At 43.4% G+C, this 144,179-nt stretch overlaps 2 protein-coding genes across 3 annotated transcripts; both read left to right on the forward strand.

Annotated features, from left to right (window-relative positions):
- The first annotated feature begins 15,190 nt into the window (after nt 1-15,190).
- Nucleotides 15,191-49,151, forward strand: LOC140427459 (eukaryotic translation initiation factor 4E-1A-like). Of its 2 annotated transcripts, XM_072512979.1 has the most exons (7): nt 15,191-15,407; nt 16,526-16,623; nt 23,986-24,081; nt 35,827-35,890; nt 36,573-36,686; nt 37,470-37,609; nt 48,633-49,151. In XM_072512979.1, exons 2-7 carry the CDS (start codon nt 16,559-16,561, stop codon nt 48,745-48,747), a joined length of 594 nt encoding a protein of 197 aa, XP_072369080.1. In that variant the 5' UTR covers nt 15,191-15,407; nt 16,526-16,558; the 3' UTR covers nt 48,748-49,151. The 2 variants fall into 2 exon arrangements, with proteins under 2 accessions (XP_072369080.1, XP_072369081.1); XM_072512980.1 differs by lacking the exon at nt 23,986-24,081.
- Nucleotides 49,152-51,877: 2,726 nt separating this feature from the next.
- Nucleotides 51,878-117,238, forward strand: tspan17 (tetraspanin 17). Its single transcript, XM_072512208.1, has 8 exons — nt 51,878-52,243; nt 72,335-72,385; nt 82,709-82,855; nt 97,337-97,507; nt 105,204-105,329; nt 108,847-108,894; nt 115,395-115,511; nt 115,773-117,238. The coding sequence occupies exons 1-8, from the start codon at nt 52,163-52,165 to the stop codon at nt 115,836-115,838; spliced, it is 807 nt and encodes a 268-aa protein (XP_072368309.1). The 5' UTR covers nt 51,878-52,162; the 3' UTR covers nt 115,839-117,238.
- The last annotated feature ends 26,941 nt before the right edge of the window (nt 117,239-144,179 follow it).

A 144,179-nucleotide genomic window follows, 5' to 3' on the forward strand; every position in this document is an offset into this window, starting at 1 on the left:
AAACCGTTAGCGGGTCACTCCTTTACCGGTCTGACAACCGGTGAAAATGGAGGTGGACTACCAGAGAAACTAAAAACATATTGCCAAACCCTCAAATACTGAAAACCTATACTGGGGAAGTGATTCTGTTGAGGGACCATATCGATGTAAATGTGCAGCTAAAGGGACAAACCGTAGACCTGCCCCTGTATGTCATTAAAGGTAACTATCCAGCCCTAATGGGACGAACCTGGCTGGGGAGAATCAAGCTAAACTGCGCCGAGGTGAATCTCATGTCGGAGTCCGAAGCATGTCTACCTAAGATTTTAAAGAAACATACCATTGTCTTTAATGGAGAGCTGCAAAGCATGAAAGAGATATCAGTCAAGCTAAAGATTAAGGATGAAAGCCAAGCAATTTGTTTAAAGGCTAGGTCAATGCTATATGCCATCAGGTCTCTGGTCGAGGCAGAACTAGAGAGGCTGGTCATGGCAGGGGTCCTCAAATCTCTAAATGCAAGTGATTGGGCCCTGCCAATAGTGTCCGGGATGAAGAAAAATGACTCGACACACATATGAGGTGATTTCAAAGACACTGTCAGTCCGTTAATATGTGCAGAACAGTATCCTCTGCATTTAATTGACGATTTAGTTGCTGGTTAGCTGGAGTCAAGCTTAGTCAAGCTTAACTCCAGATAAATGTGGCTCCAGATACACAATAATATTTGACAATTGTGATACACAAAGAGCTATTATGATATAAAAGACTTTCACTTGGCATCACATCCGCACATGCATTGTTCCAACATGACACTGATCAAATTCTAAGTGGACTAGAAGGAGTCCAGTGCTACTTAGACAATATCTTAGTTACTAAAAAGAGTGAAGAAGGACGTCTTCAAAGTTTAGATGGTATGACTCAGAGACTAGGAGATTACGGACGACGAGGACGGAAGGATAACTGTGAATTCTTCAAATCTTCTATTGAACAAAGCCACTGCACATATTGTCTTCAAAAGTAAAAGTTAAACTGAGACACCTGCACCTCAAAATGTAAATCAACTTGTCATTTTTGGGTTTATTATACAATTATGGAAGGTTTGTCCCTAATCTCAAGTATTCTCAAACCTTTACACAACTTATTGTGTCAAAACAGGAAATGGAAATGGGTGGATAAGTGCGAGAAGACCTGTGTACAAACCAAAGAGGCACTACTAAAGTCCTGACACACTTTGATCCGAAGTTACCCTTGCAACCTGCTTTTGATGCGTCGCCTTATGGGGTGAGAGCCGTGGTTTCTCACATAATGCCAATGGTGAAGAGAAGCCAATAGTTTTTGCATCAAGACGCTTGAACAAAGCAGAAATTAACTATGCACCGATAGGTATCATTTTTGGAATCAAACTTTTTTTACCAATGCCTATATGGAAGGAAATTTACTTTATAATGGATCATTGCCCACTGATAACGATACTTGAGCCACACACAGGTATTCCATCTCTAGCAGTTAGCCGGATGCTGTTGTCAGCACATACATACACAATAAAATATTGCCAATTAAATCTCCATGGGATCACTGATAGACTTTCCAGATCAGCGGTTCCTAACCTTTTGCTTTATGTGGACCATAGATCGTCATCAAAGGATTTTGCAGATGACAACGAACGCAAGCTGTTTCAAGCATAATTTTTACATAGCCTTTGGCTGACAGGAGTCAAACTTATATATCAAAGGGTATTTAAAACGCAACTATTTCTAATAGTTTGTGATGCACACTCGCAAATATATTGCACTCGTCACAGCAGTTTTACCTGCAGTCGGCCTACCAATGGAAATAGATAACACTGAAGTAATGAGAAGGCTGACTGTGTTTTGCAGATATCAAATGCTGGTTGCAGGGATGACAGTCTCAATCGGAGATCTGGTTCCACATACATGTTAATTATAAGATTTGGTCTTCAATGCGACAAGCCCTGACAATCCAGTTTCGCAAAGGTAGATTGTAGGAAAAGGCATCAGAAATGTTACTATCTTGTCGGACAGTTCTGGGTATTCTGAAACAATTTTAAGCCATCTCATCGATTCTACACTGGACTGTGCTATCCAACAATGAAATCATGTTAATTTGCTTGCAGGCACTCTCTCCCAGCATAATACCCACCATCTCCTTATCCTCTGGCAATATCAACTGTCTCTGATTGTGTATGGCTTCCTTGTTCTTGCTATCAGCTAAGCTACCCGATATGAGGCCTCCTCCCCCTTAGCAATATCACTGCTTGTAGATGTTGTCACGACACCCTGGGCTAGGGCACAGTCAATTCCAGCCCCTCTTGACCCAGAGTTGCTATACAATGGAATTAACAAATAATTCTTAGAAAATTACCCAAAGTCTTTTACCCTTGGCTGCCCAATAATTACAGTCATTGGGTTTGTAAATGTAACACAGTTACTCTTTATTAATAACAAGATCTATAGTGAAATATGCAGCAAATGCAACTGATTAACTATAATTTAATTCCTAATCCCCCACTTTAATTTGCCAACCACCCATTTACACACACACACACACACACAAGACAGAGAAATACAGAGGGGAAGAGAAGAGTGAAACATAAAGGAAAAATAAAAATAGTCTATGTTTAAGATGGTTACCTTAAATATGCCATCCTTCAAAGTAAGCTTTCAGATCCATGTTAATGGTTTCCCTGCAGATCCATTCATTCTTTGTAGGTTTAGAAATACATCACCTCACAGCCTTTCTGGAGAGAGAGAAGTGAGGGAACAGCTCCTTGCCCCTGTGTGTTCCGGTCTCAACTCCGATTTCGTTAGGTCTCTGGAAATCATCGCACTCAGGCAGGATCCAATCACTATTTGTTACTGGGCAGAATATGGCCTTTTGGCCAATTCATTGGCCACCAGCCAACCAATCGAACTGACTACCACCCCATCTCTCGGGTGCCATAAGTCTGGCTTCTGCTGTCCAAAGCTAGCAGCACCATATACTATGTTGTAACTTCTCTTGACTTAAAAACACATATCCATTAAGCATCCATGAATCAAAATGATAGTGGAAAAAATAAAGAAAGGGGAAATAAGGGAATCGTCAGGAAGGGCCCTTACAATGCACATTCCTAATTTTCTTGCCAATCTGAAATTCTTTGAACTTGTTTTCAAAAATCCGATTGGTTTGGATACGTATTCCCCATGTTTAGTCTCAAGATGACACGAAGATGAGCAGACTTTCAGCTTTCATTTGACAGAGCTTCATAACATGTGATACATAATGGCAATGGTTAATTTTCAGCGTAAATCCAAGGCCTAAGTATTTACTGCTGTATTTTTTCTGCACTCTTCGCTGACTTTTATTGCGCTAAGTTTCAGTTGTTGGTGCCTCACTGTCTCCTTGATCACCTGTCTCTTTTCTCTTAAGCATGGCAGATGCAAGCCATCAATCCATTTTTGACTTTGCCAGGCTAATGTTTCTTAACCATCATATATGCAGAGGGAAGCATTGGTTTGCATTGACATCATGCAAAAGTACAACACTATTTAATTTCAAGAATAATCATGGATTATATTACATACGGATGTTGTTTTTGAAGCAAATTACATTGCAAATAATAATGTACCATCGATTGTGATACATATAAGGTACACATAATTGCATTTTGTTCCACAGACCCCATGCAGTACCCCTGTGGACCACCAATGGTGTGCAGACCACAGGTTGGGAACCACTGCTCCAGTTTACCTTTATTTAATGAGTTACCAATGAATAGTTCAAGTGGGAATACTTTCTGTCTCAAAGAAGTTGACAATACTCCTATAACCGCAGGATAAGTTAAGAAGTATACCAGAAATAATCCACTACTGTCAGAAGTTATGGACATGGTACTTTGTGGCAAGGCCGCGGAAGCCAACCCAGAGTTGAAATCATATGTTACCCGTAGACTCGAACTATCAATACAGGCTGTATGTCTCCTCTGGGGAATGGGTGTTATCAATCCGCCATTGTTAAGGAAACATGTCCTAAATCAATGAAAGTCATTGTGGGATAGTAAGGATGAAGGAAATATTTGGTGGAGAGGACCCAATAGTGCAACCGAGGAGAAGGAGGGCATGTGTTCGGCTTTTATGAAGATTTGAAACCTTTTTCCACTAGCACCACTGTTCACATGGGAATGGCCAGAAGGGCCGTCGCAAAGAGTTCATAGAGATTATACTGAACCATTCGAAGAATGAATGTTTTTTATTGTGGTAGATGCCCACTCAAAGTGGCCTGAATTTGCCATTATGAAGACTACATCTTCAGAGAGGTCAATAGAAAGACTCGGTGAGATTTCTTTGCAAGATTTGGCTACCATGAACAACTTGTTAATGACAATGGACCACAGTTCATTTTGCAAGAGTTCACAAATTATGTAAAGGAGAATGGAAACCAATGCATCCAATCCGCTCCTTATCAACCTGCCACAAATGGGCTGGCTAAAAGGTTTGTTCAGACAATGAGGCATTCATTGAGGTTAACTCATGAGCAAGGACCATTGAGTAAACAACTAAGCCAAATCCTGATGACATACAGGAATACAACATATTCGATAACCCAAAGCTCTCCGGCATTACTCATGTAAGATATCAGTTATGCACAGCATTTGATTTGTTGAAGCTGCCTAAGGCAAGAGAAAGTATTGAGAGAAAACAGCAAAGTCAGGTTTTGAAACATGGGAACAGGGAAAAATGCCATATTTTTCAGATGGTCAAGAAGTATTGCAAGAGACTATACCACCATGAGAAGTGAATAGCTGCTATTGCCTTAGCCAGACATGTCCTGTCTCCTACACATTAAACTCAAGACGATATGGTGTGGAGCAGACACACTGATCAGCTTTTATTAGCAATTACAACTAGTTTGTCAGAGAGAGAGTCAATCTGAGGGTCCGCAACAAACTGTGCCAAGTGAAGACCTAGACATTCCTGAGAACCTGACAATACCAGAAACAACTGTGGAAGACAGTACCCCAGTTGAGAACAATTCAACACCAAGTGAACTTGTGAACACAACGTCGACTTCAGTTAAGATAACTACGGATGACGCTCAAACGAAACCAAAAACACCAGAGGTTGCAGTCAACATGAAAATGCAGGAGCCTGAGGTTTGCCGATAACCACACAGAAATCGTTATCATCCGAAACGGCTAACTTATTTTGTATTTATTAATTGTTCATATTATAAATTTTGAATGGTAACATTATACTGTATTTCATGGCAGGAACCTCTAATGTAAAGGGGGAGAAAGGTTTTGTGTATTCATGTTTGTTCCGAGTTGGAATAAGACTACTTTAAGAGTTTGTTATCATGATATGTTGATGACATCATCGACCTCTTGCATGGGCAAATTGGCAATCCATCCTAACAGCCTGATCGAGTGTGGCGGTGCTGGACACAGTCCGCAGCAGCCACGCCGGGTTCCAGCACAGCTGAGACCAACCGTGTCCTGCGCCATCGGGAACTCGACCCATCGGCCCATCGGGGGGGCGAAGCATCGTGGGAGGGCTGGCCGATGATGCGCCAACGGCGTTGCAATGGCGCGCAGAGCGCGGTGTGATGGCGCCATTTTGGAGGGGGCGGAGCATGGTTGACTGGCGTCAAACCAGCGCTGGCTCCAATTTCGGTGATGGGCAACCGAGAATCCCGCCCCGATCCTTTTTCTACAGATAATCATCAAAATCTCTTTTGAAAGCCATGTTAGAATTTGCTTCCACCACAGTCTCAGGCAGTGCGTTCTGCATCCTAACCATCCACTGCGTAAAAAGGTTATCTCTTATGTCACTTTCTGTTCTTTTATCGTTCACCTTAAATCTGTGTCCTCTGGTTCTCAACACATTGACCAATGGGAATAGCTTCTGCTCATCTAATCTGCCCAGACCTCTCTATCAAATGTTCCCTTCTCTCAGGAGAAAGGACTTTGATAACATTTTGAGTGACGCTTTCTGTTTACTGTAATTCAAATCCTTGGTTCATCCTGTGTCTTCTCACATTTTTGGACCTTGTAGTGGGCTGTCCCATGGGAAGACAATTCCGTATTCCCTTCAGTAATCAGACAACCTGTTTACAAGTTCCAAGCGAAGCTCACAGTATTTTATTTCTCTTTTGCTGAACTGACCTTTCACCATGTTGCCAGCTGCAAGCTGGTGCATTCTTTTAATTTTTGCCTCTGTTCACTCAGCTGTGGGTTAATGGCATTGGCCTTTCTTCTGTCAAAAGTCACCTCCTCCTTCAGAAAATAATGAGGACTTTATATTGTCAGGGTATTTAAGGTCAGGACACTTCTAGCAGTGGCTGAGGGCTCTTACTTTGCATGAGCAAGGACTTACAGAGAAATAGCTGGTGCTGCTGCATAAGGATCCACACAAATGCTCTGCTAGCTTTCACAATCTAAGTTGAAGGAAGGCATTATATTGTAGGAGGGGTGTTATGTATATGGGAATACATTCCTGCTTGTCCTGCATCACATGATGTGTAGTGATGTCAGCAGAATGTTTGTGCGGGCTTTGAGCAATTCACCATCTTGATTGTGTGAGCGACACCTTTAATAAACCTCTCACCATGTTTTACAAGAATCCAGAGTGTGAGCATCTCCATACCTTTTCTCTTAATGGCAACAAAGAAATATAACAGGAGAGAAAACTGGCGACAAGTGTAGAGGTATAAAAGAGTCGTTGGAAAGATTTTCGGCGACTAGATGTGGGTCAGTGTTGGGAACAACGGAAGATTCTTGGGAACGGACTTACACACACATAGATTTTGGTCGAAGCACTGCCGTTGATGTGAATGTTTAACACCATTGTTCGATGGCAACTGTGAGTAAGAAGACCGACAGTTGGGAAAACTTGCTTGTGTTGAAGTGAGTGGGGTCTGGGCTGCGGGGAATGGGGATTTTGAAGTCTGTCGATTCTGCACAGGCCACCACTCGGGCGAAAATGCACAATACTCAGGCAAAAATGGGAAAGGTTTAATAGTTGTTTGTTCAAGGGATTGTTTGTGCCATACTTTCTAACACAGTTGAAAGGCACTAAGTGTAGACCCAAGGAGCCAGGATCCATAATTGGCGGGAATAATGGGTACCATGGACAGTGTTGGAGGGAGGGGAAAGGGAGTCTCATTCCTTCCACGTTGCCTCAGATCCTTCCCCGTCCACCTGACGTAACCTCCTGCATCCCTAATGGTGCTGCACCTTCTTCAGCATTGCCTTTAAAATCTGAAATATCAGCCTGCTGCAAGGCGTACCCCACCTCTGCTGCAGCTAAACTGCTGCAATGTACTTGCCTCCATCAAATCTCTTCCAGGTATCTCTGCTGCTGCATGAGACTCATATACTTTCTGTTCTGTTGTGACCCTGGCATGTGTGAAAGCTGTAAAAAGCTAAATTATTTTTGCATCAAATTAACTGTCATCTTGATGATATGATTAATTAGTTTTCTTTTTACCTCGACTCAGCCCCAGATCTGCAACACCACTGCTTATTATAGGGGTTGAGAGACCCAACAGTCGCCAAGCACACTCCTCCTGTTCAGTACATTCCTTTATGTCCACCAGTCCCCCTCCAGTCATTGAGCATTCCCAGGCATTATGGGCCTGCTTTGCCTGGAGAAAGAAATGAAAATGTGTTTTAAAAGTCTTGCTATCATCTCCTGACACACATAGAGACAGCATAAAGCTTGTGTCCCAGGGGGCTTTTTCCATTATAACACTTATGGCAAAGTCATAATCATCTCCAAGGTAACAGCATTTTGTGACAACTATGAAAGTTAGCAAGGAGGCATCATTGTGTCTTATCAAGATTGGATGGGGCTACTTCATAGCATACCCAATGTTACTGCATTTTTGACACTTGAGAAGGTTAACAAGGAGACACTGTTGTGTCTTATTAAGGTTATATTTAATACATCAAAAACACAGTCGGCAGAATAACAATTATTTCCTTTCTTGACCTTTACAGTCAGAACCTAAGTTTTAGGTTTTAATTATTTTATGTATTAAAATATATACATACTCGGTTGAATGTATTAAATCATTAAGTTTCTTCCGGCGCCGATCCGCTTTCCTGGGCACACGACTGATGGCTGTGAGAACTGCAACAATATGCAGACAAGCACAGATTGAGGTTTTCTTGGAGGTTTAGATTTCCCACACCCTAGAATATTAATGTGCCTCTGTTCAAACATACTAATGAGGTCCATAGAATCCCTTCAGTGTAGAATGAGGCCATTCAACCATCAAGTCTGCATCAACTCTCCAAAAGACTCACCGACACTCGACCTAGGCCAAATACCCTGCCCTATTCCAGTAACCCCTGACATTGACTATGGTCAATCCACCTAACATGCACATCTTTGGACTGTGGGAGGAAGCCAGAGCACCTGGAGGAACCCACACAGGCACAGGGAGAACGTGCAAACTCCACACAGTCACCCAAGGCTGGAATTGAACCCCAGTCCCTGGTGCAGTGCTAACCACTGTGCCGCCATACCACCTCATTCAATAAGGTATCAAACTCATATTTCGTGAAGTTCTGACTTCTCTTCTTCACTACTAAATTTTGAGTTGCCATATTCTAAATGAAAACATACAAATAAGACCATAAGACCATAAGACATAGGAACAGAACTAGGCCACTCAGCCCATCGAGTCTGCTCCGTCAATCAATGAGATCATGGCTGATCTGATGTAATTCTCAGCTCCACTTTCCCGCCTTATCCCCATGTAGCCACCTGGGTTGGCCACTTCCCGACCTAAAATGGAGAACCGCAAAGACTACAGGGAAATTCAGCCAACACAGGCAAAAACTAGCAAGTGCAGAAATCCTGTGTATTAGAACTTGCAAAAGCCCAGACAGCACTGAAACTCACAGCCATCTGCATACTAATGAGCGATCCCCAGGATCAATTGAAACATTTAAGGTGAATAAGGCCAAGCCAGACTCCTCGGCGCCAGCAGGAGTCAAGACAAAGGAAGGCCAACGGACACTCAGGGACCGCCCAGCGATCAGGAAACAGCTCCAGTATTGGAGAAATGGATCCAAGTGATCGGAACGTAGTCCAATCACTTGGAACCAGATACGGGGTCCACCCTGAACGGCGTGAAGCCCCTGGGGACTATAAAGTAAAGCCCCCAAGTTCAAATCGGTCTTCTTGGCAGGGTCACTCAGCAACTCAAATCAACCCTGGAGAGTGAACTGCCCAAGCTGCCGCATCAATCAAGTAAGTCTCCAGTCAACGCACGCAATGAGATAGGCGTTCCTAGCTACCAGTCCATACCAGCTTTTGAATCCTGCAGACTCAGATCGAACGAAAGGCCATTTGTTCCCCTGACCTGGTGGGCCAGTTCCGAAACTAAGCATAGGCCTTTTAGTGATAGAGAATAGTCTAGAAAGTAAAGTTTATGCATGAGTAGTGATTTACTGTGTATAATAAATGTGTTTTGGTTTCAATCTTACTAATTGGTGTGTGGAGTTATTGATCAGTACTTGAACTTGAACCTCGTGGCGGTATCATAAAGATACCTGGCGACTCTAGAGCAAAGGTTATAGAAACAGAGCAAATTAAGTAAAGATACAAGGGGCAACATTTAAGTGCCAACCAAAAGTTAGCAACACCCATAACCCCTGATTCCCTTACTGATTAAAAATCTGTCTCTCGAAGCCGCTATAGCTCTCTGTAGTAAAGAATTCCACAGATTCACTACCCTCTGAGAGAAGGAATTCCTCCTCATCTCTGTCTTAAATGGGCGACCCCTTACTCTTTGATTATGCCCTCTGGTCCTAGCCTCTCCCACAAGAGGAAATATCCTTTCAGCGCCTACAATATCAAGCCCCCTAAGAATCCTATATGTCTCAATAAAGTCACCTCTCATTCTTCTGAACTCCAATGAGTACAGGCCTAACTACTCAACCTCTCATGAGAAAATCAACTTTGAGAACCTCTGAATGCCAGTATATCTTTCTTTAGATAAGGGGACCAAAACTGTTCATAGCATTCCAGGTATGGTCTAACTAATGCCTGTATAGCTTTAGAAGGACTTACCCATTTTTATACTCCATTGCCTCTGGAATAAAGGCCAACATTTAATTTGCCTTCCCAAATACCTGTTGAACTTGCATGCTAGCTTTTTATGATTGATGCACGAGGATCCACAAATCCTTCTGTGCTGCGTTTTCAGCAGTCTTTCTCCATTTAAATAACATTCAACTCCTTTATTCTTCTCACCAAAGATCATAACTTCACATTTTCCGACATTATATTCAATCTGTCAGGTTTTTGACCACTCACCTAACCTGTCTATATGCCTCTGTAGACTCTTTATTCGGGTGGAGAATGGAGCATCAAGGGAAAAATGGATTTGACACCTATTGCGATACTCTGATCCCTGCCAGTGGCCTCAGTGAGCTACCTGCCAAGTGCTGGTGGGAGGATACAAGGCAAGCTTTTGAATCAATATTAATGCCTTTACTGGCTCAAAGCCCAAGTCTCCACCCTCTGTTATGTTCCGATTCCCACAGTGGAACATCCACAGGGTGGGCTTTGTTGCAAGTTTGCCAAACTTGGTCATGATGCAGTGGACCCTGAGGTGCATCAAGGGGCATAACTGAAGTGCCCCCACAGTCCATCAGATCCTCCTCCCACAATACAAATCTTGGTTCTCTCTCGCTGACAACTAGGACTATCCTCCCTCCAGCATGGGAAGAACAGGTCACCCCCCCCCCCCCACCCCCCACAGTACGAATGCATGAGGGCGATCCAACACCCCCCAACCATCCCCCCCACTGATCCTCCCATTCCCACCATCAGGCCCCACCATCAGAGACCTTCATTAGACTCCCCTGTCAGATCACCATCAGAGACTCCATCAGTCACCCCTGCCTGAAAGCTGACGAGACATCCAGACAATTGTTGCTCGTTTTAGCCTTAGTTTAATTGCTCTTGTTCTATCACCTTTGCTCTTGAGTCGCCAGGTATCTTTCTGATACCGCCACGTGGTTCAAGTCCGAGTAATGATCAATAATCCAACACACCGCTTAGTAAGAGTTAAATCAACGCACATTTATTATATACAGCAATCAATACTTATACATTAATTCTACTTCTAAGCTCCTTCCTACAACTAACAGGCCAATACTTAACTTTGGAAATGGCCCACCAGGTCAGGGAAACGAATGGCCTTTCGTATGAGTTCTGAGCCTGCGGGATTCAAAGCGGGTACAGGTCGATAGTCAGGAGCGCCTATCTCGTAGCGAGCGTTGGAGTAAGACTCACAGTTCTCGCAGCTGTTGTAGAAGATCAGCAGAAGGGTCTCGAAGGGTGCGGTGAGGAGAAGAAGTTTGAACTTGGCCCCTATTCTTATAGTCCCCAGGGGCTTCCCGCCTCTCGGGGCGGACCTTGTACCTGGTTCCAAGTGATTGGAATTGGTCCCAATCACTTGGTTCGATATTCTCCAATGCTGGAGCGATTCCTTGATCGATGGGCGGTTTTGAGGTGGTCATTCACCTCTCTTTGTGTAAGCTCCTGCTGGCGCCGAAAAGTCTGGGTTGGCTTTGTGTGTCTAATTTGTAGCATATAGTTCCCGGGGATTGCTAATTTATATGCAGATGGCTGGTGTGTTGTTGTGTTGATGGCTGCAGGTATCGATTCTGTCTGGCTTCCCCAGAGGCGAATACACATTTTTTTTTGCCTGCAGCTGCCTGTTTGAGTCCTGTTGGCTGATTTTCTCATCAGCCTCTTCCGTTCGCTATTTTAAATCGGGGTTTGGCCATTCTAATCAGGAGTTAGCCATTTTACATGGCTACACAATAGAGTGAAAAACCACTGTATTTTCACTTACCCTTCCCTAACATCTGCTGCCTCAGACAAAGGTGTTTAAAGCAACAGCTGTTACAAGTGTCAGAGGCTTCCTCGAAAGCCAAGTACGCTTCAAAGGCCCTTAACAACCGTTGAAATACAAATCTTCCATCCAATTTCCCACATGATTGCTGATGCTTTATCATGACTTTGAATTATGAGAAGACTGAAAAGTTTGAAGGCGGGAAATGTGTTTAAACACAACTTATACGCTATAAGATGCATATCATATTACATTTAAACATGCAAGCGTATTCTTCTGTGCCATTAGTATTTGGGTAATTGTAAGCTACTTTTGGGTTTGATATTAAAGATTTTAATATTGCGTTATGTTGCCTTTTTTACCTACTGTAAATATGGCAATCAATAAGGTTGCCCTTCTTTCTTTTGATATCGATATTATACTGCTCAGAGTCGCCAGGTATCAAATGATACCACCACAGGGTTCAACCGGATATCGATCAAAGAGCCAAACACCAGTTAGTTAGTTCAAGATCAAGGGTACTTTATTTACACACACAATTAATCATGCAATATAGACACTACTAGTTAAACTACACCTATCAACTATGACAACCTATACTTAACTTCAGGAACCCGGCTTAGGTCAGAGGAACAGTGGCCGTTGTGCGGATCTGTATCTATTGGGTCTGTAGAAGTAACTGCTGATCAGCTGGGCTCATCCGTCTGGTAGCGGGCGTTGAACTTGAACTTGCTTCTGGTGGTGCTGCAATTGCCGGAGCGCCAGGTCCAAGAGAGGCCGAACACATGGTGGTCTCTCTCTTTATCCTTGGAGAGTTTCGCGCTCTTTTTGGCGGTCCTTCGGTTTGGACCCCATTAATTGGGTAATTCTTGATCACTGGATTTGATTTGAGCCAATAAAGGGGTGGGTGCCTTGATGGCCGGCGTGTCCTAAGCGGTCATTGACCCTGTTGTTTACGCTTCCTGTGTACAGGGAGTGACACCGAAATGTCTGGGATTGTATCGGTTGCTCAAGTATCAGTCTTTTGTCTTACGGAGATGGGCCATCAAGATGCCAATCGGTTGGGGTTTCGGTACTGTCTGGATCCTTCGCTCACAAATATACATGCAGGCTCTGAGCCTGCCTGAACCTTGCATTGTCCATTTTTCCCGTTATGCTTTGCGACCGTCCATGTTTCTTATTGTAAGTGACCATCCCAGATGGCTTTAGTTAGTAATAAAATTTTGTTTTAAAACACCATATCCCTATTTCTTCATGCATTCACTCCTGGAGTATCCTTTCTTCACAGTCTTACAAAATTAATATAAAATACTGGGGTTTTGGACCAGTATCCTGGCCACTGTGTGAGGTCTGGTCCAGGATTGTAATAGTGGCTTCACCAGATACAGAGTGTTGTTTTCCTCCCATTTAGCAATCATGATACAAAAATGTCTACATGGGCTTAGTATCAGTTGACAAAAGATGCAAAGCATGTGTAGTCTGCCTGAAGGATGCCCACACCTGTCATGAATTAAAAGGGTCAGTGGTGCCACTGGCAGTAAATAGGTAGTTTCACTCCAAAGTCCTCTTCTTCCAGCTCCTTCATATGAATGCATGCTCCAAAGCCATCCTATTGAGTGCTTGCCCAGCACAGTAGCACAGTGGTTAGCACTCTTGCTTCACAGCACCAGGGTCCCAGGTTTTATTCCCGCTTGTGTCACTGTCTGTGTGGAGTCTGCACGTTCTCCCGTGTCTGCGTGGGTTTCCTCCGAGAGCCCCAATTTCCTCCCACAGTCCAAAGATGTGCAGGTTAGGTGGATTGACCATGCTAAATTGGCCTTAGTGTCCAAAAAGGTTAGGTGGGGATAGTGGAGGTGTGGGCTTTGGTAGGGTGCTCTTTCCAAGGGCTGGTGTAGACTCGATCGGCTCAATGGCCTCCTTCTGCTCTGTAAATTCTATGATGCTATGATAAGTAATAAATAAATAAATAATCTTTATTGTCACAAGTAGGCTTACATTAACACTGCAATGATGTTCCTGTGACAAGCCCCTAGTCGCCACATTCCGGCGCCTGTTCAAGTTCACAGAGGGAGAATTCAGAATTCTCAGCTGGTACAGGAATTGAACCCGCGCTAATGGCCTTGTTCTGCATCACTGTCTAGCCCACTGAGTTTTATCAACCAACTCTTCTTTTTCCAGTCATGTAATTGAAATTGTAAAACTGTACAGCTCCAGCAATTAGAAAAACACTTGGGGTGGGATTCTCTGATCCTAAGGGTAAGTGTTGACGCCTTTGGAAACGCCGTCGCGTTTCTCAACGGCGTCAACATGGCCTCAGGATCACCAATCTGGCCCCCACAGGGCCACTCCAGCTGCTGATCCTGGTGTGAACTGGGTGCCGCGGAGTCCTCGCATGCGCAGTGGGGCCGGCGGCACGGATGCACGGTGTCTCCCCTCTCCACGCTGGACCCGACGCAACATGGCGCAGGGCTACAGGGGCCGCGTGGAAGAAAGGAGACTCCCAGCCAGAGAGGCCGGCCCGCCAATTGGGGGCCCCGATCGCAGGCCAGGCCACATCGGACCCCCCCCCCCCGCCCCACAGGTCGCCCCCCGACCCTTCCATGCCGAGTTCCTGCCGGCTGAGAGTAGGTGTAAACGGCACTGGCGCGACTCGGGATTTTTGACACGGCCGTTCGGCCTGTCTGGGGCCGAGAATCGCCGGGGGGCCGCATAGAGCGGCCCAGCCAGCGCCATTGATGCCAATTTTCCGCTCTGTGGAGAATCGCGTCCCGGCGTCAGGGCGGCGCGATTTGTACAGGTCGCGGAGATTCTCCGGCCCAGCCCTGGGCTGAGAGAATCCTGCCCTTGGTTTCTTGAATCCACTTGTATTATGCCATCCAATTGTGATTTGCTAGAATTTTGTTACCCAAACGATATGAAAATACATAAGCAGCCTATACAATGCTATTGTTTGTACGTTGAAAGGTCTTTCTGCCATTACATTTCCTTCCCACACTTTTCAGCAGCTTTTTAGCAAACTTCACAAATGAGGAGGGAGATGTACCAGACTCGATATAAGTGAGATTATTCGTGCATAATACGGTGACACCCCGACACCACCCCCCCGGGAAAGGGATTTACTAAAACGTCACTAGGGATCTGTTACCGTTCCCAAATCAGTTGGAATAAAATGCCTTTAACAAGTGACCAATTAACCCCATAAATGTGGGATTGGTCAGGTAATTTGGAGGTTTTACATTTTAGTATGGCGGTAGCAAAGCCGGTGAGTGAGTTTTGGTAGAGTTCGGTCAGTTGTGAATAAGCGGCAAACTTTTGCTCGGGGAAAAAAGGGAATACATGCGAGGCGTCCCTTCTCAGTTAATTTTTTCGGCGCTACGTTTTAATTACACCGAAGTTTCGTTGCCCATGGGAACCAATGCATTATAGTGTGTTAAGAGAATGTAATTTGGTCAGGTGTTCGGTGAATGTAATTTCACATCAGCATTTTTAATTGGTCGCATTCTCCTTTCCTTTCCGATTACCAAAAGCAAGCCTTGGGTGGAGTCGAACAGGTAAAGAGACCAGGGAAGAGTCTAATTTTACATGGGCATGTTAAAATAAACTCCTTTTTTCTGTTGACTTTAACACTGATTTTGATTATTTCCTGTTGTCAAGAACAAGTTTATTCTGTTTGATTGCATTGAATGTGGTCAACTAGATTTAACTCATTCCAGGTGTAACTCCAATCTATTTGGGTGGTTTGTACTTTTACTGTGAAAGCAAACGTTGAGATTGCAATTGAGAAGTGGTTGTTTTCGATATTTTTCTGGAGACGAGTGCCAAGCATCCCTGTATTTGATGGGTGTGCAGAACTATCACTAAAAGGAATCGTTTTAATTTCATTGTTGGGTGGGGAGAGAGCTGCTGATTATCGCTTAATATCACCTTATCTAAAATGTTATTGAACTGAAGAAGGAATTTATCAGACAGTTGAAAGATTGAAAGCCTGCTGAAATCTGGATGCTTCTTAAAGAAAATCCATGTCACAGATTAAAAGACAAGGGGTGGTAAACTAAATTAGGTATGGTTGAACAACACCATTTAATGAGTATATCCATAAACTTACTCCATCTGATCTTTCATATGTGCTTTCCTGGTTTTAGCCTTTTATTATCTTGTCCAGAAGTGTATACTGATATGATTAGATGTTTTTTCCAGATTGAATAATATGTCCCAGATTTGTCTTTGGATTCTGTTCCCACCTTTGTCATTTAAAAGCTCTTCTTAAAAGCTGAACTTTGGAACTAAATAAAACAACTTGGTACAAAAGACATTTTTGTTGTATCAATTTCAGGGCTATAGTGCAATGTACAATATTATCTGCGCTGCCCTCATTTTACCTCCCAATTTGCTGCCTGAATAACTTTGTTATTGTTATCTGATGTGGAACTGTTAGTAAACCAACATCCACATTGGCCTGAGAATGGGCTGGTGGTGGGTTGTCTTGAAAACCGAGTTCTTCCTGAAGGTACACACGTGGTATTTGGTAAGGCATTCCAGGATTTTGGCTTTGATGATTGATCGAAGTAGAAACATTTTTGTTTTTGATCTATGTGTAGTTCATATTCTAAAAATGGTAGCTTATACATTTTTAGGTATTGACATTTTTTTTATGTATTGACATTTTAAGGTTTATCTGGCAGTTTTTGAACAGTCTGAAGAAATGACATCCTCCAAGAAGGAGCATCTTACTATTCAACCATATGTGAAACATCCTTTGCAGAACAGGTATCATCCTCCTTGTGTTGTGCTATTGTTTTCTGCTTGGTTAAATGTTTCAATGAGAAAACTGTTGTTTTGCTATTAGCCACTTAAAGTAAAAATATGTTTCTGTTTCTCTCAAAAGGATGGGCTTTTAATAGGCATAATTTAATAATGCAAGCCAAATGGTGTCTTCTAAATCAAAACCTAGATAATGAATGCTAATATGCTGCTCATTTTGTTGGCCATTGCATATCAACACAATATTAGCCTTTCCAGACATCACGTGTGAATTTTCCAGCATGGGTCAACTGGTTGTGATCAAGTTCTGTTTCTCCTGCCTCTGTCATCTGATGTTTTATTGTAGAATTGGATAGAACATGTGCCTGTCTGATCAGCAAATCTTGTAGTACACCATGTGGATGAACTCTTCTGACCATGTTGACTTTGGTCTGTGACTGAATTTTCTACCAGTGGCCAACTGTGATCTACAGCTAGTTTGCATTTACATGACATCTTTTCTTGTCGTAAAACACTTCAGATAACTTTATTAAATAAAATTTGACCGTGAACATGTCTGAGATATTGACTCCAGTTTGGCCCATGGTATGGTTGAACAGTCTTAATGGAGACGATAGTAGTTTAAGGATAAAATAAAATATGTTGAGGATTGGTTGTCACCAATGGTGAGGTGATGGTTGTAGATGTGCTGGAGGGCAGATTGGAGGAATCTATTGATCTTATAAAATATGGCCAAATCTGATTTGGTTGTTTTGGCAGTCGGGCAAACTATTTTGTCAGTACTGTGGTACTGTCATTATAATTTAAAAACAGAAACTGAGATTTTGGTGCACATAAAATGTAGATATATCTGCATAAATTGTATGCAATTTCAGTTGGAACCAAGTAGGGAGCCTCTAGCGTAGCATTGAGTACTCCAATTAGTTGCTGCAATTGTTTTACCTTTGGAAAATCTAGCAATTATGGCACATAAGCTAGCTCCTATGTTTGTGCTAAATTGAAAAAGGATCCATTAGTTACACACCTAATGAGAAAAGATTAGTACATCTACTTGCATCATGGTACAAACTAATACTCCTCCCATCATGGTAGAAGCTAAATGTGCCATCAGCCATTTTTCCCCTCACACACCACCTTCTATTTAAATTGATCTCTTGCTCTTGAAGGATCTAGGAATCTCCAAGTAAGCAGGGTAATTGCCACCAATTTAAATTATCTTGCCCATCTTCTGTAACTGAATTCCTGAGCGTTCCATAAGTTCAGCACTATCTCCACCACTCCCTTTGTTCCTGACTTGCAGTCAGTATATACTTGCTGCAGACACTGACAGCGTGTTCCAGAGGTAACATTTCTGCAGGCAAGTTGCATATTTTCTGGCCTGCCCTGCTTTTATTGCCCAAACCTTGAAGATAGTGCTGAGGCACTTTTTTTTTTTTTTGTTGTTGTTGAACTGCTGCAGTCCACGTGGTGTCAGTACACACAGGGTCCTGGAGCAAAGAATCCGTTGAATAGCACGGCTGGGATTCTCCCTTTTGGGGACAAAAGTCCCCACGCTCGCTGGAAAACGAGCGAGAATCACTCCGAACTTTTTCCTCGCAAGTCCAGGGTGATTCCCCGTTTTCCAGGGGGCTAGCAGGACCCTGGGTTGCGTCCCGCAGGTCTGGCTGCCAGCGGGGTCCTGCTGTCCAGACCGCGCAGTCGCAAGCAGATCCACACATACACACGGCGGCCCACCTCGGCTGGGCGCCGCCGACATGGTGGAGCCACACAGCAGGCCCGCGTGGAGTAAGATAGGTCTCCTTTCCCCCGTCCCCCAGATTGCGATGGCCTGTCGATCAGTGGCCCCCCGATTACGGGCCAGGCCACCACTGAGGCCCTCCCCCACAGTCCAATTTCCCCCCCCCCAGTACCGCCACCGCAGCTGCAGGTCCGAGCTCCTGCCGGGTGGTACTAGATGTAAACCACTCCGGTGGGGGTTCGGTCAGTCGACCGCGGAGAATCGCAGAAGCACTGTCAAGCCGGATTTCCGGCATGAACGGCTGTTCTCTGCCCCCGTGCCTGGTGAGATTACGGTGCGGAAAGTCGGAGAATCCTGCCCCACACCTCCTGGATCTTATCCAGAGATCCCTACGTTGCCATGTGAGGGATCAAAACTGAACTGCATTCTCGATACAGCCAAACTGAAGACCTTGCAGATGGCAAAACTTGTATTTCTAGTTTGCCATTTAGTTGACCAGAAATATGACTACCTGTGTGAGGTACCCTCAATAATGACACGTGGAGATTAAGCTGTAAAGATGCTTTATTAGACTAATAACTATGCTGGAGCTAGAGACGAGAGCTGACTGTTACACAGACCATGAGGCAGCCCTTTATGTATGGCTCCCAGATGCGCGGAGCCAGAGGCGGAGACCCCAGGTTTCCAAGCCAGGTCTTAAAGGGGACATCACCTTACATGATGATAAGGCAGTAACCGTTCATCACATTTACCCCCTGTTCAAAAAAAGAGTCTGGCGGGGGTGAAGTGCCATCATAGGTCCATCCGTCTCGGTGGCCGGATCGTCCTCCTCGACCTCCTCAATTCGGGCGGTGGTGCGGTGGGCACGGAGGTCCCGGTTGAGGGCACATCCGGGAGCACAGCGGTCGGAGCTTCGGTCCGGGTCGGGGCAGGGTAAGTAGGCAGGGCCGGGGCTAGTGGTGCCAGTGCAGGCGGGGTGTGTGGGGAGGGTGCACGGTAGGGGCTCACCAACGGGTGGTAGGGCCTGTAGGGGGCGACGGGTCCTGCAGGGGAGCGGCGCGGGAAGGGGTGTCTGTGGTGGAGGATCCAGCGGGTGCCAGATCCCAGAGGGAAACCATATCTTGCCTGTCGTCGGAGTACTCCACGTAGGCGTAACTGGGGTTGGTGTGGAGCAGTCGGACTTTTTCAACTAGGGGGTCCATTTTATGGCTCCTTGCGTGCCTCCGGAGCCATCAGCCAAGGTGGAAGCGAGAGCCCGGAGGTAGACTTCCTGGGGAAGAGAAACAATCGGTTGTGAGGGGTCTCATTCGGGGCCGTGCAGAGGAGTGACCTAATGTAGTGTAGGGCATCGGGTAGGACCTCCTGCCAGCGGGTGGTTGGGAGATCTCTCGACCACCGGGCCAGAAGGACAGCCTTCCACACTGTCGCGTTCTCCCCCTCCACCTGCCCGTTTCCCCGCGGGTTATAACTGGTCGTTCAGCTCGAGGCGATGCCTTTGCTGAGCAGATACTGACGCAGTTCATCGCTCATGAACGATGTACCCCGGTCGTTGTGGATATAAGCAGGGAAACCGAACAGGGTGAAGATGCTGTGCAGTGCCTTAATCACCGTGGCTGAGGTCATGTCGGGGCAGGGAATGGTGACTGGGAAACGGGAGAACTCATCGATCACGGTGAGGAAATAGGCATAATAGTTGGTGGACGGGAGGGGCCCCTTGAAGTCCATGCTCAGTCGCTCAAAGGGGCCCGAGGCCTTCATGAGCCAAACCTTGTCTGGCCGATTAGAAATGCGGTTTGCACTCCGCACAGACCTGGCAGGCCCTGACCATGGCCTTGACCTCCTTGGTTGAGTAAGGTAGGTTGCGGGACTTGATGAAATGGACGAGCCGGGTAACCCCCGGGTTGCAGAAGTCATTGTGGATGGCTTGCAGGTTGTCCTCCTGCGTGTTGGCGCATGTGCTGTGGGACAGGGCATCTGGGGGCTCGTTGAGCTACCCTGGACGATACTTGATATTGTACGAGTAGGTGGAGAGTTCGATCCTCCACCTCAATGTTATCGTTTTTTATTTTGCCCCGTTGCGTGTTATCGAACATCGAGGCGACTGACCGTTGGTCGGTGACTAGGGTAAACCTCCTACCGGCTAGGTAGTGTCTCCAGCGTCGTACAGCCTCCACAATGGCTTGTGTCTCCTTTTCGACTGCAGAGTGTCGAACCTCGGAGGCGGTGAGGGTTCGGGAGAAGAACGCTACTGGTCTGCCTCCTTGATTGAGGGTAGCAGCCAGGGCGATGTCTGATGCATCATTCAAAGGGATGGTTTCGACCACCGCGTGCATGGCGGCCTTGACGATATCTGCCTTTATGTGGTTGAAGGCCAATTGAGCCTCAGCTGAGAGGGGAAAAGTGGTGGTCTTTAGGAGTGGGCGGGCTTTGTCCGCATACTTGGGGACCCACTGGGCGTAATAGGAGGAAAGCCCCAAGCACCGTTTGAGGGCCTTGAGGCTGTGGTGGTGAGGGAGTTCCTAAGGGGGCGCAGGCAGTCTGGGTCGGGACCTAGGACCCCGTCTTCCACGACATGGCGAGGATGGCCAGCCGGCAGGTGTGGAAAACGCATTTGCCCTCGTTATAGGTCAGGTTAAGGGCTCGGGCGGTCTGGAGAAACTTTTTGAGGTTAGTGTCATGGTCCTGCTGATCATGGCCGCAGATGGTGACATTGTCCAAGTACGGGTATGTAGCCCGCAAACCGTACTGGTCCACCATTTGGTCCATCGCCCTTTGAAAAGCGGAGACCCCATTTGTGACACCAAAGGGGACCCTGAGGAAGTGGAAGAGCCGGCCGGCTGCTTCGAAGGCAGTATAGGGGCGGTCTTTTGGTCGGATGGGGAGCTGGTGGTAGGTGGATTGAGGTCGACCGTGGAAAAGACTCTGTATTGGCGATCCGATTTACCATTTCCGCGATGCGAGGAAGGGGGTACGCATCAAGCTGCGTGAATCAGTTATTGTCTGGCTATAATCCACGACCATCCGTTTCTTCTCACCGGACCGTACCACCACTTGCGCTCTCTAAGGGCTGTTGCTAGCCTCGATGACCCCCTACCCAGTAAACGCTGAACCCCCTCCTCCCAGTAAACGCTGGACCTCTGACTTGATAAAAGCCATATCTTGGGCACTGTAGCGCCGGCTCCTGGTGGCGACAGGCTTACAGTCAGGAGTGAGGTTCGCGAACAGCGAGGGGGGTGTGACTTTCAGTGTCGCAAGGCAGCACACCGTGAGGGGGGGGGGGGGGGGGGGGAAGGGTCCGCCGGACTTCAGTGCCAGGCTTCGGTGGCTGCACTGGAAATCCAGTCCGAGCAGCAGGGGGGCACAGGTGAGGGAGTTTGAAACGGGTGTATTTGGCGCCCTGGATCGAGAGATCCACAATACAGTACCCCGTGATTTGTACCGAGTGGGACCCAGATGCGAGGGCTATGATTTGGGATGCGGGATGAGTGCGTAGGGAGCAGCGCCTTACCGTTTCAGGGTGGATAAAGCTCTCTGTGCTCCCGGAGTCGAAGAGGCATGCAGTGTCATGCCCGTTGACCTGGACCTGCATCATGGAGTTCTGCAGGTGTTTTGGCCGAGGGTGATCGCACCCAGTCGCGGGTAGTCTGTCCTCAAGCCGAGTCGGACTCTTAAAATGGCCGCCGCCGGCTGCACGTGTCGGGTCGAGAAGATGGCTGCCGACAAGATGGCTGCTCCCATGATTCGCACGAGGCTGATGATGCGTCAGAAGAGGGCATGTCGGGTCGGTACGCAGCAGCATTGCGAGGCCTGCGTGCCCGAGAGCCTGATTTTCGGGCCCAGAGAGCCTGATTTTCGGGCTGGCTGTTCTTTATTTTTCTGGCCCCTGGGTCTGGCCAGGCAGACCCTCGCAAAGTGCCCTTTCTTCCCACAGTCGCTGCAGATCGCGGAGCGGGCTGGGCAGCATGGGCGTGGGTGCTGGCCCTGCCTGCAGAGGTAGCATGCTGTGCCCCCATGGTGAGCGGGTCGCCGCGTGGCGCAGGCCTGTAACACGGTTGAGTCGGAGGAAGTCCGGGGGGGGACTGGCAGAGTCCGCGGGGGTACGTACCCAATTTATGTCGGGGCCAGCGAGGAGGCGAGCGTTAGCGTCTCCTGGAGGTCGTTTGCCCCGTTTTTCGAGCAGCCGCTGCCGGATGTAGGTCGAGCGCATGCCGGACATGAAGGCGCCCCTGATGTGCAGGTTCATATGGACTTCCCCTGTCACATCCTGATGGCCACAGTCCCTGGCAAGAGCGGTGAATTTTTCAACAAACTTGTCGAGCGTTTTTTTTTTTTTTTCTTCTCTCTTTCTCTTTTTCTCTTTCTCTTTCTCTCTCTCTCTCTGCTCGTCTCTCTCTCTCTCTCTCTCTTTCTCTCTCTCTCTTTCTCTCTCTCTCTTCTCTCTCTCTCTCTTCTCCTCTCTTCTCTCTCTCTCCTCTCTCTCTCTTTCTCTCTCTCTTTCTTTCTCTCTTTCTCTCTCTCTCTTTCTTCTCTTTCTCTCTCTCTCTCTTCTCTCTTTCTCTCTTTCTCTCTTTCTCTCTTTCTCTCTTTCTCTCTTTCTCTCTCTTTCTCTTCTCTCTTTCTCTCTTCTCTCTTCTCTTTCTCTCTTTCTCTCTTTCTCTCTTTCTCTCTTTCTCCTCTTTCTCTCTTTCTTCTCCTTCTCTCTCTCTTTCTCTCTTTCTCTCTTTCTCTCTCTTTCTTCTCTTTCTCTTCTTTCTCTCCTTTCTCTTTTCCCCCCCCCCCGAGCGTTGCTGGCAGGTAGAGAGCAGATGCCGGGCGTGCACCTAATTGATGGGTTTGACAAACCGCTTGCGGAGCAAATCGATCGCCTCATAAGTCGTTGCCTTTTCGAGCGTGGTGGAGATTCTGTGACTCACCCGGGCGTGGAGTAGATGCAGCTTGCGTGGCCCCAGGATGGGAGTCTCTGCGGAGTCCAGGTAGGCCTCGAAGCACCGCAGCCAGTATTTTAAAATTTCCTTCGCCTCCGGCGTTCGTGCTTCCAGATTGAGCTTCTCTGGTTTTAGGCCTGCGTCCATCCTGAATCTAGTTTAGTCTAAAATTGAGGTACCCTCAATGACGCTCAGAAATTAAACTGTAAAGAAGGCTTTATTAGACTAATAACTATGCTAGAGACGAGAGCTGACTGTTACACAGACCATGAGGGCAGCCCTTTATGTATGGCTCCCAGATGGGTGGAGCCAGAGAGGCGGAGTCCCCAGGGTTCCAAGCCCGGTCTTAAAGGGGGACATCACCTTACATGATAAGGTAGTAACCGTTCAGTCACACTGACAGTGGTGAGTGCATTTTTTCTGAGCCATTGGTAAGTTTGTAGAAATTGTCTTCCAAAAGCACAATGAGTTCTGAATAAGCTGAATTTCACATCTGGAGTGTATGGCTTCTATTATGTTAATATCCTTGTAACTTTACACTTTTTTTTTTTTCTTTTTCTGTGAATATTACAGATTTGTGCCTACTTTTAAAGAAACATTTTCAGTAATTGATAATTCTACTTTTAGAATGGAGATTGCATTGACAGTATTACTGTATAAATATCACTGGTTGACTAATCGGGGCCTTATGTTCTTCAAATATAGGTGGACCCTCTGGTTTTTCAAAAATGACAAAAGTAAACCCTGGCAGGCAAATCTTCGTCTTGTTACTAAATTTGACACTGTGGAGGATTTTTGGGCGTAAGTATTTTAAATGGAACAGAATATGATGAATGGTTTCTAGACCGGTGTGTGGTAGCATGCCTCTAAGGGCAGGTTCTCGGAGAGTCATGTGTCTCACATGGCCAATGGTCTAGTGTGATTGAATCCTGGGGCTGAACGTGGGTTTTCCCAGCCAGTCGAGGAACTGGAGTCGAAGTCATTGGTAGCATTATTATCATTCACTGTACACAGTTACATTGTTACTAAATGGTTCTATAGATCCTTTGCTTGGTGGTCTCTGCTGCTTCCAAGTTATTACTTGGATCAACGGAGCATTTGTCATTAGCCACGCAGAATGGCAGAGAAGGCGTTGTGTCCAAGTTGATGGAAGCATGTCTATTCAGCAGTTCGTGAGTTGACATAATGCCTTCATGGCCCCAAAAATGTAGGTCTGCCACTGTGTGTCGGCCTCCATTTTGAGCTTGAGCCATTCAACCCTGATTCAGAGGATTGGGTTCAATACGATGAATGCTTGTGAAATGTCTTCAAAGCAAACAAAATACAGGGGGCAGGAGAAATGGGGTAATATCGTTAACAGCCTGCATTCACCAAACGTATAAATTGATAAGGAGCTTGACTTTTCCGGGCATCTCTATAAACCAAGAACAGTGAAGAATGCGGTCTGTGTTGGAGAGCCTACCCCTGGAGAAGTGTACGTCTACAGATGCTGCGTGTTATACCTGTGCCAGCAAGGGGCATACAGGGAGTAAGTGCCCAGGTGATGGATCTGTATTTTGTTAATATTTACGCATAGCTGGACTGATGTATCAATCATACAGACCTCGAGACTGAGCTTCTAGACTGAAGTCAAGTATCTTTATTTATGTTGATTTCAAAGTCTATTGATTTAATTAAAATTTTATACGCATACAGAATTTAAAAGTTGTTTGTCCAACGCAAATACCGATGATTGATTGAGTTGAATTCAAGATACAATTCAGTTTGGGGTAATTTCTTCAGATCAAAATTTACAAAACAAAAATGAAATGAAAGTAAATAGCTGTTTGCAAAGTAGAAATAAGTTTCAAAGGTTAGGTTAAAGATGGATTCAGAGAGAGAGAGAAAGATGAGAGATGATTTTGGAGAGAGAGAGGGTTCTCTCCCTGTCTCATAAATAAAACATAATCGTTAAGGTTCTATCCCCTTTCTAACTGCGATTGGGTTAAAATATTTATAATTCATTTAATCAAGTTTTAAGAGATAATATGGCATGGGAGAACTTAAGTTTCAAAGCACTTATTTCTTGCCATGTTCTCCAGAACTGGGATGTTTGCCCAGTAATGACAACAATGAGTCTATAGTCAGCCTGAACACTGACTTTCTTATCAAATGTTTTCCCATGCGCTCAGCATTTTATGCTGTTATGGCTAATATATATGATTTTCATAGCATAATGTCACCTAAATCATTTCATAATAAGTAGATTTTCAAGGCTAAACTGGAGCTTCCTGGTGCTGGAGAAAAAAATCCCAGCTCCATTGCACAACGTAGAAGCAGAAGAAGGTTTGGATGTATACAGGTTAAATAATGGTGAGCAAAGTGGCTTTCATCACGGTCGTAATGATGGTTAATGGTCATCTGCTCAAAATGGAGGCCGACACACCGTGGCAGACCTACATTTTTGGTTCCCTGAAGTTTGAACTGTTATGGGGACCCCTTCACAACCAGCAACGAGGTCTGGCGTAACCACTGTTATCATCTTCAATGTGGTTGTTCCACAACCGATCACCAGCAAAAATTTAACCGCTACATCTCAGATTTTGATTAAAATTGCTGTACTGGATTATCTTGCGTCAAAGTCACTGGTGTGAATAAACATTTCCTATGCCTTATGGATTTCGAGTTATGGGGGGATGAAAATTAGGGAAATGTTATATACATGCATGATGCATCATAGAATGATGAAATAAAACATAGAAAAGACCACTGTCAATATAATCTTTTATTTTAGACACCTATGAGAATACATACTACATGAAGCACATTTTACAAAATACTCTTTTCTCTGTTTTTTCTAGCAACATATTCATGTACAGCTTTGTCATATGAGAGCTTCCTTGCAATGTCATTTTCTAGAGACAATATGCAGAGAATTTAAGCGCTCTTCAGTCATGGTAGACTGAAATTTGTTCTTTATAAAGGATAGCTTTGAAAAATTCCTTTCTGCTTCACAGCTTGTGATGGGCATTGTCAAGTTCAGCTTAAGTGCAGTAGTAATATTGGAGAACACTTCAATTAGGTGTTGCTCACAAATAGAACATAGAAAATACAGCACAGAACAGGCCCTTCGGCCCACGGTGTTGTGCCGAACTTTTGTCCTAGATTAAGAACAAATTAATCTACACCCCAACATTCTACTGTAATCCATGTGCCTATCCTATAGCCGCTTGAAGGTCCCTAACGTTTCCGACTCACCTACTTCCACAGGCAGTGCATTCCATGCCCCCACTACTCTCTGGGTAAAGAACCTACCTCTGACATCTCTTTCCTCCACCCCCCCCCCCCCCTCCACCATTCACCTTAAATTTATGTCCCCTTGTAATGGTTTGTTCGTAATGGTTTGTTCTACCTGGGGAAAAGGTATCTGACTGTCGACTCTATCTATTCCCCTGATTTATCTTATAAACCTCACTCAAGTCTATAGTTTCCATGATGATTATCCCTGCTATCTTTCATAAACAGTGGTACCACATTTGCTATTCTCCAGTTTGGGATTTCACCTGTAACCAATGAGGATACAAAGATGTCAGTCAAGGCCCCAGTAATTTCCTCCCTTGCTTCCCTCCGTATTCTGGGGTAAATCCCACCTGGCCCAGGAGACTTATCTACCTCCTCCTCCTTTTCAATGTTAATATGATCTAGACTGTCCACACACCCTACCCAAGAATCATCTACCACAAAGTCCCTTTCTTTGGCGAACACTGATGCAAATTACTCATTTAGTACCATGCCCATTTCCTCCAGCTCAACACGAGATTCCCCCCCACTGTCCTTAAGTGGTCCAATCCTTTCCCTGGCTACCCTCTTGCTTGTTACATATGAATAAAAAGCTTTGGGATTCACCTTAATCCTACTTGCCAAGGACTTTTTATGACCCCCTCCTAGCCCTCCTAATTTCCTGCTTCAGTACCTTCCTACTTTCTTTATACTTCTCAAGGGTTTCAACTGTCCCCACCCTTCTAGACCGTACAAAAGTTTTGAGCTGAAGAACTCCTGTGCATTGTATTTTAGATGGCGTGTTTTCTTCTGTGTTCTGGGATTTCCTAAGGTGCAAATATTCTTTGAACTGATAACACTCGTTTACTAATTTGTGGTCAATATCATCTTTGTAATACGATATTCTAAGTTTAATACTGTCCTTCACCAATTCTGAGAGGAACTTGAACCTTTTCGCAATCTGCTCATATGGGTCAATCCTCTTGCGTAACTGGATTATCAAGCAATCATAGAGCTGATATAGAACTTCTATCCTAAATTTGTCAGCTCCTCTCAAAGAAGCAATACCACTTGTTCCATCTGAAAATTTTCCTTGTAACAATGCGTTTGGAAGCATCAGAATAACCTGAGGTGATATCTTCACACAAACCTTTTGCTTCTGATTCATAGTGTGCAATCCTATTGGCTGAATTTCCCCTTGAGTTCTTTAACAAATGAAAGTACAGATGATAGCAGAAGATCACCTTCAAATACATCAAAACCAGGGGTTTGGAGTTTCTTACTTGTTCTGTTGAAACGCTCCAGCACTACTTCCAAACGACTGTTAAAATAGCATATTCCAGCTTTACCAACTTGTGGTATAAATTCTTTGCATCTCGTTTACATTCAGGCTTCTCTTCTGAGTCTTCAAAAATATGTTTTGAGAGTTTGTAAAATACCCATTTATCCATTTTTAATTGCCCAGACTGCTTCATAGTGTGCAGACCATCTAGTTACACTTAAGCTCTTCAGAGAAAAATGTAGATTGCCCTGTGTGTTTAAAATCCCCCAACCTCGTGGAGATCCAGAAAAGAAAACATACAGCTCCTGTAAAATGCCAAAATAGTCAACAAGTTCAGGTACAATAGACACTGCCTTTTCTCCAAGGTTAAGTGAATGGGCTGCACATGGTACATAGTCTGCGTACCTGTTAATGTTTTTAAAGAGTGCTTGCAGCCCTTTCTCCGAGCCCTTCATGTTAGATGCATTATTGTAGGACTGACCACGGATATTTTCAAGTGAAAGCTTGTGTTCACCCAGGACTTGTTGTATTTTGTTGAACAAGGTCGTGGATGAATGGTTTTCTATCGGTAAAAATGTTAAAAATCTCTCACCGGGTTTTCCATTATAGCAGTATCGAACCACAATTACCAGCTGGTCAACATGTGTCAGGTCAGGCGTAGAGTCAACAATAATAGAGTAGTTTAATCTTGCACATATTTTCCCATGATTTCTATCAATTCTTCATACACGGGCTTGGATAGGTAAATAGCATTTACTTTTTCATTTTTACATTTCTCGATGTTCATCTAAAAATGGGTCGAACTCTACAATAAGTTCAATGGCCCCCATGAAGTTTCCATTATTTGGTGAGCCCCACTTCTCCTCATGATCTCTTATGCCAAACGTCTTTCACTTAACTTTTTATAACAGCTACAACTCTTTTCAGTACTTCAAAATAGTACTGTCTGGTTTTTCTTATCTGTTCTTCAAGTTGCTGATCCACAGTATTTTTATTTGACTTTCTTGTTATCCAACACAACATTGCCCTCTTGTGTTCCATGCTGTCTTCATGATTCTCCATAGTTCTGAGTACATACAACAGGTGGGTGTTCTGACTGGATGAAAGTGATGTTTGGCATTTAGAAAAGAGTTTGCAAACAAAACACTACTGCCTTTGCTCTTTGAGTAAACTAACCAGGATCTCATCAGTCTGGCCATTTTTCAATCTTTTTTCAAAATATTTGTTTGAGAAACTTCTGTTTTGCTCCTTGTAATATACATCATTTGGTTTTTAATTTTGAAAAAAACCTATGTCTTGCATTGAACAATTCTGTATGAAATCATTATCAACTGTTATGGGCCAGTTTTGAGATCACTGTTTCTTTGAAATCACTGAATTTGCTTCCTGTTTCATGTTTCTGCTCCGTCTCTGCTTGTTCCGCGGTACTTTCATGTTGACCACTGTGATCGTCATCTGTATCAAAAGTGTCAACAGTTGGTGAATATTGCTAGAAAGAGCTCCCACGGTTTGTGCACTATCACTGGCTTCAATGGTGTCTGCTTGGCTTGTTTCAACTAAGTGTTGACAAACTTGACATTGCGAAATAGTTTTAGTTTTTGACATTTAGAAATTTCGTCAGATCGCTTTTCATTGAGTTTGCATTTTTGGTATCCACTTAAGTACTTTCGTGAACTCATTGTTATTCCTCTAGGGTCTTGACCTGTTAAAAAGGGAAAACGATTACATTAGCCACAGCAGAACAGTCAACTTACCGCGACACTCCACCTTTACAACATCTGTGCTACTGACTCAAACTTTGGGATTGTTGAAATATATACAACAAAAAATTAATCAATTTGAGTCGTGCGACTGTTCTCATGCTTTGAAAGGAAAAAGATTTAGGTCTACTTTGAGTTTTTTTTTTTTAAAAACCCCTTCTCGGAAAGTAAAGCGCCATTTTTAAAGATTTATAATAAGCTAAATAGCCGCCTATGTTCAAACTAGCCTACGCTAGGTTAGACTAAGTTAAGCAAGACAAGGCCACCAAAACTCAGGCTAAGGTAATGTACACAATTTTACCATTATTTGAACACTTTTTCATAAGCACCTGTAATTTAACACACATTCATCTTATTACTTTTTCATATTTGTAATATAGTATTAGCCTAGGCTATGCGTTCGTAACCTACCTTCCGTTCACCTTCATACATTATAGGCTTAGGCTAATCTAACACAGGCTTAGGCTAATCTAACACTATTTCACCTTTATTATTTACCTTACTTTTTCTAAATATAACACTTATTTTTGAGTAGGGGTAATTAAAATATTATATCCTTATGAACACTTTATTGAAAAGAATTCTTGTCTAGATCGCTGTCACGAGTGCTAGCACGTTGAAAAAATAGCATTGTGATTGCCTTTTCAATGGCTCCCCTTTTTTTTGTTACGACATGTCATCTACTGTTTGTATTTCTGTCATAAATGTTAGTGTTTTAAATTATTCATGATTTTTTATATTAAATATTTAGAATGAAACATCCTTAATTTGAATGTTTTTTGTTTACGGCTAGCCTACATACTTTAATAACCTTCATTTTTATTTTAACTTTTATGTTGTATTGAATTACACTATTATTAATATTATTTTTTTAAGAACCCCTTCTCATACAGTAGACTAAAGTCGCTTCTGGGGCCCCTCCAGGATTAGGGGCCCTGAAGCTTAAGCTTCATTAGTTTCATAGTAGATCCGCCCCTGCCGACACAGGAGCCTCTGCCTCAGTAGTGAGAGAACAAACTCTTCGATGTCTACAGGGAGTGGTTCAGCCACTGAGATTAAAAAAACACCGCAACCAGGCTGGCGACATATACAGGGGATGCTATACAGGTTTTGGAACAAGTACACCTGTCTGTTACAGGCAGCAGTAAACTGAACTTGGAAGATTTAGGCATTATCAAACCCATGCAGTTCTTGTGGTGTGGGCAGCTCCCGTTGTGCCAATACTTAAGCCAGAGAAGACTGTAGGAATATGTGGAGACTATAATTAACAGTCAATCAAGTGGCAAAATTGGACCGGTATCCCATACTAAAATAGTCTACCTGTATGACAGGTATCCCATGCCTAAAATAGACTACCTGTATGCCAAGTTAGCAACACCTAGAATAGATGACCTATAGGCTAATAGACATGAGTGATGCATGCCAGCAACTGGAGCTGGATGGGTTATCCAGAGAGATTGTCACTATAAACACACAAAGACCTATACCAACACACTGGACTGCCATTTGGAGTATCTTCAGCTTGTGCAATCTTTCAACACAATGATGGGGAGCCTATTTCAAAATTTACCTGAGGTAGTTGTTTACTTAGATGATGTGCTTTACTGGAGCCATAGAAAACAGATACCGAACCAACCTAGAGGTTTTTAAAGATGTTCCAGAAATCTGGAGTAAGAGTAAAGAGAGAAATGTACCTTTCAAGGACAGCACAGTGACTTATTTAAGGCTTAGAGCAGATGCACAAGCCCGTTCTCCCCCCCCCCACCTCGTATGGCCATTATAGAAGTCCCAGCCGAAAGTGTCGGAGTTGAAATCTTTTCATGGAATGGTAAACTACTATGGAAGGTTTATTTCCAACTTAATTTGTCCATACTATTGGCACCTCCTACATGCATTATTTAAAACAAAAAACCCATCCGTGATGGTACTGGATGACTCAGCAAACTGAAGCCTTCAGACAAATGAAGCAAGCCCTGCCTGTGATATTCTTTTGTGATTCTTAGCTTTGTGAACACTACAACATCCATCCCAAGAATAAGTTAATTAGCTAACATTTATTTACACTAATTAAAGCTCGACCACTTACCTAGAGTATGTCTAGTAATCTACAACCTACACTAACACCAGTCTCTACACTCTCCATCTATAACTGTACTCTGATCTCTCTCACTACTCCAATGCTCTCCTCTCCAGCCTTCTCCCAGAAGTTTGAGAGTCAGTGCTTTATATGGTTCTGCATCTAGCTCCATCTGGTGGTTAATTATATGACATTAACGTGTTGTATTCTGAACATTTCCCACAATGTCACAGCCCCCTTTCTTTGATAATGTTTGAAATTCTTTGTAACATATGTTGTTGAGAATACTTTCATACAGCTCATGCTTAAATGTTCTGTTACATATCATAATTGGAGTTACAGTACTTGGTGCTTTACAAATTTAGTCTATTTGGTGGCTTTCTTGACCTTTTTAATGCACTGGCAGTGTTGGAATTGGTCTCATCTGTTCTGTCTGTGTAGTTGATAACGACGTTGATAAGTCAATGTTGCAAAACATGGTGTCTGGGTTTGTTATTGTTGTCTCTAGAAACTGCAGCAAATTCTTTACTTTTAATAATGCTTTTCTGTTCCTACGAAACACAGTCCAGCCTCTGTTTGTACCACATGATCATGGTGAAACCACATTTAACACTGTTGGCAATGTCTGACCAACAGCCCTTTGGATTATGTATTCTGACGACAGCTCCTTCTTTTAGTGGCGGTAATTGTTTTGCATGCCTGTCATAGTATGTTTTTTGCTTGCATTGCTGTTGCTTCGTTCTTTCATGGGTTAACTGCTCATCCATGTTTGGAATTGTTATGACAGGCAATGTTGTACGAATCTTCCTTCCCATGAGCATCTGGGAGGCAACAATCCTGACTATAAAGGAGTAGCTCTGTAGCTTAACAGCACTCGTGACAAATTATTTTTGTCAAATGCCTTTTTGAATAGTTCTTTCACCTTTCTCTGCTTTCCCATTAGATTGGGGATATAATGGACTGGTAACCTGTTGGAAGTTGTATGCTTCTACAAATGACAACCATTCCCAACTACTGAAACAGGGTCCATTATCGGTCATGACTTTTAATGGAATTCCATGTCGAACAAATACAGACTTTGCCGCTCTTATCTCATTATCAGGGAATGTCTGAACAACTAAAATCCTTTCAAATAAGGAAGGATGAACTGAGCTGCAAAACAGTGTCCTTCTGTGAGGAGTGATGGTAATAGCTCCCACGCCCGGCAGGAAGTTGTTATTGGAGGAACTGCACAGTGCTCGCCCATTGGCTTACAGTTATGTATGGTGGCCTTGGTTAGATGCAGACACAAGTTTTAAGGTTAAATACTGCAATCAATGCCAGCTTCAACAAAAATTGCTGCCAGCAGCCCTGATGTACCCTAGGCAGTGGCCAGGTAGGCCATTGGTATGCCTCCACATTTTTGCAGGCCCTTTCATGGGTACCATATGCCTACTTACTTACCATGTGCCTACTTGTAGTGGATGCACCCACAATGGCTAGACATCTATGGAAAGAAGTCCACAAGCTGTTTGGCAAGGCAAGCATTCGCCACCCATGGTTTGCCGGAGATGTTGGTTTTCGATAACGGGAAAGCATTTAACAAATGGCATTACGCATTTGCCTACCACACTGTACCACCCCTCCTTTTAATGAGGACTATGCAAACCTTTTTTTAAAGCAGCCACCAGCATCTCTGCAGACCAAATTATCATGTTTTCTTGAATATCGAATGACGCCATTCATGACCACTGGAATAACTCTCTGCCGAGTTGCTAGGCATATTCTGACTGGGGTTGGACCTGAACCTGGTGTTTCCAAATTCAGTGGGGAGGGTGGAAGCAGTGGGGAGGGTGGAAGCAATGTGCAAAAAAAAAAAATGACTACATAATTCGACAAAAACTGAACAGAGGTGGATGACATGGTATATGTAAAGAATTTTGGTGCTGGTCTGAATTGGATCCCTAGAATGGCTGTGATCAGACCGGGTCTAGTGCCATATGAAACAGATGTTCAAGGTACAAGGGTGAGGAAACACCAGACCATTTGAGAAGAGAATCATTCACAGAACCTGTGGGACAGTCTGCCCCTAATTAGCCTGTCAGTGATATTGCTGTGGGTGGAAATAATGCTGCAACTCGAGGAAGAGCCAAGTAATGGTACAGTGGGAACTGGAGACGCTATCTACACTAACACACCTTCGCAAAGACGGCCATTGAGGTTTAAACTGAAGTTTCCTCACCTACTGGTGAATTACAACACTTGCAAGATCAGGAAGTCCTGGACCATGCATAACAAACTGTGAGATCCATTTGTTTTATAATGTAAATAACCCATTTCAAAAACATGGAACTAATTAGGAACTCTGAGGAATGTGACAGTGTTTCCCTGCTCAGAGGGTCATGTGACTGATTAATCCAATCCGGTCAGAAGGTGCAAATCCTGGGGCTGAGCGTAGGTTTTCTGAGCCAGTTTAGAAACTGTTGAAGTCATGGGTTCAGCTTTGAATTCCAATTCTTTTCAAAATTTAGAGGAATAGATTTCTTCAGCTCTAGGATAAAATATTGTCTGTAGTGAAAATATATATTTAGATTCATTCATGGGCCGCCCTGTTAAAAATCAACGGTGGGTTTGGAGTCACATGTATAAAATTCCTACAATGCAGAAGGAGGCCATTCTGCCCATCGGGTTTGCACCAACCCTCCAGAGTGCCCTAGCCCTTTAACCTCACCCAACACCTAACCTGCACATCTTTGGACTGTGGGAGGAAACCGGAGCACCCAGAGAGAACCCACGCAGACACGGGCAGAATGTGCAAACTGCACACCGACAAGTGACCCGAGGTCGGAATCTAAGCTTGGTGCCTGGTGCTGTAAGGCAGCAGTGCTAACCACTGTGCTGCCCAGATCAAGTAAGGATGACCGATTTCCTTCCTTAAAGGACATTAGTAAACTAGGTTGGTTTCTACCACAATCGACAGTGGTTTCATGGTCATCAAAATGACAATACCATACCATGATGCCACTGCCTCCCCCTGTTGCAACAACAGCTGATCTTGTTGGATACTGCTAAAGCACCTGCTCTGAGACAAATGAGCCCAAAACAGTGCTACCTCTAAAGCTCTTCTATTAAAATGAACTTGCCTACAAGAGTGTTGCATTTATGGATTTTGCTCTTCAGTCAACCATATTCTACTTTTATCTCTTTTACATTGTTGTTTTGTGCTCTAATGAATGGTTTTACAGCATAGTTTGATCAGATTGAAATTTTGATCACTACCTGTGGATGGGAAGCATAAAAAGGAGGACTGCAATAGGATTTTATATTTCATACCTTGCCTCTTACAGAAAGTTTCTTCTCCAATATGCCATACATAAGCCATTTATGTTCTATCCAAGGTTCTTCCTGCTTTTAAGATACACTTGGATCCATGGCATGCAAGAAAATCACCCAAGGTTCTTTCTTTTCCCCTGCTTGTGGGGATGTGATGTCTTGACGTAAGGAACATGTAAGAATTAATTGATTATGGAGACGAGTTACCTTTTTTAAAAAGAAACCCTACATTTTCTGTGAAAGTATTGTAATTTGTTGGGAAATCTTGTACTGTCTTTTGCAGAAATAAACAAAGGAATCTGGACTGTTTACATTTCTTCTGGAATTGCTTGCAGTTAGATATTCCATGCTGTTTCACATGGTTATTCTAGAATAAAATTGAAATGCCTAGCTATCGAACTGACCGGTCTAATAAGGCTATTGTTCAATATGCCAAATGGAAACCGTAATTGTAGCTGTCGAGATCAGTATATTTTAAGCTTGTAGCTGTCGAGATCAATATATTTTAAGCTCTTGATCTCATCCCCCAAGATCACGTAATCCATTTCTCATGCCAATTGTTTGACTCTGATACACTTTCTGTTCTATCTTTCCAGCATTTCTCCTCCCTTTATAGTTTTTGTCCCGCACTGGTCCTTATCTCTATTCCGTGTGCTGAGTGGCTGGCTATGGGTCACTTGATTAGCATAGGTTACTCCAAAACCTGACTCTTGACTTCTTTCAGTCATGTATGGATGCAACTACTTTCTTACTGAGATCAATCTCTCGTCAATGCTGAGCGAAACTGTTGCAGTTCTAAACTTGTATCAAATGTTTTTTCTCTTTAACTGAAACTTTATTTTTCTTTACTTCAATAGATTATATAATCACATTCAACTTGCCAGTAGGCTGATGTCGGGCTGTGATTACTCTCTCTTTAAGGTTTGTAGGTTTGCTAACTTTAGGCAAAGTTATTAATTCTTTGATCCAGAAGAACTTGGGAGTGTTGAATTGCAATCTAACTTTGTCACAACCTTGAAGGCCTCTCTGAAAGATGAATGCTGCTGAATGTGAATTTGCCTTGTTTACAGTGCCCCCATGAGGAAGTGTAGCAAAATGTGAGAATTTTCAGTAATAAATGTCCGCGAGCCTCCTGGCTGTACAAGAAAAATGCCTTTTTCCTAATATTTCATTTGTTGAAACAATAATTTTACACTCAATAGTACCACACACCACTATGATCTGTGCAAATGCAATCTCTGTTTGGTGGCAATGGAATTTTCCAAATGCAAAGTTTTTAGCCCAACTGCCATTCTTGCTTAAACTGACACTGACTCGAAGAGGAACATTGCAGAGCAAACTTGTAGCATGAGTGATCTACAATTTAAAAAAAAGATGTAACATAGTACAAAATAATTCACATTTAACTACACTCGGTCTGAATGGGAACTGAGCAGATTCATCACCATTTGCTGACTCTTAAAAGTAAATGGTGATTTTCTTTTCTTTTGTAAAATGAAGTTTTTTAATTCTGATGTGAAACTCCCTTTGAAGTTTTTTTTATTTCCGATGTGAAACTCCCTTTTAAGTAGTGTAATATTTTAAAATTTGTATTGTTACATAGGATGGTATTGAGCCGATGTGGGAGGACAACAGAAATAAATGTGGTGGAAGATGGTTAATCACGTTGTCCAAGCAGCAAAGGATGCTAGAACTTGATCAATTCTGGCTAGAAACAGTGAGTTGTCAATGTTAGTCGTGGGCAGTTTCAAAATGCTGCTTATTTTCCTCCCATTACAAACTTACAACTCTTCTAGGTGACCAGCACCATTCAATGTTCTATTGATTATTGGCACGAGATGTTACACCTGTCATATTTTAAATGCTTTGTGGCTAAAATTTACTTAATCAAAGTAGAGGTTTGAGTCTTTTGATTTACAGCACTTGTGATTTATGAAGAGACACCAGTAATGCTCGCTCTCACTTCTGAATTGCAAATTGTTGATTCCAATCCCATTGCAGAGACTTGATCACAACAACCTGGACTGATATTCCAGTGCATTGCTGAGGGAATGCAGAACTGAGGTGCTCTGTTTCAGATGAGATGTTAAACAGAGGCTCGATTTATCCTCTCGTGTCCTATAATGCTAGTGTGTGCGGGGCAAGGGATTTCATCCCAGCCTGCTGGATGGCATTTATACGACTGTTAAAATCATCAAAGCATGTTAATTGACTACTCGGGTATTCCTGTTTGTGGGAGCTTGCTTGCTAGGTCCAAATTGACTGTGCACCTCTATTGGTTGTAAAGCATTTTGGGATGAATTTTTTTACTGTTTTTATTTGGGAGTTGAAGTTAGATTGAACTTCTAAGTTTATAAAAACCCAGATCTTAAAGTTCTATTTGAAAAATATATGCAGTAGATGCCAATAGAACAACTAAGCATTAGAACAACGAAGCATTCTAAATCTAAGTAAATTAATGACTTTGTATTGATATTTGCATTTAATATCTTTTTGCAAGCTGCTATGCCTTATTGGAGAAGCTTTTGATGATTATAGCAATGAAGTATGCGGTGGGGTAATTAATGTCCGAGCAAAAGGAGATAAAATAGCAATATGGACCCGTGACACTGAAAACCAAGAAGCGGTTTTGCATATAGGGTAAGTTAGTGGTTTTTCTTCGTTGTATCTGTCTCTGATCACTTTTGGGACATTCCCTAGTTAACTGTAGAAATTTTGTATTGCCAGAACTTGCCCCCCACCCCCATTTAGCTTCAAACCCTTTGATTTAATTTACCTTCCCTCCCCTCTCCCAAATTCCCCCCTCCCAAATTTTATTGTTAAATTTTTATTTTTGCAATTTGGACACTTGCTAGAAAACAAAACTTGTTGTTGGCAAGCTACATGAAATTTAGTGCATGACCCATAATTCTCACTGCTATTTTGTGACTGTTCTTGCTTTGTAATAGTACATAGCTATCGTTTTGATACTTGGAACTTTTGCAAAAGATTTAAAGAACCCAACTTACACTTTTTAACAGCACAAAATAGCCTTGGAGGTGGCCTGCTGTTGGCCGGCAGTAGGATCTAGTCCCAGTCATGTGTGGGGATGTTCGCTGAGTTCAACACCATTTGTGACTCCTCCGACACTGAAGCATTCTATGTGCAAATACAGAAAGACCTGGACAATATCCAGACTTGGGGTGTTACATTCTGGGGGTCATCATAGACCAGAGACTGAATTGGGCTCCAACTATAAATACTGTACTACAAGAGCAGGTCAGAAGCTAGAAAGTCTGTGGCAAATTGACTCCAGTCTATCCACCACCTAAAAAGGCACGAATCAGGAGTGCGATGGAAAACTCACCACTTACCTGGATTAGTGCAGCTCTAAAAACACTCCATAATCCCACTTGATTGACATGTCTTCCACAAGTCTTCACTCCCTTCACTACCGACATACAGTAACAGCAATGTGTACCATCTACAAAATGCACTGCAGGAACTCACTAAGGCTCCTTCGGCAGCACCTCCCAAACTCTCAGCCACTACTTTCTAGAAGACAGAGGCAGCAGATGCAAGGGAACACCACCACCTGATAAATTCCCCTCCGTCATTCACCATCCTGACTTTGATATATATCACCATTCCTTCACTGTCACTGGGTCAAAATCCTGGAACTCCATCTCGAATACCAGGGTGTACCTGCACCACCTGGAGTGCAGTGATTCATGAAGGCAGCTTATCACCACCTTCACAAGGGCAATTGGGGATGGGTAACAAATACTGGCTGAGCGAGCAAGGCCCACATCTGAAACCTACGCAAGTGTGCGCTATTGGTGGGACTGGAAGATCCTGCTGGCATAATAGCTTGAAGATGTAGCCCTAAATGAGACCGCGTTATCGATCAAAATTTGATAGTCTCTAGGATATATTGGGACGAGTGCGAAGTAGATTTTAAGGAACGTTTCCAAGATGAGGGAGAGAGTTTAAAGAAAGTGGAATTTAGGAGGAAATTCCAGAGCTTGGGATCCAGACAGGTGACAACACAGTGATTTATAGTGGAGTGCTTTTTTTTTTTTTTTGAATGGGTGATGCGCAAGATGCTAGTGTTGAGTACAGATCTTGAAGCTTTATTAATGCTGTGGGGTGGGGAGGAATTTCAGAACTAGGATAAGAATTGAGGTAATATACAGGCAGCAGAGTTTAAAAGGGTGGAGGATGCAAGATCAACCAGGAGAGCGTTGGAATCCACTAGTGTAAAACAAACGTGTGGTACAGTTGGGAGCTCCATCATGTGGACAAACATGACCCCCAAATAGTGAATGTTCTATCGGAGAGTGTGATGGATACTAAATACAGTGGCTTCAGTCTTTCCAATATTGGGTGAGGTGAGTTGTATGCAGACAACACTCATTGGCACCTGAGGATGATGCCACCAGGGAGGAATGTTCTTGACCTGTGATAACCCATGTGAGTGGGAAGAGATACCTTGGTTTTTTTTCCAAAATGGCTACAAATGTGAAATTGGAACTGGGGGAAGGCAGTTCTGTCCATGTTGGAGGGAGGGTATTGGAAGCATTGTGTTTTTGGTGGGGGGAGGAGGAGCAGGATGGTGGGGAGTAGAAGTAATTGGAAAAGAAAATTGTGAAGTAATGCTTAGTTGAACAACTTGACTAGGACACCGAAGAATGATAATTGAAGAAGGCACTCAGTGGAGAACATACCACCTCCACTCTGTTAACTCCTATAATTACAATAATGCAGCTATTTTGAGACTTTTCCATGCCTGGTTGACACTGTAACTAAAATCCACATCCAACAATCTGTTCCGAAAAGTCTGATCACATTTTGACAGGAGTGACTAATTGCACATGGTAATGACTTGTTATACCACGGGTTAGCTGAGACAATATACACCACTGTGTAAAAAAAATTTTTAAGACTTTATTGGGTTTTCAATTTTTGCATCAAACAAACGAGCAGAAAGATAGCTACAGGTATATGTAAAGCACAAAACAATAGTCATTACATAGTTGGGAACAAATAAGACTAGATGAATTGGGATACAATCCCCAACATGTTCTTAACATGGATAGATGACCTGTCTGTACCCAACAGGATGCAGGCAACATTTATAGACTTGCATCTCATCCATAGCTAAAAAAACAAAATGACAGGAAAATATAATACCCCGAGAATACCAGTGCGAAAGGAAATCGACTCTTGCAGTGTAATTTAACTCTCTCCAGTACCAGACTGGAACAGACAGCTGTCAAAATGGCAAAAGCAATGACCAGAGGACTGGGCGTAACCAAACCTTAATACTCAGTCTAGGGCCTCCCATGAGCAAGAATCTGAACTTCCTGTCCCAGCCCCAGTTTTGTTTTTTTATTCATAAGTGGAACGTGGGCATTGCAAGCTAGCATTTATTGCCCATCCCTAATTGCCCCCGAGGAGGCAGTTAAGAGCCAACCACATTGCTGTGTGTCTGGAGTCACATGTAGGCCAGACCAGGTAAGGATGGCAGATTTCCTTCCCTACAGGACATTAATGAACCAAATGGGGTTTTATGACAATCGACAATGATTTCACGGTCATCATTAGACTGTTAATTCCAGATTTTTACTGAATACAAATTTCACCATTTACAGTGGCAGGATTTGAACTGGAGTCCCCAGAACATTCTCTGGGTCTCTGGTTTACTTACCGGTGACAATACCACTACGCCACAGCCTCCTGATCAATAGGCAAAACAGATCACCGGACCTCCAGCATCATTTGTGGGCAGCACGGTAGCACAAGTGATCAGCACTGTGGCTTCACAGCGCCAGGGTCCCAGGTTCGATTCCCTGCTGGGTCACTGTGCGGATTCTGCATGTTCTCCCCATGTCTGTGTGGGTTTCCTCCCACAGTCCAAAGACGTGCAGGTTAGGTGGATTGGCCATGATAAATTGCCCTCCGTGACCAAAAAGGTTAGGAGGGGTTATCGGGTTATGGGGATAGGGTGGAAGTAAGGGCTTAAGTGGGTCGGTGCAGACTCAATGGGCCGAATGGCCTCCTTCTGCACGATATGTTCTATGCTCTATTGCCGCCCCCAACGGGACAACAGAATATTGTGGGGCCAAGAATCAAAAGGAATATAAACTGGCCCCAATCGGAAAACCCACTTCAGGACGGTTGGGCCCTCAGAGCAGACCCCAAACTGAGGTGTGCCTGGTTGAGAGGGAGGGCTGATTTTCTCTTCTCTCTTTCCCCCCCCCCCCCCCCCCCCAAACAACCAGGACCGTTCAATAGACCAAAGTATTATGCCACCCAAAAGCCAATAGAAGAATAACTTTAAATTGGTATATAGTGTCCGGGACACCATTTACTATCCAGCACCACCATGGTCAACCCTCACAGGTACCAGTACTTGGAGAGTAGAAGCAACACCCTCAAAATCCCAAGTCAGAAGAGTGAAGAACAGTGGCTGGGATTCTCCGAGCCTCTGCGCCGCAATCGTGCTCGGCGCGAGGGTGGAGAATGAGCATCAGACCCGCGATCGGATCCAATGCTGCTCCCGCGATTCTCCAGGAACCGGAGAATCGCCACTAATCGCGCGCGAGTGGTCGATGCAGCGCCGGTCGGGGGCCATTGAAAGAGTCCCCTGTGGCAGTTCTCCACTGAGAGCACTCTTCAGGATCTTCCAAAGATTCCAATGAATGGAGCACTAATCACAATAATTCCAACATGCCAACTCTATCAAGCCCAGGCAGTCGACTATCTAGGCTCCAAATGGCTGGCTCGGGCGACCCCTCTCTATCGACAACAGGAGCAAGACCAGGCCAACCCAAGCCACGCCTTGGGGAGAGGATTAAATGTGCTCCCTGAATCTGAGCTGCCTGGCATCCAGATAGAGATTCCTGAAACATGACAGCCAGTTCTCCAACTCTGGGAGCTTCTCCACCACCCCACTGTAGACCCCACCTTGTTATGGGCCAGGGTTTAGAGAACCCCAAAGTGTATCATGCAGTTCACCTGACCCACAACTTTTACCAGATTGTGGTATGGGGAGCATACGGCCCACTCTACAGTTGTGGTAGAGCAGAAATCGAAAAGTATTTTTAACGCAAAACAATGTTTATTCTATGAACTCAAGTTAACCTTTTTAAAACATACAGTGAACATCTTAGCAACCATCAATTCAACTACAACCCCCAAAGAATACAACACTAAGTAATCCTTAATAACTTCCCAAACAACATCCAGAAGACAAAAGAAACACCTTTTTAACAGAAGCACATCAGGTTTACATTCACTACTGAAAACATTTATAATTCTGAATTCACCAAATGATCAAGAGATAGTCTTTTCATGGCAGAGAGAACAACCGTACACCTGCTTTGTCTGGATTTAGCTCCAACATTGAAAACGAAACTAAAACACAGCCTAAAACGAAACTAAAAAGTTGACGGGCAGCCCAGCTCCACCCACGCTCTGACATCACCACCTAAGTAATAAACAGCCATTTCTTCAAGGTACTCTCACTACAGATACTTGTATGCACACCCATTTATAAACACCCATTTCTTAAAGGTACTCTCACATGACGCCTCCCCCCCCCCCCCCCCCCCCAAGAAAAAAAAACAACCCATCAACTTCAAGGTGGTTTCTCTTTGCACTATCCGTTAAGAAATGCACACAGTAAATATTATTTTTTGTTTTAAAAAAAAAAAAAACAACACTCAAACAGGTATAATAATATAGTCCATTTTTTTTCGTTGTTCTTCCTCCAAATAAAATCCTTCCCGATTGACAGTCTCATTGAACAAGAAGGTCTCTGCACGATCCATCCATTCCTCTACGCCTCTTGCATGTCTCTTCAAAGACAGATACTTTAGTTCAATCTGATAACAGAGTCCCTTGTAATTCTCCAACACAGGAGCATTGGTTATCACAGCTTTCAGGCAGTCAAATGCCTGTTGAAACTCTGCTGTCCACTGAAATTTTTGACGTTCCTTCAAGTCCATCAGTGGAGCAACCATGCTACAAAACGTTTTCACCAATGTTCGATCAAATCCACTCATGCCAAGAAATTGCATTATTTCCCTTTGCCTTGAGGGTATCGGAAACTCCTCAAGGAAAGTGGCTTGGGCTTTTCCAAATTCACTTTTGACTAGATTATCACCAAACCCTGAAGTCGATCGAATAACTCCATCAGATGCCTTAAATGTTCTTTCCATGTCTGGCTGAAAATCACCAGACGTTGATGGGTAATTGGGTAATCCTGAAACGACTTTGTTAGTTAACCGTTGAAATGTGGCCGGGGTGTTTTTCATGCCAAATGGCATAACTTTGAATTGGTATCTACCATCTAGAGTCACAAAAGCTGAAATCTCCTTCGCCCTTTCAGATAAAGGTACCTGCCAGTAACCCAAGTAAATCCAGTTTGGAAATAAAAGCTGATTGTCCCACTTTCACAAGGCAATCCTCCAAACGTGGGATAGGATAAGAGTCCGTTCTTGTAACTGCATTAACCTTTCTATAGTCCACACACAGCCATTGGGTACCGTCTGGTTTAGGTACCATCACTATGGGTGAGGTCCATTAGCTGCAACCCACTTCAATTATGCCATTTTTAAGCTTACACTCAACTTTGTTAACCTGTGCCCTCTGTTAACCTGTGCCAATTTTAAAGGATTAAGTCTATATGGATGTTGTTTGATAGGAACAGCATTTCCCACATCTACATCATGTATAGCCATTTTAGTACTTCCCAATTTAGCTCTACAAACTTATCCATGTGATATCAATAACTCTTCAGGTCTGTCTGTTTTTCCTCTGGAACGTAACTCTACAATTTATCCAAATTTTTAAGAACACCCTCATTTTCCAATTTAATTTGAGGTATGTCAAATTCCAAGTCATCTGGATTTGTTTTGTCACTTTTTGAGTTAGAATCATTAAAACCTCCTCCTTTTTCTCTCCTTCCCTTTCAAAGTACCTTTTAACCATGTTCACATGACACACTCGGTGAGTCTTCCTTCTATCTGGTGTTTTTATCACATAATTCACATCACTTAATTTCCTTTCAATCTGATGAGGCCCACAAAACCTAGCTTTTAAAGGTTCAACTACCAATGGTAACAATACCAAAACGTTATCTCCACTGGCAAAACTACGAACTTTGGATTTCTTGTCCACTACCCATTTCATCACATTTTGTGCAACTTTTAAATATTGTCTAGCCAATTCACCTGCTCTATTTAATCATTCCCTAACATTTGACACTTAATCCAATAATGTAATTTCCAATTTTTCACTCACCAATTTTTCCTCAATCAATTTAAGTAGTCTTCTTACCTCACGACCAAAAATTAGTTCAAAAGGACTGAATTGGTTGATTCATTAGGTGCACCCCTAATTGCAAACCGTACGAATGGAATTCCTTTATCCCAATCCTCTGGATAATCTTGACAATAAACCCTCAACATTGTCTTTAATATCTGATGCCACCTTTCTAATGCTCCCTGTGATTCTGGATGGTATGCAGTTGATTTAAATTGTTTTATTCCTAAGCTATCCATAACTTCTTTGAATAACCTTGAGGTAAAATTTGATCCTTGATTTGATTGTATTTCTGTGGGTAGTCTATATCTAATAAAGAATTTAAGTAACTCCTCCACTATCTTTTTAGCTGTAATATTATGTACTGGAATGGCCTCTGGAAACCTAGTAGACACATCCATTATAGTCAAAAGACATTGATTCCCACTTTTCATTTTAGGAAGCGGTCCAACGCAATCAATTAGGACCCATGTAAAAGGTTCCTCAAATGGTGGAATGGGTATTAAGGGTGCTGGTTTTATCACTGCGTGCGGTTTCCCTATCACTTGACATGTGTGACATGATTGACAAAATTTAACACATCTTTATGTAGTCCAGGCCAATAAAGTTTTTGGATTTTAGCTTGAGTTTTCCTTCTTCCCAAATGACCTCCCACTGGTACCTCATGTGCAACTCGCAACTCTTCCTTTCTATACCCTACCGGCAATACTACTTGATGAACTTCTGCCCACTTTTCATCCGCCTGCATATGTAAAGGTCTCCATTTTCTCATCAAGACATCACTTTTATGGTAATAACACTCTGGTATACTATCAGATTCCTCTTCCGTATATGCTTTCTGATACATCTGTTTTATTTCTATATCTTTTAGTTTTAACTCCGCCAATTTTCCTGAACTAAAAATATCTGCCTCCTCCTCCACCTGTTGTTCTTTTTCAACCATCTGATCAAAAATCGTTTCTGATAATTGCACTTCAACGTCATCTTCACTCTTTGATTTCTCCTCTTTTCTTAACCTGTGACTTTGCGACCATGTTACTGCACAATCTGGAAAAATCCCAGGATATTTGTCCTTCAACACTTCAGTTGTCTGATTTTCCACTGGCTTATCCACCACAGCAGGCATCACTCCCACCTGCGATCCAGCTATATCATTGCCCAGGATAAACTGTATTCCTGGACAAGATAGTTTCTCTATTACTCCGACTACCACTTCACCACTCTTCACTGGACTTTCCAACCTTACCTTATATAATGGAACACTACTCCGCTCACCCTGAAGTCCACATATCACCACCTTTTCTGGCAACATTCTTCCCAAACTACATAACTCCTCATCTCTTACCATTAAAGATTGACTAGCTCACATCTCCTTAAAATTGTGACTTCTTTACCTGTTCCTCCTGATTCACATGAGTAAACTTTACCCACCCAAGTAAATTTGTGAAAACATTTGAAACTTTTCATTTCTTTTCCACCCTCCTGGATTTCTTTTTTAATCTGAGGTACACTCTCCTTATTATCTCCCATCAGATCACCTTTACCTTTCCCACTTGAGTATTTCTCATGTCCCCAGTTTCTATCCCTCACAGGCTGAAACTGATGTCTGAAACCAAGCTTTGATTTATGAACTAATTCATAATCATCTGCCATTTCTGCTGCTAACCTCGCAGTTTTAACCCTCTGCTCTTCCACGAGTTCTCACTACATCAGGAATTGAATTTTTAAACTACTCCAAAGGTATAATTTCTCTGAGAGCTTCATGCGTTTGGTCTATTTTCAAGCCCTTATCCACCTATCAAAATTACTCTGTTTGAGCCTTTCATACTCATGTATGTTTGACCAATTCTTTCCTTAAATTTCCAAACCTTTGTCTGAAGGCTTCAGGCACTAGTTCATATACACCCAAGATGGATTTTTTTCACCACCTCATACATCCCAGATACCTCCTCCGGTAGTGATGCAAACACTTCACTAGCCCTACCTACCAGCTTTGTTTGGATCAGTAATACCCACATGTCCTGTGGCCATTTCATTTGTTTATCTACTTTCTCAAATGAAATGAAAATGGCTTCCACCTCCTTCTCGTCAAAACTTGGCAATGCTTGGACATATTTAAATAGATCCCCACCAAGCCTTCGACTATGACGCTCTTTCTGACTATCCTCATCACGATCCACCAACTGTACTTTTCCCTTTATGTCTGCCAATTTTAACTGACCGTCATGTTGCATGGCCATTCCATTTTCTGCAGTTCAAACTCTCGCTTTATCTTTTCCCCTGATCTGTATCTCCCTTTCTCTTTTTTTTTTTTTTGTTGTTCTGCTTGGGCTATTCTTTCTGTTTTCCTTTCTTCCCCCTCTTTTTCCTCTCTACCTCTTTTGTATTCAAGCTGCTTTAATTCTTTCTCATGTTCCATTTGTTTAATTTGTAACTGAATTTTTGCCATTTCCAATGAATCAAATTGCATCTCAGGCAACTTTAAATGCTTAGCTACTGCCATAATTACCTAATTTTGCATTTTGTCAGGTAATATTAACTGCAATGTTTTTGCCAAATCTAAGTCTGCTTTTCGTCTCTGTCCATAAGGTATTGCGTGTGACTGTCTCCAGCCCCAAACACTTCAGAGCCTCTGAAAGAGCCATTGTCCACAACACACTCCCTACATAAACTGAAATACCACACCTGAAAAGCACCCACAATACGCTCACCCCTCACTGTCTTTAGGTTCACTAAGCCAATCCAATAGATAGACTTTTATCCCCCTCGAGCCCCCAACCTGTTATGGGCCAGGGTTTAGAGAACCCCAAAGTGTATCATGGAGTTCACCTGACCCACAATTTTTACTAGATTGTGGTATGGGAAGACCAGGCCCACTCTACAGGTGTTGTAGAGCAGAAATGGAAAAGTGATAATGTTTATTCTATGAACTCAAGTTAACCTTTTTAAAACATACAGTGAACATATTGGCAACCATCAATTCAAATACAACCCCCAAAGAATACAACACTACGTAATCCTTAACTTCCCAAACAACATCCAGAAGACAAAAGAAACACCTTTTTAACAGAAGCACATCCGGTTTACATTCACTACTGAAACCATTTATAATTCTGTATTCACCAAATGATCAAGAGATAGTCTTTCCATGGCAGAGAGAACACAGTACACCTGCTTTGTCTGGCATCAGCTTGAACACTGAAAACGAAACTATAAAACAGCCTGCAGCAAACAGCTTAAAACGAAAGTAAAAAGCTGACACAGCCCAGCTCCACCCACTCGCTGACATCACTGCAGTAACACATTTCTTTAAGGTACTCTCACATGACAACCTGATTTCCTCGGGATGCACACAGACCATGCAACAGGAACACAACCATGCAGAGGTGGACTTCTAACAAATAATGTGCTCGTTTTGCTTCAATAACCTCCTTTTGCGTCACCACTGCCTCCCATAAAGACACCTTGCAAGGGCATTGACGTCCTGCACCACAGAGCCCAAGACCTTCATTGCTAGCAGGTTTCGCCCATCTGTGTGCACTGTACCGCCTGGGTGTGAAATCTTCAGTATCACCAAAGGTGAGGCCCCACCCCAACTCCCTTGAGCCACCATTGTTTTAACCCAGGTACTGAAACATTGACTAACAACTCCTTGGTACATAGTAAAAGACATAAGATGTGCATGATGATTAAAAACGAAGATTGAAAGACGAGCAGAGCTGGAATTGTGAAAACGCAGCTGCTCCACACTCCCCTAATGTTAAACGATTCAGGTCTTCACCGTCAAAAATTAATTGCTGCTCTTGGGCAAGGTTCTCTCTACCAAATTTAAATTATATTTGTCCATTAGTTTTTGAAAGATATTGTTTGCTGACAAAACATTTCATCTGGAGTGGTGGAGGTAATTACAAAACTAATTGTCTAGGACTGTATTGCCAAGCAACTTAAATTGTAAATATTTCTTAATTGAGGGGACACTATCAGAATTGTGTTTAATGTTTAGCTGGTTAGTCATGTTGCTTTGTACTGTTCCCTTTATTATTAGCCATCGTCCATGAGGGACTGTAGGCTTCTCTCTGTCCATGGATGAGTAGTTATAGCATGTGGGCATGGCTGACTCTGATATCTGTGATGTGTGAAAGAAAATAGGGTTGATAATCAACCTGTTTGACTACACCGTGAACGCTTCTAGAGGTAGGGTGCTACCTGTGCCACAAGACTTTAAAGTTTTATGAATATTAATTAAGTAAATACTGTTTCCATCATGAAGCAATATTAATTGGAACAAAAGGAAGTATATTGAATGCACTTCCAACTTTAGATTCTAGCTTTCTAACATTTTTCTCTGTTTTAGAAAAACCTACAAGGAAAGGCTTGGTCTTCCTGTGAAGATTGTGATTGGTTATCAAGCACATGCAGACACCGCTACAAAGAGTGGATTGGGAATTAAAAATAAATTTGTTGTTTGAACATGTTTCTTGAATTGGGCCAAACTTTAAAGCTGTATAAACATCATGTGCAGCACTTGTATTGCAGTTTTCAATTTAAAAATTAAGATGTTGCAATTATCTTGAGGCACAAATGTTTTTCTTGTCCAAACCAACTTATGAAATCATGGGATTTCAATTTTCAACAATATATCTCTTTGAGACAAATAGACATCAATCAATTGTTCGTCAAGCTGAGTAACATCTAGAAATTAAACATTTTAAATTACTGTCTGCAAGATTAAAATTAATCCTCTAAGTCCATTTATAATGGACACTGGACCACAGGCGCTTAATCTGTCCCCTCCAATTTCTGGTAGTTCAAATGCAAAATTGCCAATAATGAGAATTCTATTTTGAATGCAGCTGTAATTGAATGTATGGGTGGGAACTTGAATTGATTGTATAGTGTTTAAATGCTATATTCCATTTCTAAACTTTAAATTTAAGCATTAACGTAACTCCCATAAGCACCAAGATGGATTACATCATCCCTGACTATTTGGACTCTTCCTCCTTGATTGTAACATTAGGGTTTTGAATTGTAGCTATATTATGTGGCACATGACTGTTTTGAATAATATCTTCTCCTCCCACCTCTTGATCTGGAAGTGAATGAGATTAGCAACTAAATTAGAAATGTAGTGACAACTGAGTACAGGGATTAAAAATTGACCAGCTTTATGATGGGCAAATGATCTGTTCTTCTATGGTACTACCTCATGACTAGGATGGCTCAGATGGTTATGACCCTTCGTCTTCAAATCCTCAACCAGTGGTTGAGGAGGTGGGGGTTGGATAGAGGAGGAACTTCTCTCCCATTTTAGTCTTGCCTGGATTTTGAAAAGGAATAGATATCCAACGTTGATGACCTTTTTAGTGTTGGCTGTTCAGACAACCCTCCACTATGATGGAGGACATTTTGAAGATTATAAGGAGAAGGAAGTTCACCAGTATTTGCAGTCTGTATGCCAACCATTAATTGGAAAACAAGATTAAAGAGCAGGCTTGGGAATATTAGTTCCAGAGTATGCAATCAAAACTCGAAATTCAGAAGGCAAATTTAATATGCAAGACAACTACACTGAACTGCTAAAAGCTGAAGGTACATCTGTCTGACAGAACTGATATATGTGCAGCGTGAATTGGTACTGCCAATTTGAATTCTGATTAGCTGCTGCCTTGTCATGATCTGAATTTGTGTTCTCTTGCGTAAGCAATATCTTTTGTAAGGAAAGAGGTTGTAGTGTTTATTCCAAGTAAATAAATCGGCAGCAAGCTTTCCTGTATACATTTATTTTCCCCCTCACTTCCCCCAGATCACACGCACTCTGCCTCGCTAATGTACCCATGCTCACAGATGTAGGTTATGCTCTTCAAAGGATTTTCTCAGTCTCTGATTTGTGGTCTCCCATGTGGCAGGCCTGTGGTCTCTCATAAATGGGTTTGATGATTTGAAGTGAAGGTCTTGTAAAATCAAGTGTTCCCAGCAGGTTGAAGGGTTTCTGAGTAACTAGGAGGGAGGTTAATTCTTAGGTGAACTTTAAGCTGGAACAGGTGATGCATTATGGCTACCTGCTGCTATGCAATTTGTTTCTGTGTCTGGGTCTCAGTCTGAATTGCTTCTGATGGCTTCGGTGGAACTGCCTGCACATACCTTCTGGTTGATACGTTTAGGGTTTAAGACGTGGGTGGGATTCTCCATCCTGCCAGCCCTGTTTTCTGGCATAGCATACCCCTGCCACCAGCGAGATTCTCTGTTCCCATTGTGGCCACTCCATGCCATCAGGAAACCCATGGGTGTGGATGTGCTGCCAGTGAAGCGAAGGATACTGCCGACAGTGAGTCCCGCAGATTATTCATGTTATTCCACATCCCCTGGCCTTGTTGGGACAGGGAAATTATGGTGACAATGAGAGATTGATAGTGGCCAATCACTTCCAACTGCCACAAATTGAGTTTTAATTTTCCCTTTTATTGAGAATGAGAGAAATAGAGATGCAGTCTGCTACCTCCAGAGTCAGGTGTGAGTTTTCTTTGGAATTACCATATTTAAGGCAATTGACTGGCTGTAGTCGAAATGCCAACAGTCACATGATTTGCAGCAGCTATCTTAACAGCTAGTTAGTGCCCAACTTTAAAACGTCCATAAGATGACAATGGAACTGAGCATGGCACTAGTTACCTGGGAGAAGAGTGTTCAGCTCTTGTCTAATTCCTATTCTTGAGATCCTGGCTCATACTTGTGCAGAGAAAATTTGAACCAACTGCACTTCTATGTTCTCGAAATGTAATTTATAAAGGATTTAAACTTGAACCATTTTGGAAGGAAATATATACTGTTTTGAATCTATATTCACATGTACAATGGGATGTTGCTGGAAATACGTTTTCCTTAAACTTGTTATTTGTTGACCCTGTGGAGGACTCGAGTCATAGTAATACTATCATTGCTGACTTTGACTTGCACCATTTTCCTTCCTAAAAAAACATGCCTTGGTAGCTATGTTTAAAACAAAAATACTGCTGGAAATCTAAACTTAAAAATAGAAAATGTTGCAAAAACTCAGCTGGTCTGGTAGCGTCTGTGGGAAGAGACAATTGTTCCAAGTCCACATGATTCTTTAGAGCTAAAGGGGGTCTCCCTCTCTCGAACTTTGAAGAGTCAGATAGACTTGAAACTTGGCTATTTCTCGCCATATATTTTTTCTAGCATTTTCTGTTTTTATATCAGGCTTGCCCAAAGCTTGCAACACAGTCATTAATTAATTGTATATAACTAATTGCTCCATGACTCCCAGCGCAGTATTGCAGGAAGGGGTAGAGATTATCTTGCTGGTGGAACCTTGCTGTGCTGATTGCTGCCTATTTGAATTGGGAGCGATAGAGGGTGACACCCCGTGTCAATCCCAGGAAAAGAAACGGGAACGGCCGATGCGCTTGGTAACGTTACAACAAACGACTGCTCTTCTGCAGAAATCCGCTTTGGAAATCTCCGTGACTCGCCCTTACGGCAGGAGCAGCAGCAACACTTTGGGCACGCGGCCGTGATGCAGTCCCCGGCGTCCCGCGACAGTCAAGCTTGGAGAGGGCACGTGCTTGGGAGGCGCAGGCGCACTAGTGGTGATCTACTCGATGGCGGCGTGGCTGGAGGCCGGTGGCTGGGAGGAACACAGGGGCTAACGGGATGGAGCTGTGAGCAGGATCGGTGTCGCCTTTCCACCCGCCACCCCCCCCCCCCCCCCCTGCTCGAGCGAAGACGGATGTTTGTCCGGTCGGTGTCTTGATGCGGTGGCCGAGCCTCGGTGCCTGGTTTCCCCATGTTCGCTGCTAAGTCCCAGTGAAGGCAGGCGGGCGGCCGGCTCTCGGTTTCACTGTTTACCTCGCCCAGCTCACCATGTCCGGGAAACATTTCAAAGGACCAGAAGTTAGTTGCTGCGTTAAGTACGTTTTGTTCGGCTTCAACATACTGTTTTGGGTAAGTGTCGCCGGCTGTTTGCAGTGACCGGGCACTCGGCAGCCTTTTGTTTGACTCTGGCCCTCGGGTGCTTTTCCTTGTCTCCAGGACCATATAAAAATCTAATCCCCACCCTTCGGGTTGATCTGTGGGAACAGTCCACAGTTCATAGGTTGTGGAGTATTTTACAATTGGAAAGAGCAGTCAGTAGCTTCCAATAAATAAATTTATTGCAGAGAGATGGCAGAAGTCCACTATTGCCAGTGTTTTAGTTTTGAGTTTATTTTCTTGCTCACCAGTTACTCGAAGATGTTTTGCCCGTTGACTTTCTCCTTTTGTTTGATTTCATCCAACAGGGCAAGTGTTCAGACAGCCACCATATCTCTAAATGTGATTTTTACATTTTAAAGTAATCTGGTCGGTGGTTGAAATAGTAGGGACAGCAAAGTGTCACTTCACTTCGGAAATGACAGCATGCACCTAATCGCATATGGATACGCCATTGTCCAATTTTTAAGATCTTGGGTACAAGTTTGATAAAATAACATCTAAAAAGTAGAACTGGTGTTTTTACAATTTTTAAGGCATAGACTTAAAAATCGTGCAGACTAATGAAAAGGCAATTATCAGTAAGGAATGAGATTTGAAGATTAATAAGAGTTAGATTCACCACTAAAGCGGCCTTTGATGTGAATAGGGTGGATGTTCGTGTCCTGTTTTTATTAAAATGTATTGCCAAGGAGTGGTGCTGCTGGATCATTTACATAAGGCACTGAATAGATTTGGATTAATATGATGTAAACGTTTTAAATATAGAAGATTAAAAATAGTTGCATTACAAATAACAGTCTTTTGAGGTGTTTTTGCAGTGCATTATCACTACTTTTTGCAATGACTTGTAAATGGAAATACACCTTTTTTTTGTTTGACTATTCTGTAGCATAGAATGGTAATGCGAACATCTATATCTCTAGTATTACTTTTAATCTGGAATTTTAAAAATCAATTTGTTAGTTTTTTCATTGCTGTCATCATCTTCCAGAAGTTTGACTGCCATGGGGTTCCACCTGCTACTCCTGTGCTAGATGCCCTTACACATTCCATTTAGATCAACTATATCCAGTCCATGCCCATTATCCATTTTCTTTTCCTACGTTTTTCTGTTGATCTTTCCTTCTTATAATTGTCTCTGTCTATTGTTTGCTCAATTATATGACCAAAATATTGTGGACGTGATTTAACCACAGGGAATGCCCCCCCCCCCCCACTCCCCCAGGTTGCACTGTAGCGTAATTTCCTGCACTGAGGAACTTTCCTCATCGGAGATCTGCTCATCGGAGCTCCTCAGTGCAGGAGGAGATCGGGGTGCCATTTTTAAATGGTGCCCTTATCTCTCGAATCCCTGACTTGACCCCTGGACTCTTTTCCCCCCCCCCCCCCCATGCCCCATCTCAACGATAAGAGGGTTCCCTGGGGCCCCCCGGCACCCACCTCACATGGGCAGGGCACCCCTGGACTCGATCCCTGCATGGGCAAAATGCCAGCCTGGCAATTTGGCATTGCCAGCCTGGCACCCTGGTAGTGCCCCTGCCAGCCTGACAGAGCTACCTGGGCACTCTGGCAGTACCAGGCTTGCACCAAGTGGTGGTCCCAGAGTAGCACTGCCAGGCTGGTAGTGCTAAGGTGTCTAGGTGGCACCAATAGTGCAAGGATGCCACCATGCCCAGAGGCCAACCACCATTGGGCCTCCGATCACCTGGGAGAGCTCACCAAGTGCTGTTCAGTCTGGTCCCCGTTTGTGGTGACCAGAGCTGAACGGCACCCAGCTGGGGTCTCCTCGGCGAGGTCGATAAATGTCGGATGACCGTTCCATCTGGTGTTGGCACAGCTAAGTAGGTTTCTAAACTCACTTAACCATACAGTCTGGGTCCCGCCCATTCTGGGTAGGATACAGATTGTGACATCTCATGAGATCTGGTTAGATCTTGCGAGGCATAATGGTCATCGGGAATCCAGAGGCAAGCCTCTCCTGGGATCTACTGGCCGCTTCCCGCTCCGATTCTGGCAGGACTCGACTGGTAAATTACGCCCAGTATCTTTCTCTCTTTGATATGCACTAATTTCCTTCAGTCGTTTCCAGTGGTTTCACATTGGTCCTTATCCGTGTGCAATATGCAGAACATCCTCCGACATGTCTACAGCAAATTAATTTGTCTTGTCAATAGATTCTGTCGCCGAGGCATATAATATAGATGACCAGTAGTAACAGCTTGGCATTTTTATTCTAAGGTTCAGGTTCAATTTCAGTTGACATGTCTTTGGTTTTGACAAAGCTGATTTTGGCTATCTCAATTCGCCTTCGGATTTAACATTCACTTCGCTCATCATCTGTGATAATCTGCCCAAGGCATGTTGGCTTTTTCACTTGTTCGAGGACTGATCCATTGACTTCAATTTTTACTTCCAGCATTAGGTCTCTGCCCATCACCATTTTCTTGATCTTCACACTCATTCTTAATCAATCTTCTGCACTTCCACTTTGTTTACAATTTCCTTTAGTTCCTCTTTTGACTCTCTAGCCAGTGCAGTATTATCTGTGTATCTCAAGTTGTTGCATTCAACTTACCAATGTTTGCTAATCTTTATGGTTGGAAATTTGGAGTGTATCATCACTGCTAATGCCGACCACAATTGATTAGGTCCTTTGAAAAGTATATTTAAATGGCATTAAGCAGGTGACGAAAAGAATAGGGAATTGTTTGGTGATTAAAATGGTAAGGATGTGAAGTGGTAGTCTATTTTCTTTGGAAATAATAGTATGCTTTTAGTTAACGGACCACTTATTACTGCACAATTGTAAGCACTTGGGTACAAGCTAATGCTTTAAAAAATACAGATTTAAAAAAAAAAAAAAAAAAAATTCATAGGACTTAAAAATGAATATAGTTGACTTAAGAAAAATTACAGTATACTGGCGAGCCAAATTTCTGTCAAATTAGTTATGGCATCTCATTGATCCATCGTGTCACAAATGGACATGAATCAATATTTGGATCTGAAAAGCTTGTGGTGTCATGTCATTATCGCGCAGTTATCATGAACCAGCAGACACTGTGAACTTTGCAATCTGAAAACAAATGCAGTTTAAAAATCACATTAAATTATTAATTAAGATATATAGATTCTCCACTCTTTTAGACATTTGCTGTTTAAAATTGTGCAATTGTGTTTACAAAATACAGACAAATAATTTCTGAAACTTCCAGGAGATGTGGGCCTACAGGGAAGACCCAGTTATGTGGTAATTTCAAACTGGGCCACTGAACCTGATCAGGTGGAGATGGTGGCGCAATAGCAGTGTCACTGGACTAGTACTCCAGAGGGCTAGAAAGATTCTCTCGGGTCATGTATAAAAACAAATCTGAAATATAAAGCTAGTCTCAGTAACGGTGACAAAGAAGACATCATCGAATATCATAAAAGCATTCATTAATGTCCTTCGGGGAAGGAAATCTGCTGTCCTAACCCAGTCTAGTCTACATGTGTCTTCAGGTTCACAGAAATCGGGTTCACTCTGAATAACCTAGCAAGCCACTCTGTTCAAGGGGATGGGCAACAAATTTTAGTCTGGCCTGGCCAGTGATGCTGACATCCCGTGAAATAATAAAATAAAAGGATATGGGGATATTTTCGATGGTAATCCTGAATCTGCAGTGAGATGAAGGTCTTTGCGGTTCAGGATTGGTTGACTTCAAGTTCTAATGTTCTTCTCGGGTTTAGATTGTGAAGATGTATTGTAATGGCTGTCTCTGTATATTTGATAAGAGGTAGGCTGACAAATGTTTGCTCATTTCAATATCTTTATTGACTTTTCCAGCAGAAGATATTACATGGTGCCACTGAGGTGTTCATATTACGTAGTGTATTATTCCAAAGTGCGTTATTCCACTTCAATTATAATGCATTCTAAACCACACCAGAACGGCCTGCTATTTCAGACAAAAGTCAGTGTCAGATGTGGCTCAATGGGCAGCACTCTTGCCTCTGAGTCAGAAAGTTGTGGATTCAAGTTGCACTCAGAGACTTGAGCGTAAAAATCTGGGCTCCACTGCAGCACTAAGGGAACACTGCATTGAGTAAAAGATCCCATGGCACTATTTTGAAGAGGAGCTGGGGGGGATATCCCTGGTGCCCTGACCAATGTTTACCCCCAGTCAGCATCTTAAAACAGGCAATTTATCATTTTGCTGTATCTGGGAACTTCTTGTATGGAAATTGGCTGATGTATTTCCTACATCACAGCAATGACTACACTACTTCATAGGATGTTCCAAAGAACTTTACAACCAAAGGTCATGAAAGGCACTGTAGAAATAATTTAAGTCTTTCTTTTCAAAAGTCCAGACAATTAAATGCCGTCAGCTACTTCTATGCTCTTGTGGTTTTTAAAAAATCGAAACAAATTGGCATAAAAGAAATGGGCACCATACATACATCATAAAGGGGAACTGAAATATCTAAGGGTGCAGCTGACAGATCTATGGGATTAGTATACACTGTTTTACATGCTGAGGCACTGTGGAGCAGCAATTAAGCAAATAAAATATTGAACTATATAGGGAATAAGGTGCAAATCGGATAACATCTGTGTTTAATATTATGCTAAATCTGTGCAGCATTCTGCTCGGCCTGTATGATGAGTACTGTTCATTGTTGGCTATTTGAGGAACAAGGGAGATATTCAGTCCCTGGAGGAGAGCCATGACGCTTATCCCTAATGTCAAAGGACTGATTGTGCAGATACAAAACAACATTTGTCCCTTAGAGAACAGAGTGAAGTAGTGGAAGGGTTCACAGACTAACTAACAGTCTGCTGACAGACCTTGATGTGAAAAGCTCCTTCCATGGCCACAACCATCTTTATACCAACTGTTAGGGTAGTTATTCCTATGGACAGGAGTGATGGGTGAATGGAACTTGATGCTCTTTAGATTCCAGACAGTAGAGATTTGGGAGTTCACGTTGGATGGAAGATAGAAGGCCAGCCTCCCCATAGCCAAATCTTTAGGTAACAAAGGCAATAGATGCTTTAACTTTATGGTTACTGCAAGGTGGGCGACTAGTCAGGAGTGTTAGTATATTCTAATCCAGAGACATCAGACAACGAGATTGGATGGGGTGAGTTCATCCATATGCATTGAATGTGAGCATCTGTCGGATGTGAATGTGAGCATCCTGCTGGATGTCAATCCATAATTCAGAGCCAAAGCTTTGCTTTCTTTTCACGAGGACTAAGGACTAATTTGAGGAAGAACTTGGTCTTCTCAGTCTTGAAAGTTGGTGATTGGGTGGGAGGGGACTTCATAAACGAATATAGGATTGTAAAAATAATGTACATTTCTCTTTAGAGCATATAATATCTTCTGTTACATGAGAGGGAAATAAGGAAAAATACTTTGTGGGTGGTAGAAGCAAGATGGGCCAAAAGCTGGCCTCACCTGTACCAATTTATTAAAAGGTTTACTGAGGAATATTGTGCTTAAATCTGGGTGTGGCTCTAGTAATAGATGGTTTAATTGCTTTCAGTCAAAATTGTGTATTTTGTACTGGGTTTGGTTGCAATACAGTCCATAGGCAGTATGCCATAATGAAATCTACCCAAATTTCTTGTACCACTTAAAAAAAAACAGTGAAGCTGTGATTGCAATGCAGATGAACCTGCGTATTCAGATTTACCAATCAAATTAAGGAATATGTTAAGCAGATGGGTCACGCTTAAATGGTTTATTTTAAATAGAAATAAAAATTAATTTGAGTAATGCGTTGCAAAAAATATTTTGAAATTTCAGGACACTAAATCACATTAGTGAGAGTTTCTCACTAAAGTCATTAGTGTTAGCAATTGAATATTAAAATGATAGTTTTAGAATGCTAGCAAAACAGTATCACATTTTTCATTCTGAAATGTTAATTTTTATTGAAATGCATGGTGTATTAAGTATGAAGGCGCAGTAACTCATGGGGACTGAAATAAGATTTGTGGATTTTTACAAGTGTTCTGAGGATTGAATTCCAGCATTTTGCCCATTCTGTGAAAATTGTGCAATTGTTCTTGATCAGTACGAGTAATTTATTTCAAATGCTTTACTTTGCAAAATTACTCATATCTCATCCTATTGGAGCGAGTGAAAATGGAAAGCTGACAATGCAAATTGGAGAATATATTGCTCCTTTTCTGGTATTGCTTTCATCTTCCCTGAGTTTTATCATTAAGAAAGTGTTGGAAGTATTCAGTGAGACAAGCATCATTTGTCAGTAGGGAATCAGTTGGATGACCTTTCATGGAAAAAGTTAAAGAAATAGCATGTTTTAGGCAAGGACTGAGGCAAGGAACCAAAGAACAAAAAGGACAGTCTGTGATGGGGTCTAAGGCAGAGAGGTTAAAAGACAAAAGAGATGATGGTGCAAGGCAGAAGGGGTGGCATTGAGACAAGTAATGAAACGAAAGATGAGTCCTGGGGAGGTGTAAATAGCAATAGCAGAACAATAATCAGCTGTTGGTTGTAAAGTGGCTAGTCAAAATGAGGTGCTGTTTCTTACCAGTGTAGGAGGTCAAGGCTAGAGTGGGAGTGAGGTGAAACATTAGAATAACAAGCGAAGCTCCAGGTCACGCTTGTGATTTGTACATAGGTTTTCCCCAAAGTGATCACCGAGTCCGAGTTTGATCTTCCCAATGTAGAGGAGACTGTTGTGAGCAGCAAATAAAGTAGCATAAGTAAATCGCTGCTTTGCCTGGAAGGAGGTTTCAGGCTTTTGGGACAACAGAATGAGAACAAAAGCATGCAATTAAATAAAGATATCGTGCAAGATAAAATCTGCTCTTGAGAAGTATTTGAGTGGTTCTTAGGGAATTATTCTCACTTGGGGTATGGGCTTAGAATTGTAGGTATTTGATTGAATTTTCTGAGGAGGTGACAAAAATGATTGACGAGGGAAGGGCTGTGGATGTTGTCTACATGGACTTTAGTAAAGCATTTGATAAGATCCCTCATGGCAAGCTGGTGCAAAAGATTAGATCACATGGGATCAGGGGTGAACTAGATGGATAGATCCAGAACTGGCTTAGCCATAGAACACAGAGGGTAGCAGTGGAAGGGTGTTTTTCTGGATGGAGGTGTGTAACTAGTGGTGTTCCTCATGGATCAGTTCTGGGACTTCTGCTCTTTGTAATACATATGCATGACTTGAAAGAAAACGTAGTGGGTGTAATTAGCAAGTTTGCAGATGATACTAAGATTGCAGGAGTTGCGGATAGTGATGAAGGTTGTCAGAGAATACACCAGGATATAGACAGGCTGCAAATTTGGGCAGAGAAATGGCAGATGGAATTTAGCCCGGACAAATAGGAGGTGATGCATTTTGGTCGATCCAATTCGGGTGGGAGCAATAAAATAAATGGTAGAACCAATAGGAGCATAGAGTCACCGAGATCTGGGCAGGTTCACAGATCCTTAAAAGTGGCAGCATAGATGGTAATGGTGGAAAAGAAAGCATATGGCATGCTTGCCTTCATAGGACGGGGTATCGAGTATAAAGGCTCGAAAATTATGATACAATTATAGAGAACGCTGGTTCGGCCACATTTGGAATACTGTATCCAATTCTGGTCACCGCACTACCAGAAGGACGTGGAGGCTTTGGAGAGAGTACAGAAAAGGTTTACCACGATGTTGCCTGATATGGAGGGTATTAGCTATGAGGAGAGATTGAATAAACTGGGATTGTTCTTCCTAGAGAGACGGAGGCTGAGGGACGACCTGATAGAAGTTTATAAAATTATTAGGGCTATAGATAGAGTGAACAGTTGGAGGCTTTTTCCCAGGGCGGAAATGACAATTACAAGGGAGCACAAGTTCAAGGTGAGGGGCGAAAGGTTCAGTGGAGATGTGTGGGGGAAATTTTTTTACACCGAGGGTGTGGTGGCCTGGAATGCACTGCCAAGTAAGGTGGTTGAGGCAGATGCGTTAGCGACCTTAAGACCTATCTGGATAGGCACATGAACAGACTGGGTATAGAAGGATGCAGGCGGTTGGTCTAGATAGGACACGTGGTCGGCACAGGCTTGGAGAGCCAAAGGGACTGTTCCTGTGCTGTATTGTTCTTTGTTATTACCAGTCTCTTATTATCATCTGAAATAGGTGAAATGCTGCTTTGAGCCATTGCAGTTCTTGTAATGATGGTGCTCCCATTATGGTGTTCGGTAGGTAATTGTAACTTGAGGAACAGCAGTCAAGTTAGGGAGTTGAGTTGAAGGGACCTTGAGCTGGTGTTCCAAAGACATTGGGCGGGATTCTCCGTCGGCCGACGCTGGAATCAGGAAACATGATTGAGTGGATATTAGGGTTTGACGCCTAAATGATGGCAGGCGCTGGCTTCATGCCGAATTGCAATTCTCCTGTGCCTCGACAGCGATGCCAATGTGTCTCAGAATACACCTACAGTAAATGCCGTTGGCGTATCGTCAGCGGGCCTGACCTGGTATTCTCTGGGGTCTCCACCTACTTCTAACTCCACTGGGGCGGATTCACAATGGCGAGGTACACTTGTGCTGTTAAAAATTGTGAAATAGGTGCTGAGGGATAGAGAGCGTGTACGGAAAGTGTCCAACGTCACCAAAGTTTGCTGACAGTCATACCACTGGCTGGGTGGGGCTTCTGCCAGGGCCAGGGGGAGTAACACGGGGGTAGCTAGGAGGTGAGCTGAGGGGTCGGGGTTGGTGAGCACGGAGCACCATTGCCGCGGCCTGCAAGGCAGCCATGCAGCTGCGCACGCCGCTAACTGCCCACTGAACCTAGGGCCGCTGGCACCCCCCTAGGTGTTCTCTGGGCTGAACCGACCCACCAGCGGGATGGGTGCGTTCCAGCGCAACCAGCGTCATTTTGTTTGCTGGATTGAATATGTGTGGGGAGTGACGTTTGTATATGCGACTGCAGCTTGTCAGCCTTCCGAGTGTCACTCACGGACCCAGCAAATCCGGCATCGTTTCTCATTGAAATCGATTGTGTTCCACATGGCACCAGTGCTAGCCCCTCCACAGTTGCTGAATAGGTCCAGGTGTGGCGCCAGTTTTGCTGACATGGAAGTCCACGAATCCTGCCCCGGCGTCAACACTTGGGGCTGGATTTTCCGCTGACAGGATGCTCCGTTTTGCCGGCAGCTTGGGGTTTCCCGACAGCGTGGGGCTGCCCCACAATGAGAATCCCCATTGACCAGCCGGTGTAACGGAGCATCCCGTCTGTGGGATGAAACCGAAATGTGGTGGGGTGGAGAATCCAGCCCTTTCTTTCACGAATGGAGAATCCCGCCGATTCTTCTTATTTTCCTTTGCGATGGTAGAGCTCATAGGAATGTGAGATATTTGCATTCTATATATAGTCCATAAGGAAGTCAGTCTGTCTGCAAGTGGCCGAAGGATTTGTTGAATTCAATGACAGGAACACTAAACGAATGCACTACATTGCTCTCTTCTGGTTTATCTTTAACTGCTGGAGTGTTGGTTGAAGCTGTACCCGTCCAAGTGGAGAGAAAGTGTTCAATCATGCTTTCAACTTGATTCTTGTAGAGAGCTCTCCCTTAGTTTGTTGATTGCCCAACTTGGGTGAGGAGCCAAACCATTATGTGGCTTCAGCCTTGCTTGTGCAGCTACGATATGTACAGGACCGCATTTACTGCCAATGCCGTGCATGCACAGTTGTAATGTTTTGCTCCATGACGTCACTGAGCAGCAGAGTAGGCAGCGGCCAGAAACAGGGATGTTTATTGAACATCAATTAAAGACTGATTAAAAAAGCTTCACTTTCTCCGAGTCAGCTGGTTGGAGGGGAGGAATAGAGCTGAGGAGGGAGGGGAGGCTTCTTGCAGCTACAATTCAAGATTACTGGGAAGAAACCCTGGAGACTGCAATATCAGGCTATGGTGTTTATAATTTGGTATTGCGGACATCATGGGCGGATCTGATTGTGCCCGGACTGCCTGCTCAGGAACTGGGCGAAGGACTTCAGAATCCGAATACGATCCGACTGGTACTGCCTCTCCTGGAAATGATGCTGTTGGTTTTCCATGCATGCATGGGCAAGTGTGCATGTGAGATGGGTATTGGCAGGAGACGCAACGTATTTGTACATTTGCTTCAACTAAGCATCTGATTAATGGTAACTCTCATTTATTTATTTTTTAAATTTAGTGTACCCAATTCATTTTTTCCAAATAAGGGGCAATTTAGCGTGTTCAATCCACCTACCTTGCACATCTTTGGGTTGTGGGGTCGAAACCCACGCAAACACGGGGAGAATGTGCAAACTCCACATGGACAGTGACCCAGAGCCGGGATCGAACCTGGGACTTCGGCGCCGTGTGACTACAGTGCTGCCACTGTGCTGCCCTAATGGTAACTGTCATGATGTTGATCGGTGAGTCAGCAGTAGCGGTGTCTTTGAAGATCAGGGAACGATGATTATTCCTTAGCACTTGTGAACACCATTTGTCATCACAAGCCTGGATGTTGCCCAGCTGCCTTAGGCTGGCAATAGCTGCTTCATTATTGAAAGGAAGCTAAGCATTGTGTGGTTGTCAACAAATATACTGTATTTTTTTTTTAATGCTTGACAGAATGGAAATCATTGAAGCTAAGAATGTTTTTGAGAAAATTATGCTGTCCAGAGAACTCTTACAGCTGTGGCCAGGGGCTGCAATATTTGACCTCCAACTGCGATCATCTTTCTCTCTGCCCAATATCATTCCAGCCATTGAAGAGTTTTCCTGTTGACTCCTATTGCCCTCAGTTTGAGCTTCTCTGGGAATTGCTGGGTCATTGCTATCTTTGTATTGAAGGCAAACACTCACAACTGACCCAGCATTCTGTTCTTGCATTATCGAGTCATAGCCATAGAGTTTTATAGCACAAAAGTGTCTTGTCTTTGCTGGCCATTAAGCACCTACTAATCCCATTTTACTGCACTTGGTCTGTAGCCTGTATGCTATGGCGTTTCAAGTGCTCATCTAAATGCTTCTTAAATGTTGTGAGGGTTCCTGCCTGTATCATCCTCTCAGGAAGTGAGTTTGAGATTCCCACCACCGTCTGGGTGAAAAAGTTTTTCTTCCAATCCCCTCTAAATTTCCTGCCCCTTACTGTAAATCTATGCCCCTTGGTTATTGGCTCCTCTGCTAAGTGAAAAAGTTTCTTCCTCTCTATGTCCCTCATAATTTTGTGCACCTCAATCGGGTTTTACCCCCTCCGCCTTCTCTGCTCTAAGGAGAACAACCCCAGCCTAACCAGCCTCTCCACATAGCTGAAACACTCCAGCCCAGGCAACATCCGAGTGAATCTCCTGTGCACCCTTTCTAGTGCAATCACACCTTTCCTATAGTGTGGCGACCAGAACTGCACGGCGGAATCTAGCTATGGCCTAAGGAGCGTGTGCATGGTAATTTCCAGTATGATATGGAGCAGTGTTCTTCAAACATTTTTTCCGGGGACCCATTTTTGCCGACCTGCGCGACCCCAGCCGGCCGACCTGCGCGACCCCCCGCCGGCCGACACTAACACTGCAATGAAGTCACTGTGAAAATCCTCTAGTTATACTCTGGCGCCTGTTTGGGTACACTGAGGGTGAATTCATAGAATCATAGAAATCACAGTGCAAAAGGAGGCCATTCGGCCCATCGAGTCTGCACCGGCCCTTACAAAGAGCACCCTACTCGAGCCCAAGTCTCTACCCTATCCCCACTTAACCCATTTTGGACACTAAGGGCAATTTAGCATGGCCAATCCACCTAACATGCACATCTTTGGACTGTGGGAGGAAACCGGAGCACCCGGAGGAAACCCACGCAGACACAGGGAGAACAGGAATTCAGAATGTCCAATTCACCTAACAAGCACATCTTTCGGTTCTTGTGGGAGGAAACCGGAACGCCCGGAGGAAACCCACGCTGACATGGGAAGAACGTGCAGACTCCGCACAGACAGTGACCCAAGCTGGGAATCAAACCCGGGTCGTTGGCGCTCTGAAGCAACAGTGCTAACCATTGTGCCACCCACTGCTAGTGTCCAACCATTCATGTTCCCACAGTATTGTTAAGCAGGGAATTTTGGCATATTTACCAGTGGAATTGAGGGAACTTGGAGAACATAAATAGAAATGATAACTGAAATTTATAATCAAATAAATATACCAAAGGATACATTCCAGGTGACTTGAGATATTCATTATTTGTTAAGATACCTTATGGAGTGCCAACAGTTTAGATCTATAAGCTTAAATGACTCCTTTCATTAAAGCGACCTTGAAAATCATAATTGAAATAATACGTTTGAGGTTGAAATTGGTGAAATGAAGTCTGGATTTCAACTTGGAATAGGAACAAGAGGCAGCACAATTTCTTATACATATTTAAAAATAAACAGGAACATATATATGCTTCTGTGGAAAAGCATTTGATCATGTTTATTACCAAAAATTAATAGATATGTTGCTGAAATGTGACATTGACGGTAAAGATGACATTTATCCAGAATCTATATTAGGACCAAATATAGATTGAGTTTGAGCACCAAAATGCCAAAAGCAATACTAGTCAGAAGGAATAGATTTAAAAGAAACGAGTGAAGATTGAAGTAGATGGTGTCACAGTGGAACAAGTGGATACGTTTGTTTATTTAGGACAATTGATAACAGAAGATGGTAGCAATGATGCTGAAGTCAGAAGAAACCAGAAATAAGTTTGTGACGATGAAGGATGTGTTAATAACAAGAAAACTCAGGCTTGTAACAAGTGAAAAATCTCACTTTCCTGCATGCCTCAGAAATCTTGAAAATAAATAAAGATCTGTGGAAGAAAATAGAGGCCTTTAAAATGTGGATGCCAAGATGAATGCTTAAAATTCCACATGCAGACTATATGACAAATGAAGAAGTGCTTAAAATTGCAAGAGCAAAAGGAACTCTTGTCATGTGAGAGTACCTTTAAGAAATGGGTGTTTTTTATAGAATAACTAGTGGGTGTACCTTTAAGAAATGGGTGTTTATTACTGCAGTGATGTCAGAGAGTGGGTGGAGCTGAGCTGTCTGTCTGCTTTACTTTCGTTTTTGAGTAGGCTGCTATAGAGTGAGTTTTTAGTTTAGTTTTCAGAAAGAAGAGTTGCAGTGAAAGCCAGAAGATGTGCATGGATCTCTTTATGAGCTAAAGAGTGTTCATTTGGGTGATTTCAAAGGGATACCTGCTGTCATTAGAGAATTTAAACCTGATCTCTGTGTTAAAAGGATCTTTTTGTCTTCTGGATGTTGTTTGGGAATTTATTAAGGATTATTTAGTGTTGTATTCTTTGGGGGTTGTATTTGAATTAATGGTTGCTAAGATGTTCACTATGTTTTAAAAAGGTTAACTTGAGTTCACAGAATAAACATTGTTTTGCTTTAAAAATTATTTTTGATTCCTGCTGTACCGCACCTGTAGAGAGGGCCGGGTGCTCCCCATACCACAATCTATTAAAAGTTGTTGGTCAGGTGAACTCCATGATTCACTTTGGGGCTCTCTAAACCCAGACCCGTAACATTCTTAAAAAGTGACATCCAGAAAATAAAATGTCAATGTTTCAGCCGTTTGCACGGTGCTGAAAAGCTAGAAGGCAGAGTGGAGAGCAGCAGATTTAGTTACACGATAATTACAAGTCTGATCAAATTGGATCGATGATTATTTGTAATGTGCAGTTATGGGGAAAAGGCAGGAAAATGTGACTAAGTCATAATGCTCATTTGGAGAGCTGGTGCAGACACGATCGGCCAAATTGCCACCTCCTGCACCGTAATGATTCTGTGGTTGAGCTGACCATCACATGCTGTCTGCATGACAATCAAAAGTCTACAAATTTTTTAAAAACGGTCACCCAGACTCGCAAAGTTAGCTCCCTTTTCACTCCACAGATGCTGTCAGACCTGCTGAGATTGTCCAGTATTGTCTGTTTTTGTTTCCGATTCTAGCATCCGCAGTATTGCTTTTAAAAGAATAATAATCTTGTAGTCTCATAAAATTACAAGGTTTATTTTCATTCTTGGGTTGTGGGTGTCATTGGCAAGGCCAGCATTTATTGCTAATCACCCTCTAGTGTCCCTGAAAATATTAGTGAGCTGACTTTATGCATGGCTGCAGTTGTACATTGATGGTTAGGGGTTGTGGGGGGTACATTGATGGTGAGGGGTTGTGGGGGGGGGGGGGGGAGGGAGAGTTTTAGTATTATACACTTTTATTGTCCTGCCTTTTGAAACTTTTGTTCATGTATTCGCTTACCCATACTAAAGTCTTTGTTTGAACAGTTGTTCGCTTATCCGTGTTTTATTTCTCCATTCTCATTAAAGGTACTTTTTATTTGAAATTAATTTATTCTATTTTATTAATTATTTTCTCGATGGATGAGGTCGTGGTTGGTGCCAAGAAGCAGACGTCTCGGCATGTTCTAACTTGGAAATGGTGTCAAAGTCTCTGGAAGCGGATTCCTTCCATTTGTTCTGGCCCTGAACATTTCTTTCTATTCCTTTAGGATGTGGATATCACTGGCTAAGCCTAGTTGCCCTTCAGAAGGTGGTGGGAGTTGCCTTCTTGAACCGATGCAGTAGGTACACCTATAGTTATGAGAGGGAGGGAATTCCAGAGTTTTTTGACCCAACGACAGTGAAGATACAGCAATATATCTCCAAGTCTGGATGGTGAGTGACTTGGAGGGGAACCTCCAGGTAATGGTGTTCCCAGGTATCTGTTGTTCTTGTCCTTCTAGATGGTATTGGTCATGGGTTTGGAAGGTGCTAACTAAGGAACCTTGGTGAGTTCTTGCAGTGCATCTTGTAGATGGTGCATACGGTTGCCATTGTTCGTCAGTGGTGGAAGGGGTAGCAATCAAATGGGCTGCTTTGTCCTGGCGTCGAACATCTTGAGTGTTATTGCAGCTGCACTCATCCAGGCAAGTGGAATTTATTCCACTACACTCCTGACTTATGCCTTGTTGATGGTGGGCAGGTTTTGGGGGTCAGGAGGCGAGATACCCACCGCAGGATTCCTAGCCTTTGACCTGCTATTGTAGCCACAGGAGTTTATGGCTAGTCCAGTTCAAGTCAATAGTAACTCCTAAGATGTTGATCATAGGGGATTCGGTGATGGTAAGGCCATTGAATGTTAAGGGGCAAAGGTTTGATCTTCTCTTGTTGGAAATGGTGTGAAGGTCCTTCTTGTTTATTCCCTTATATCCCCTATTATTTTTGCTGTTACCTTTTCGATCCATGGATGATTAATGGACATGTGTCTTTAAGGCAAACAGCCCGTATCTTTAATTCAGGCAGAAGAATCCAGAAGCCTGTGTTGGTTTAAACTGGAGTTGCAGACTGGCCAGCACCAATGATAGAGATGCGATGGAACTTGGTTTGGTTGATTTGGCAATGAGTTGGCCAAAAAGGTTGTGCTCTGCCTGGTGGTGATTGGATCTTATCCCACTGAAATGGCTCTCAAGAGACCTGAAGGTTTCAGATTTGATTCTGACAACACGGATACTCCGCTAATTCTCTTCAGAAAGATCCAACTAACTCTCTCCTGAAAACCTGCTGCGGGGGCTCTCTCTCTCTCTCTCTCTCTCTCTCTCTCTCTCTCTCTCTCTCTCTCTCTCTCTCTCTCTCTCTCTCTCTCTCTCTCCCCAATAGCCTGTGGGTGCTGTGTTCCTGGAACTACAGAGGCATGAAGACTAACCAAGAACTGAAAGCGAAGTTTGATGAGAAAGACTCTGCCTCTCCAGGAAAGTTGTGAGTACGGTATTTTTAAACTACAGAGAGCACCAGTACAGGCTGCAAGACTGCAAGCTTACTGTGAAGAAAGTATGCTAAAAACCATAATCTGAAACGAATACCTTTTTCTTTTCCACTTACACTTTTTACCCCTTTCTATCCCTCTTGTGTTTCTTGCTCATGTGTATGTGTATATAGAGGGTGGGGCAAGTTAAAGTGGGAGTTAGGTATTCGTTAATAGTTAACCAACTGTATCTGCTGCATGTTTCATTGTAGTTCTTGTTATAAGTAAACAGTAATTGTGTTTATATTTACAAACCTGGTGACTATAATTATTGGGCAGCCAAGGGCCAAATACTTTGGGTATTTTTCGAACAATTTTTGGTTAATTCACTTGTGTCGTGACTCTGGGATGAGTGGGGCTAGAATTGATTGCGCACTTGCCAAAGGTGTGGTAACAATGGTCATTGTCTGGCACTTGTATGGCACACATGTTATTTGCTACTCATCAGCCCAAGCTTGGATGTTGTCCGGCTCTTGCTGTATTTGGACATGAACTGCTTCGGTACCTGAGGAGTTGTGAATGGTGCTGAACATTGTGCAGTAATCTGCGAACATCCCCACTTCCGACCTTAGGATCGAAGGAAGGTCACCGATGAAGCAGCTGAAAATGGTTGGGCCTAGGACATCCCCTGAGGAATTCCTGCAGTGGTGTTCTAGAGCTTGGATGGTTGACCTTCAACAGCCACAAGCACCTTCCTTTGTTCCAGGCATGATTCTAACCAGCGGAAAATTTTCCCGCTGATTCCAATTGACTCCAGTTTTCTAGGGCTCCTTGATGCCATATTCATTTTAATGCGGCTTTGATATCAGGAACAGTCACTTTCACCTCTGCTCTGGAGTTCAGCTCTTTTGTCCTTGTTTAAACCAAGGTCTAATGAGGTCAGTAACTGAGTGACCCTGGCGGAACCCAAACTGGGCAACCGTGAGCAGGTTATCGCGGAGTAAGTGCCACTTGGTAGCACTGTTGATGACCCCTTCCATCACTTTGCTGATGATCAAGACTAGACTGATGGGGTGGTAATTGGCCGCGTTGGATTTGTCCTGTTTCATGTTTAATTTCCTTTTAAACACCTTTCCAAGGAGTGAGAAGCTGTGCCTGGAAATGTCTGAATCTCTCGGTCTAGAGTTGCAATAACTACTCTGTTTAATTTTGAAATGTTTACTGATATATTTGTCTTTATCTGTAAATGCGTCCGCATCTGATTTGGTAAACCTTGGGAGTGAGGAAGGATAATGCACAATAGCCAGAGTCAAAGAGAATGTTACTTTGAAAATATTTTGCAATTATCTGTTAAGGTTTAAGTTTGTCTGCCGGGTTTGAGATGATTCATGTCTTTCTTAAATGAGGATTGTCTCTTTTTAAAATTTTCAAATATATGGCTTGGATTTTAAAAGAGCAGGGCCGGAATTCTCCATTTGGGAGACGAAGTTGTACCGTCAGAGCTGAATTGCAACAGATTTGTGCTCTCACTAGGAGCCCACTCGGGAAGCGATTCACAATCCTTTGCCATGCACATTTTTGCATGGCGGGGATTGTGAGGGATTTCTCTAGCTAATCCCACTGTTGGGCTGCGATTTTGAGCGTGAGGCCCCGTAGTGAGGTCCGATGGATGGGCCTGACCCCCGGAACACAATTCAGGACCCCCCCTGAATTTTCTGGGTTACCGTGCCCCTCCCAACTCATTACGACTTACCTCACCCCCCCCCACCCACCAGAAACCCCCCAATTATAGAGACCCCACCAAAGACCCCCCCCCCCCCCCCCCTTCCCCTCAGTTGCAGAGACCCAGCTGTGAACCTAATGGCAGGTTTACAAACATCTAGATGTGATTGATAGCTCCTGGACAACATCAAAGACAGTTAAGTGCTTTCTGCAGAGAAAAAAGAGAAAGTGAGAGCATTTAAAGCAATTAACTGGTTAGATTCATAGCTGGTGACTTGAAAGTCACTCTAGTCTGAAGGGAGACAAATTAAATAATGTAGACAGCTGGGTGTGTGTGGAAGCTATTAATCACAGCCTAGTAAAGCAACCTCACAGAGATATGAATTAAAGGCTTGCAGATCGAAGACCTGAGGGGGCTTAAATCTAGCTGACTGGTTTTCTGTATCCAGGATTTTACAGGTGCTGCTTCCTCTACCTCAACCAGCGAGTGTATTGCACAGGTGAGTTTCAAAGCAGTTTTTATTTACTGCCTCTGTTTGGACTGCTCTCTAGCTTCCAAGGAATGGTCTCTCTTATGGAGGGCTCCTAGGTAGCTTCTTATGGGAGGCTTCCAGACAGTGGTCTCTCTAATGGGGAGGGTGTCTGTAATTGTAAATACCTGCAGCACATCTCACCCCTGTGAATCCAAGCCTAGAGGACCAGAGAATCATGAGGGTTTGAAGAATATGGTACCTGGCCCATTAATAGATCCATCTGCATCCTCCTGCTTGCGCGGGGCATGGACCCTGATGCCGCCGCTAGTGGGGAACCAGAGTATCGGACTGGTGCCGAACCCATTTTTCTCCTGTCGCATGGGAAACTCGCTACCGGTTCTTCTGTTACAATATTGCACTCAGAAGCTTCCGCGACTATCACATACCATAATTTTCCGTACAGTAACTGCATAAAACAATGCAACCTTCGCATTGTTGGAACCTATTTATTTGTATTGTAAAACATCCATCATTCACGATTTCGCTTTTGTGAGGTTTTGCGGAATGTAGCCCCGTTAATGGTGTGACTTTAATGTATTGTCAAAGTGAGACAAATGTTTAATATAAATGCAGTTTGTTGTAATTCAGGTGGATTGTAATTATGTATAGCAATGACAGCTGACTGCAACTTCCAAGCCCATATTTGACCCAATGAGGATAATATGTGGTGATATATTTGTAAGTTAAGGAGGCTGCGTACCTTGGGGAATTTGATGTCCCCAAATGCCTGCTACCCTTGTTCTTCCAGGCGGTTGTGGTCACCAGCTTAGGAAGTGCTATTTTAGATGTATTGGTGAGTTGCTGCAGTATATTGTAGATGATATTCTCGGCAGCCACCGTGGAGGGGGTGGTGTTGCCAGTTAACCTGGCTGTTTTGTCCTGGATGGTGCTGACCTTCTTGAACATTGGAACTGCACTCATCCGGGCAGGTGGAAAGTGGTCAGTTACACTCCTGACTTGTGTTTTGTAAGTAGTGGGGAGTCCAGAGGCAAATCACTCGCTGCAGAATTCCCAGCCTCTGACCTCCTCAGGATGTTAGTGGTAGGGGAGTTATAATGCAGTTGAGTGTCAAAGGGAGATGGGTAGACTTCCTCCTGTTTGCGATGATTATTGTGTGGCAATGTTTCTTGCACATGCCAGCTATATCAAATGTTTTTGTTGCTGCTTATAGCGAGTTAATGAAATGCCTGTCTTCTTGTCGTGTTCACTCTTGTTTCCTATTCCTTTTGTATCTGCCTATTTTTACCCATGCTTTTCCCCTCATATCTGTGAGAAGTGGTGCATCATTGGTCTGGGGAGGTAAAGCTTGCAATGTATTTGTAATTTGCCTTTTATTTATGCCATATTGGATCACATCTTTAGTATTTTCTGTCGCTCATACCTTAAGGTTCCACACATGAGGAATTGAAAGAAAGAAGATTAATTTGCATTCATGTAGAACCTTTTGTGCCTTCAGTTGTCCCAAATACCTTCAAGACTAGCAAATTTCTAGTCACTGTTGTAATATGGGCAAATGTAGTAGGCAAAAGATCTACTCAGCTTGTAATGGTTTTTGCAAATTTCATTCTGTGTTTGAGCCGCCTAATTTCCATTGTGAACGATTGACTGGGAAAACCAGTAGTGCACACCATTGACTGATGGAGAAAAATAGCAGAACATAAGATTAACCGAGAAACGGCAATTTGTTTTTAACAGAAACTGGAAAATGTCATTAACAGTTCATGTATACTGGGCCTTTGTCAGAAAATGGAAATGCAATACTTAAAAAACAGAAATGGTTTGGAGAGGGGAGTGTAAGGTTAATTATGCCTTAGACACATAGCTTAAAATTGAAAGTATAGAAATCTTATTTGCTTTGTAATTTGGAGTATGTCATCATATGTAGCTCAGTGATTTGCCACATGTACGCAGCACTGACTCCAAAGACTCTGAACTGTATCATAAGTTGATAACCCATTATTTGTTATCGTATGTATGTGAACATCTGCTCCACATACCTAATGTGTTATTGTGCTGTTTTGTTTTGCAGTTGCTGGGAGCAGCATTTCTTGGAATAGGCCTCTGGGCATGGGCTGAAAAGGTATTTTGCATAAGCGTAGACTTTACAAGATGCGGTTAAATCTAATTTACATAACTTTTGTGTGCAATCTATTCTTTAGAAAATAAATGCATGACCTATTGTAATATTTGAAGGGAGAAGTATCACTTGCAGTACTATGAATTGGATTCCATTACTTGAGTCTTTTTTTGATACTTGTTCATGGGATGTGGACATCATTGGAAAGCCAACATTTATTTCCTATCCCTGATTGCCCTTGAGAAGGTGGTGATGAGCTGTTTTCTCAAACTGCTGCAGTTGTTACGTTGTTGGGTAAGGAATTCCAGGATATTTATCCAGTGATAATTAAGGAATGGTGATATATTTCTAAGTCAAGACAGTGTGTTACTTGGAGGGGAACTTCCAGATGGGGCTGTTCCCATCACCTGCTGCTCCTCTAGGCAGTTGAGGTCACTGGTTTGGGAGGTGCACCTGAAGAAACCTCAGAAAGTTGCTGTTGTGCAGGTTTCCCCAAATTTGAGTTATGGCACCCTATTGACTTCCCAGGAGGACTGACGAAACCCCACATAAACATTCTTATCAAAGAGTTAAACCACACAAAATCAGATTACTGCGCAATAGATATGAACATACAAAAACAAATTTAAGAAAGTTTTTTTTTCTATTTCTTGTATATAAGCATTTATTGTAATTAAAACTTCTCTTATTAAACAAGTACCTCCAAATCTCATCTTTTTGTCATTTTCTTTGGGTTTTTATTTGTAAATTTTAAGTACCCAATTTTCTTTTCCATGTACTTTAGCATGGCCAATCCACCAACCCTGCAGGGACTGGGATCAAACCTGACATTTTATCATTTTCATGGGAAATGTGATGCTGATTATTTTTTTTTTATTTTTTTATTTTTTTGTTGCTCCCAAATTCACTTAATGCTGTGGGAGAGCTGAATTCCCCTTTTGGACATGCAAGCATAGAAACAGACGCACGCACAAAAAAAGCACAAATGTGCACGCACGCACATTTCCCTCACTCTCAAACACACCCCTGTCATATGCAGAATCCTCTCATGCTTAGGCATACCTCTCTTTCTCACATGTGCATACCGCTCACTTTCTCCCTCCTCGCTCGCCCTTATCTCTTTCTCGCTCGCCCCTCTTTCTCGCTCGCCCCTCTCTCTTTCTCGCTCGCCCCTCTCTCTTTCTCGCGCGCCCCTCCCTTTCTCGCTCGCCCTTCTCTCTTTCTCGCTCGCCCTTCTCTCTTTCTCGCTCGCCCTTCTCTCTTTCTCGCTCGCCCTTCTCTCTTTCTCGCTCGCCCTTCTCTCTTTCTCGCTCGCCCCTCTCTCTTTCTCGCTCGCCCCTCTCTCTTTCTCGCTCGCGCCTCTCTCATTCCCGCTCGCCCTTCTCTCATTCCCGCTCGCCCTTCTCTCATTCCCGCTCGCCCTTCTCTCATTCCCGCTCGCCCTTCTCTCATTCCCGCTCGCCCTTCTCTCATTCCCGCTCGCCCTTCTCTCATTCCCGCTCGCCCTTCTCTCATTCCCGCTCGCCCTTCTCTCATTCCCGCTCGCCCTTCTCTCATTCCCGCTCGCCCTTCTCTCATTCCCGCTCGCCCTTCTCTCATTCCCGCTCGCCCTTCTCTCATTCCCGCTCGCCCTTCTCTCATTCCCGCTCGCCCTTCTCTCATTCCCGCTCGCCCTTCTCTCATTCCCGCTCGCCCTTCTCTCATTCCCGCTCGCCCTTCTCTCATTCCCGCTCGCCCTTCTCTCATTCCCGCTCGCCCTTCTCTCATTCCCGCTCGCCCTTCTCTCATTCCCGCTCGCCCTTCTCTCATTCCCGCTCGCCCTTCTCTCATTCCCGCTCGCCCTTCTCTCATTCCCGCTCGCCCTTCTCTCATTCCCGCTCGCCCTTCTCTCATTCCCGCTCGCCCTTCTCTCATTCCCGCTCGCCCTTCTCTCATTCCCGCTCGCCCTTCTCTCATTCCCGCTCGCCCTTCTCTCATTCCCGCTCGCCCTTCTCTCATTCCCGCTCGCCCTTCTCTCATTCCCGCTCGCCCTTCTCTCATTCCCGCTCGCCCTTCTCTCATTCCCGCTCGCCCTTCTCTCATTCCCGCTCGCCCTTCTCTCATTCCCGCTCGCCCTTCTCTCATTCCCGCTCGCCCTTCTCTCATTCCCGCTCGCCCTTCTCTCATTCCCGCTCGCCCTTCTCTCATTCCCGCTCGCCCTTCTCTCATTCCCGCTCGCCCTTCTCTCATTCCCGCTCGCCCTTCTCTCATTCCCGCTCGCCCTTCTCTCATTCCCGCTCGCCCTTCTCTCATTCCCGCTCGCCCTTCTCTCATTCCCGCTCGCCCTTCTCTCATTCCCGCTCGCCCTTCTCTCATTCCCGCTCGCCCTTCTCTCATTCCCGCTCGCCCTTCTCTCATTCCCGCTCGCCCTTCTCTCATTCCCGCTCGCCCTTCTCTCATTCCCGCTCGCCCTTCTCTCATTCCCGCTCGCCCTTCTCTCATTCCCGCTCGCCCTTCTCTCATTCCCGCTCGCCCTTCTCTCATTCCCGCTCGCCCTTCTCTCATTCCCGCTCGCCCTTCTCTCATTCCCGCTCGCCCTTCTCTCATTCCCGCTCGCCCTTCTCTCATTCCCGCTCGCCCTTCTCTCATTCCCGCTCGCCCCTCTTTCTCGCTCGCCCCTCTTTCTCGCTCGCTCGCCCCTCTTTCTCGCTCGCCCGCCCCTCTTTCTCGCTCGCCCGCCCCTCTTTCTCGCTCGCCCGCCCCTCTTTCTCGCTCGCCCGCCCCCTCTTTCTCGCTCGCCCTCTCTCTCTTTCTCGCTCGCCCCTCTCTCTCTTTCCCGCTCGCCCCTCTTTCTCGCTCGCCCTTCTCTCATTCCCGCTCGCCCCTCTTTCTCGCTCGCCCCTCTCTCTCTTTCCCGCTCGCCCCTCTTTCTCGCTCGCCCTTCTCTCATTCCCGCTCGCCCCTCTTTCTCGCTCGCCCCTCTTTCTCGCTCGCCCCTCTTTCTCGCTCGCCCCTCTTTCTCGCTCGCTCGCCCCTCTTTCTCGCTCGCCCGCCCCTCTTTCTCGCTCGCCCGCCCCTCTTTCTCGCTCGCCCGCCCCTCTTTCTCGCTCGCCCGCCCCTCTTTCTCGCTCGCCCGCCCCTCTTTCTCGCTCGCCCGCCCCTCTTTCTCGCTCGCCCGCCCCTCTTTCTCGCTCGCCCGCCCCTCTTTCTCGCTCGCCCGCCCCTCTTTCTCGCTCGCCCGCCCCTCTTTCTCGCTCGCCCGCCCCTCTTTCTCGCTCGCCCGCCCCTCTTTCTCGCTCGCCCGCCCCTCTTTCTCGCTCGCCCGCCCCTCTTTCTCGCTCGCCCGCCCCTCTTTCTCGCTCGCCCGCCCCTCTTTCTCGCTCGCCCGCCCCTCTTTCTCGCTCGCCCGCCCCTCTTTCTCGCTCGCCCGCCCCTCTTTCTCGCTCGCCCGCCCCTCTTTCTCGCTCGCCCGCCCCTCTTTCTCGCTCGCCCGCCCCTCTTTCTCGCTCGCCCGCCCCTCTTTCTCGCTCGCCCGCCCCTCTTTCTCGCTCGCCCGCCCCTCTTTCTCGCTCGCCCGCCCCTCTTTCTCGCTCGCCCGCCCCTCTTTCTCGCTCGCCCGCCCCTCTTTCTCGCTCGCCCGCCCCTCTTTCTCGCTCGCCCGCCCCTCTTTCTCGCTCGCCCGCCCCTCTTTCTCGCTCGCCCGCCCCTCTTTCTCGCTCGCCCGCCCCTCTTTCTCGCTCGCCCGCCCCTCTTTCTCGCTCGCCCGCCCCTCTTTCTCGCTCGCCCGCCCCTCTTTCTCGCTCGCCCGCCCCTCTTTCTCGCTCGCCCGCCCCTCTTTCTCGCTCGCCCGCCCCTCTTTCTCGCTCGCCCGCCCCTCTTTCTCGCTCGCCCGCCCCTCTTTCTCGCTCGCCCGCCCCTCTTTCTCGCTCGCCCGCCCCTCTTTCTCGCTCGCCCGCCTCTCTTTCTCGCTCGCCCGCCCCTCTTTCTCGCTCGCCCGCCTCTCTTTCTCGCTCGCCCTTCCCTCTTTCTCGCTCGCCCTTCCCTCTTTCTCGCTCGCCCTTCCCTCTTTCTCGCTCGCCCTTCCCTCTTTCTCGCTCGCCCTTCCCTCTTTCTCGCTCGCCCTTCCCTCTTTCTCGCTCGCCCTTCCCTCTTTCTCGCTCGCCCTTCCCTCTTTCTCGCTCGCCCTTCCCTCTTTCTCGCTCGCCCTCTCTCTCTTTCTCGCTCGCCCCTCTTTCTCGCTCGCCCTTCTCTAGTTCTCGCTCGCCCCTCTCTCCCTCTCGCGCGCGCCCCTCTCTCCCTCTCGCGCGCGCCCCTCTCTCCCTCTCGCGCGCGCCCCTCTCTCCCCCTCGCGCGCATCCCACAGATTTTTCGGCAACCCACCCAGACGTCACTGTCAGTTGCACAGTCTCATTAAAATCCTTCATGAAGGATTTTAAGTCTTCACCTTGGATCTAACTTCTAAATTCTCTCCATCTCAGACTGCCTCAACCATTGCTCACCTTCCAGCATTTCATTTCATCTTGAGACTACATTCGTCTGGGTGATGACAATAAAAAAATGCCATTGGACTTTTATTTGGGTTTATTTTCCCACTTGGTATTTTTGCCTCCCATCTTCTCTGACCATTGTTTGGCTCCATGGCTACTGGTTGCCCACAGCTATCTAACGTCAGTGATCATTATTCTTACATGTATTTGTATCCCAGCACCGACTCATGAACACCATTTGAGCCCTTCAGCCATACTGAGCAGAACAGCACTGCTTCAAAGGACTACCTTTGCTCCAGTGGGGCACACCATTGATTCACCACATCACCAACTTTTTGCTGCCTATTCAGTCCTGACCACTTGGAATCTCATTCTTTCTTTGGACCCTCAGTGGTTTCTACTCGTGGGTCCCACTCATGGGCCATTCCCAAGTTTTTCTTTCTCTCCTATCTGGTCCTCATTTGCCCTGACATCCCTCCCCTGTGTTCTTTTGTTCTCTGGCCGATGATCTCTCAATGCTGAACTGTGCACGCAGAGTCCAAACCCTATACGTGCGTGTGCAGAAATCCCCGGTGTATGATGGGACTTTTAAGTTCTCAACTTACACTCGGAAATCGAGTAAGTTGGGATTCTTAGCATTCACTTCCACCTTTTCCAGGAAACGTTTGGTGATCAATATCAACATGGAGGCAGGGTTCTTGCATAAGCTTTTGGTGAAATATGTGCTCAATTACTGAATTAAAACATATTTTGAATATATATATATTATTTTGAATATATATATAATAATATTTATACAATGTTCTTTTGTAACATCTGTAAGAGCTTGTTATGGTGTCTTAGTTTCCACCAGTCGTATATTCAAATAATTGGCGCTGTGAAGGGTACAAATACACAATAATAACGAGAAAGAAATGCTATTGGATTTCTATTTGAGTTTATTTTTATCTCCTTTGGCATTTCTATCTCCTCTCTTTGACTATCATGTAGCTGTTCACTCCATGGCTACTGGTTGCCCGCTGGTATCTAACCTGAGTGACCATTATTCCTATGTGAGCCTCTGTGTTAATGTCTGCTCTTTTGTAGTTTGTGGATAAATATGTTTGTTACCTTTGGCATGCTCCTGTAGAGTATATGTTTTCAGCCTCACTAGTCCCTGCTAGTACTTGTGCTTCACTTGAACCTCCTACTATCCTTCCTCTTTAACTTTTATCAGCATTAACCTCTATTCCCTGTTCTCTCTTTAACTTTCTTATCTAGCCTCCCCATCTGTCTCCATACTATTGACCTCCATTACCCCTGTGATAGCAAGTTTCACATTCTCGCCACTGTCTGGGTAAAGCTGTTTCTCCTCAATTTCTTATTTGGTATCTTCAGTTTTAGTTTTCCCCACCCCTGCCCCCCACCCCCCCCCAAGTGGAAATATTGTGTGAAAGCTCTTCCAAAACCTTGAATAATTGTCAAGATCTCTATTGGGTCTTTTCGAGAGAAAAGAGACCCAGACAATTCATCCTTTCCTGGTGGGTATAACCCACCAGTTCTGGTAACATCATTGTAAATCTTCTTGCACCTTCTCCAGTGCCCCTTCTCTCATCTCCCACTTCGGTGTGCTACAATGCTGGTTGTTTACCCATCTCCAACTCCTCCTCTTTGTTACCTATTCCTATTTCCAATGTTACTGCAATTAAGTCTTATCACCATGTACCTTTCCATCTGATCTTAGGACTTCCTCTTCTCCTTCTTCCTGACAGTTACATCTCTATCACTCTCAGCACATTTCCTCCCCATCTCTGCAAGAGATAACCACACCATGTTAATCTCTCCGCAAGAGATAACCATACCATTTTTAATCTCTTCTCGGCTATTTTTTTTAATGCTTCCTCAATGTTGCCCAAGTTTCTGCACTATATAAACAAGGCCTGTCTCGCAATTGTCCTGTAGATCCTTCTTTTCAGTTTCGGCAGTATTTCCGATTGCATAATACTCAATTGCATTTCTTCCCGTTACTCCAACCAGAACCAATATGTTGCTTAATTTCTATTTCAATGCTAGGGTCTTCTCCCACCAATGACTCCAGCTGTTTGAAACTATTCACCTTTTCCATACCTTCACCTATAATCTTTATGCCTTCACACTTCCCTCAGCTCAATTTCAAAGTCCATAAATTGAGTCTTTGGCCTACTGATTTTCTTATTCCTGTCTTCCAGTGCTTTTCTTAATTCTCAAGATATTCGGTCATGTTCTTATCATCCCCACCACATTGTTTAATGTCATCTGCAAACGTCATTGATCATGGCACTTCCCATCTCGCTTGCTCAGTAAAGTACCTATGACAATCAGTAAGAGGAAGGGGCTCAGTGTTGATCCTTGGTAATCTCCAGTATCCCTCTAACCTTTTTATAATATGGCGACCAAATTTGTGTGGTATCACCTAGGTTATTATAAGTTTAGCTTAGGGTTTGTTTTGTTATAATTTCATTGAGCTGCAACACAATTTTCAGTGATTTATATATTTGTATTTCCAGATCCCTTTTCTTTTCTAGGCCACTTATTTCTGAATTATATCTGGCCGCCTTATTTTGTAACCAAACTGTAATGCCCCTACACTTATCCACGTCAAAATTAATTACAGACGTTATGAACTTGGTGGAGACCAGTAACTTCTAAAAAGAGATTTGAACTCCCAGTTAGAACTGAAAGAATTACACCATAAAGTTTCACTTTTAAATTAAAAAATACTGTGCAAGAGTTGAACAAAGCAAGTACTCCTAGCTCAATGTTATATTTCGTAAACATGTATTTTGTAGGTCCAAAATCTCAAAAGGACAATCCCCATTCTACTTTTATGCCCTTCCAAGAGTTACCATATACATTACAGGATCGTGAGGGTTCCTTCATTTCTGGGACCAAACCAGGGTGTGCTCTAACTCTCAGGAATTCACCTTGCTTCTCCTCTATTCTCTGAGGTATGACATTACTTGGGGTCTTTCCACTAGCATCTGGCTAGACAAACTTCAAGCTCATGATTGTGGACATGTTCATGCAAACATAGTCAATGAGAAAGAACGCAGTGGCATTCTTTCTCATTGACTCTAAAATCAGAAACACCCCTGGTTTCTGATAATCCTTTGTTATTAGTCTACAGCTCCTGGCAAATTCTCTCTGCTTCTCTTGGCTGCTCCCATGCTCCAAGTGCCTGTTTCTGTGAAAGATCACACAGATAAACTCAAAACCAAAAAAATGTCTCACTGCAATCTATCCCCATGGCACCCCTAGGATGTCTCAGTTGTAGATTCAAACTCATTATCACTTGTTCCCGAACCTACCCTTTGTTTTGTGAAACCTTATGAATAATGTAAGTCCCTTATGAAGACAAGTAGACACCTTGGCTGCAGCAAGACATTTAGAAAAGGGTCTCCCATTGGTTAATGTTTTCCCACTTCCAACTCTGACCATATTAAATGAACACAGGCCATCCTTTGAATTGTAATTATGTTAGGTCTCTTTGCCAGTCTCTCACCAGGGCTTTTCAGTTATATTTTAAAACTTCAGTCCCCAACTAAAGGTTATACTCCTCGGGTATATGAATTATGAATAAGAAGGTTTCACAACACCTCCCCCAGGGAAAAAATAAAAATGCATCACTATTGTGGTGTTTTTATTTCTACTATCTAAAATAGAACAACTTACAAACATGTTACACCACATTTTTATCAATCATCCTAATATTCAACACACAACAGTTTCTCCCATAGTCTACAAGTCAGTTGTCAGATTATTAGATTACTAACTGGAATACTCATCTAACTTTATTAGGAACTTCTGAGATGGATATAAAAAATGTAATGGTGTTATGTTCAAATGAAAGAAACCTGTAAGTATGATAATGATTGGAGTGAGGAAGAGGTTAATTGGAGAAAGGTCACTTTGCAAGTTTATTAACATTTTGTAATTTATTGCAGTCCTCTGCAGCATTCATATCCCTCCTAATTTGATATTGATTTTAATTCCAAAGTCTAAATTCTTAATATAAATTGTGAAAAATGGTGGCCCCATCACTGATCCTTGCGGGATTCTACTTCCTTTTGAGGCGATGGTGTAGTGATACTGTCGCTGGACTAATAATCCAAAGACTCCAGGTAATGCTCTGGATGCCAGAGTTCGAATCCTACCTTTGAATTCTATAAAAATCTGGAATTAAAAGTCTATTGTCAATTATCGTAAAAACTCATCTGGTTCACAAATGTCCTTTAGGGAAGGAAATCGGCTATCCTTACCTGGTCTGGCCTACGTATGACTTCCGATCCACCGCAATGTGGTTAACTCTTAACTGCCCTCTGAAATAGTCTAGCAAGGGTAATTGGGGATGGGAAAATAAATGCTGACCCAGCCAGCGATGTCCGCATCCCGTGAATGAATCAAACAATTGGTACTATCAATAGATTTCCATCAGCAGACTACTCTCTGCTTTCTGTCTGCAGCCTGCTAGCCATTCAATCTGCTTCTTTCCTGACTTCACACAAAAATGAATAGGGTCAGAATATATCATGCAGGAATTCATCAAACGCCTTTTGGAAATCTAAATATGTTAAACCACTATGTTTCTTTTGTCTACTCGCTGTTACGTCTTCAAAGTTCAGTTATTCTGGTCAAGCAAGACTTTTCCTTTTGAAAGTTATGTTAACAATCCAACATATTTTTGGTTTCTAGATATTTTTCTATTTTCTAGTAGGGATATAATTTTCCTACTACTTCAAACATATTCAGCAAACTTAGCCTATCTCCCTTTTCAAATAAAGGTATCACATTGGCATTTCATTACTCATCTGGTACTATATATTTTTCTTATTAACTACTGTAACATTTCCCCTGCAATCACTTCCCTAGATTCTTTTAAAATGCACAGATACATTGGGTTGGATTCTCCGCTCCCTGACACTGAAATCGCGTTCGGCGACGGGGCGGAAAATCTGTTTGATGCCAATATCGGGAGTGGCGCCGTTTTTTGTATTCACCGCACTGAGTATCTACTGCCTCAGGCCATTGCCTGAGGCCCACTCCGCGAAGCTCTGTCTCCGACCGGCCAAGTTCCCGACGGCGTGGGACTCTCATGGTCTCGCCCATCATGAACTAGCGTGGCGGCTGCAGACTCAGTTTGGCGCCGCCAATGTCGGGGGAGGGCCGATCGGCGGGCAGGGGGGACTTCATTTGGGGGCGTGCGGGTGTCCGGGGGGGCCGCACAACTTTTGCAGTTCGGGTCCGCGGGCTCTGTCTACATGGAACACGGCGCAGGCGCCGTGCGCATGGGTGGCCATGGAACCGGAAATGTTCAGGGCCGTATCGACAGCAAGAGCTGCAAACTCTACCCTACCTCCCTACTAGCCCCCAGCAAAACAGGGAATCAGTGGCCGTTTTGTGCCAGTTTTCCTGGCGTAAAAGACCACCATTTTCATGCCACCGTGGGGACCAAAAGGGAGAATCCAGCCCATTATGTCTAGACCAGGAGTTTTATCCTCTGAGTTTAATTAATTAATTAAATATTTCTCCTTTAAATCTGGGTGTATAATTTTTCATCTCATCTTTGGGATCATGTCTATGTGCTCTGCCTCACTGGTAAATACGGAGTAAAATATTGTTTTAGTATTTCTGTGGTTTTGCTGCCTCAGTGGTAATATGAAGCAAAATAATATTTTAGTATTTCTGTGGTTTTGTAATTGCTACCTGTGATTTTATCCTGACCGTCCCTTAGTGTCTCGATTTCCTTAAATTTCCTCTTTTTGTATTTTGAAAAGGTTGAAAGCTAGTAAGAATGTTATTGTATCTTTGACTAATGATAATGGTGCAATATCTTCTCTTTCAGGGTGTACTTTCCAATATTTCTTCTATTACAGATCTGGGTGGGTTTGACCCAGTGTGGTTGTTCATTGTGGTAGGTGGAGTGATGTTCATTCTTGGATTTGCTGGCTGTATTGGTGCACTCCGTGAGAACACATTCCTGTTGAAGTTTGTAAGTATGTTTACATTACTGTTAATATGTTAAATTACAAAATAGGTGGTTTCTTGAATTCTGCATTCAGTTATAATTAAGTTCTTCAATAGTTCTTGAAATAACAATTGTGTTTTCAGTATTTTCTCACTTTAAAACAATGATTGTAATTCATAGTTTTAAGTTAGAAAACAAACCAAATAGTCCTTGTTGGAATTCCTCCAAATAATTATTGAATGCTTCATGAAATTTGACCCACACATCTTTGAGCATATTTTTGAAAATGGTTAGAATTGTACACATGAACATTATTAACAGAATTTGAAGGAGAAAAATACATTTTGGAGATTGCTCAGCTACTAACTGCTTTTGACAACATGTGTATAAATAAATTGACCAGTATGGCTGTGAACACTACAATCAAATGCATCAAGGAGACATTCAGTAATGTTACCGTTGACTCCATGTGATGTCAAAATCACTGCTAACTGTTTCTAGTTGAACTGCTTCTGATGAAAATTAGGTTTTAATTGAGGTTTGATTTAATAGCTGTTCCTTTCTCCCTATTCAAAGCACATAAACCATTAAGAAATCACTGCAGTTCAATTTCTTCTATCCAGCTTATTTCGATAGTGTGGCACATTTTGTTAGGTGAATCGTCCAAACTTCTTCTTTGTTGTTTGATGGTTCATTATGTATGAATACACAGTTCTTTTTTAAGTTTGACTGGCGGGTAATTCAAAATCCAGCAATCACAATAATACCTTTGTGCACTAACCGTGGACTGATTTTGCCTGAATTGGGAGCAAGTATAGTTTAGAAGGAACTGGTAATTTGGTAAGACATTCAAGGAAAGAAAGACCAATTATGTCCAAATTATTTATAAATGGTTAACTCCGGTTTTAAGAGTTCAAATAGTTTTGTAATTTTGTCCACTTGAATTAGATGAAGAACATGCAGATATGTAACTGTGTGACTGTTATTTGTTTGTGTGATGTTTCACTGTTTTCAAAATTGGACAGCTTAGAGAGGCACAGGACAAATCCATCACCTAAAGGTTACATGATTACGGGATCCAGTTTGTTGTTTATTTCCTGGCTGTGTTACTGAAAACTCTCAAGCCAAATACAATCATTTGAAGGCATGGGAAATTAGAACTTGCACAAGTAGATTCTGATAAAATCTAGAAAATAGGAAGATTAGAAAAGTCTTTACTAACTTCTCGGCCTTCGCACTTCAAACATCCCTGGTAATGAAGGCAATAGATATTATGTTGCTATCAGAAGTTCAGCAAAATGGCTCTTGTGGTATTGTGGTTTACTTTGTGTGGCTAGTGCTAATGTCAGGCTGCTGTCTGCAATTAAACCAGTAAAATATATACGTTAAAAAACATTGGATCTAACTTTGCTTTTAAGGAAGCTTGTTAGTTTATTGTTCTTACAAAGGGTTATACCTGAAATAGTTTTATTTTCTTCATTGATGCTGCCTGACTGACTAAATATTCTCAGCATTGTCTATTTTGGTTTGACTTCCAGCATTCTCAATACTTTTTTGCCAGTTTACTTTGTATGTTACTGATAGCAGAAATAATTTACAAATAATACTGGGAGGTGATGCAAGTGAGAGAATAATGTTTCTGTGGGCTGTGGTTCTACTCATCCTTTAATCCTCTCATTTATTACGTTAACATGGCCCATACTTACCGAATCCGGGAGTGAGTACGTTAAAATGTCCCTGGAAGATTTGTGGCGAAGCGTTGGTGACAATGTCGAAGAATCCTAAGAAAATGATCAACAAAAGAGAGCAGTCAAAAGCAACTGAGGTGGAGCAGACTCCATAGCATGGCGTCTCGATCCTTGAATGGGCTCTCGGTCCGGCACTTTCAAAGGCATTACAGCTGAAGACTGCTAATATTATTAAAGTCTGTGACGATAGACGTGGCTTATTAGTGTAGAATATCACTGCTCATGAAGCTGAACTGCAGAATACTATTAAGATGCTCAATAAAAGGGAGGAGAATATCCTTACTGTTGAAAAGGTCACTTCCTCAGTTAAGGCCTGCATGCAATCCTCAGGAAATCATCTCTGTGATATGTCAGAATTCCTGGATGATCTGGAGAACTGACGCCAGAGGAAAAGTGTCCAGGTTATCAGTTTGCGAAGAAAGAATGGAGGGCAAGTTCCGATTAGCTGGCTACCACGTTTTCTTAAGCTGGACACGAAAGCTGGGCACGTTCAGTTAGAAAGGTCACATCGTATCCTGTCAATGAGGCCTAGGGACAATAAGCGCCCTGGCCTGTAATTATTCATTTTCATTGCTTCGGAGATCGCCAAAGATTATTGGAAGTGGTGAGGTATAATGGGCCCTTTCTCTATGACGCGCGAAGATATCTTTCTTCCAAGATTTATTGGCAGCGATGCAACAGAAGTGCAGACGCTTCGATGAAGTTAGAAAACAACTCCACCTGTTGGAGTGAATTCTGCCCTGCTTTATCCTGTCACACCGAGCGTGATATCCAACAGAGCGTGATATCCAACAATTTTGTAAAGACATTCGACAATCTGGCTAATGCCTTGACTTTTGTGAACTTGGTGGAAGGAGTAACGATTTGCAGTTCACCGTGAACTCTGGACTCTATCCCTTGTCATTATAATTCCTACCTGATCGTATGTTGTTATTTATCATGTTAACAGGGATGTATTGGTAATTGAGCATTACAATGAATGTTTGATCCTTAAGAATATTTGGGCCTTCCATTAAATTTGAATGGAAATCAGCCCTCAGCATGTTCCTTCCAGTTAAGGGGTGTGCTGCGCAGGTGGTATGGTGCCAGGACTGTGTGATAGATATCCGTCTTTTCTTCTTATCTGTACATTTATGAAGGGAGTCTATGCTTTATGGTCTCCTTGCCTTAATCATGATAAGTATAGTAGCACCACTGTTGTAAGGTGTGTGAGTGGTTTAAGTCCTAATGGGTGAGGTTAGAATGCGGAAAGGGCATTCAGTGCTATTCCTTATTGTGACATATTGCCTTATTGTGACATATTGCATCTCGCTTTTGAGTGACTCCTGAGTATAATGATGGAAAGACTTTCGGGATAGCCTTGCAAGTCCTCCTATGCGGTGATGAATACTCCCTTAGAACAAATTGGTTCAAAAATCTTTTTTTTTTCTTTTGGCGTTAAAGAATCATTCACCGGTTTCTGCAAAGGTACAGGCAGGTCTCATATCTGAGAAATTACATTATAATGTGTCATTGGTGCCTCTGGTATAATTGGAGTTGGGGGAGGTATGTTTTGGTGCATACCCGAATGGGGCGTGGAAATCCTATCCTATATTTTCTTTGACTGAATGAGCAATGGTGGTAGCTATTTATTCCTGCAATATGCGGGGAGTATACTATCCTATTAAGAGAGAAAAAAGATTTGTCTTTCCTTAAAACATAGCTTTGTTCCAAGCAATTCATTTAGATGACTAGGAGCACCTGAAGTTGAAGAGGGACTGGGTGGGGCAGGTGATATTTGCCTTGTTCTCGACCAGTAGTCAGGCTGTCGTAGTGTTAGTCAATAAAAATGTGCCTTTCAAAATAGAGAACTGTGTGAAGGATAAGGGGGGATACGTATGTGGTTGTCAAAGGACTTTTGTCATGTGAGAGTACCTTTAAGAAATGGGTGTTTAAGAAATTACCTTTTAAGAAATGGAGCAGCTCATGTTACTGGATTGATGTCAGAGTGTGGGTGCATCTTAGCTCTACTGCTTTTTAGTTTCAGTTTGAGAAAAAGCTTGGGTGTGTCTGTGTTTTTCAGTGAGCTACATCTGAAGTGGAGCTGTATTGTTGATCTCTGCCATCCAAAGACTATGGATCACTTGGTGAACCCAGAATTGTAAAAGGTCTCAGTATTGAATGTAAACCTAATGTGCTCCTGTTTGAAGGTTTGTTAAGTCTTTTGGGTGTTAAAAGGACAGCTTATAGGGTTACTTAGTGTTGTAGTCTTTGGGGTTGTATTTGAATTAATGGTTGCTTAGATGTTCACTGTTTGTTTAAAAAAGGTTAACTTGCGTTCATAGAATAAACATTGCTTTTTTAAAAGAAATACTTGTCCCTTTCTGCTGTACCACACCTGTAGAGTGGGCCGTGTGCTCCCCATGCCACAATCTATTAAAAATTGTGGGTCAGGTGAACTCCATGATACACTTTGGGGTTCTCTAAATCATGACCCATAACACTTTTATATCGAGATTTTGTCTCAGTAATGAATGCATACGATCCATCAAACTATTCCCTTGATTTTGTTACTGAAGTCTTCATGGTCTTTGCTGAGTTGGCGTCTGCCAATTGTTTTTATAGGTGGGCACTTCATCTGCCACCTTAACCCTTTGGTGAACAGACCCCAAGAACCAGAAATCCCCTACAAGGGATTTAGCATTAGTTTGCGAGGCGATGTATGGATAGAAAATTCACTTTCTTTTCTGTCCTTCATCAATGTCGTACTAGAATTAACTATTCTTGCCAAAAGAAATGACACTCTGGGTGGCTTCCTGCTCTATGGGTAATATTGTGATCCATGCACCTGTTTTCCTGGAATTTTTATTCAAGTCCTCCCCAACCCCCCAATTTAGGTCCTGGAGATTTAACATGGCTTTGCCCAGGGATTATACCTTTACCTCTTACTTTAAGACTGAATTTGATCTCTTCTACTCCGTCAATTTCCTCTCTGATGTAAGCCCCTTTATCCTGTGGGAAACCTGGAAAGCTTATGCTCAGGGACTCGTCATTCATATACGGCCAGCAAAAGGTGTAAAATGCTGGAACGACACCGATGGTTGGTAGCAAAATTGGTTGAAACAGAGAGGGAGTATTGCAGAGTCCTAACTGCTAGTAGTGGAAAGAAATTAATGCAATTTGAACGGCATTGGACTGCTTGTTGACTCGTGCTGAGACGAGTTTCAGGTTTGCCAAACAATTTGAAAACAAACTGAGTAGATAGCTGGCTTTTCTTACCAGGAAGACAGCTGGCTCTAGGGCTATTCCCTCAGTATTAATCATCCTACTGCCCTTCGAGTCTAGCACAGAAATATTAACAAGGCATTTAAAGGTTTCTATGCCGATGTTTATAAAACAGACGATACTGGGTATGCATTGGCACCTCAAGAGCATTTCTTCTCATCCCTTAAACTCCCAACAATCTCTGAGGACCAAATGTGAGTCTTGAATGCTTCCAAGTCTAGAAGGGAAGTGGCTCTTGTTTCGATCTGTGGAACTTCGATCTGGTAAGACCTCCGGGCCGGATAGTTTTGAATGTGAATTTTATTTGGAATTGAAAGACTTGCTAATAAATCCATTAATTGGCATGTATGATCACTCATTTGAAGCAGGCCTGCTGCCGCAGATGCTCCATGAAGCGAATATTTCTTTAATTCTGAAGGCAGGCAAGAATCCTGAAGAGTGCACGTCCTATAGGGCAATTTTGTTCCTGAACGTAAATTTGAAATTGTTGTCTAAGGTGTTGGCATGGCCCCAAGAAGGAATTATCCCTATGGGCAGTGTTGCCCATTATCCCTGTTATTTTCCGCATAGCTATTGAACCTCCAACAGACTCGAGACCCCTCAGTTTTTGGGCTGCGCAGTGGAGGGAAGCAACATAAGATTATGCTATAGGCGAATAACGTGTTGCTATTTATATCTAAGCCGGATATTTCTGTTCCCAATATTATTGATTTGGGTAGATTTATAAAATAAGTTTTACGAAGTCTGAGGATATGCCACTGGGACGGCTTGAAGGAATATCTCCCCCTTTGCTAATTGGGATGTTCCTATATAATTGATGTAACAAATCAAAGAATAGGGAATGGGGGTAGACCTATATGAAATCCTTGAGCTTCTGAAAAAAACCAGTGACTGAGTTATCAACCATGGCATTAAGGCTTTGAGGAACCTATTTGATCAAGAACTTTATTTTAGTGAAAGGGCATGTAATGGCAACTTGCTTAGAAGTGCCCAGTGACAAATAGATTAATCCAACTGTTAAGACTCCCGAGTTCAATACTGGCATGATTTAGGGAACTGGATCACAAGGCATTAAAAAGAAAAGTACCACAAATGTGCAATGAAAACAAAAAGCTAGAAACATTGTTCCAATCCCAGTTGGTGTCATAACTGGGCGGGAAGATCCCAGAATGGAACCCTGGTTCAAAAGACCATAATTTTTACTTTTTTTAATAAAACATGGAGGATCAAAATCACAGTCAGCTAATTAGTTTTAACAACAAGAAAATAAATGTCAACATGAAATATTGGATTATGTTACGATACTCTGAGGGCGGCATGGTGGTGCAGTGGCTAGCACTACTCCCTCACGGTGCAGAGGACCAGGGTCACGGTCCTTGTGGAGGTTGCACATTCTCCCCGTGTCTGTGTGGGTCTCTCCCCCACAACCCAAAGATATGCACGGTAGATGGATAGCCACCCTAAAATTGCCCCTTAATTGGAAAAAAAAAGAATTGGGTACTTAAAATTTTAAAAAAATACAATATTCCTTTACTTCCCGCTGCTTCTTAGCTTAAGAATTACACACAGACTGTAAGATTAGCATGGATTTCAAAGCACATCTTAAACTACAATGGTCTTATTAACAGAGAAAGCCCCTTTTAAACACACAAGATGACTGCGGTAAGACACACTCCTCTCTGAATCCAAGTAAATGTCTGTGGATTTCTCTTCCCAGATGATTCTTATACCATGAGCCACCTCACTGAACTCCGACTTCTTCACGAGTAGTTTCAAATTCCGCTTGCAAAAATCACAATTTCAAATCTTTAAAAAATTATGCTTTCTTTCTGCTGCTTCCATGAAGATTTCACTTTCACATTTTATTCTTCTCCCTTCAGGTTTCCTTGGTCTTAAAGGCTTTTACATAAACTGCGAGGTCCAGCCACTGATTTCCACAATTATTTCAAATAATGTTTCCCAAACTAGTAATTTTTTTACAAACCGTAGCACTACTGCACATATATTTCTGGCCTCTCATGATCTTTTCAATTCTCTGTGACTTTATGGAACAATAATCTATTGTGCTTCCCAGTTTTGTCTGTTCCATTAACTCAAGACTTCTTGGAGATATCTCTTCATTTCTCTAGTTTCCTTAACTAGCTGGACTTTAGGTTTCCGGCTAGTTACTATTATTCCATAGTATGGCTTTTCATCTAAAAAGGCTTAGAGCGATGTTCCCTCTTTAGTCTTCTAAAACCAACTGCTCCTAAGAGCTGTGAGAGCTGCCTTCGCTCTCACTATTTATCTCCAACTGCAATCAAATTAGCTAAACTGAAACGTAAAAGCTTCTCTACCTTACAAGGCCACAGTTGCTGAGAAACCACTGTTAATTTATTTACTCTTCATGCCATAGCCCTCTCTAAGCACAATAAAATCACAGTTGGAATTGAAACCCACCCACACACATTCGAACACCCCAGCATGAATCTAATTATAGGTTTTGCCTTTTCAGGCACAGAATCATGAAATTGAACCCATTTAAAACTATACCTTATTTCTAATGTCTACCAATACAAATTCCTTAAAACTACCTTCATGGGTTGGGTTCTTCCATTCTGCCCGCCACAAGATCGCCACGGCCAGGACGCGGATCATGGAAAAGTCCATCGACCTCTGGCGGGATTCTCTGGGTGGGTGCGGACGGAAAATCCCACCCTATTTTTCCAACAACATGTAGATGGTCATTGAGAATTTGTGGGAAGTGATGACACTGCATTTTAGATATGTATCTTCAGAACTGAAAAATGAAAGACCGATTAGTTATTAATAGGATCAGTAAAAGGGACTTTGTGAAGGCGAGAAAGAAGGAGATGAAAATCTGATCAACAGAGGACTGGTCATGCTGCAAATCTCAATTATTTGCAGATTTAGAAGATACAACCGTTGTGCATCAAAGAATACATCCCTACTGGTGAAGTGTCACGTGATCTGTCGTGACACCTGTAAAGTGTGTTTGCATGGGCTTCAGTTCTCCATCTTAGATTGTATGAGCAAAAATCTAATAAAACCTCTCATCGTGTTTGTAAGAATCCAAGAATGTGGCACCCCCATTCCCTTTTCTCTTTGTGGAAAACTCAAGAGTTATAATAAAAGAGAAAACTGGCAATAAGGATTGAGGCAAGATAACAAAATAGCTATTAAAAAAAAATCATCAACCAAAACAGTGGAAGTGGCGTTGAGAGTGGAAAAATAATTTCTGGACCGGACTCTTCTCTGACATTGAGCGAACCAAGTCACCGATGTTGAACGTTTTAAACAAAGGAAAATAACAGAACACAACTGTGAGTAAGAAGAACTACAGTTTGAAAACTTGCTTGCTGTTGGAGGTGGGTAGAGTCTGGGCTGTAAGGAGCCGCGCACATGGAAAGCTAAATGGGGATTCAGAAGTCTTCCGACTCGGTACAGATCACTACTTGGGAAACAGTCAAACCACAGTTAAGCAAACAGAGCGTTTCATTGTGGATAAGGGGATTGCTTGTGCCATACATCCAAAGAATTGGAAGGGAGGAAGTTGGCTTTCGTAGAGACCCTAGGAACCGGTATCTGGAATGCAGCGAAAAACGGGCACCATGGGTGCATTTGATGGAGACTGAGAGATTTGGAACTCTTATGAGAAAATAATCCAATTGTATCTCAGTTAGCGGGGGAATGATGGTGTAGAGAAAATAAGTGTAAGAGCTTGACCTCGGATGGTGTTTGCACTTTCTCCCCGCATCTGCGTGGGTTTCCTCTGGGTGTTCCTCCCACAGTCCAAAGATATGCAGGTTAGGTGGATTGGCCATGCTAAATTGACCCGTAGGGTCCAAAGGTTAGGTGGGGATGCAGGGCTAGAGTGGGGATTGGGCCTAGGTATGGTAACTGTAGCAAAAAGGGCCATATTGCCAAGGCATACTGGGCTCAGAAAACTTCACCAACATCAAAGATGTGCAAAAAAACCCAGATCTAAACAGACTAGACATGTCTACAAGTTAGTAGACAAAGGTGAAAACTACTCGGTAGACGATGTACTCCACTTCAGGAGCTGAAAAACTCGTCTTGTCGGTGTGGGCAATCAACACTGTTTCTGGGCATTTCCAAAACAACCCCAAGCTGAGGTTACAACTTGCTTGCAATGCGTCACCCTAAGGGGTTGATGCAGTTGTCTCGCACGTAATTCCTTCACTCAAGGAACGACCAATAGCATTTGCTTCACAAACTCTTACTAGCACAGAAATTAAATGACAGATCATCGACACTTGATGACAATCTTAGGGCCGTATAAAGATATTCATTAGCAGCCAATAGGTTACAAAGGTGGTCTTTGACATTATCAGCACACACATACGATATTTAATATCGTATTTGCAGCGTGCAAATGCTGATGCTTTGTCACAATTGCCGTTACAAGTCGAGCAAGAACCTGAAGAGCATTTAGTCAACATCTTGTATTTCTCACATGTGGATACCGTACCTGTGACTCAAGTTCAGGGATACACAACAACTGACCCAGTGATGGGGAAAGTGATGAACATGGTCCAAAAAGGAATGATACCAGATGTTCATCTGAAAATCCAGACCTCAAGCCCTCCATCACTGAAGACTTGAGTTGACAGTCCAGACTGCAGTTTTATTATGGGGAATCCCAATAACTATTCCTCCATGCTTGCGTAATAATGTCCTTGACCATCTGCAGGAGGGACATCCTGGTGTGGTGCGGATGAAGGAACTGGAACGTAGTTATTTTTGGTGGCCAGGATTAGATGTGCAAATTGAAGAGAAGATGGGGCAATGTCTGTCCTGTGCACAACTAAGAAACACTCCTCCACTGCAACCATTACATCTGTGGGAATGACTGACACAGCCATGACAGAGAGTACACATCGACTATGCTGGTCCAATTGAGGGACACATATTTCTGGAAATAGTGGATGCACACTCTAAATAACTGGAAGTATCAATCATGAAATCCACAATGACAGAAAAAAACATTGAGAAGCTAGATGAAATATTCAGAAGAGTTGGTACACCAGAGCAGGTTGCAAGTTATAATGGTACTCCGTTCACTTTGAAGGCATTCGAAGATTACTTGAAGAAAAATTTAGACAGCGATACTTCGGAACAGAGAAGTTCAGATTATGTTTCTGTGAACTTCCTAATACCCATAGAGATGGACACTGGACTAACTTCCCAGGAAGTACCACCAACTAAAGGAAAAGAGGAAACTTGTGAAGCGCCACACAATTTGTAGTGACGTCAGAAGAGTGTTTGCATGAGCTTCAGTTCTCCACCTTAAATTGTATGACGAACATCTATAAAACCTCTCATTATGTTTGTAAGGATCCAGTGTGATATCCCCATATCTTTTCTCTGTGGCAATCTCAGAGATATAACAATAACTATAAAGACTGTAGGATGTAGTTAGAAGGGTAAGGAATCACATTCTCAGGATGGACAAAATCAAATTTCTGATGTGTAGATAAGTTGTACTAAGCACGGTGGCACTGAGACTGCGGCGCTGAGGACCCGGGTTTGAATCCCGGCCCTGGGCCACTGTCCGTGTGGAGTTTGCACATTCTCCCCATGTCTGCGTGGGTTTCATCCCCACAACCCAAAGATGTGCAGGATAGATGTATTGGACACGCTAAATTGCCCCTTAATTGGAAAAATAATAATTGGGTATTCTGAATTTATAAAAAAAAGAAAAGTTGTACTCGGAAAAAGAGGTGGCAAGGTAGGGCACATGTCCTGAGAACGATGAAAAACCAGTCATTGGAACCAGAGATCAATGTGTATCGGACATGGTGAAATAAAACTCCCAATTGTAATGACTATGGAAGGAACAATAGGCAGATTTGAATTTTGGTATTGCCTTGGAGATTTAAGTTTGAGGAAATAATGCCACTTTCCTCTTTCGCTGCATTGTCAACTGCACCATCAAGATTGGAGTAGGTTGGATGGGAGGATTGAAATACGTTTTGTGAAGGAGATTTAGAATTGGCTGTAGAACAGCAAGGTGGAAATTGATGCATCTTTTTTGGTAAGGTTCTGATTGGCAAGGGTAATATCCAGGTTTGTAGAAATTGCAAGTAGCAATAAAGTTGTTTCTGGATACTTCAGCCTGTTAAGGCAGAATTTGCGCAGGAGACGACAGCAGGGGGTACCCCTGTTAAGTACAACGACAGTTATACTTAATCTGAGAAAATAAGTGAGGTACAAAATGTTCTGGCCAGTCAGAATGATGCTAGTTACATTGAATCACAGATAGAAGATTCGAAGATGAAAAGCAACATTTGTATCTGTACCGAGGCAAAGAATTCGGCTGGCTCATATTGAACTAATTTACTGTGGTTTGATGAGGGTTTTCAGTCAGCAATACATGAGAGATGGTGGGCAACCCAGCTATGACATAACATCTAGCGGTAGAATTCTGAGTTTTCATTTGTGATGTGTCTCCAGTCTAAATGAGAAAATTGCAGGTGCACTGTTGTGATTTTCTGATTCATAGATATGGTCAGACAGGTACTTTGCCATTTGCAGGACATGGAAAATAACTAGCAGAGTTGCAGGTTAAAAGTTAACGAATCGACTTTGTTTACCATCATTAAATAAGTTTATGATTTTAATTCCGTGCAATCCAGATTTGCAATGGGGAGAACTGGAAAAACTAATAGTAAAAATGGGAATGCTGAAGATACTCTCTTTGGCATCATAATGAAGCAGAAAGGAAGCAAGAGTTGATTGATTTTAATTTTGAATGAGAAGGTTTGAACATTCTTTCTTCAGGGTTGTCAAGATGGAGACATGATATTACATGAATATACAGAAGAGAAGCAGGCTATTCACCTCAACTAGTTTGTGCTGGTGTGCATGTTCCACACCAATCTACTCCCATTCTATTTCCCTCATCTCAGTTTTAAGCATGTTTTTGTATTCCTTTTTCTCTCATGTATTTGACTAAGCCCCTATTTCAGTTCGTATGCTGAAACCCTCACCTATGACTATTACTTCTAGACTAGACCATTCCACCATACTTCCGGCTGATCTCTCACATTCTACCCTCTGTAAACTTGAAGTCGTCCAAAACTCTGCTGTCTGTGCCTTAATTCACAGCTGATCCCATTCCCCTATAGCCCCTGTGCACACTAACCTACATTGGATCCTGGTCATGCAATGTCTTGATTTTAAAATTCTCATTTTCAAATTTCTCCATGGTCTTGCACCTCCCTGCAAATCTCTGTAATCTCCTCCAACTCCACAACTCTGATCCTCTAATTCTGCCCTATTGCGCATTCCCAATTATAATTGCTACTATACTAATGGCCGTGTCTTCAGTTACCTCGGCCCCAAGCTCTGGAATTTCCTCCCTATACCTCTGCCTCTCTACTTGGCTTTTCTCCTTTGAGACATTTCTTGGAATCTATCTCTTTGACTAAACTTTTGGTCATCTGACCTAATATCCCTGGACATTTGCGCTGTGCTGGGTAAAGAAATTGCTCTTTATTTCCGTTTACAAACAGCCATCTTGTATATTTTGCCCTGAGCTTTGCAATCTCCCATAAGTAGCCTGATCAGGGTCTTGTGCTGGTTTAACATAGCTTTTGAATTCTATAAAGTCTATAAATAAATCTGTGTGCTTTATTAACATTTTATTTGCTTTGCTGACCTGCAGTACTGCTTTTAATTATATTTTTGACTGTATCCATCGATCACTTTGCTCTTCTATCCCAGTTTTTTCTTTACTGAAGTGCAGGTGATATTTCTATTTTTCCGATAAGTGCATGACGTTTCATTGATTAAGTTCATTTCAGAATAACTGTCCAGCCTGCAAGGTGAATTTGGTGGAATGAGATAGTCATTTTTACCAAACGAGGTAATTAAAAGAACTTGAGCTCAGGAAATAACAGTAATGACAATATCCATTCTACTCGATCAGGAAAAAATGAAGGAGGAAAATTAGGAAGGTGAAATTTTGGTGTCAAAGAAATTAAAGGAAGAAAATGGACAAAATTAAGATAGGAGGGGATGTCAATATATTGTAGAATTGCAGGATAAAGCAAGAGGTGGAAACCTCTTTGGCATTCTAATCTTGCCTTGTACTACAGATCTTTTGTAACAACTTTGCCGTGCCCCAGGTGAGTTTTAAGAGAATCTTTTTGTAGGTCAAGGAAATTGCCATTTTGTCATTGTGCTGCCATTCTGGGTATAGTTACGTGAACTGAAACATGTTGTTGTTATCCTTTCAGCTACTATTTTGCTTCTTCTAAATTTTATCCAAAATCCTATTGACCCAATGTAGAATGAGCTGGTCAGTTGTATGTTATTACAATCAGTTAAGGGATACAAACCAAACTACGATGTGACCAATGAGATTGACCAAACGTTTCACGAGCATTTCAAAGGCCACTCATTATTTTGAGCAGTAACATATCCAAACTGCAACTCCAGCAATTCAAACTGGTCACAATTGTTAGTGGCCAACAAAGTTATTCAAAATTTTTTAATTCCCGTGGATAGCACTGCTGCCTCACGGCGCTGAGATCCCAGGTTTGATCCCGGCTCTGGGTCACTGTCTGTGTGGAGTTTGCACATTCTCCCTGTGTTTGTGTGGGTTTTGCCCCCACAACCCAAAGATGTGCAGGGTAGGTGGATTGGCCACACTAAATTGCCCCTTAATTGGAAAAAATGAATTGGGCACTCTAAATTTGTAAAAATAAAATTTGAGTTACAATATATGCAGGGTGTTTTTTTAGCAGAGGATGAAACTATTTTCAGTTCTATAGATTGGATAGTTACCTTTTCGACATGTGAATATGTCAACCTGATAAATGTAAGTAGAACTTTATAAATTTTAAAAGAAGCATGTGAAGATTAAAGGTGCAAATTTTGAAATTAATTCAAGACTTTCTTTTTAGTTTACATTATGTTTTCATAATTTATAAATGGATTTGTGATAATTTGGCCATTTCCTAAATTAATATGGGAAACAAAAGTAAGTAAAGTCATGATCAAAGGCTGCTTTCCCCTTTTGAGGGAGAGGGCTGACCTGTGGCGATTTAATCTGAAGATCACCACATCTCGGGTGATGGGGCGAGGTTGAGAAGGTAGGCCTTCATGAATAACCTCGGCCAGTATGGGAATTTAACGTTGTTTGGCCTCGCTCTGCATCATGAACCAGCTGTCCAGCCAACTGAGCTAAACCGGTCCCCAGCATGGCAAATAAGAGGGGGGGGAACAACAAGCCAGTCAGGAGGATTTTGGTTAATTTGTGGGAGCAATTACACCATGTGCTGATTTTCGCTCCTAATAATATTATAACCAACAATTTATTTTTATTTGATATGAAAATGCAGATGTCCTGATGTTTTAAAAGTTAGATGTGGAAGTATGTTGTGCCAACCGATAAAACATGCCACACTTGTTTTTATGTTATATTTTATGTAAGGTGAATTCTATTAAAAATTTTATTTTTCAGTTTTCAGTATTTTTGGGTCTAATTTTCTTCTTGGAATTGACGACGGGGATACTAGCATTTGTCTTCAAGGATTGGATCAAGGACCAGCTCAATTTATTTATCAACAAAAATGTTCAAGCTTATAGGGATGACATAGATCTTCAAAACCTTATTGATTTTGCACAAGAATATGTAAGTAAACTGAATCATCTGTGTATTAATAGGATAAAACTGATAAATAATTTCACAAACTTTTAAAAACAAATGGGCACCTAAAATAACATGGTTACATATAGGAGGCCGTAATTTCACCATAATGAAGTTTAGTTTATCTAGTGCTTCATAGCATGAATGCTGACAACGTAGGAATTGTTTTGAAATTCGTTTGACAACTACTCATCCTTTTCTCACTTCTAAATTCAGCTCGTGAAAATAAATAATTGTTGAAGTTGAACTAATAGAGTTTTATCTCTACCTTCAAGTTCCTATTACTTAGCTTTCCTCGTTTATAATATTTGTCTGGTTAGAGGGAAGTAGATGTCCTTCTGTACAACTGACCTTCCAGTTGCATTTCGCTCATGGATTACAGACAAAACCGGTGAAATTTGACTGGCTGTGGAGTACAGTGAATGATCTGGAATAGATTTAATCTAATTCCTTGCGGGCAGCCTAGAGCAGTGTTGTCTAGTAATATTTAAATTCTCGCCAAACTTGTGGCGATCAGGTCACCATGATTGTTATTTGTTGCAAAATGTATACAATGTTAACAGAAAAACAAATGCGCGGTCTTTTGAAAATAGATTTGAGATTTTAAACCTTCAGCAATCATTCACACATTATCAGATCCAGAAAAACATTTCAAAACGTTTTTGCAATCCAATTGTTCTGCACTCTGAAAAGGGTGGTAGCAATCTGTTAAGTGATGGTGTGCCCCAGATTTTTTAAATCAAATTTCCACTACTATCTTTGTTTTATCATCATTAATATATTAGGAGACACAGGGAGGGGAAAAATAGACAAATTTCTACCTCCTGGCTTCTGTATTCTGTTTCTTGCCTTCGCTCTGTTGTGTGTCATTTCTGAACACAGCACCTGGACATTTAATTGACCTTTGGCTCATGGCCAACCTCCTATAATCTAATTTTAAGCCAATTCAATTGCTCATTTCAACTGATCTATTAAGATGATGGCTGAACACGTGTGGATGTTGCTGCATCGCCCCAGTTTGCCAAAATTGCACATTTCAGCCCTCATTGGGAGCTGTCTGCCACTCACACACCTCAGCTGTTTTCTGAAAACCACAAACTGCCAACTAAGTATAACCAAATTCTTCAATTAGCAGCTCTATATTTCCCCTCAAAGTTTTGAGAGTAAACCGGTCTGCTGTCCTTCTGAATGCCAGCCCTGCTTTTAGTGCAGATATAAATATACCGTTATATAGAGGCACGCAGAGAAAGCAGGAACAGAGAAGATAATAAGAGGACTATTTCTGTTTCATTGAGCAAGTGCTCCATCAGTCTCCAGTTCACTGGAAACCCGACAAGTGAACTATGTAGTGAATATAGTTCCAGTTTAACAACAGCATGGCTGATTCTTCCTTGCTCATAGAAGGACAACAAATGGTGGTCTAGCTGCTGCAACTTCAACATGACTGGCCTTTTCACAGTAACTTCAGACTTGTGACAATAAAATATTATTATTATTATTGTGAGAGTCTGAGAATTGACAATCTCAATTTGCCACATGTCTGTGACCAATTCTCCACAAGTAGCAAGTTGGAAAACACTGATTTAGAACTGCACAGCGGTGAGTTTATATTCTTATTTTAACTTGAGGCTTTAAGATGTTCTGTATAGAAAATGAGTAAATAAAGCACCGAGGTACATTAAAGCCATTTGGGATTGGTTTAAGGTATGTTGTGGAAATAGCATAGAGGAAGTCTTGTTCTGCTTTTGAACCATGCTATTCTAAAATGTGTAAAGCCATACAAGGTAGAAGATTCCAATTCCACATTCAGTTATAGTGAATAGAATAATCTGACAAAGGGATATGACGATAAGGATATTGCAGTGGAATAAATGGTTACTGTGTTCTTCTTTTCAGAAACCCTTTATATCGAGTTGCAAATCTGCAAAATCTTCCATTATGATGGCACTTCCCATTTTTTCTGTTCTATTTTTCTTTGTTTATGTTTATTTTAAGCATTAGTATGTCGAGAGATTTTCTTTTAATAATCTTTATTATTGTCACAAATAGCCTTACAATGAAGTTACTGTGAAAATCCCCTAGCCACCACACTCAGGCGCCTGTTCGGGTACACTGAGGGAGAATTCAGAATATCCAAATCACCTAACAAGCACGTCTTTCGGGACTTATGGGAGGAAACCAGAGCATCCAGAGGAAACCCACACAGGCACTGGAAGAACATGCAGACTCTGCACAGGCTGTGACCCTGGCCGGGAATCGAACCTGGGACCCTGGCGCTGTGAAGTTATAGTGCTAACCACTGTGCCTAAGGACATGAGAAATCTAAGCAAGGGGAGGCCATGCAACCCATTGCGTTTACTCTGCTGATCTTGGCCTCAACTCCAATTTCCGGACTGTTCCCATAACCCAAACTCCCCTATGGTTCAAATGCCTTTCTTCACCTTCAACATATTCAATGACTCAGCATCCAGAGCTCTGTGGAGTAGGGAATTCCAAAGATTCATGACCCTCTGAGTGAAGAAATTCTTCCTCAAATCCATTTTAAATGGGTGACTCCTTGGGCGTCATTCTCCGACCCCCCCCCCCCCCGCCGGGTTGGAGAATGGCCGTAGGCCGCTGTGAATCCCGCCCCCGCCGAAGCCTCCGGTACCGGAGATTGGGCGGGGGCGGGAATCGGGCCGCGCCGGTTGGCGGGACCCCCCACTGGATTCTCCGGCCTGGATGGGCCGAAGTCCCGCCCAGAAATTGCCTGTCCCGCCGACATAAATCAAACCTGGTATTTACCGGCGGGACCTGGGGGGGGGCCCACGGTGGCCTGGCCCGCGATCGGGGCCCACCGATCCGCGGGCGGGCCTGTGCCGTGGGGGCACTCTTTCCGTTCCGCCTCCGCTACGGCCTCCACCATGGCGGAGGCGGAAGAGTCTCTCCCCACTGCGCATGCGCGGGAAACTGACAGCGGCCGCTGACGCTCCCGTGCATGCGCAGCATTTCCGCGCCAGCTGGCGGGGCAACAAACGCCATTTCCGCCAGCTGGCGGGGCGGAAATTCCTCCGGCGCCGGCCTAGCCCCTCAATGTTCGGGCTCGGCCCCCAAAGATGCGGAGCATTCCGCACCTTTGGGCCGGCGCGATGCCCGTCTGATTGGCGCCGTGTTTGGCGCCAGTCGGCGGACATCACGCCGTTGGAGAATTTCGCCCCTTATTCTGAAACTATGCCCAGATTCACCCACAAGGAGAAACATCTTTTCACCATCGATCCTGAAAAGCGTTGTCAGGATCATATACTTCATATGAAGACTGCACGCCAATGAATATAGGCCCAAACTGCAATGTTTTTGCACAAGACAACCTCTTCATCCCAGGAATCATTCCAGTGAGCCTTCTCTGAATTACCTCCATTGTAACGATACCCCTCTTTAAATATGGAGGGCAAACTATGCGTAGTACTCCATTTATAGTTTCACCAATACTCCTGTACAGCTGTAACGAGACTTCACTATTTTATACTTCAACCCCTTTGCGAGTCTTAATTTTAATCTGAAATTGTCAAATGTTAGTGTATTGATCTAGGCATAAAAGTAGGAGGCATGATCATTAAGTTCGCAGATGACACAAAAATCATTGGTGTAAATAGCGAGGAGGAAAGCATTTGAATACATGTAAGACAATATAGACGGGCTGGTCGGATGTGCAGAACAGTGGCAAAGGGCAGTTAACCCTGAAAAGTGTGAGGCAATGTTTTTTGGGTGGACTAACAAGACAAGGGAACACACAATGAACAGTTAGGACAGTAGGAGGATCAGAGGGACCTTTGGGTACATGTCCCTAGATCTCTGAAGGCAGCAGGATAGGTAGATAAGGTGGTTAAGAAGGCATTTGGGATACTTGCCTTTATTAGTCGAGGCATAGAATATAAGAGCAGGGAGGTTATGATGGGGCTGTACAAAATGTTCGTTCGGCCACAGCTGGAGTACTGTGTGCAGTTCTTGTTGCTACACTATTGGAAGGATTTCATTGCACTAGAGAGGGTACAGAGAAAATTCATTGGGATGTTGCCTGGCGGGAGCCTTTCAGCTATGAAAAGAAGCTGGTTAGGTTGGAGTTGTAGAGCAGAGAAGACTGAGGGGGACCTGACAGGTGCACAAAATTATGAGTGACATGGATAGAGCAGATAGGAATGAACGTTTCTTCTTAGTAGAGGGGACAATAACCAGTTTTAAGGTAAGAGGCAGGGGATTTGAGGAAAACAAATTTCACCTAGAGGATGGTTGGAATTTGGAACTCTCTGCCTGAAAGACTGAGAGAAGCAAGAACCCTCACAACAATTAAGAATCATTTGGATAAGCACTTGAAACGCCATAGCATACAAGTCTATGGACCAAGTGCTGGGTGCTTGATGGCCAGCACAGACATGATGGCTGAAGGGTCTTTTTCTGTGCTGCAAAACTCTGACTCTATGCATTACAGTGTTAATGTAAGACTAGTTCTGACAATAATAGATTATTATTATTGGATCTCCCATACCTGCTCCATTGCTAAAGTTACCTCCAAGAAGTTCAGTTTCCATTTCCATCACAATTATTTACATTTTACTCAACAATTCGTAACTCTCTCTACAGCTCAAGTCAAAGACTTGAATGCTGCTCTCTTATCTGAGATGTCCTTCTCGCGCATACTCACTCTTGGGCTGCGTACAAGTCAAAGCTTGTCTGTGTCTTGCTCTTACCTTCCAACCTCTCAGTCTTTATTTTATCATTATTACTGTAATCAATGTTCTTAAATTTTCCTTTTATTTATAGGCTTCCAATAAACCATTTCCAAGCTCTTTATCCTCTTATCATTGTTTCAATCTATAGTCATCAAACAGTCTCCTCCCCTAATGTGCTCTCCATGAACTGCAATTCTTCTTTCTTTCCTTTCTTTTACAATATTCAGGCTTTTTATTGTTTAAGATTGTTATCATTGCTTTCCGATGGGCCCCTTAAAGATTATTATTTTCATTCTGGTCATGTTCTTTACTATACATCTTGGGTCTTTCATTTTTTTTCTCTTGAGTTTAACAAGAGGAAACATTTTCCAGTTTTTGGAAAATGCAAATCCTGATAGACTACCTGTTCAAACTTTTAGGGTCCATGATCTGTTAGCTTTGGCTCACTTGCCATTAAGTTATTCTGACTGTAATCAGGCTGAGAATTAACCTATGCATTCAATAGAATTTGGTTATCCTTGTGTTGTAACATTCACTCTTCGCAATTAATAGACTTGGTGCACACCTTGAAACTTAAGATTTCAGATCACAAGAGTCCTAGTTATTACCGAGAAGCTTCCACTGATCGGTGTTAAATTTGTGAAACTGCAAGTTTTGCATTTGAAAATGATGTATTGTAGTTTACTTGTCTTAATATAACTCAGTGATGCAAATTTAGAAATAACAACTGTTGTGCTTTTTTGTATGCTTTGAAGCCTTCAAAGGGTTCTTAGCCACATGCACATCCAAGGCATATTCAAGGCATACAATTTCTTAGTCTTGGTCTTAGTTTTTAATCTTGTAATGATTTCGTTCTGAAGCAATGGAATCTTAATGCAATGTTTTTAATTTAAAAAGTAGTAGTAATAGAATTGGCCCTTCATCTGAAAGATTTTCACAAGTTCATCCAAATACAAAATGTGTGATGATTCAAACTTTAATGATTGTGGTGCAAATGTCATTGGAAATTTATGCATTTGACAGTGAGCAGCATACTACATAAAGAATAATACATGAAGAAACCTCTGTAACTATAAAGTGTATCTGTTAAGCAATATGTGGAAATACATCAAAATGTTTTAGTTGTGCTAATATTCGATACAGTATGTCTGTCAATTGAAAGTGTTACAATTCCAGCAGATTGATAACTTTTTAAAAGAAAATCAAACTTCAGTGACTGATAAGGACCTTGCATCAAGATTTCACGTTTTAAGACTTTTACTGAAACAAGCAAGCGAAAAGCAGCATGGATTCAATACTATTTCAAGCAGGGAACTTGTACCCTAAACTACAGAAAGCTTTCCCAATAACTTCTAAAATAACTGAAGATTCCCCTCGATTAATTGTACTTTACTCTGTCACTTAAGTGGACACTTCATTCTCCAGAAACCAGTCCAAAGTGATTCTTAGTTCCTGAGTGCTTGGATTCTTTCTATTCCATTCTCAGTTAGGTAACTCCTAATCGCAGATTTGACATTCATGGTGAAGGGCAAATAAGGGATACTTCCCTTTAGCCAACGCTAGGCAAATGCTCCAGCCGCACTTAAAACTTCACCAACTTGATCACTTCAATTTAAGTACAAGCTCCCACCTATATTTTGTATGGTGAACAATAGAAAATTGCTACAATCTTACAGACTTTATATTTGTAACATAAGGAATGTACTAGATTGGGGAAGAAACACTTGAGCTTATTACAAAGAAATATTCTTTTGATTTGAATTGAAAATGTTTGGGGGTGTCCTCACAAAGATGCTTCAGAAAAAGTGAAGCAGTCTGTGGCAAATAGGTGGGCTACATTGGTAGTTAATTTGCTGACAAAGTAAGTTGAATTTAGAATAATGCAAATAAACTTTGAGTAAATATACACAAATGTTAAAGAGTGAGGATTGGAAAATGCTTTCTGTATACATTAGTGTTTTTATAAATTTGCTGATATTGCTTGTCCTTGGATTAATCTTTGGTTTCTTTTTTAAAAAAAAAAACTAAAGTCACATAGCCTATTTTGTTGTTGTACTTTTTTGACAATAGCCTTGATGAAATTTCCTGTTGGCAGTACAAATGCCTTGGCACAGTTAATTACATTCGACTGGAGTTGATATGTTACTTGTGTTATCCTGTACAGTGTCTGTGACTGTAGTTTTTAAAGATATTACTTTTATTTGTTTAGCAAATTGTAACAAAGCTGGTAATGGGGAGGTGAAGGAGTATTGCTGTCACATGCACATACTGTGTTGGTAATTACAGCTCTGCGATTATGAAAAATTCATTAAATAGATTTGAGGTGTCCCTTCAACTATTTAAGTAATTTTAACCATAGAGTGTGTCCAAGTATGGTTTAGAACTTATGGTTTAAGGCCTCAGTTGTGGATACATGGTTCCCTTGTTTTTCTTCGTAAATCCTCTTGTTCGCTTTATGGGTTGGGGGTAATGCCCATCAAAGATGGAAGGCTTTTTAAAAGAAATTGCCACCTGCAACAGAAATGATTTATTGAGAAGTGGAATGGTTTAAGTGCTGTCTGGAGTTTCAGCCATTGGCCGGTTTAAAAGAAAATAGTTTCCCATACTTCAGGAAATTTTTGTTTTCCCTGACAGTGCGAGTGTCTTACATGTGACACATGCTCTTTCATGGAAACTATTTGTTACATTGGCAATGCTGGCATAATATGCATCAGATTTTTGCTAACTTGTTTTCCTATTGGAAGATAAAAATAATTGAAAGCAGTTGACTTTTTTAATACCAGAGCCCTCAGGAAATAAATTACAAATAGGAGTACCTTCTGTCTGAACCAAGTTTCACCTTTGACAGAATTTAACACACAGTCATAATTATTTTACATCTGTAGTGTGCTGTAGAACCATCATATTTCAAGGATGACATTGCAGTCTCATATTTTAATGGCGATGTTCATTTTTATTTTGTCATTTATTTTTAGTGGTTGTGCTGTGGTGCTCGGGGACCCATCGACTGGGACCTCAATATTTACTTTAACTGTACAGATTTCAACCCAAGCAGAGAGCGCTGTGGTGTTCCATTTTCCTGCTGTATCAAAGACCCTGCGGTATGAATATTTTATAAATGTATGGTGAAATGTACTGTATGTAGGTTATAGTTAAGCTTGGTGGAGGGGAAAATGAATTGGAGATTAAAAGCCTTTACAAGTTCCAGGTTTCTGAACTTTCTACCATGACAGTCAATTATGAATCCTCAGTACGTATTTTTATGTCATAAAAATTTTGCTCAAACAAAAAGAAATGCTGCAATAATGAATATAATTTAACGATGCTGTAGGTAATTTAAATTTTTAGTGTTCCAATATAGTTCTATCCTGCCAGACTTAAAAATGACTGCTGCAGACTAAAAAGACGCAGAAATCACTTCACCGGATACTCTGACACCATTTTTGTTTGAAAATGTAATCCGGAACAAGAAGTGAAATTTGAAAATTGCATGAACTTTAACTAATGCACAGTGTTCATCATCTAATTTTAAATAGAAGTCTGTACTTCATAGAATTGTGTATTTTTTTGTAATCATCACCTGTGTTGGTGCATTGTGGGTTTTATTATGGTAAAGCCTAAAGTGGCTATTTTCTAAAATTACAAACCAATCAAGGGTTTGTCATCGATTTAACTCCTAGCATGCTTTCAGGTTGGTCAATATTTTTCCTGTGAGCAAATAACATTGTACGGTGTGTTTGTGACTGTAACTCAAAATATGGGATATTTTGCAGTAATTGTGACCTGTACAAATACTGCCTATAACTTCTCAATCTGTTATTATGCTGATTCTGCAAAACCTTGCTGAAAGCCTCCTGTTGCCGATTGACATAACCTTGTTCTCTTCTACCCCTGTTGAAAAGTGCATCTTATTCAAATTCCTGAATATACAGCAATTCTGCGAAGGCTCTACATTTAAGCCTAAAGTTTTAGATGTATCAGAACTCAATCATATTTCTGGATTTTATTAGCAATTTTATAATGCACATTCTATTAATTTAAACTCTTTCGTGGGGCTGTAATTGTTTGCGTTCATTTCCACTAGTTTTGCTTTCTTTTGGATGTTCGAGTATATATTGGTGAAATTGTCTGGAAAACTTTGCATAACTTAGGAGCAGGAGGATAGATGTAAATTTCAGCAAGACTTCCTGGTTATGTAATTTAAAAAAAAAAAAAAATTCAGGCTCACATGCGGTGTCCTAGGCTTAACCATCTTCAGCTGTTTCATCAATAACTGCCTTCCATCATAATGTCAGAGCTGGGGATGTTGGTGATGATTGCACAATGTTCACTATTCACCCTCCACAGATACTGCTGAAGCAGTCCGTGTCCAAATGCAGCAAGACCTGGGCAATATGCAGGCTTTGCCTTGCAAGTGGCTTGTGATGTTCATGCCACACAGGTGCCAGGCAGTGACCATCTCCAACAATAGAGAATCAAACCACCTCCCCCTGACATTCAGTGGCATTACCATCACTGAATACAACAACCTGTGGGGGTTACCATTGACCAGAAGCTGAACTGGATTAGCCATAAAATTACTGTGGCTATAGGAGCAGGTCCGAGACGGGGAATTTTGTAGCAAGTACCTCAACTCCCTCCACCACTGACTAGCAGTGGCAGCAGTGTGTACAATCTACAAGATGTACTGCAGCAATTCACCAAGCTTGCACCTTCGGCAGCACCTTCCAAATCTCCAACCTCCACCACCAAGAAGGATAAGGGCAGCAAATGGATGGGAGCCACACAGCATCCTGGCATAGAACTATATCGCTGTTCCTTCACTGTCACTGGATGAAAATCCTCGAACTCCTTTCCTAGCAGCACTGTCTGTACCCACACCACTTAGGACTGCAGCAGTTCAAGAAGGCAACTGACCAATACCTTTTCAATTAGCATTGGGCAATAAATGCTGCCCTAGCCAGTGACGCCCACGTCCCATAAAATCATTTTTTAAAATGTCTTCCCCTCCTTTTGGGGCAGATTGCATAGAGCACATTTGGGTGGTGTGGTTTGGACTGCTATACTCTTTATTCTGTTTTGCAACTGTCTTGAGTGGGAGATCTGAACCAGATGCCATCAAAATCTGACTGGAGTAAAGCAAGTCTGTGTGATAGCCCCCGTAAGATTTGCAATCCACCTAATAGTGGCTATTTACCTCATCAAATACCCTTTGGTGAAGGTATGCAATTATGCCGAGCCTCCATCATCTCTTGCCAGAATTAAACTGACCGAAAAAGACATACATATAAACTACTTTGCGGATGACTACAATGTTGTCCACTCTGCACAAGATTGCAATCCATTGTCGATCTCTTCAATTCTACACACAAGAAATCCAGTCTGCCTTGAAAGTTGCCAAAACAAAACTCCTGTCAACCCACACCAAGTCAGTCAAATATTCCACCTTCCTTATCTGTTGAAGGAGGTACTCTGGAATATGTTGAGAACTTCCCATAGCTCAGCAGCCACCTCCCTTAAAAGGCCACCATTGACTTGGAGATTCTACACTACTGGTGCCAGCTCAGTCTTCTGCAAACAAAGGTACCGAGTGTTTGACAACAAAGACCTCCCTAAGGCAACAGAGGTTCTAGCCTTCAGTTTTTGTCACCACATTCCTGTACAGCAATGAGACCGGGACTATGTATCTGACCCATAATAAATTCCATCACAAGTGCCTCTGCTGTATTCTTTGGATTCAATGGCAGGACTATTGAACAAAAGCTAATGTCCTTTTCGAAGCCAGCAGCACAAGCATTCAGGTCACTCTCCGGCAGAATCAAATTTGATGGACTATATTGTGTCCATATGGCTATAAAATGTCTCCTCTTCCAGGTTTCTTAGCTCTCATGTGGCTAACAGAGACACTATGCAGCACTCCTTGAAATACAGCATTGACTTTTAAAAAATAAATTTAGAGTACACAATTATTTTTTTTCCAGTTAAGGGGCAATTTAGTGTGGTTAGTCTACCTATCCTGTGCATCTTTTGGGTCGTGGGGATGAGACCCATGCAGACACGGGGAGAACGTGCAAACTCCAGTGGGCTGGGATCGAACCCGGGTCCTTGGCGGGTGAGGCAGCAATGTTAACCACTGCGCCACCGTGCCGCCCTGAAATACAGCATTTACATTAATAGTTGGAAGGAGCTATCTATTAGTCATTTAAAATGGTGATAACTTGTCCATCAAACTGCATTTTGCTTTGAATCACGTCTTAATAATAAGGCAGAGGTGGCAGAGAAAGAAAGAAAAGAAAATATATCCTTCACTCCGTACTCCACTATCTCATAGGACATCCTGCCCCATGTGCCCACAGATCCATCGGCCAAGAAATGGCCTGCTTAGTCACATGAAGACTCTTGGTAGAAATTCTCGACCCTGAATAGACAGCAAATTGAAGGGTAGCCACCGCTGCCGACTGTTCAGTTTGTACTCTAATGGTTCCCGAGAGTTCTGTCAGTGACAGCTTATTGCCTAGTTCTTAAACAGATGTATCAAACTTAAGTATTTTACTGAATTATATCTACTAAATATTTCGATGGAACAATGAAACATCTTAATGATTTTATTTTCTGCAGGAGGATGTCATTAATACCCAGTGTGGGTATGATGTTAGATTGAAAATGGTAAGTGTTTGCAATTCATTTCTTGTTAAACAGAGGGAGAAAAGTTATAATTTTCATTTTTTCCACTATTGATGTCGAATAAGCAATTTTTGTTAATTTGGCGAAGAATTGGATATGAACTGACCAATTTTTTTTTCAGTCTTTTGAAACTGGAGTAAAGTGCAAACACAAGTAGATAGAACCATTTTTAAAAAAAGTTTGAACTGTAGTTGGAATTCTATAAATAGAATTTATAGAGGAGATGGTGGCATAATGGTAATGTCACTGGACTAGTAATCTTGAGGCCTAGGCTAATGCTCTGAGCATGGGTTCAAATCCCACAGCAGCCGGGGAATTTGAATTCAATAAATAAAATCTGGAATTGAAAGCTAGTTGCAGTAATGCTGATCATGAAACAAATCTTCGATTGTTGTAAAAACCCATCTGGGTCCATCAGCAAAGGAAATCTGCCATCCTTACCTGATATGGCTGACATCCAAAGCCACTCATTGTGGTTGATTCTTAGCTATCCCAGCAAGCCATTCAGTTCAAGGGCAATTGGGGATGGGCAACAAACATTGGAGTTTGTTATAAAGGAGAATAAAGAGAAGAAAACGATAATAAAGAAATATATTTATCCAAAACAGTTAGATAATTATTTGCAGTTTTGAACATCTCACTACAGATAGGATGGTAACATAGGGAATTAACACGATTCTCTCCAGGATTATGCTAGAGCTGGAAGTTTAAAATTAGAAGAGACAAGAATAGAGCAGAAAATTAATAACGTTTTTAAAACAACAAAAATCTTACGCTGAAAATGTAAAGACTACTTCTGGTTGAGAAGCCAATAACTAGAAATTTAAAATATTAAAAGGAGGGGGGTATGGTATCTTGACAAGTATGTTGAGGCAAAGAACATTGAAGCCTTTGAGGGGAAGTTGTATGAGTATTTGAAGCAGCAGATTTTGCAGGATAGAGGGGTTGGGGGGAGAGCGGGGGGGGAGGGGGGCGGTAGGCTGGGGTTACCAATTGTTCTAGCAAAAAGATTTTTCAGACTAAATGGTTGTTCCCTGTTCTATAAACGTCTGTGGTTCTATTTCTCAAGCTCTGATCCTGGAGATACTTTTCACTCCTGGACTGAATACAATTTTAAAAGAAAAGCTTCACAGTTAATAAATTAAATGAACAAAGTATGTTGTAAATGCTTTATTTTTTTTCTAATCGTTAAACTGAGACGATTAGAACAACACTATAAATATTGAGTTATCGTGGGGGCTTTTCTCTTGTTCATATGAAATATGTTGACTACTAAAACTAATCAAGTGAAGAGAATTTTTTTTCCAGTTTTTATTTTAACCAAAATTTAGAAAATATTTTTCTCTTCATTTTAATGCCATGTGCTATGTGATTTAACTTTCTCTGGAAGTCTCCTTCTTTCTCTGTTGTATTTAAGTTGTTTGCGGGTGCATGAATAGCCAATTTTATCTTTTTGGGGGGAAATTCCATGTCTTAACGGAGACCTTTCTAAAAATCCATGAGTAGGAACTGGAAGTAGTTATACCCCCTCCAAATTTTACAAGTATGCAGTTATTGAAACATAGATCTATTAGATGTACACAACTGGCTCACTGAACCCAATATCATTCTAGTTCCAATGAAGGAACAGATAGAGTTCCTATTAATGGGATTTGCATACGGTGAAATTGATTTGTATTGTACCGGTGCTGAATATGTCAGTAACAGATTGGAATAAAAGAAAACATAACTGCTCAGATGCCAGCGAAGTTTGGGGCATACACGCTAACCAACACCACCAGCTTCCCTTCCAACGCATCGGTCACTATCACGTAGTTTCCCGCCCTGGCCCGCCACCGTCTTCTCCATCTGAAACCTCACCCGTTTACCCACCAGTATCACCCCCCCCCATAAATTTCACCAGCATCTAGACGAAGCACTCTGTAAGCTTCCAGCCCGCCACCCCCTCAGGCACACCTATGATCCTCAAATTCTGCCTTTGTGACCTGTTCTCGAGGTCCTCTACTTTGGCTCTCAGTTCTCTGTTGATCTCTGCCACCTTCCACAATTCCTCACTCATCAAGGTGAACTGTTGGTTATGCTGTGACAATGTCTCCCCCACCCCTATCATTTTCTCTCCTTGCTTCCTCCACCGCCATTGAAGTCTTCACCAACTCCTCTTTTATTTGGACAAGGTTCTCACCCACCCACTCCTTAAGCGAGGACATCATCTACGTCCGATGCCTTTCAAAATGTTTTGAGAACAGCCGGTCAAACTACCTGCCATCATTTAAGCCATCTTTTCCACCATGATGGGCGTGGCCCCACCCGGCAAGCTCTTCGACCATCTTTCCTCCCACTAAATGTATCGCCACGTTTGATGGCAGACTTTCGCTCACTCACTTTCTCCCTGGGTTACTTTTTCCGGTTTTTGACATTCTTGAAATACTTCAGATTTTCCCCACAACTTCTCACATAAGAATTTTCCCCAAAACTGGGTGTAAACAGCCGAATAAGACAACTCTGGCAGGAGCCACCAAACATGCAACCTCCACCTACATGTCGCAACCGGAAGTCCTACGGCCATATTTTAAGGTTTAAAACAAATCCAAATCACAATATTGTGGCAAATTAATTGCATTGTGGTTGAGGCTCAAGACTTTCAGCTACTTTTAGTCTTGCTAATCATCTGCCTTTATATGATTTATGTTACTGTCTTTCCAGTTTCTTGTTTAAGATTATGGACAGCCCAGAAACAGCGTGGGAATATTTCATCAATTGATTTATCTTATTTACTAGATGGCATGCTTGAATTAATTGAAGGAAGCAATTTGTCCAATTTGTGTTAAAGCACCATTAATATTGTTTTTCATGTCCCATAATGTACAGCTGAATACAAGATGTGCTTCCTCGTGAACATTTCCCGTGTACTAAAAATATATCTTGTCTGTTTCTCACATCATCCCTGTCCTATAGCTTAATTTCTGTAGTGACATGGGAGAAAAGAACCGTAAACTAAGAAAAAATGTTCATATAGAACATTACATTAAAATACAGCTGGCTTAAATATTGTACAAGCCTGTGATCCTATTGTAATATCTTTGCAGAATAAATTGCTTGTCTGGACAGCATTGCATTCTAGCGTGAAAACAAACTAGTTTTTTCCAGTTTAGTTTACAAACATTAATTAGCAAATGGCCATAAGACGGCACCATTAAACTCCTCCTTAATGAATGATTTACAGTATGTTTGAGTTCCACATGATTTTATATATTTCTTTGTTTCATTTATTCACAAATCAAACTCAACCATTGGTTTCCTATTCCTAACAGGTAGTTTAAGGTTACCTCCTTTCCTGACCCAAACTTTTGGAACTTGTGGAAGGATCTTTTTCCATTTTGGACTGTTTCTGAGGAGAAGTTTTCCCCAACAAAGATTGATGTTGACCTTGACTTACCTTTGACACTTCCATTTCATCAGACATGTCTAATTGAATCTGACTTGGATCTGCGCTAGGTTCTAGCATGACATGTTTCGGAGTAACTGTTGGTATTCAACTTTAATTCTAACTATCTGATTCATCGGACCCATTTGATTCTTCCCACCTTCCTTTTTTGTGAACCTCTGAAGGTAAACATCATCTATATGTACAAACCCAACCTTTCCGCTATCAAAGATATGTCTGAGGACCACACATTTCCACGCCTCTTCCTGGGTGCCATTTCAATCACTTGTAATCATACTTCTTCACTTTAATCTTCTGATTCAACTTCAGACTTCTTTTTCTCACCCTACACCTATCATGACTCTCGTCGTAATTGTTTCTCTTTTACTAACTGCACTAAGTGTAACTTTCAGCAGTGAAAACCTCGTTCTTATCTTTATTCTAAGAAACAACACAGCTGGCATTCCGTTGGTAATTGTTTAAGGGGTATTACATAGAATCATAGAACCTTTGCAGTGCAGAAAGAGGACATATGGCACATCGAGCCTGCAACGTCCCTCTGAAAGAGCACCTGACCTAGGCTCACTCCCCATCACTGTAAACCCACCTAACCTAAGAGGCTATTTAGCATGGCCAGTCCATCTAACATGCACCTCTTTGGACTGTGGGAGGAAACCGGAGCACCCAGAGGAAATCCACAGAGGCACAGGGAGAATGTGCAAACTCCACACAGTCACCCAAGGCTGGAATTGATCCGGGGTCCCTGGCACTGGGAGACAGCAGTGCTAACCACTGTGCCACCCTCATTACGATAGGTAAACAGAAAGTTTGCTAGCCTGTGTGATACAGTGAAAACTCATGTTGGATACAAATCTGAAAAACAAATTTGCTTCACAAGGGCATGCTCAAGAATTTGTACCGTGCAGTCCATTGGAAGCAGGCTGACACAGTGGAACTCTCATGTGTTTTATCCCATTTTCATGAATTGTATATACTCTATGAAAAAAATTGAGATCTGTTCCTCTGGAAACCCATAAGCAGCAAACTACCTGCACAAAATATCTTGAGTTTTGCGAGTTAGTTGATTCTTTGGAAGCAGCATATCCTGTCAAAGTGTGTTATGATTAACAATAGTTTAAAATGCTTTCATTAAAGGTGTGTGCACATCATATCAGATCAGAAATCACATTAACTGATGCATCCATATGTCGATCCATGTCTACCGGCACTCCATCCAATGCTACTTGGATCATGATGCCCTGCAAATTTCCATTGGGCGTCCTTGAGCATCTTGTATTTTTTTTATTCTTCCCTGGGATATGGGCGTTGTTGGCTCGGCCAGCATTTGTTGCCTGTCCCTAATTGCCCTTGAACTGGGTGACTTGCTAGACCATTTCAGAAGGCAGTTAAGAGACATCCACATTGCTGTGGATCTGGAGTCACATGTAGGCCAGACCAGGTAAAGACAGATTTCATTCCCTACAGGACATTCGTGAACCAGATGGGTTTTTATGACAAGCAGCAATGGTTTCATGTCGTCATTAAACTTTTAATACCAACTTCTGGGTCTGCTTCAGTGAAAAATATTGCTCTTTTGCTTTCCAAAATTGCCTGATTGACAGCTAGATTATCAGGATCTTGAAGGAGATTGTTAGCAGTGAAAAACACCTTAAATACTCTGCATATGAAAAGCTCTTAATTGTGACAGTGTTCCTCAAGTCACCCAAATAATTCTTGTTGATCCAGCCAACTTGAACACCTGTCCCATATCTGTTTACGCACACCTTTTTCTTTAGACCTGATTTTTAAGCCTTTCCTCAACAAAAGAACACTGAAGTCTGAACACTAGGGCAGCACGGTAGCATTGTGGGTAGCACAATTGCTTCACAGCTCCAGGGTCCCAGGTTTGATTCCGGCTTGGGTCACTGTGCGGAGTCTGCACATCCTCCCTGGGGGATGATACGATGGGGAAATCCTTTAATGACGTTCTAATTTATTTAAATGAGGTTCCTGACTTTTCTGGGCAGGAACCTTGTCATTCATCGACAGGGAGAATCTGAAAAACTAATCTCGTCAGCAAGATTCTCATTTTCTCTCGTGGGAATTTACGTGGGCTTTTTCCTTCAGCTAAGTAATCCATGATCTCACCCTTGTCGCCAGACTGTAATATCTTTGCAGAATAAATCACTCGTGTGGACAGGGTGGAGGCCTGGCAAATTAGTTTAATACAGTTTAATTTACATCCGTAAATACACAAATGGCTATTAGAAGGCGCCAATACACAGTTCCTCACTTAACTTTAGGTTATTTCCACAAAACCTTCATTTATATACTTCTCAGTCTTACTTCTCAGTCATGATTAGGTTATACCAATACTTGCATTGAATGTTATTACAAAAAATGAATTCACAAAACTGAGCTAAATAATATATTTTTAAATAAACAAGCCTGACAAAAACCAGCAGAGAAGATTGTGACCCAGCTTATCCATTTCTGTTTTCATCCCTTTTCCTTCAATCGCACTCTCGAAGATATGTGGCAGGTATATGTTTTAAAATTGCAAGAAGAAATTGACATTTTCATTACAGGTCCTTTGCCACAGACAACTGTTATTTATTTACATGTTCTATTGCATAATTTACTGATTTTTAAAAAATTGATAATGTGATCAAACGTTTCAGACTTGTTTTGACATTCCAACACCGATCATCCATCAATTCTCTTGCTGTTGTAATGATGTGGAGCATCATGGCCATTAGATCATAGCCTCATTAGTGTTAGTTGATAGAAAGGGAGGGATATTATTGATGCATAATGCACTGTTTTATAGTTCCTTCTGACATGTTCAGTGCCAGATAGCTAAATCTTAACCATAAGAAAAAATTAAATGTCTAACTTTTTAGAAATTGAGGAATACAGTAATTTATCAATTGATTCTACTAAACTCTTGTTCTAATTACCCGGCAAGTGAACTGTTACCAACTACAATGAATTGAGATTGAATTTGTTACATTTCAGGAGTCACAATCAAATCATGTACTTTTTTTTGTTGTTATAGGAAATAGATCAACAAGATTATATTTATACCAAAGGATGTGTTGGGCAGTTTGAGAAGTGGTTGCAGGAAAACTTAATAGTGGTTGCTGGAATCTTCATTGCTATTGCTTTATTACAAGTAAGCAATTTACACAGAAACACAATTCAAAAATAAAAAAGATGAAACTAAATATGTTACCCAACTTTAAAAAAAAAAAAGACAGCTTAATGTTTGATGGGGGAGGGGGACACTACATTTGCAAATTAATTTTTATTTGCATGGGCAGAATCAGTATATGGTTACATAGCATAATGAAGTGATCATCTCAATGTTTGGTTTTCTTACTGGAATTGGAATAGTGATGAATGTTTGTGTGTTTATTTGATTTGTTCCTTTCAGATTTTTGGAATTTGCCTGGCGCAGAATCTGGTGACTGACATTAAAGCTGTCAAAGCCAACTGGTAAAACTTTACTGAAAATTATCAAGTCACGTAGCAAACTTCACAGAGATGTGGAAAGCACATTTGTAAAAGCACAGTGGATGAAAGTCATCAATATGGCACTGCCTCACCTCTGATGCTATGAGACCTGTGGATGTAAACCATAAGGCTGCTTTACAGCGATTAGATTTTTACAATAACGACAAGAAACACCTTAAATTTTGTTCATAACGGTTTTAAAGGGATCATTAGCAATTTGTAGTTACGGATATTTTGAAATGTTACTTGTCTTTGTGTATATATTACCACAAATGTATTAAGTTTGTTATTGTTAAAGATAATGCGGTTTAGATGTTTTCTAAGGGGTGGGTGGGGGGGGGGGGGGGGGTGTGAGAGACAGCTAAAGGGAGATACAACTGACTCAGTTGTAGGAAACAAAATACTTTTGGGCTATTAAATAGTCCAGTCCTGTCTGTGTAATGTGAAAACTTTGCAATATTTGTAACATTACTTATCAATATTAAAAGAAACAGTGGCAGAATAATAAGCCTATGCAGATTTAAAGGTTTAGATCCATGTAGTACAGATTGATAATGTTTTTCAGACAGTGAATTCAAATGAATGTTTGAACCTACATTTTTCACTACGCCTCTTTGTTATATGATAGAAAAGTTTAATGGTGTTTGACCATACTGACTCTCCAGCATTAGCTTTGGTTATTGTTGATGTTTTTTTATTCCAATGAGCACTGACAGGATTCACATATTGGGAAGAAGGGCTGCAAGAAGGTCAACAATGTCAGATGCTTATTAAAATAGATTTACAGATGATAAATATGTAAGTGTTACTTGTATGTTGCTTTTTAAATAACTTTACCACATTGTTTGCACTAAAATGTCCTTAAAACTGGTGGTGCAAACTTGTCTACTCAGGAAATTTACTTTAAATTATTCTACATGGTATTAAATGCTACAATGTCGTGTTTAGTCTTGCAAGACTGCAACGTGAGAAATACACAAAAGCCTACATCTTGACTGCTACTTTCAAACAACTTTTAAACTGTCTAGAATTTGCATGAATATTTCATATTTCTGTCACTACGAGTTTAATTTTAATAAATAGGCCCAAAATTCCCATGAATAGTGCAACTGGTAGGTTATACCAAAATTCACACTTTTTTATGCCGATGTTGCTGAATGATATTTAGAACATAAAAAAAGCCCATCGTAAACGAACAGATTCAGCACAAGCAGTTAGGTCTCAAGGAAAGCATGTATCTGTGGTTATATTTCTTTTAGTCCTTCTTTATGCATGATAATTAAAGTTTGTAGCCATCAAACCATTGTTAATGCAAATTAGACACAACATGTTTAAGCTGACTTTATTTTCTGCTGTACTTAAAATTTATTAAAAACTTAATTTACAGCCTGGCCAGTTCTGGTATTAATGTGAAAGTTTGCCTTCTCTGGTCTTTTGTATGGTAGTGGAATCACGTTATGAGCAGCAGTGAGCAAAGGTTTTGCTGGATCAGCACAGGAAATTGAAGCAAACTTGGGGATCTCCAAATTTCCTCAATCTTTTGCGCTAACAAAACTATGCTTTACGAATGCTGTTTGAGCACAAAATTAGAGGAAATTTTGGACAGAAGTATTTGTATTTCATGTTTAACATTTTGCTTTTACAGTATTCTTTCTACTTTTCTGAGCAAAAATCAAGGTGGAAGCATATGTTTAAAGGAAATAAAAATAGACAAACTTGCATTTATCTGGTGCTTTCATGACAACCGGATGTCTCAAAAGCATTTTGTAGCCAATGAACAAAGAAGAATACACCACAGGAACAGGCCCTTCGGCCCTCCAAGCCTGTACTGGTCATGATACCACCCTGGGCCAAAACCCTCAGCACTTCCTAGTGCCGTATCTCTATACCCAGCCTATCCATGTTTTATCGAGATGCCTTTTGAATTCCGTTAATACATCTGCTTCCACAATCTCTCTGGCAGTAGAGAAATTAGACCCTGTTAATAAGTTTATTTGTAAATAAAATCTTTCCACAACGCTCTTTTTTTTTTTAATTTTTTTTACCCAATGTATAAATTTACATTGTGGAATTTGCATTGCTATTGTGCTGATTGGAGATCTGCCTACTTTGATGAGATGTTAGAAAGTGAACGGTCGTAACTATTGCATATCTCCAGTAGACATTTAAGGTTTAATGGATGAAGCTTATTATAGCTACCACTTAAAAGTAGTCATATAAACAGATACTCCTTTCCTTTCAAAAGTTATGTTGCCTAAGCAGGATCAATAAGATTAAAGCGGTAACTGCGTGGTTCAAACGTTGGTGTGGGAGAAATGGGTTTGAATTCATGGGGCATTGGCACCAGTACTGGGGAAGGAGCAAGCTGTTCCGATGGGACGGTCTTCACCTGAATCAAGCTGGGACCAGAGCCCTGGAGAATCTAGGGCTTTAAACTAAATAGTGGGGGGAGGGTTCAATTGTATGGAAAATTAGAAAATCAAAGTTAAAAGAGAAGGTGAGAGTGCAATTAGAGGGCTTTAAATGAGTTAAAGGGGCCAAGGGCTCAGGCGAGGTTAGTAAGGTTTACGAACACCGAACAGAGCAGAGAGTATAGAAAGTGGCAGGAATCTTATCTTCAGGCACAGCAAAAAAAGGGGACAACTATGAGAAGGAGGTGGGAGTGGTCAAGGCAGGACTGAGGCTGTTGTACCTACATGAGCTTGTTGCGAAGTTGTGGGCATCACAGAGACGTGGCTGTAAGGGGATCAAAGATGGGATCTAAATATCCAAGGATATGTGTCCTATCGAAAGGACAGCCAGATGGGGGGTTGCATTGTTAGTAAGAAGTAAATCAATAGCAAGAAGTGATTATAGGGTCGAAAGACAGATAATCTGTGTGGGTAGAGTTGAGGAATCGCAAAGGAAAAACAACCCTTATGGGTGTTAATGCAAAGGCCCCCTAGCAGTAGTCAGGATGTGGGTCAGAAAATAAATCTGGAGATAGTCAGGATGTGACACAGAAAATAAATCAGGAGATAGAAAAGGATATAAGAAAGGCAATTTTGCAATAATCATGGGGGACTTTAATATGCAGGTGGAATGGTAAAATCAGATTGGTAGCGGATCCCAAGGAAAGGAATTTGTGGAATGCCTACGAGATGGCTTTTGTGGAGCAGCTTGTGATAGAGCCCACTCGGGAACAAGCAATTCTGGATTTGGGGATATGTAATGAGGCTGACTTGATTGGGGAACTTAAGGTGAAGGAACTTTTAGGGGACAGTGACCACAATATGATCGAATTCACTCTGCAGTTTGAGAGGGAGAAGCTGGAATCAGATGTAACGGTTTTACAATAGAATAATTGTAACAACAAAGACATGAGAGCTGATCTGGCCAGAGTTGATTGGAAGGGGAGCCTAGCAGGAAAGGAGTATGTGGGGTTATTTGGGAGGGACAGCAGAAATTCATCCCAAGGAGGAGGAAACATGCTTAGTGGAGGACAAGGAACATGGCTGACAAGGGAAGTCAAGAACAGCATAAAAACAAAAGAAAAGCATACAACGTGGTGAGGATTTTTGGGAAGCCTTTAAAAGCAAGCAGAGGACAACTAAAAAAGCAATAACGGGATAAAGATGAAATAGGAGTGTAAGCTAGCGAGTAAAAAGAAGATTGCAAGATCTTTTTTCCAATTATATAAAAGGTAAGAGAGAGGAAAGAATGGACATTGGTCCACTGGAAAATGAGGCTGGAGAATAGTAATAGGAACAAGAAATGGCAGAGGAACTGATGAGTAACTTTTCATCAGTCTTCATAGTGGAAGACACCAGTGGCATACCAGAACTTCAAGAGAGTCAGGGGGACGGGGTGAGTGAAGTCGCCAGCACTGAGGAGAAGGTGCTGGGGAAGCTGAATGGTCTGAAGGTGGATGAATCACCTGGACTGGATGGACTACATCCCAGGGCTCCGATGGAGATAACTGAGGAGATTGTGGAGCCATTGGTGGTGATTTTTCAGGAATCACTGGAAGCATGGAGGGTCCTGAGGATTGGAAAATGACTAATGTAAGAAGGGAGGGTGGCAGAAGACAGGAAATTATAGGCCGATTAGTGGAGGGTGGCAGAAGACAGGAAATTATAGGCCGATTAGTGTGACTTCTGTAGTTGGCACGATATTAGAGTTTATTATTAAGGCTGAGATTGTGGAGTTCTTAGAAGTACATGGTAAAATAGGACTGACTCAGCACAGATTCATCAAGGGGAGGTCATGTCTAACAAATTTGTTAGCGTTCTTTGAGTTAACGGGGAAGTTAGACAAAGGAGAACCAGTGGGCATGATCTATTTGGATTTCCAGAGGCCTTTGACAAGATGCCATACAGGAGGCTTCCAAATAACATGAGCTATAGAACATAGAACATTACAGCGCAGTACATGCCCTTCAGCCCTCGATGTTGCGCCGATCTGTGAAACCACTCTAAAGCCCATCTACACTATTCCCTTATTGTCCATATGTCTATCCAATGACCATTTGAATGTCCTTAGTGTTGGCGAGTCCACTACTATTGCTATGGTGTTAGGGGCAAGGTACTGGCATGAAGAGAGGATTGGCTGAGGTAGAAAGCAAGAGAGTGGGGATAAAGGGGTCCCTTTCAGAATGGCAGCAGGTGACCAGTGGTGTTCCGTGGGTTCAGTGTTGTGACTACAGCTATTCATGATATACATTGATAACCTGAATGAACGAACTGAGAGCATTGTTACTAAGTTTGCAGATGATACAAAGGTATGGCGAAGGACAGGTTGTGTTGAAGCAGAGAGTCTGCAGAAGAACCTGAACAGGCTAGGAGAGTGGGCTAAGAAGTGGCAGATGGAATACAATGTAGAAAAACGTGAGAGTATGCACTTTGTAGGAAGAATAGAGGCATAGACTATTTTCGAAATGGGAATAGGGTTTGTTAATCGGAAGCACAAAAGGACTTGGGAGTCCTAGTTTAGTATTCTGTTCAGGTTAACATACAGGTTCAGTTGGCAGTTAGGAAGGCAAATGCAATGTTAGCATTCATTTCGAGAGGGCTAGAATTCATGAGCAGGGATGTATTGCTGAGGCTGTATAAGACTCTGGTCAGTCCCCATTTGGAATATTGTGAGCATTTTTGGGCCCTGTATCTAAGGGAGGATGTGCTGACCTTGGAAAGGGTCCAGAGGTAGTTCACAAGAATGATCCTCTGAATTAAAAACTTGTCACCTGAGGAGCGGTTGAGGACTCTGGGGCTGTACTCAATGGAGTTTAGAAGGATGAGGGGCATCTCATTGAAACTTGGAGAATACTGAGAGGGAGTGAACGAGGAGAGGATCTTTCCACTTGTAGAAGAAACTAAAACCCAAAAGCACAGCCTCTCTGAAGGGCCGATCCTTTAAAACAGAGATGAGGAGGAATTTCTTCAGCCAGAGGGTGGTGAATCTGTGGAACTCATTGCCACATAAGGCTATGGAGCCAAGTCACTGAGTATCTTTAAGACAGAGATAGATAGGTTCTTGATTAATAATGGGTTCATGGATTATGGGGAGAAGGCAGGAGAATCTGGATGAGAAACGTATTAGAACATAGAACATTACAGCGCAGTACAGGCCCTTCGGCCCTTGATGTTGCGCCGACCTGTGAAACCACTCTAAAGCCCATCTACACTATTCCCTTATCGGCCACATGTCTATCCAATGACCATTTGAATGCCCTTAAGTGTTGGCGAGTCCACTACTGTTGCAGGTAGGGCATTCCACGCCCTTACTACTCTCTGAGTAAAGAACCTACCTCTGACATCTGTCCTATATCTTATTGTATTAGCAATGATTGCATCGCGGAGCAGACTCTATGGGCTGAATGGACTAATTCTGCTCCTATGTTTTGTGGTCTAAGTTGAAACATTCTCTTTGCCACGAGTTTCTCTTTGATCTGAATCTTATATTTATAAATTACGGTCATGTTTTGAAAAGCTTTTTATAATCATAGTTGTTGAGTTTTGCATCGCAGCAATATTGGGGGGGAAGAAAATCTGTGGTGTTGATCTACCATAATGTCAGACCAAAAGTATTCTTATTTTGGTTTTCTCATGTCACAGATATCACCAGTCCTGTCTTTCGCAGGCTCGATTCATACTTATATTTTTCACAATCACTGTTTGTAGAATGTTGTAGAATGTAACTTGTATAGATGTTAATATTATTAAAGCTACCTCAGAGTTTGAATTGTTGCATAGCTGCATTTCCAAGTAGCAGAAATTGATTCCTGATCACTATTATCAAATTGTTTTCATGACATGTTCTAATTAGTAATTGAGTCAGAAATTGAGTAATCATGGCAAACCTACCTGATTACATCAGTGGTTTTGTTTTAATAAGCCACTTTAGGACAAAAAATAGTTGCCACTGTTACCTAAAGATCTTAGAAAATCAGATTCAATTCTGACTTACAAACAGAATGCAGAACAATCTAGTGCAGCTGTAAAGCATTGTTATGATAGTTTGGGATTTTCCATCAGATGTACAATAATTAAAAGTTGTCCCGAATGTGATAGCCTCGTTTTGCAGCTTTTAGGAAACTGTTAATTTTACCATTGTATTATAAGATAGTGTCCTGGTCTCCCAGCCAAAAATTATGTAACTAATCCTTATGCTGTCCTTTCTTAATGTGTACAGTGTATCTAGGTAACTGTTATGAAGTCTGCTGTCTGGTTTAAGGAGTTCCGAAGTAGAGAAAGGCTGTGTTAGTTGTTTTTGCCCAGTATCAAAGTTTATGGAAAACCATTATTGTGTTGATAACATTGTGTATGTTGTGTGATTACTTAGCTTTCAGGATTGCAATAAAGCGGTATCATCTATTTTGTGCCCTGACAGCTAACCTATTTAACTTCTGTTGATGTGATTGAGTCAGTTGTTATAAATATGGGCACAAGAAGGGTTGCTTTATGCACTGCTCTGCAATGGTGTTACAGATGAAATGATTTTCAGCTGAACGTGCATTTCCTCTTGTAACTATCCCAGTTAAAACCTGAATTTCGCACCCAATTTGTAGTCTTCATTGCTACAGGTGACTTATCGTATCTTAAAGATTTATTTTCATCATTGATGGCATAATTTAAATTCCAATTGCTTTTGACAAAAGTCCATTTAATAAGTAGTTTGATTTGAATTACAAGTTTTGCTTTTCTAACACCAATGTCAAAGCTAGCCTTTGTATAGACTGGAAAGAAATGAAGATCATGACAGTCAAATTAGTCAATCAATCTGCATGAAAAATCTTAGGCATAAAGAATGAGAAATTGTGGGAGGAAAAATATAAGATCAGTATCAAATGCTGCTCTTGGTTTGGCATCCTTTGCAAATTTTCAGTTTCTGAATGTAACTTAATAATCATAACTTCATCGGAGTGGCTAATGGCGGCGGATTGTCACTTGTAGCGACTCACCAATGCTTAAAATGGAAAGCACCTGTCTTGCCCGACCTTCCTGACTCAGGCTGGGGCTGACAGAAGAAGTGAAATGCGCCCACCGCTCCAGCGGCGAAGTGCAAAAGGAGCAGAGCAAAGGAGGACTAGTTGCCATAAAGCAGGAGCGTTTTAAGGTTCCATTGAAAGGGGGAAGATAATGTTTAAGGTGTGTGAATGGGATATGGGAGTTCAGACATTGGTGGGGAAGGAGAGAGACTGAAGATTCAAACAGGGTAGAATTGGATATTGGTGGTGGGTGCAGGAGTATGGCTGTTTGGGGATTGCAGGGTGTTGTTCAGGTGGGAAGGTCGGGCTCGGCCAGGTCAAAGGGATCAGGTTGAGGTGGGGGTTGAGAATCCCGTGCTGGTGGGTGTTGGGTTGGGAATACCATGGAATACTTGGTTGTGGGGGTCCCCTCTGGGGGTGTACCATGAGGCGTTCAGTCATTTAAAAAAAAAGTTACTCTGAAGTTAGAAAGTGCTTTTTTCCCCTCATCTTTCAGAGTAACAATGAGTGTAAAACTTGCAGAACCTTACGGATTTAGCGATTTAATTTGCTTTGTCTGAAGGTTCCCAACCTCGACCAATCGTCTTGGGCCTTCTGAACAATTGCTGGGTAAACTCTTATTAGTGAACTTCCAAAAGGGATTCCCTCGGGCATATTTGGGCTACCCTCCAAATTCGATGCTGGGGAGCCAGAACGCTATGATCCTATAAAAATTTAGTGTTGTTTAAAAAACAATTTATATTGCTAACCAACTTATTCTTGAAAATTGATTCTTGAGGCCTCCGCTATATGGATGCCAACTTAACTAAGCCACAGTTCCCTCGCGCTAACCACTGCTAGCCCCATGGGGCATAACTCCCTCATTTAAAATTCTTTTCTAAAGTTTGCCCTGGGTCCACAATGCTTTGATCTCATGAGAAACCTTTACTCCAGGAAGGTTTGGAAGATTTAATGCACTGCTTTGAAGGGTATCTATTGATCACTTCCCAGAAAAGTTGGAGACATGCAGCGGGATTCTCTGTTTCTGAGACTACGTGTTAATGCCGGAGAAGGATTCATGGATTTCTACGACAGTAAAACTGGCGCCGAACCTGGACTGATTCAACGACTTGTTGAGCTGGCACCGGCGCCACGTGGAACACAATCGATTCCAATGAGAAACAGTGTGGGATTTGCTGGATTTGTGATCGATTCTCAGGAGGCTGATGAGCTGCAGCCACATATACAGACTGCACTCCACACACACACCATTCCGGACAACAAGATAGTGAGGACAGCGGCACCCCATTTTAAGGACGCCAAGCGGGAGACCATGCTGGACGCTGTGGAGGAGAGGCGGGCCACCCTGTATCCCAGCCGCCTCCGTTCGCTGTGCCTGGGCACAGGTGGCAAAGGCTGGAAGCCCCATCAGCAACACTGTCCAGACCGGCCAGCAGTGCCAGAAGAAACAGCACAACCTCAGGGCAGCCAGGATGAGAAGGCAGCACCATGCCCCTGGCACCAACCCCACATGGCGGACAGCCAAACCTCCACCCTGCACCACATGCCAGCACCCATACTGGGTGCCCTGGCCACTGAACCCACCACTACCCACCCCCTGGACTGCATGCGCTGGACTGTCTATCACTATCATTTTCTGTTACACCCCCACCAGGGGCAGGCGGCCCATTACCGCCGAGAGCTGTCTCCCAACACCCTCCACCATCCCAGAGACACCTCGGTTGGGCACTTCAGTGAAGAGGCTCCTGGGACACTTGTGGTGTGCACCACACACACGCTCCGGTGCAGCAGGTGGAGGTAGGAACTCCAGAGAGAGCGGATGGTCAGAGGGCGGGTCGACACCAGGGACAAGTTGCTGTCCAAGTTTCGGGCTTCTGGAACAGACAGTCCCATTGATTGTGGAGTCGCAGAGCCAGAGACTACATGTGGGGTTGGCGGCAAGCATCCAGCACTTGCTGGTGGAGGAGTCCAACCTCTTTCAGGAGAAGGAGATGGTGCTGGCCATGTGTGCCACCCAGGCCAACACTGCACAGGTGGTGCCACGGTGGAGGCCTTGGGGGCGAGGGTTTTTAAGCTATGGATCAGCAAGGACAAGGCCTGGAGCAATCTGTGCAGGTGATGGCCGGGGCCCAGGACAGGGCCACCCCCTCAAAGGCAGCTGTGTGCCAGAGCCACCTGAGACATTGTAACGGCACTCCTGAGCGTGGCCCAGTGACATTGACGTGGCACAGACACGTAGGGGTCCAATCCCAGAGGGAGATGGCGCAGTCATTGGCTGATGTGGCACAGACTCAGAAGGTAGTGACATAGTCGTTGCATGATGTGGCTTAGTCCCTGACGGAGGTGGTCCATTCCCTGTGCTCCATGCAAGCATGCATATCCTGGCCGAGACGGCAGCGGGCCTCCAGGACTGGCAGCACCAGATGGCGGGGGAGCCTCCGGGGTTAGCTCTGCACGTGTGAGTATCCCAGGGGCCATCAGGCACGCACCCAGAGGGAGGAGGAGGTGATTGGGTCCCCTGCTGGTGACTCCTGAAGGGGAGGTGCCAGAACACAACACCTCTGACCCCCCCCCCCTCCCCCACCTCTCCTGTCTTTGGTGCATCTGGTAGGCAGCACAGGGTGGCACCATGTCACTTGGGACAAGCAAGCAGCAGCCAGTCCCAGTCGTCCAAGAAGACGCCCCCCCCAAAGGGGTCGCAGGGCGGGAATCAGAGCAGGCATCCTCCACTGATGCACCATCTGAGTGAGGATCCACCTACATGGAGCATTAGGGCCCGTAAGACCAGAAAAGTGGACACCAGTTAAGTTGACACAGGTGCAGGGCACAATTTCGTGATTGGGGCATAGTATATACGTTGACACGTTAAACTGTTACACCCCCACCAGGGGCAGGCGGCCCATTACCGCCGAGAGCTGTCTCCCAACACCCTCCACTATCCCATTGTGCATATATACATTGTGCACAATGTTACAACCTGCCTCGGTGCTCTGTCAGAATGGTGTGAGGGGTGGGCTGGTCTGGTTTGGCCACAGAGGGACATGGGGGGGAGCCGTGAATGGATGGTGTAGCCACCTAAAATGGCTGATTCCCGATTAGAATGGTCAAACCCCGATCTAAAATGGCGAACGAAAGAGGCTGATGGGAAAATCAGCCAACAGGACTCGAAACGGACAGCTACAGGCAAAGCAGTGTATTCGGCTCTGGGGAAGTCGGCCCAGACCGATACCTGCAGCCATTAACAGCACAACAACCCAGCCATCTGCATACCAAGCAGCCATCCGCGGGAACAATTGCTACACATTAGCAACATAAAGCCGATCCAGACTCTTCGGCGCCAGCAGTGTCTGTGACAAAGGAAGGTAGGCGACCACCCCCCGATCAAGGAATCGCCCCATTATTGGAGCATATCGAACCAAGTGATTGGGACCAAGTCCAATCACTTGGAACCAGGTACGAGGTCCGCCCCGAGGTGCCCAGAGAGGCGGGATGCCCCTAGGGACTATAAAAATAGGGACCAAGTTCAGATCGACCCTTCTTCTGCTCGCAACCTTCGAGACCCTTCGACAAGGAAAACAAGTAAGTCTTACTCCAGCGATCGCTACCAGATAGGTGCTCCAGACTATCGACTCATACCAGCCTTTTGAATCCCGCAGGCCAGACCCAATTCGATAGACCATTCGTTTCCCTGACCTGGTGGGCCATCTCCAAAGTTAAGTATTGGCCTTTAGTGGTAGGTAGTAGTCTAGAAGTAGGATTATGGTAGTAGTCTAGAAGTAGGATTATTGTATAAGTATTTATTGCTGTATATAATAAATGATCGTTGATTTAACTTTTACTAAGTGGTGTGCTGCATTATTAATCATTACTTGAGCTTGAACCACGTGGCGGTATCAGAAAGATACCCGGCGACTCGTGAGCAAAGGTGACAGAATTAGAGCTAATAAAACTAAGGCTAGTAAGAGCAACATTTTGGCGACATCCTGACAGGACCCGATCTAGAAGTGGAAAACCACTCCGGGAGAACCCAAGAAATTTGAATTTGAATCCAATTGGAAACAAAAAACCACAAGTGTTCAAGCAGTTCTGATTAATAATTCATAATTTGGAAGTGTGTGTATGCATTCGTAACTAACAGGGCTATAAGGTAAAACTGATAGATTTTGTTGCGTCAAAACTGTCGGAAGTCTGTATTTTCAGAAATTAGCTCAAGCCGTACCCGCATCTATGACACCACCTTAGCCCCCTGTTCCAAATTTAAACGAAGCAAGCGGATAGGAAAGATGGCCATGCAGGCAATGCAACGCCTCATGAATCCCAAGGAATTTGCGGTCGCAGCGACCAGCAGCAGTAGAGTGGGACAGTGTCCCATTTGGGAAGAGGAAATCCTGAAATACCTCGAGGGCAAAGCATGGCCCATGTGGAATGATTTCTGCGATAATGAAGACTCTGGTCCCGGAAGTATAGGGCATACTTGGTGGGAGAACATGAGTGAGATCCATAAAAAGAACTTAGCAAAAGCTCGCTAGCCGATGTCAATTGTGTCCTGTCTGGCACAATTGCGAAGGCACAGAGGAGGTCGTCAAGACGGTCCGCAAAGAAGTAGAGAGCATACATCGTATGAGTAAAGTCAATGTATGCGAGGTTGAGAAAGAGAATCTGGAATTAAGGAGGAAATTAGCAGCAAAGGACGAAGAGGTGGCTGACGCCAAACGGGGTCACCAGTCTTGTCTGGCGCATTTGAGTAGTTTCCAGTCCCAGTATGAAAAGGCTTATCAGGACACGCAGCGTGCAGTACTGGTGAGGAAAGAAACAGAGAAGCAGGTGGAGACGCTCCAGAAACAATGTAGTGATCTCAAGGCAGCCTTGAAAGCGCCCCATGCTGCAACCACAGACAGAGCACCATAGACCATGCATAGTGCCGGAAGCAAATTACAGACCTGCAGTCACTGCTTTCTGTCCAGAAGGGATTTCAAGAAACCTTTGGGGAAAAATTAGACCAGGAAGACAGTCCTGATTGGGAAGAATTACAGGAAACAGCGCAGAGATATGTTCAGGGAACATGAGCGCAGGGAAAGCCCCAAAGGAGAAAAGCACCCCCGCCCCCCACACAGCAGGTAGTTCAGGCTCTCATGAACCCTGTAACAACCCACCGCACAGCCACATCGGACGAGGCGGAATTTGTATATTCCACCCCCGTCACAGTGACCCAATTACGGGGCGCGTGTGCAAAAATCACACCGTTCCTCCCCGCTTCAGACCCACACCATTTCTTTGCCACCGTCAAACATCAGGCGACCATGTACGGCCTGGATGAGAGAGAGCGTGTGAAGCTCATGGTTCTAAGTTTGGATCCATCGGTAGCAGCAGCCCTTCCCGACCCACAGAACGTAGGAGGAGGCACCCTTGCAGAAATGCATACTGCGATCCTGGATGCGATCGGGTATAACCGGAGTGACCCTGTAGATGGCCTGAATAAGTGTAGGCAGAAGAGGTCTGAGCACCCCACAGCGTTTGCAGGACGCCTGTGGATTCACTTCGAAGCCGTTTTTGGAGACGTAGACCGTGCCCATTTGTCCCCAGACAATATGGCCAAATGGACCCGCACCCTTATCTCCCATGCCACAGAGGCAGAACAGAATGCCTGCAATAGTTATGATCCCTCGGAGGAGGCTCATAACGAGAAGTCGGTGGTTAAAAGATTGTCCCGCGTTTGGGAGCAGTCTGTTCACAATAGACCCGCCGCTAAAACCACCGAGGAAATGCAAGCCGCCACAGACATGCAGGCAGTAAAAGCCACACCTCACAACCCCGCCTGGGTAAATGAGGGAAAGAACAGCCCCCCCACCCAAATCACAAGAATGTTACAACTGCGAACAGTTGGGACATTTTGCAAAAGAGTGCAATGGCCCCAAAAAGCCACAGAAAGCCCAACAAACAGGCACTCTCACTAAGAAAAAGGCAGAGCCCATCCATAGCGTTAGCGCCCGTTAGGATCAGATGGACTTGACTGAAACAGACTGACGGTGTACGGGCTCCCCCAGTTGGGTCTGCGATACCCATAAATTCCTCCACCCTTTTTCAAAAGGACACGTGGCCCACTACAGCCACTATCACCCTCAGCGGCTTTACAGGCCACTCACAGCAGGGACACATCACGGCCCCTGTACCCATTCAAAATGGAAACATTACCACAAAACACCCCGCAGTTTTAGTAGACCTGCCCCACACAGCAAAACACATTCTGGGAATCGACTGTATGAATTCCCACCATCTATCCTTCGATCCAGTCAACCAGTGTGTCTGGAAGATGGCAAAATCCGCTAGAGCCCCCGCAACGCTCAACATAGGGGACTATATGAACAAAATTAACGCAGTAGGCGAGTTTTGGTTCAACCCCACCACGCTTAGCACGGACAGGCAGGTTAGGGCAGTCCTACAAAAGAACAGGGTAGCAGTCGCGACCCACGAGCACGACTGTGGACGGATGACTGGCTCCGTACAAGTAACAGGACCGGACCCTAGACCCCAAAAACAGTACGGATTCCCCCTAGAAGCAGAGGGAGAAATCCTAAAAGTTATAGAGAGCTCATTAGAGCAGGGCGTACTAAGATCGGTAGCCTCGACTAATAATGCCCCGATTTCATAGAATTTTTCATAGAATTTACAGTGCAGAAGGAGGCCATTCGGCCCATCGAGTCTGCACCAGCTCTTGCAAAGAGCACCCTACCCAAGGTCCACACCTCCACCCTATCCCCATAACCCAGTAACCCCACCCAACACTAAGGGCAATTTTGGACACTAAGGGCAATTTATCATGGCCAATCCACCTAACCTGCACATCTTTGGACTGTGGGAGGAAACCGGAGCACCCGGAGGAAACCCACGCACACACTGGGAGGATGTGCAGACTCCGCACAGACAGTGACCCAAGCCGGAATCGAACCTGGGACCCTGGCGCTGTGAAACAATTGTGCTATCCACAATGCTACCGTGCTGCCCTGATTTGGCCAGTAAGGAAGCCCGACGGATCATGGCGCTTGACCATTGATTACCGGGAACTCAATAAAGTCACCCCCGCAGCAGCCCCCACCGTAGCAACAATTCCCGAGACCATGCTCAAGCAGGGACTCAACTCCCGCTATTTCACGGTTTTGGACGTCAGTAATGGATTCTGGTCCATTCCATTGGCAAAGGCGTGCCAGTATAAATTTGCCTTCACTTTTAAAGCGCAGCAGTACACGTGGACATGCCTGCCACAAGGCTTCCACAACTCCCCCTCCATTTTCCACCGGCAGCTGGCAAATGGACTAGCAAAATTTTCTCGACCCGAATGTCTGGTACAGTATGTAGATGATCTGCTACTGCAGACAGACACAAAGGAAGAGCACATTGAGCTTCTGTCCGAACTCCTGGAATTATTACGTTCCATTGGCTGTAAAGTCAACCCCAAAAAGGCCCAGATATTGGAAGAAAAAGTGGTATATTTGGGTACAATTATCACACACTGCAAACGTGAGATCGTGCATAAAAGAATTGACACGATCGCTAAATTGCCCCTTCCCCGGAACGTTTCAGCCCTCCGGTCGTTTTTTAGGACTGGTTGGCTACTGCCGAAACCACATTGACGGTTTTGCCAGCAAGGCAGCGCCCCTCTCAGACCTAAATAACGGAGCCTCCTGGGAGTGGCTTCTGCAGCATACGGATGCTGTGGAATCATTAAAACAGGCGCTCAGAGCCGCCCCCGCACTACAAGTTCCAGACCCGCTTTCCCCTTACGCAATAGAGGTAGCGACCACAGACCGCACCCTTTCGGCCGTGCTCCTGCAGGAACGGCACGACCAGTTAAGACCCGTAGCTTATGCTTCCCGACTTTTGGATGCTGTGGAGCATGGATTTTCAGCCTGTGAGAGGCACCTGCTCGCAGTTTTCTGGGCAGTCCAGTACTTTTCATACATTACCGGACTGAACCCCATCACCATTTTGACCGAACACACCCCCACCCAACTTTTACTGGACGGACGACTCAAGGACGGTACCGTCAGCCAAATACGCGCAGCTAGGTGGACCCTTCTCTTGCAAGGATGGGACATCACAGTAAAACGGACAAAGACTCACACATACTTAGCGGACAATTTGTAGTACCCCGGAACCCCCCATGAATGTAAAATCATCTCTCCACACCATAATACAGGCCCCTTTATAGCTAAAACACCCCCCAGAAAAACAGCAAATCCATCTCAGAACCCCCCTCACCCGGACACGTGTGAACCCATTAGGATTTATGTGGATGGATCTTCCACAGTCTTAGATGGGCAACGCATAACAGGTTGCGGGATTTATGTTGAGGACGCGCAGGGACGTGCCCTCGAGGAGATAGCATTAAAACTCCCCGGACACTTAGGCGCGCAGGCAGCAGAGCTTGCGGCCATCGCATACATAGTAGAGCACCCAGATTCCTTCCCCAGCCCAGCAGACATGTACTCGGACAGCCTCTATGTCTGTAACAGCCTTACAGAATTTCTTCCCCTGTGGGAAACGAGAGGATTTGTTTCCGCGGATGGGAAACCCCTCCCCTCAGCCCCATTACTCCGCCATATTTTATAAAAAGCCCAGAACATGACTTTTGGCATCATAAATGTCCGCAGCCACCATCGTTCCTCGCCCCCCCCCCCCCTGTAAATGTAAAAGCCGACGCACTGGCTAAGGCAGGATCCAGGCATGGGTATTTCTGGAAACCCCCCGAAAGCGCGCCAGTGAGTGCAGTTCAGGTCACGCAGACTAGGATCGAAGATCTAGTAGAGGCCCAGAAGCAGGATAGCGCTCTCACTGAGATTGTGAAAGGGAAGTTTCCAGCCTCGTACGAGAGGTTCATAAATACACTAACCACACATGACGGTGTGGTGTTAAAGGACATCCTTTATGTAGTTCCTGAGCAGGATAGGAACCAATTAATTTGTTTATTCCATGATGGTCATGGACACCAGGGAATCAATCCCACTGCAGCCCACCTCAAACAGCTTTGTTGGTGGCCAAATCTCAAGGAAGATGTAAGCCATTACATTGAGAATTGCCTTATCTGTGCGCAGAACAACCCCGATAGATATGCCAAAAAGGCCCAACTCAGCCACACCCGACCCGTTAACGGCCCCTGGACTAACCTCCAGATTGATTTTATAGGTCCATTGCCCCCTTGCAGGAATGGCTATAAATACGTTCTGGTGGTCATAGACACTTTTACAAAGTGGGTGGAAGCATTTCCAGCCCGCACCAACACCGCGAAAACCCCAGCCAAGATCCTAACCCACCACATCTTTACAAGATGGGGACTCCCCCACAGTATTGAATCGGACCAAGGTTCTCACTTTACAGGACGCGTCATGCAGAACGTCTTCACGATATTTGGCATCACCCAAAAATTCCACATTGCATACCACCCACAGTCGAGTGGTATAGTGGAGCGCATGAATCGGACCCTAAAAACCACCCTCCGAAAAATGGTCCAGCAGAACAACACCACTTGGGATTCAGTCCTCCCTTTTGCGCTGATGTTTTTGCGTAACACTGTTTCCACCTCCACAGGTTACACACCACACACTCATGACCGGACGCCCCATGAAAGGGACATAATACTTGTTAGGTTTAGACCTGACCAGCCCTGAAGTAACGGCCCTCACCCACGAGAAAGCCTGTCCTATGTGATTGAAGCACTGTTAGCGTTGGTGATACTCTGCTGTGTAGTGCAGACTATGTGCCTCCGCAAGTGGAGAAGGAGAGCGTATCGTGCTTGAACCCCGGTATATCGGATCAGATCCCCTATATTCGGTTATGAACAGACCCCCGACCCCCGCGATCTACAACAAAATAATAAAGAGCATTCACTTGCGTTATTACTGTAAATAAAAAGATGTACAAAACATTTTATGAACAAAAAAAAAATGTATGATCCTGAGCTTGACTGCCAAGCCAGGAAAGAGTATATTAAATGTTGTGATTGTTGTTGTATGTTTTAGGAAGATGGGATAATGCAATGTTTAGTGAGTATAGTGTATTTAGGTAAAATTAGAGGTTCCAAGTTTGTTATTTTGTAAATGCATGTCCCTGCCTGACAGCGCCCTTAGAATTTTTAGGTAAAAATTTTTGTGCATAGCTAGGGTCAGAGCAGAGGCCATGTAGGAGGTGTCCCCCCCCCGGTCAGGGAATGGAAAAAACAAAATTTATGTGATTCTTCACGCTTCGCGTTAGGATCACAAGGAGGGAATGTAGCCACCTAAAATGGCTGATTCCCTATTAGAATGGTCAAACCCCGGTCTAAAATGGCGAACGAAAGAGGCTGATGGGAAAATTAGCCAACAGGACTCAAACGGACAGCTACAGGCAAAACAGTGTATTCGGCTCTGCGGAAGTCGGCCCAGACCGATACCTGCAGCCATCCCCGGGAACAATTGCTACACATTAGCAACATAAAGCCGATCCAGATTTTTCGGCGCCAGCAGTGGCTGTGACGAAGGTAGGCGCCCACCCCCCGATCAAGAAATCGCCCCATTATTGGAGCATATCGAACCCAGTGATTGGGACCAAGTCCAATCACTTGGAACCAGGTACGAGGTCCGCCCCGAGAGGCGGGAAGCCCCTAGGGACTATAAAAATAGGGGCCAAGTTCAGATCGACCCTTCTTCTCCTGCTCGCAACCTTCGAGACCCTTCGACAAGGAAAACAAGTAAGTCTTACTCCAGCGATCACTACCAGATAGGTGCTCCAGACTATCGACTCATACCAGCCTTTTGAATCCCGCAGGCCAGACCCAATTCGATAGACCATTCGTTTCCCTGACCTGGTGGGCCATCTCCAAAGTTAAGTATTGGCCTTTAGTGGTAGGTAGTAGTCTAGAAGTAGGATTATTGTATAAGTATTTAATGCTGTATATAATAAATGATCATTGATATAACTTTTACTAAGCGGTGTACTGCATTATGAATCATTACCTGAGCTTGAACCACGTGGCGGTATCAGAAAGATACGTGGCGACTCGTGAGCAAAGGTGACAGAATTAGAGCTAATAAAACTAAGGCTAGTAAAAGCAACAACGGACATGAAAAATGAAATGAAAATCGTTTATTGTCACAAGTAGGCTTCAAATGAAGTTACTGTGAAAAGCCTCTAATCGCCACATTCTGGCACCTGTTCGGGGTGCTTGGTGCGGGAATTGAACCGTGCTGCTGGCCTGCCTTGGTCTGCTTTAAAAGCCAGCGATTTAGCCCTGTGCTAAACCAGCCCCTGGGTTGTACATTGGGATGGACTTGGCTCAGGGACTGCAGTTCAGCCAGCCCTCACCATCCAGGTGTCCCACCCTATCCCCACTCCCCGACCGTCTCTATTTCCGCCACCCCAAGGAACCGATGGGACCATGTGACGGAATAACCAGCTTGCAAGCAGGGATGACCTAGGTGAACGATGGAAAGTGCTACTTTGGGCAGGAATCAAATGTTGTCAAACAATGCGGAGCACCAGAGCTCATCGCAGAGTGGGTTGTCATGAACCTCCATCCCATGGACCAGAGCCACTGTTACTGCCAACACAGAGCCCGCACCCTGTAGTGTGGCAGGTATGTATCACAGAAGGGGTTGCAGGCGGCGGGTGGTCTGCTGGAGTAGGGGTGTGGGGGGGATGCGGTGTCCGTGCCCCTGGCCAGTCCCCTCAGTCAGTGAACCTGGAGGCGATTAGAGCTGTTCATTTTGGCTCTGGTGCAAACGTGCTGCCTCCCGTGCCTGCCTCGGCTCCACATCCTGTCCATCCTCGCCCTCCCCCGCATCCTCCTCGTCGGCCGAGGCTGGCATCATCCTCCTCCTCCAGCACATCGCCCCTCTGCTGCGTGATGTGGAGGATGCAGCAGGCGGCCCGCCCAATACCACTGAAGGGCCCTTCCCAAGTGGTCCAGGCACCTAACTGCATCTTCACGATGCCGAAGCACTGCTCAATCACACCCCTGGTTGCGGCAAGGGAGTCGTATCAGGTCTCTGTGTCAGTCTGTGGCCTCGGGATATGCATCATCAGCCAGGACCGCAGTGAAAAGCCCCTGTCGCCCAGGAGCCAACCCCCCAGCCGGGGGTGCACCACAAAGATGGCCAGGAAACATTGAGTGTGCCATGATGAAGGAGTCATGCATGCTGTCCGGTATCGGGTACAGATCCATACGGCCCATCGTACTCTGCGGAACCAGGTACGAAGGTGAGTTATCAGTGGGGTGCACAGCAAGATGACTGCCTTGCGGGCTGTGGCAATGGAGGTCCAGCCTGGACACCGCCACAGTCCTGTCGGGGGTAGCCCTGGCAGGAACCCCCAGCCTAGCCAGTGTCAGGACCGGCAGCCCACGGTTGCACCTCTCCTTGTCCTAGCTCCTCTCCCTCATCAGCCACTGCACCTGTTTCCAGAATTTAAAAAGCACAAGTGAACCTCGCCGTCGGAAATTCCCCCCAGTAAAGGCAGAGAATCGCGGAAACCCTGGAGAATACCGGTGGTCAGGTCCGCTAATGATATGTCAATGGCGTTTACTGTACATGCGGAGTGGAACCCATTGACGCCGCTGTCGGGGTGGCGGAGAATTGTGGTTTAGCGTGAAATTGGTGCCCAATGTGGAAATATAGAAAAGAACAACACTTGATTACAAAATTTGCTGGGACCATTGTATCCAGTCAACTTAGGGTTAAAGCTTACTTCACAAACCAACAGCGGTTGAAACCACATATTGCAAAAATGATCCTGCAGCAACTGAGGCCGTCTGTATTCTTAGCTTCAGGTTTAACCACAATGGGGAAGTGATCACCAACACCAGACAAGAAGCTAATCAGATGAGAATAACGATATTAAGGGGGATACCAGACAATAAGCTAATCAGATGAGAATAACAATATTAAGAGGGAGTGTGGAACACATTGTGAATTCTGCAAAATCTTACAATTTTGTTTCAATTCGTATTTTATAAATATCAAATTTGTGCCACTTCTTAACAGAAGAGGGAGACATTTTACATTCAAATGTTGAGCAATGTGCATTTCAAGTTACTAGGCAGGTTATTAGAAATCCAAGTAATTTATTGTACCATATAATACTTAACCTAATGAATGACACCAGACCACAAACATTAATAGACTGTGCATGCAAGTGAATATTCTGGTACATTGAAAGAGTTTTACTGTAGCTATTCATTTAAATTCACGGTGCTGTGATATAACTTACTATATCCTGAATTTTGTTTTTCATAAAAACACAAAGATATAAAATTAGCTAATTGGTTAAGAACAGCATTAATATTAATCAAGACTCATTGATCTACTACTTCCATAAAATTGTGGCCATAATCATGAAATGCAAACCCAATATTCTTCCAATCTGTAACAAAAATATAAGTTAACAAAGTCTACCAAATGTGTAAAGCAGGAACTAGTTAGTTGAACCATATGCGTTCTTTTTAAGTTTAGGGTGGGGAATTGAGAATGCAAAACAAACTTGGTGCAATCTGCCACTTTTGGATGGGTGTAATTGGAGTGAAAAGTATGCACGCACACATTGAGACTGATGAAATTAGATGCACTGATTCACAATGTATGATGAGAAGGTTAAGGTCACTTCTTGATCTAGACACTAATTAAACTAAAGTAAACTCTTATTGTGTCCTTGGGCTAAGTTAAATTCCAAGAAATCCAAAGGACAGAATTTTCCTAAAATTGCAGAGTGCTGGATTAGGCGAGAAATGCAGTGTTAAACTCGCTGCTTTCACAGCTGCACTTTCTAGCCAGATCAAATGGCACTCTGCATTTTGATAGCAAAGATTACACAACTGGGTTGGATGGGGGGAGGGGGCTAAACTCGCTGGCAAAGCTGGGATTCAGAAATCTGCCACCCTGATTTCAAAGTGAATTTAAAGGCCCCCACCCCCGGACATTGGGAATCTCGGCAGCAAGGGGAACACCCCCAACCCTCAAACACAGAGCGCCATCCTGCCCAGCAACATGGTTGGGTCAACCCCCACATCGCACAAGCATCGGGGTGACCCAGCTATCACGCCCCCCCCCCCCCCCCCCCCCCATCTTCGCTGGCATTGGGATTCCCAAATTTGTGTCCGCCCCCCACTGCCATGTCGACACAACCCCCCCCCCCCCCCTCGCCATCAACACCCCCAACATGGTGACTCTCCCCAATATGGTGACTCCCCCAATGGGGTTCCGCAAAGGCCCTGCCCTGGTACTGCCAAGTTGGCACTGTCAGGGCCCAGGCACTGCCCAGCCATGATCTTCACTGATTTTTGGAAATCGGTAGTGATTCCCATTGGCGTCACAGCTGGAAGCAACAATGTTAAGCCATATAATAATATTTAATGGTAGCCAATTTTATGGTAATCAGGTGTAAACCTGATTACATTGCCAACAGGGTGTGGGGTGAGACGGAGAGCGGGAAGATCTCAAACTGATATCTCGCCGGTGCAAATCCTGTTATGGCCCTCACACAACATTTACCAGTTATTTTTTTAATGTAAATTTAGAGTACCCAATTATTCTTTTTCCAATTGAGGTGCAATTTAGCTTGGCCAATCCACCTAACGTGCACATCTTTGGGTTGTGGAGATGAAATCCACGCAGTCACGGAGAGAATGTGCAAACTTAACACAGGCAGTGACCCAGGGCCGGGTATTGAACCAGGTCCTCAGCATCGTAGTCCCAGTGCTAACCACTGCACTAGGTGCCACCCTTACATTTATCAGTTATGAAGGGATTTGAGCCTGGGACGAATGGGCCCTGAGAATCGTGCCCGGAGCATCTAAATAAAGAATTGTAATGAACGAGCGCTTTGCTGTGGGAATCGGTATGGGTGCAAGATCAATTAATGGAAAACGTTAATCAAGAAAGCAAGGAAATGCTTCTACCATCTAATTTGATCTAGCAAATTTCCCCCAAGAACTTTATGAAGTGGCGTTCATGAACCCTAAGCAGGGCAAGATTCTGCGTTTCCTTCTATGACAAGAGAAATTCCAAAAGTGCATTCAGGGTTCTGTAGCAGATGATCAGCTTGAAACATTTTAATCACTGAGGATTGATGAAGACAAAGGGCAAGAAAATGAAATGAAAATCGCTTATTGTCACAAGTAGGCTTCAAATGAAGTTACTGTGAGAAGCCCCTAGTCACCACATTCCAGCACCTGTTCGGGGAGGCTGTTACAGGAATCGAACCATGCTGCTGGCCTGCCTTGGTCTGCTTTCAAAGCCAGTGATTTAGCCCTGTGCTAAACAGCTCAAGATTAAACAGTACCGCTGGGAGCTGAGAAAGAAAATGGGTGAGGGCTGCTCAGACTGGGAACAATTTGGGGGGAGGGCAGCCCAGGTGGGGAACAATTTGGTTCCAAGTCCATGGACTCGGGGTGTCCCTTCGGGATCAGGGGGACCTGGCTCAGACTGACATTGATGCAGTGTGTGTTTTAAATGCACCCCTCTGGCTGCTCACACTGCTGAGTGCTGCCTGTGTCCTTTGAATGTTCAGAGTGCCACTGGTCATCTGGGAGCCCACTCAGGCCGCCCCTCTGAACAACCTCATACCCCAGCTGTTTCATCAAGATGATGGACATGGCCAAGCTCAATCGGGCCCACTAGGTGTCAGCACTGCTCAGTGCACTCCTCAGAATCACTGCCCAACTGCAGAGGAAGCAGTGGATTAACAGAGCACACCCCCACCAGAGGACACCTGCACCGTGGTCTTTGGCACTCTCGCTGGTTCTTTGCCCCTCTCGGGGCTGAGGACTCACCAGTGACCTCCACCCTTAGGATTACCAACTGTTGTCTCATGGTGAAGTTGGCAGCACTGACTGCCTCTGCCATCACTTCCCATGTGCTGTTTGGGAGGGCAGGCTTGAGTCTGCAGCCAACTCTCGAGATGAGGGTGCCCCTCTTCTCACTGGCATGGAGAGGTAGGTCCATTCGGACCCCCGAACCCGAGAGAGGTGAGGTTGCAGGTCTTCTGTGAGCCATCTTTGTGGCTGCATTGAATGTCGGGCAGCACGATAGCACACGTGGCTAGCACTGGGGCTTCACAGCGCCAGGGTCCCAGATTCAATTCCCCGCTGGGTCTGTGTGGAGTCTGCACGTTCTCCCCGTGTCTGGGTGGGTTTCCTTTGGGTGCTCCGGTTTCCTCCCACAGTTCAAAGACGAGCAGGTTAGGTGGATTGGCCATGCTAAATTGCCCTTAGTGTCCAAAAAGATTAGGAGGGGCTATTGGGTTATTGGGATAGGGTAGAAGTGGGTTTGTGCAGACGCGATGGGCCGAATGCCCTCCTTCTGCACTGTATGTTCTATGTATCAATGTATGGTACGTGGAGCATGTAAAAACAGCTCCAGCTGTCGGGTTCTTTGGCGCTAACTCTGGGCCCTGCGATTATAATGCCCGCTGAGCCGGGAAGTGCTCTCAATTCGTGCTGGCACAGTGCTGGCCTATTTGCATGTTCACCAAATAGCATCCCCAACGGGAACACGAATCGCACACTATTCAGTCACGGCGGCAAAGCTTAGTCTCCCAAATGGAGTTTTATGGCCGTAGTGTCTACACTGCTTTTAAATAAATGCTGTTTGGAAAGGTGTAAATAGTTTAAAAGCATTCAGTGACCCCTGCAAGGCTACAGTGCTATGAGGATGGGTGGAGTTTAAGAAGGTTATCTGTTTTCAATCGATCTGTGCGCTGGGTGTGATGGTTCATTTCAGTTTGGACCTTGTGTTATTCATAGCTCACAGAAACCCTGAAAGCTGTTAGCAGTCTCCAGGGAGTTGTGGATCAGTGAAGTCCTGGGAGCTGAGAACATATGAAATAGGAGCAGGAGGAAGCCATTTGTCCCTCAAGCCTGTTCCGCCATTCATGTCGTATCACATTCATCCCCCACCATCTGGCGTGGGCTTGCGAAATCCTACCAACTGCCCTGTCTTGAAACAATTCACACCTCTTTAACCTGGGGTTACCCCAATCTCTGGATCTGTAAAGACTTAATTACCTGCAAATGCTCGCATTCAAAGCATTGCCTTGCATCTTTGACTTTGTCTATATATATGTTTCTGGAACCTACCTCTTCATTCACCTGAGGAAGGAGCAGCGCTCCGAAAGCTAGTGATTTGAAACAAATCTGTGGACTTTAACCTGGTGTTGTAAGGCTTCTTACTGCCATTCAGTAAGATCATGGCTGATCTAATTTTAACCTCAATTTCACATTCCTGCCCACCCAAGATAATCTTTCACCTCCTTGCTTATTAAGAATCTATTTATTCCTGTTTAAAGATTCAAAGACTTGGTTCAATCACCTCTTTCAGAAAGAGAATTCCGAAATCTCTCAACACTCTGAGAGAAGAAAAACCCTCATCTCTGTCTTAAATGGACGTCTCCTTATTTTTCAACTGTGTCCTCTAGTTCTAAGATTCTCCCATAAGAGGAAACATCTATTCCATATCCACCCTGTCAAGACCCCTCAGGATCTATATGTTTCAACCAAGTCACCTCTTACTTATTTAAACCCTAGCGGCCATCAGGCAGCGGAGGGTTGCTGGTTATGTGCTGGGAGAGGGTTTGGGCTCCGAAGAAACCTTGGGAAACATTGACAGGTCAGGAAACTGGAGTTCATAGAAATTCAGGTGCACTGTCAACTTAGTGAAGCAACGCTTTGCAAAAGAATTGGGACTGTGCTGGTAATTACAGACACGAGTGCAGTCATGTGAATCTTGTGGAACATAGTCTCAGGAGAAGAGATTGAATCATTGGGAGGTGAGCAGTTGAGACAGCCAGCGGCTTTTGAGGGAACTCTGAGGCTAGATTTTTGAAAGTGTAGAGTTGAAATACCCCCTAAGGGAGACAGCTGTAGCAATATTTTTTGACTGGCAGTGATATCTTGGTTGGTTGCTGACAAATGCCTGTGTTCTGTCTTTGTTGCATCTGCCATTAAATTGGCAGTGTGGTGTGCTGAACCACAGTTCTGCTAATTAATATTTACCTCATGTTAATTCTAAATGTTAGAATTATGATAGATAATCTGACTTCAATATGGTAAAGTTTATTTTGTTTGCTTCAAACCATGGAACCTCACAGAATTTGTACAGCACAGAAAGGCCATTTGGCTGGTCGTGTCGGTACTGGCTCGCCAAATAAGCGATCCACCTATTGCCATTCCCTTGCCCTGTGCTCACCCCCTCCCGTAACCCAGTCCACTCTTCCTTTTCAGATATAATCAATTATCTCTTGAATGCTTTGATTGAACCGAATGCTTTGATTGAACCGACCTCCAGCACATTCACAGGTAACACATTCCAAACCTTAACCACTTGCTGTGCGAAAACTTTCTCCTGGTGTCTCCATTGCTTCTTTTGCCAATTATCTTCAATCTGTGTCCACTCATTCCATCAACTTGACTATGCCTTTTTGAAATTCTTTATTATCCTCCTCACAGTTCACAATGCTCCCAAGACTCATACCATCTGAAAAAAAATTAAATGATGCCCTTTTCACTAAGGTCTAGGCCATTAATATATATCAAGTAAAGCAAGGGTCCCAACACTGACCCCCCCCCCCCATTGCAAACCTTCATCTGGTCTGAAAATCATGCATTAACTGGTATTCTGTTTCCTGTCACTCAGCCAATTCCCATGTTGCTACTGTCCCATTTATTTCATGAACTATGCCTTTTCTCAAAAGTCTGTTATATGGCACTTAACCAATGCCTTTTGGAGGTTCAAGTACACAACATCAACAATATTGTCCTCATCAACTGTCTGCTTTGCCTCTTCACAAAACTCCAAATTAGTTAAACATGATTTGTCTTCAACAAACTCATGCTGATTTTCCTTAATTAATCCACATGTGTCCATATGCCGATTAATTTTGTCTCATTATTGTTTCCAGATTTTTCCCTACCACAAAGTTAAACTGACTGGCTTCTAGTTGCTGGCGTAATCATTCTGGAAGTGCCCACTAACAGAACTTCTCCAATTTTGAGTGAGATGGCTACATTTGGAAAGTTTTCTTAAATTACACCTTCAGAACAGAGGTGTGAAGTATGGGTTGGAGTTGGGAAGAGTATAAAAGGGAAATAAAAATTGTGTTGCCTTCTTTACAATTCTTCATGAAATGTTGTAGCCTGAGTTATACCTGTCTTTACTGAAGTGAGTAATGGTAGTGCTGTGATTGAAAAAGGTGATTATCCATTCAATAATGTGATTACAAATGCCAAAGCTGCCAAATGAAAGAACGTGATGTGGCGATGTCGGCGTTGGACTGGGTTGAGCACAGTAAGAAGTCTTACAACACCAGGTTAAAGTCCAACAGGTTTGTTTCGAATCACTAGCTTTCGGAGCACAGTGAATGAAGAGGTGCGTTCCAGAAACCTATATATAGACAAAGTCAATGATGCAAGACAATACTTTGAATGCAAGTCTTTGCAGGTAATTAAGTCTTTACAGGTCCAGACAGAGCAACTGGAGAGAGGGATAATCACACGTTAAAGAGGTGTGAATTGTCTCAAGCAGGACAGTTGGTAGGATTTCACAAGCCCAGGCCAGATGGTGGGGGATGGGGGAAATGAAAGAACAGCATTGTAAACCTGAAAATGTCTTCAGCTGCATTCGAACAGCTTATCCATTGGATTGCATAGAAATATAGATAGAAAATAGAAGCAGGAGTAGGCCATCCAGCCCTTCGAGCCTGCTCCACCATTCATTGGCTGATCATTAAACTCAATACCCTGATCCTGCCTTCTCCCTATATCCCTTGATCCCTTTTGCCCCAAGAGCTATATCTAATTCCTTCTTGAAATTACACAACATTTTGGCCTCAACTGCTTTTTGCATGGTTTGGTCACCGTTCCCTTTCTACTCTTGCGCCAAGTAGGAATAAACAACTTTTGAAGTTCACCTATTCATTCCTTGAATGCCTGCCATTGCCTGTCCTTCCTTTCAGTCCATCATCTCCAACTAATGTCTCATGGATTAATGGGTGTTTCTCTGGTTGGCAATCAGTAGTTAGTGGTGTCCCTCAGGGATCAGTATTAGGCCCACAATTGTTCACAATTTACAGTGATGATTTGGAGTTGGTGTTGCCGATTCATTTTCTACTTGGTCTTTTCTGTGGCTCTGTTCCAATTAGGGCAATCAGTGAATTTGCCTTTCTTTCTATGCTATCTATGTTCGAATGCTTAGAGTCACCAGGTATCAAATGATACCACCACAAGTTTCAACCGGCTATCGATCAAAGAGCCAAAAACCAGTTAGTTCAAGGTCAAGGGTACTTTATTTACACACAATTAGTCATGCAACATAAACACTACTAGTTAACTACACCTATCAACTAAGACAACCTGTACTTAACTTCGGGCACCCGGCTCAGGTCAGAAAACAGTGGCCCCTGTTCAATTCTGGATCTCTCGGGTTCGAAGGAGTAACTGCTGCTCAGCTGGGCTCATCCGTCTGGTAGCGAGCGTTGAACTTGTACTCGCTTCTGGTGTTGCTACGATTGGTGATGACCGTGAACAGGGTACCAAGGCCAAAAGAGAGCAAACATATGGTGAACTCTTCTTCTTATACTCAGGGTTTTTTTGCGGTCCTTTGGGCAGTCCTTCGATTTGGGCCTTACTAATTGGGTGATCCCTGATCACTCTGTTTGATTTCTTAACCAATAAGTAGGCGGGGATCTGGATGGCTGGTCACTGACCCCGTTGCTTGCGTTTCCCTTGAACAGGGAGTGGCGCCGAAATGTCTAGGACTGTTCCGGTTGCTTTAGTACCAGTATTTTGTTTTGGGGAAGATGGGCCACCAAATGCTAATCGACCTGATTAACATGCAATGGAGTTTC

This window comes from Scyliorhinus torazame, chromosome 7 (assembly GCF_047496885.1).
Source record: "Scyliorhinus torazame isolate Kashiwa2021f chromosome 7, sScyTor2.1, whole genome shotgun sequence".
NCBI lineage: Eukaryota > Metazoa > Chordata > Chondrichthyes > Carcharhiniformes > Scyliorhinidae > Scyliorhinus > Scyliorhinus torazame.

Coding starts and splice junctions, on each gene's coding strand:
- LOC140427459 (XM_072512979.1), top strand. CDS start 16,559: ATGACATCCTCCAAGAAGGAGCATCTTACTATTCAACCATATGTGAAA. Junction 35,891..36,572: donor GTGATTACTCTCTCTTTAAG/GTTTGTAGGTTT, acceptor ATTGTTACATAG/GATGGTATTGAGCCGATGTG. Junction 36,687..37,469: donor ATCAATTCTGGCTAGAAACA/GTGAGTTGTCAA, acceptor TCTTTTTGCAAG/CTGCTATGCCTTATTGGAGA.
- tspan17 (XM_072512208.1), top strand. CDS start 52,163: ATGTCCGGGAAACATTTCAAAGGACCAGAAGTTAGTTGCTGCGTTAAG. Junction 82,856..97,336: donor ACACATTCCTGTTGAAGTTT/GTAAGTATGTTT, acceptor TTTATTTTTCAG/TTTTCAGTATTTTTGGGTCT. Junction 105,330..108,846: donor GCTGTATCAAAGACCCTGCG/GTATGAATATTT, acceptor TATTTTCTGCAG/GAGGATGTCATTAATACCCA.